The sequence below is a fragment of the Puccinia triticina genome, chromosome 12A, assembly GCF_026914185.1.
Source record: "Puccinia triticina chromosome 12A, complete sequence".
Lineage (NCBI taxonomy): Eukaryota > Fungi > Basidiomycota > Pucciniomycetes > Pucciniales > Pucciniaceae > Puccinia > Puccinia triticina.
This window is the reverse complement of record NC_070569.1, coordinates 610,963-752,502: the sequence shown is the minus strand read 5'-3', so window position 1 is coordinate 752,502 and position 141,540 is coordinate 610,963. Positions and strand designations below refer to the sequence as shown.

The window sequence follows — 141,540 nt, the reverse complement described above, 5'->3', positions numbered from 1 at the left end:
AATATTAAAATATACTATGATTTGATGTAGTTGATGGTTGATTGGTCTTACCACAACATATGCTGGGGACTTATGGTTTTCAACAAGGGCAGTAGGCAGGCTCGTTAGAATTGTCTTACAGAGGCTCTGCAGTTGATGGCAAATCTAGCAAGCCGGACAGAGTTACCTAACAACTAGTTTGTTCAAGAGCCCTAAAGAGGGCAAGGGGGTGGAAAATTGCTTACATACTCTGTAAATCTGCCTTAAAGAGCTGACATACAGCTCCCAATACCTACTAGCCCTGAGGAGACTAGTAGCACCGTTGGGCAATTAGTATTCCCTAATGGAGATTGATATTCTCTTCTGGGAATAGCTGTCCAAGCGTGAATGCATGTGAGGAAAGCACTTAAAGCTAGGGGACCTTGTTACTAGGAGGATTCCCAGATTATAGAGAACCAAGATTTTAGGTTTACTTATCTCTTCACCTACCAAGCACAAGTGATTGCTACACTTAGGGTTCTCAAAGTTGGGTGACATAAAATCATAGCATGATATACTCTTGGACTAAAGGTCAAAAAGTTGATATGGAATCTTGTGTAATGTGATCTACTATCATCTCTCTACCCCCAGAAAATTGGTCCATATCAGTTTTTCAACATTGAACTTGAACCCATAACACCAGGAAAACAAAATAGCCAGTTGATGACAAGTGAAATCACACCAGCTCCAGCCAGCTACCCACCATCTATCCAATATCTATCCACTATCTATCCCAATATCCCAACCATCTCCTCAACTTCCAAAATCTACCAAGGAGGTCCTGTTCAGTTTTTGATGAGCCCAACTGATCCTCAGTTCTGTCCAGCTGATACTCAGCTTTGGTACCCAGCTCATACTCAGATTTTTTGCCCAGCTCATACTCAGCTTTTTCACGCAGCTCACTCTCAGAATTGGAATGAAGCCTTTTGACCAGTCCTTTCCCAGGTGGTGCTCAGCTTTGTACTACTCCTGGCGCAGCTGATGCTCAGCTTTGTACCAGTCCTTGCTCAGCTTTTTCCTAGTCCTGTCCCAGCTGATGCTCAGCTTTGACCCAGTCCTGGGCCAGCTGGACAGCTGATGCTCAGCTTGCTGAGTATCAGCTGATCCAGGCCAGAGAAAAAGATTGGGATCAGCTTGGACAGAACCAGAGCTAAAAATCAGCTAGGCTAGAGCCAAAGCTGAGCATCAGCTGATCCACGGCCAACCAAAGCTGAGCATCAGCTGTGCCAGGGCCAAAGCTGAGCATCAGCTGTGCCAGGGCCAAAGCTGAGCATCAGCTGTGCCAGGGCCAAAGCTGAGCATCAGCTGTGCCAGGGCCAAAGCTGAGCATCAGCTGTGCCAGGGCCAAAGCTGAGCATCAGCTGTGCCAGGGCCAACACTGAGCATCAGCTGTGCCAGGGCCAAAGCTGAGCATCAGCTGTGCCAGGTACAAAGCTGAGCATCATCTGGTTTTATCACATTGAGTGCTTTGATCCTGACACCTGTCATGTGAGCCCTAGATGTGCTGGTGTAGAGGAGCAGCACTGGAGCAGTGTTGGAGCTGAAAACAAAGCTTCATCATGTCACTTGCCATCAAGTGACTACTTTTTTTTCCTGGTGTAAGGCTTGAAATTTGTATGTTTTGAACTTTGAGAACCCTAACTGTGTCTTGATTGGGGCTTTATATTCTCTCTCTCTCTTTCCTTCCTCCCTTCCCCATTCTAGAGAACTGCAAGATGGACCCAGGCACCGGTTGCACTGCTGGTACCCACACATTTTTTTGCAAAAAACTGGAACCCAGCACCGCCTGGCGGGTACTAGCGGTACTTAAGGCGGGTACCACAGGTACTTTCAGGGCCTTTTTTTAAATTGTACTCTGCACACATACATTCTTTATACTATGCTAAATATTTATTTATCATTTTCATATAATTGGAACTATTCAACTCGGGAAAACTAGTATCATATTGCAGCAGGCATACATATAAAAAAAAATCAAATCAAGCAAATACCAGTTTTTTTGTGGCGGGCATAGATCAATTTTTGTCCACAAAAATACCTTTTCTTTCTTCCCACTCTTATTTGCATCAACAATTCCAGTTTTGCATGAGGCCAACACACCTTCTTTTATCAGATTATTTTTTGAGTAGAATGCCATGTTCATCCCCAACTTATCAAGAGGGGTGCAAGTCAGTGACACTTTGACAAAAAATAATCTCAAATGAAGCTAAATTCTTACTCAACATCAATGGATGTTGCTACAAAATAAAGTACAAGAGGTATTAGATTTAGGAAAAAGCAGAATTTTCACCGTTTGACTTACCTGGACAACTTAGAACATCCAGTGCCATAGCTACAAGGCCACCATGCATTTTACAGGCACAATTCTGTTTCCTCCGCCACTTGAGGGGGTTGACTGGCTTGCTACCATCCAGGATGAGACCTCTGGAAAGCCAGATATCAAATGTGTTGGTCAATTCATTTCCACCTTGTGCAGCCTTTTCCAGTACTGCAAGCATACTAGTCTTGGGACTTTGAGAGATAAATAGAAATATTACAATCAGATTTATAAATGGTTTTAATTATGTAGAAACAGGTGACTTGCCTTGGAGGAGAGAGTCGGGGAAGTCAGGGGAATTGATGGTGGTTGGGGCTTATAAAAGGATATCCACATTTCCCCGGCTAGGCGGATGGCTTCAGCAATCCAGTTGGGCTCCAATTTAGCCAACTTGAAATACTTTTCCTTAAACAATGGGTGAAACACTGTAAAAAAAAGTTGGTAAGTATGCAAAAAGAAAATGGCTGAAAACAAGAGAATCATATGTAAAAATAGAGATCCTGTAGAGAGGAGAAGAGTCAGTTAAGCTATAGTATTGGCTAGTCAGCTTTAATATGTATCTGCGGGCTTTCCTCAGTGCTGGAGGTTCTTTTAAATCAATGATAACTGTTGATAAGTGCTTGGTGATTTGGTCAATGTATACTACAATTTTCAATAGGCAAGACAATCTGGCTGTGGAATCTTGAAGCATTAACTCCTCAAAAGTGCCAAGGATGTGGGCTAAGTCACACAATAAATCAAGATCAGAATTATCCAAGTGATACTGGCACTTGATACCATGTCGCTTATGCCTCTGCAACTCAAGGCTGTGAGCATCCCAGAACACACAGTCGGTAATATTAATTTGATACCAAAGTCAACAGACTACAAAGGACTCACATCACATCATCACACCAGATTCTGCTTTTGAGTTGAGAAAATGTTGAGTTAAACCAAGTACGTACATCCATTTCCATGCTATGAGGAGTCCTGACACTTGTTCTTTTGAAAAAATTAAATTGTGACAAACTCTGCCTTTGAATTTGGAGAGGACCGTAACTTCTTATCAACAGCACAAAACTGTAGAAATAAATTGGTAAGTTTAATTGAAGCAGCTTTCAGACTGCAAAGAAATTTAACTTTGCCAGTGTGATTTTGCATCTATTAGTTGTATAGGTATCTCCTTTGTCTTCTTCACTTGACTGTTCAATGTCAGCTTTGCTGAGAGATTCACTGCTGTTTTCTTCTTGTCCATGAAATGATTTTTCATTACTCTCTTCATCTGTGACAGTGATAGAAATATCACTGTTGCCCCAGGAGCTAGAGCAGCGTCCAAAACATGAATTAATAAAGAAAGGGTCTTAATCAATTGACTAACTCAAATTTGATTTCCAATTACCAATCACGGTTCGCGTTGGGAGGAATGCTCCCCAATGTTGCTCCCGGGTTGCGCGGACCAAAAATTGACCTGGGTGCATTTTGGTAGTTGGAAGTGAAAAATGAAAATACAGAAAGGCAGTTGGATATGTAATTGGGTCAGCCTAAATGCACTCCAAAAAAATCCCAAAAGCACTCCAAAAGTGAGTGTATGGAGTGTGCACTCCAGTGATTGTTGGAGTACAGACCAGAGTACTCCAAGTCAATTGGAGTGCAGAACCGGGGACTCAAGACTCTTTGGAGTGCACCACAAAGAACTCCAGTGGCCAGGAAATGTAATGAGTGCCCATGAGTCTCACTCCATCAGATTGGAGTGCATTCCCCCAGCACTCCATTCCTGATATTTCTCCTCCTCAAAAGGGGAGTGCAGTACTCTGCACTCCAGCCAGAGCTGGAGTGCCTACAAATTCAACTGGGCTATGTACAAACACACCCCACTTGATCCTCCTGATATCCATGACCGGTACAGACTGGCATTGAGCGGATTAACATCTCCTCTCAATGACCAGTGTGTACCAGACCGCCGGTCATTGAGGGAAATCACAGAAATTACACCTCTTGATGACCGGTCTGTGCCGGTCATCAAGGGGAGTAACATCTCCTCTCAATGACCGGTCTGTGCCGGTCACCGAGGGGACTCACACCTCTCGATGACCGGCGCGGACCGGTCACACCTCCCGATGATTGGCACAGACCGGTCATCGAGGGGACTCACACCTCGATAATCGGTCACACCGGTCATCGAGGCTAATAACACCTCCTCTTGATGACCGGTCATCACCGGTGTGGTGGTCAAACTGGTACAGGGCCTCAAGATCAAGATTTCAAGATTTTAGATCACTCATCAGAAAATCCTCAAGAGAAGAATTATCCAGCCTCTCAAGACCCTTCAGCCTCAAGATCCTCAAGATTCATCCTCAAGATGATCCCCTCCCTCACTTTCTCACTTCCTCAAGATTCTAAATCCCTCCCAGATTCTTTCTTTTCCTTTCTTGGTCCTAACACATGAGTCATGTGGGTTTTAGTTTGTTTCTTTTGTCTTGTTTTGTTTTGTTTTCTTTTTTTTAGATTCTTTATTATTTGATTGTGTGTTTCTTTTCTTCCTTATTCTCATTGGTGTTGCTTTATCTTTGATTGTTGTGGTGTTTTCTTCTCTTTCTTCTTTTTTCTCTTTTCCTGTTTGATGTTTGTAGTTAGGGATGTGATGACATGTCCTGTGACATGTCACTCCCCAGAGTCCAAGTTCGAGTTCAAACTTGGAGGATGGGACGGCATGGGACTTGCTCTGATCCAAGAGAAATTCCATCACCCTTTTCTGATCCGCTGGCAGTATCCCCAGCACTATTCTTGATCCTTTATCTCTGATCCTGATCCCTTATCATCATCTGATCCTTAACAAACCAACCACCGCCGACGGTATTCCATCCCCGTCGTCTCTCAAAAATCCCCCCCCAACGCTATCACTTTCTGATCCTCATTGCTCTTCATCCGGACCACCACGAGGGCAGCCTCAACAGCACCTTTCCCCTCGACGCTCTGCCTACCGCCTGGCACGGTAGGAGTTCCACATTTGGTCCCCCGAGCCGGGATCGAACCAGCGACCTCAAGATTTACAGTCTCGCCCTTACGGATTTCGAGACGATTGGCGGTTGAGGCGCTCTCCCTTTCAAATCCTTTCTACTTGATCTCGAGTTCTTCCCCGGATTCCTGCTTCTTTTTTTTTCCCCCTGAGTTTCTCTATCTAGGACGACTCCTCTCGGCGTCGTAGGCGTGGATCTGCTTCGCTTGGAGTCTCCCTTTTTGTTTGTGATTTGTCGGCGGAGGCAAAGCCCCAAGTCAGCTCAACTTTAATCAATCGAATCCCGGATACGGCCCGACGTTAGAGGACGCCGTTGAGATCAAGGTTGTAGAGGACGATTCCAGCTTTCTTTGGAGCCCTTCATTGGTGTTATTGGGCGACTCGATCAAAATTTATCCCACGTCAAAGCCGACCTATCCGAATCCCTTGATCTTGAACTTCTAGCTGCTTTATCGCCAAAGCCGTTAGCTTTTGTGCAAATTATCCGACGACGAGGTTCTAGAGGACGACACAAGCTTCAATCGTACATATTCTAGGTCCCGATTGCACGATTAGATCAGAAGTTATTCGACCTCAAAGTCGCATCCCCCTTCCTACTTTCTCTGATCTCCAGGCCCGATCGATCGACGAGCGCTTGGCTCTCTCCTTCTCTCAATCTGAACCCAAAGTCCCGACGACGACTACAGACACTCGATCACCCCATTCCTGGCTCTCTGGAACTCGACCGATCGATTAGAGGAATTGTCGACCCCTTCTTTCTTTCTTTTTAGCTCGACTGGACGTCCATATCGCCAGGCCCTATCTCTTCCTTCTTCCTCGTCGCAGGAGCAATCAAAGATCAACTAGACAGCTCATTCTTGTACCCTCAAGCCGTTTCAGGAGCAAGAGCCGCTGAAAGCAATCGCAACCGAGTGGAGTTTCTTGTTTTTTTTTTTCTGGTGTTATAAGCGGGGCATAGGAGAGACAAAAGTAAGTCCCCTCCATAGTGCACCTCCAGGGTCTATCTACTTTTGTCAAAGCATTACCTTTGCCACATACGTGAGCCTTGCGGTACTGTCTTTCATCCTTGTCTAGGTTCCGGCTCTCCTTTCCTTGTCGTTTCAGGATCGGTCCGAGATTGTTTCAGGACCTGAACAGCCTCAGAAGATCAAGCCCAGGCCGATTGTTCAGATTGCATCTCTTGTTTCGATCTCAATCTCTAGCTGTTCTTCTGCGCGGCCGACCGATTAGAAAGCACAAATAGCCAGACCGGACCAATCTTCTCGCCCTCCTTCCTCCTCTGATCTGCAGAAGTCCAGACGATTGCTCCCAGACGGATTGCTTGCACCCTCGCCCCTCAACTTCCTTTTGGGTTACAGAAACCAAACAACCAGACAGCCTGAAGACCTGCCACCGGCCTCAAAAGGCGACTGAGCCCCTAGATCATCTATCAAGCCCCAATCGGTCCTGCCGATCATCTGAACGGCCTCCTGAGTCCCTCCCATTGTTTGAAGGGCCCTCCAGCCTGCATACCTCCCTGGTGGGGGAATCCCGCTGTCGAGACGTTTCAAAGTCGTCTACAAAGCCATCCAAGCATTCATCCGTTCGTTCTGAAGCCCAACAGAGTCCCAATCGTTTTCAGACAGCCCACTCTCGTCTCAGGGGCTTGTGTGAGGACCCAAACAACCAACAGGTTTGATCCTGCTCTGGTGACCCCACCCACTCGATCGTCTCCTGCTATGGATGAATTTTCAAGGATGCTGCGGTTGTTGGAAGATCGCTTAGAGAAGCTCGAGTCTTTGGAGCAACGGCTGAAGAGGTTTCTTTCTTCTCCCTCGTCTTCCGCCGCAGCAACTCGTCGTCCTTTGATCTGCTATTACTGTCATCACAAAGGACATGGGATGGCCTGTTGTTCTGTGCTTCAGAGGGACAAAGAAGACGATCTCATTGAACAGAAGGGTCAGAATTTTTTTCCTTCCAAGCGGCGCCCTGATCCCGTTCGATCCTAGTCGCCCGATTCGAAGTGTCGTGGTGTTATTTCAAGCTACAAGCTCCTCTCCCGATCCAGTCAATCATCTACCGTATAGAACTAGTTGCGGCAACCTCAAGAGGCGGTATCCGCCAGTGGCTCCACCACCGTCTCTTTCACATGCTCACGTGTCTGATCCCACTCGGAAGAAAGGTCCTGAGCCAACGTTCCTTGTCCAATTTCCAGCCTCATCCTCGCCGTCCGATCCGCAAGTCACCTGTCCCCGAGTCTAATCAATCTGAAGCTGCATGTCTACCGTGTTGTACTCCGTCCGCGCAGGCAGTAGACTCTGTCCTGAAGAAGATCTCCAAGATTATTAGCCCTGGTCTTTTGGTGTCTAAGCCTCCTAGGAGGAAGTCACCCACATCTGCGTCTGTTGCCATCGCTCTGCCCACTGCAGAGAAAATGAATAATTGGATTTCGCTCCGCTGCATCAAGATAGGTTCCCAGGAAGTGAAGGTTTCATCTGGTACCCTCGTTGAAGGCTCCAATCCCAGGGTTTTCTCAGCTCTCCACCCGCCTGTGGGATGTTTGGTTTCATCTTCACCGACTCTGATCGGCCTCCGAGATGAGGTTAAACTATCTTCACCGTCTCCGATCCGCCTCCGAGATGAGGTTAAACTATCTTCACCGTCTCCGATCCGCCTCCGAGATGAGGTTAAACTAGCTTCCCGATCCTCCTCTGATTCCACCAATCAACAACCTTTCTTTTGAACTCAGATCCGTCTCCGCAATGAGAATAAACTAGCCGATCCTGATCCTGCAGAATGTCTCTGCTCTCCTCAAGTCCACCTCCGCAATGAGGGTAAACTAGTTCCGCGTTGTTTGGGTTTTCTGCGGAGGCATAGGAGTATAAAAGTAAGTCCTCCCAAAGTATGCACCTCTCGGGTAGTTTCTACCGCTTTGTCAAAAACTCTACAATTTGCCACATTCGTGAGCGGCCCCCGGGTTCTTCCCCTTTTGTCTTCTCTTGATCTAGGAATGCGTGGCGCAGTCTAGGGACAGACTGCAAATGGTGGGTGGATGTGGTGGTCAAACTGGTACAGGGCCTCAAGATCAAGATTTCAAGATTTTAGATCACTCATCAGAAAATCCTCAAGAGAAGAATTATCCAGCCTCTCAAGACCCTTCAGCCTCAAGATCCTCAAGATTCATCCTCAAGATGATCCCCTCCCTCACTTTCTCACTTCCTCAAGATTCTAAATCCCTCCCAGATTCTTTCTTTTCCTTTCTTGGTCCTAACACATGAGTCATGTGGGTTTTAGTTTGTTTCTTTTGTCTTGTTTTGTTTTGTTTTCTTTTTTTTAGATTCTTTATTATTTGATTGTGTGTTTCTTTTCTTCCTTATTCTCATTGGTGTTGCTTTATCTTTGATTGTTGTGGTGTTTTCTTCTCTTTCTTCTTTTTTCTCTTTTCCTGTTTGATGTTTGTAGTTAGGGATGTGATGACATGTCCTGTGACATGTCACTCCCCAGAGTCCAAGTTCGAGTTCAAACTTGGAGGATGGGACGGCATGGGACTTGCTCTGATCCAAGAGAAATTCCATCACCCTTTTCTGATCCGCTGGCAGTATCCCCAGCACTATTCTTGATCCTTTATCTCTGATCCTGATCCCTTATCATCATCTGATCCTTAACAAACCAACCACCGCCGACGGTATTCCATCCCCGTCGTCTCTCAAAAATCCCCCCCCAACGCTATCACTTTCTGATCCTCATTGCTCTTCATCCGGACCACCACGAGGGCAGCCTCAACAGCACCTTTCCCCTCAACGCTCTGCCTACCGCCTGGCACGGTAGGAGTTCCACACCGGTCATCGAGGTGAGTCACATCTCTCGATGACCGGTCAGACCGGTCATCGAGGATAATAACACCTCTCGATGACCGGTGATGACCGGTCATCAAGGTGAGTCACATCCCTCAATGACCGGTCAGACCGGTCATCGAGGGGAATAACCCCTCCTCTGGATGACCGGTCAGACCGGTCATCCAGAGGAATAACACCTCCTCTGGATGACCGGTGTGTACCAGTCATCGAGGGGAGGTGCTGCTCTCAATGACCGGTCGGTCTGACCGGTCATTGAGAGGAGGTGCTGCTCCCCTCAGTGACCGGCACAGACCGGTCATCGAAGGGACTCACACCTCTCGATGCTCCCCATGACCGGTCGGTCATCGAGAGGGCTCACACCGCTCACACCACTCGATGACCGGTCAGATCGGTCATCGAGGGTAATAACACTCGATGACCGGTGATGACCGGTCATTGAGGTGAGTCACATCTCTCGATGACCGGTCTGTGCCGGTCATCGAGGGGAGTAACATCTCCTCTTGATGACCGGTCAGACCAACCGGTCATCAAGAGTAGCACCTCCCCTCGATGACTGGTACACACCGGTCATTGAGAGGTGTTATTGCCCTGGATGACTGGTCTGACCGGTCATCAAGAAATGTGACTCACCTCGATGACCGGTGATGACCGGTCATCGAGAGGTGTGAGTCCCCTCGATGACCGGTCTGACCGATCATCGAGAGGTGTGAGTCCTCTCGATGACCGGTGGTGACCGGTCATTGAGAGGTGTGAGTCCTCTCGATGACCGGTCTGTGCCGGTCATCGGGAGGTGTGACTGATGACCGGTCCGCGCCGGTCATCAAGAGGTGGGAGTCCCCTCGATGACCGGTAAAGACCGGTCATCGAGAGTAGCACCTCCCCTCGATGACTGGTACACACCGGTCATCCAGAGGTGTGACTGATGACCGGTCCGCGCCGGTCATCGAGAGGTATGAGTCCTCTGGATGACCGGTCGTGTGAGTCCCCTCAATGACCGGTCCAGACCGGTCATCGAGGGGTGTGATTGCTGTGGGCACTCCAAAAAAAGGAGACTTGGAGTGCACCCCAATGCACTCCATTTGGTATTTGCTAGCTGGAGTGCAAAGCCAAAATCCTTCACTGAAAAAGTGGAGTGCTTGGGCTTGCACTCCATTTTTTTTGGAGTGCATCTAGCTGCACTTCCCTATTTTGGTCAATTTTGGAGTACCCAATTGTGTACTCCAAGAAACATGGAGTGCCCATCTGGGGACTAAATGTTTTGGGAGTACAAAATCAAGGCACTCCAACTTTTTTGGAGCGCTGGCCCCCCAAAGCCAAAAATGTGGAGTGCATGAAGTAAAAGTTTGGAGTGCATTTAGGCTGACCCTATGTAATTTTAGCAAAAATGGCAAAAATTTCACAGAGGTAAAAAACACCTCTCAAGAGAACATGGGGAGCTGCGTGGCATTAGCACACCCCATTCCTGGGGAGTGCTACTGTGTACGCAGGTGTCCTACTAAGTAACACCACCAAAACCACAGCCATGGTGCACCAAAGTGTCCCAAAAGGTTAAAGTACACAGATTAAGCTCTGGAAAAAATATTGTGAGCTGCATGGAACTAGTACACCCCGGCAATGGGATGTGCTACTCTGCGCACATTTTGGCCACTTTCCTACTAAGGAACACCACCAAAACCATAGACACAGTGCTTCAAAGGGTCCCAAAATTTTACAGTGCACAGATTAAGCTCTGGAACCAATACAATGAGCTGCATGGCATTAGAAAACCCCAGTAGTGGGTTTGGCTTAGAGATGGCCCCGACAAACCCGTCGCGGGTACCTGCTATCTGCTGGCGGGTACCCGTTTAGCGTTGTAAGACTCAAAAGTGGTAATGAAACCCTTTTGCTGAATGGTGAAGGGTATGATGGAGTTGCAAGCTCTGCCCTTCTGTTATCAGTCAACAAGACCCACCAAGCTCAGCTTGGCAAGTTTTATTAAGTGATAGGTCTGGTCTGTTCCAGATGAAATCTGTTTGACTGGCAACGTGTAAGTGTTTCAATTACTTTGTTATAATGGTTTAATTGTTGTTATAAGGGTTGATTTATTGTTATAAGGGTTTTTAGGATTTGAGTGTGGATGAGTGTTGGGCGACTTGTGAGTTCTGGGTGAGGAACTGGGGAGCAGGCCACTGGGGGTGGAGAGAGCTCCTTTTATAGACAAAAGGGGAGCCCCAAAGGGGCTTGTGGGTTAGGGTTTCAGCTAATTTAGACAACAGGGTGAGGGATTTTAGCTGGTGGGAGTAGATACAAATGATGTCATAACCCCTCAGGGGCGCATGAATGGTGTCAGAATATACAACAGAACATTCTAATGCATGCATGAGGTGACAGTAGACTGCATGAGCTGTCATACAGGGGGAATTAGTGTATACACAAAGTCTGAGGCTGCAGAAACAGTGTAAATGATGTCATACTATGTATATAAAGGAGTGTATGTAGTTAATATGTAATGAGTGTAGCCTGACAGGGAGATGTATGTTTGTATCCTGTGATGTGTATATGGGTACTCCTGTGAAACTTGGGCTGAAGCAGGTGACAGCTGGGTTACTGGGGCTGGCCGTGTGATAGGTGTTTGGTGGGGTCCACAGAGGTGTAACTTCTTATCCAGCGGGGTTGTAATGACCGTTCCAGTGGGTACTAGGGGTGAAATTGGCCGTAGAATCCATTTCTGGGGTCCATTTGGTGGTATCTTGAGGCCTAGTATGAGTAATTATGTGGCATAGAAAAAACTTTTTATTTTTCCACTTTTCCGTCTACCACAGCGTTGTCACTCATGAGATCACAGATCCAAATATCAAAATATTTTGTCAGTATTGAAGAAAGAGAACAAAAAAAGCCCCAGCTATTGGATGATGAAGAAAAAGATGTCACCTTGTCCTGAATCCCAAATTTCTCCATGACTAAATGAACAGTATTGGCCAAATGCTCACTGGTGTGGATGAGAAATCCAAACAAAATCTAGTTTCATATCACTAAGATTTCTCATCTTCTACTAATAAATAGATTACCATGCCCAAGATATCAAAGCCGTTTGGCAACTTACAGGTGTCTAATCCAATAACAACACTCCTTGGTTCTCCTACACATATAAAATATTAGAATATGAACAGATGTGGGAAGAAATTTTAGAACTGGACTCACTTGCAAAACAGTGCAGTAGTTGTGTTTGATCACCAATTATGGCAAGTGGATATCCTTTGAAATATCTTGTGGTCTTGGTAAATGCTTTACCACTGTTGGATGGATAATTTCCTTGTGACTAGCATCCACAAGTGCTGAAAACGGCCAAGCAGCTTCAGAGCACCATATTTCACATATTTGGAGGACCTAGAAGAAGATGGAAAGTGAATTTCTTGATCTCAAGACATAGAAATTTGGGCTTACCTCCTTTGTTTGGATGTCACCCATGCCTGTAATTCCTAGAGAATCCAACAACTGAGTGGATTGAGCCTTCTGGTGTTTGCGCAAGCAGTATTGAACTATGTGAAAAGATAACTTTGAGAGATGTGAGAATTGAACCCACAACCTCATGTACTGAAGGAATTGAACACCCAACCTCAACTTTAATGAGTGATGCTCTAACCATTGAGCAAAATACACATTGTTGATGATGAATCAATTATGGGTATGGGTGACAACACATAACATGATGACCAGAGGTATTATAACATGGCATTGCAGTACGCTGCAACTGTGGCAGAAAATCTACTTCCAAAAAGCAGATCAAGGCATGTTTGTTCAGATTGCTGCAAGAGGAGTCCCCATTCGGACAATTGATCTTACTGCCACATCTCATGCTGAATGTTAGTCCAAACCAAATGGACCAATATAGATATAAAGAGATATTTAGCTTGCAGTTTGCATGGATAGGCAATCATGCTCCTGCTGTGCTTGTCCAGTTGATTGGAAAGCTGGGGTATGTTGTACAATTCATAGCTTGTGTTCCTGCCATTTCTGGTGATCTTCTGAGCTTTTCCCATATTCATGTAATATTTGGTGTGAGCAGGTTAACATACAATGGATGAGTTTCTTGCACTCACATAACTCTTCCTTATTGGTGGCTACTTGACTTGTAGCAGGTGGTGTCTGAGTAATGGTTGGAGAGGTGATGTTTTCTGATAGTGGTTGTCTAATAGTTTGGCCCTGAGATTCTTCTTTGTCAATTGTATCTGGGGTTGGAGATGTACCGGAGAAATGGGATTTTTGTCTTTTACAGTTGGGAGCCATTGTTATTGCCGGGTTGAGGAGCAAGAAGGTGATCAACGGTGGGTTGAGGAGCAAGAGGCAAAATCTGCAGCACACGCGACAGGTTTAGTGCCCTAAATTCCCCAACCAAGATGCGGCTGCAAGACCATGATATTCGCTGAGCAGTACTTGCGGCAGTACCCGGGTACCGCACCGTCTTTCCCCCAAAAAGCAGGCACCCGGCACCACCTGGCGGGTACCACGCAGGCGCGGGCGGTACCAGGTACCAATTTTTAATCTCTAGAGCAAACTGTGGAAACTGAGTTGGTGAGCACAGACCCTCTCTGTGCAAAATCCTTATTTTGAGTGTTTTTAAAGGTTTTTTTGAACTGGAAGGAATGTTGTCAAGTTACCCAAACTCTCTAGGTTGGACAGACACATGCTAGTCTTCAAACTCAGCAATTTTATTGCAAATAAAGTTAAGAAAGCAAGGAATTATAGAGGTTTGAAAATTCCTGCCACCTAAATTTAGAATCTAGCCCCCGCAAAAAGGGGTGATAGGGCACAAGTGGATGACTTCCTGTCAACGGTCAAGTCCGGGAGCCTCCCAGATCTCAATTTACACAACCAAACCCTTAGTTTTCAGGAGAAAGGAAAAGGTTTTCCTGTAGTTTGTTGATTTCATGTGTGCTGTTTGATGTTTTGGTAGGTGTCGACTTAGCTCTCTAAATGCCGATGGGCAGTCATCCAGTCCCTCCTGCCGTCGGCTGTCAGAGGCTCGCTTCGACGCCCGCAGCAGCAAGGGCCTTGGGTTCAGTTCGAAGAATGTGGTAAAGATATCCGTCCATATCCGCAGCTTTGGAGCCTCGGATCTCAGATATCTGGTGAGATCCGCAGCCTTCTACCAGACGTCCCGGATTATCTACCGGATATCCCACACGGGATACTGCTTAGGTTGAGGTGTCATTAACCTCTAGCTTTCCACCTCAACCATCATCACACCTTCCATTAACGCACCTGGTTGTTCATTTGGTTAAGTTTCATAAGCTTGAATGACAAGGATAGTTCATCATCCGTTTGATCTTAACAACATGGTAGGTCGTCTGATGTAGTCCTCAAGCACCCATTTTTTCAATCCCTCTCCTCTGCATGGTCATTCCCTGCTGGGCTCATTTTGCTGAGACTCCAGACCGACCCCCGGTGGACTGGAAAGTTCAACCATCACATCCTTTTTCCAGCCCAATCAAACTTCTTCTTCCTTCTTGCACCCTTTCAAGTTGATTTTTCTTGTCCTCCCCGCTCTTCCTCATATTTGGCACCACATCATTACATAGTGTTACTCAGCTGAACATCACTTTATCGGACCTTGATGATTCATTGTGCTCATTTTGGATGTTTTGTTTTATGACGCCGTGTGGCCTAATCTCGACACATTTACGTATACTCCACAGTCTATCGTCTCGCATCAAACTCCGTCGCGCTTCCCAAGCAGTTCTACCTCAGCTGCGACTACTACCACTTTCCCCGATTTCACTCGCCATAATCCAGTCCATCGTCCGCCCCTCTTGTCGATTCCTCAAATCCAATCTACCGCCATCTCAACCTCGACCCACAGTCCATCGCAATCACCTCCAACGTCTGCCTCCGAATATTCACCTAAGCTCAACAAACCTCTAACACCCACGCGGGAGAAGCGGCGCAAACTTCGCAGCACCCGTACAGGGTCACCTGTCCCCGACTCACCCTCCCTCAATGCGTCCAGTCTCCGCCCCAAAAACAAGCATCCGTGCCGTAAATCTCGAAACCAACATCAAACTGAACCACGCAGCGACGATGAAGACTATAAACCTTTGCTTCCTCTCCAACGTCTCCACCTGAAATCATCGGCACCTCCTCTCCCACCCACTATCCCTCAAGATTTCATGATTGCACCATCTCAATACTCTTACGCCCATACTCCAACAATAGAGCCTTCGTACGCAACCCCTCGGGACACTCCACACGATACATACACATGTATACGGACATTTTCAAATCCCTTTTCAGCCTCGATCTCCTCCCAACCTCCCATTGGGTTCATAAAGACACTACCCAAATTAACTCGGCCCAATCGATCCAGCATTTCGTCATCTCATGATTCGTCATCCCCGTCTCTAGAGTGCAAAAAATCCGAGGAACAGGATAGATGGTGGCACTGGTCAAAAGTTTGTAAAGTCACTGGTGATGGAAACAAATCTTCTTATTTAGCTCCTTTACGTTGCCGGGATCTCAAAAGAAATTTTGATAAGCACAACTACGATGACTATCAAGACCCAAGTCTCCGAATCCAAACTAGACCATTCAGTGAATCCGCAATCGAGCAGCAAAATTTCTACTTTTCCGGTTGATTTGCATTTTCTTAGGTACCGAGTCTTGTTTCTCAGATCTAGAGTTGTCCATTAATAAACTAGAGATAATACCTTTGAGCACACTTCGTATGTCGGTTCTCTATGTACTTCGACTGATTCGCCAGAACGCAAGAAAACTATGTCCTCTGAATCCCACGACGCTTCAAAACTTACCCATGACATTAGTCATTCCAGTGTCACCTCAGATGAGACATCACCTTGTCAATTTTTCATTCCTACTTACCCATGGCAATGAACTGGCCCAGCATCTTCTAGCTACCATAGTTCACAAGTTTTTCATAAACTCATCTTTGAGCTTTTAATTTCATTGGAAAAGATGATTTAAGTTTTTTTTCTTTCAATATTCCTCACAACACACATCTGACCGCAAGTCTTCAATCAAATGAAGTAACTTCAGATATTTTTGTTTCCAAAGTTGTGTAATACATAACTATATTCCACTAATCAACAATGGGAAGTTCTGTCACCAGTAACGGTCACTGCAAGCATATTTGGCTGAGATGAAGTCATCCCAATTTAACTGGGGTGCACTCAGTCTCAACCAATTTAAAATGGGTTGATCTTGACCAATGAAATATAACCCCAAGGGCCTTGGATTTATGTTCATCAGTTGAGATCAACCAAGTTTAAATTGGTTGAGTTCATCCCAGTTTAACTGGGACTAGCGTTTATGGGCGGCTACGCCGCCCCGTGACCGCTGGTGTAATATTTATTCACCATTAATTTAACACACAGCCCCAAGTTTGCCAACAACGCATCCTCCTCCAACCAGAATACAGCCAAGGCCCGCATTCGTGATCAAGTGTTGAAGACACATAGGGTATTGGAAATTTTATTTATGTTGGAGGGGGGAGGGAGAGTTTTTCCGGGGAGAGGATTTTCATGAAGCGTGAAATTGGTTGACGGTCCGCAAAAGGACAAAGCCGATATGGGGCGCTGGTAGTGAGAGGGGAAAGGAAAGAAGGGGAGAGGATTGTCATTGCAAAAGGACAAAGCCGGTATGGGGCGCTGGTAGTGAGAGGAGAAAAGGAAAGAGGCAAGGCAAAGTTTTATTATACCCGTGATGAGAGAGGCAAGAATTCTCAAAAGGGCTCGGAGGAGGTTCCAATGCCGGAAACACACTCAATTTACTATTATTCAGGGGCGACCTCAGTTTCCCATTTTTGGGGGGAAGGGGATTGATTCTTGCAAGGAAAGTATGGCAGTGAGATGCAATTATTTCCCGATTGAGGACATTTTCTGAGGAAGTAGTGGCATAATGTAGGCCAGGCAATGTGGGTGGCAGTCTTTGACAGCTTCCGCAGCACAAAAGTGGAAGGCAACATGGACATAACATGACTTGAAGGAATGCAAAAGGAAATGATGTAAAATTTGTCATCTGTTTTAGTCGCTTTGTGTTGCATGAATTTTATGTAGAACGCAGACGATGGGGGGAGGGCCGCAGTATAAAAGCACACGGCTTGTAGACAGTTTCAGGTCATGGCTTGGCTCTTGCTCGGCGCCAATCGCTTAAAGAGCCAAGCGATCCAGGTGCATCGGGGCCTGTAATTTTTTTTTTGGGTGGGGGAGGGGGGAAATGCTGCCATTTTTTTTGATGGTGGGCGCGGCGGTCCGCTTAATGTTAAACTGTTAATAACCTCAACCCCAATTGTGCTGGCAGTGGGTAACATAACAAAAACATAACAGATTTTGCTGTTATTGTTACAATAACAGCAACAATGGTTTTTTTGCATTTTGGTACTCAGTTTTTTCTATTTTCTTCAAATTGTTAAATTATCCACCATGATGATAACTTACAGATCATGAGGGGTTTTTCCCCACTATATAGTGTTTTTACTTCAGATAACACAGTTCACATGTTATCTGTGTTATTTTTCATGGTAGTGCGGGGGGAATCTCCCTCCCCAAATATACACAGCTAATTTTACCAGATAAACATAACATGTCATCTGGTCACAGTGGGAACTTACATTACCAAAATCCCTCTGGATAAAATATAATAAGTGCACTGACAAAACAAATCTGGTGTTTATTGGGAAGAGCTTTGAGCTAAGCAAACTGCTTACAGGATTTCTGGATCTCAGTGTGAATTTTAAATTAAGAATTGTGTTTGATTCACACTAAGATTTTTGCACTGTCCACAGTTAAGGCTAAAGTTGAAGATAAACATCATTTAATTAGGACTGGCCTGGTACATGGTGCACCCTGCCCTTGCCTCAAATTGGACAACCATCCAACAGTTGAAACCATCAAAATGGGGGAGCAATTTATTCTGATTGGTTTCCATGGAGTATCAAGTCAATAGAAAGTGTCATTACTTGGTAACAACTGAGAACAGATGGTATGGCAACTTTTATGTAGAGTACTACAAGAAAAACTGGGTCAACTGCAAGCAGTTGACACACAGGGTGCTCCAACCAAGCTGCCATTGTCAATCCACTTGTATTCACATATTGCCTTTTAGGGTGCAATGTACACAGTCACTGGGGTTACCCTTTGAAGTTTGAAGAAGGTGAGTAACACCCCAAGTTATGTGGCCAGTTCAGTGGAGAGGAAGATGGGATCTGGGATCTGGGGCTATAGAGGTTCTGGATCCTATATGGTAGATTGCAGGATGAGGAAGAGGACTGGATATCCAGCCACTCAAACAATGAGTGTGTGTTCCTTGAGATTTACATCTGAGCTATGTACATGGGAGCCTGTGCTGCGGAGACTGTGCTATAGCTCATAACAAAAATCCACCTTCAAGTTCCCACCTGTCAACTGCTTACAGTTTCCCCAGTTATTTTTGGAGCGGAGATTTTAATGTTTCATCAAACACCATCAATTCAAGGAAATACCCACAGGGCTAAAAATAGCATGATTTCTGAAAAAAAATCAACATTTAATTCTGCTTGGGAGATTATTTATCATCCATAAGGATGCCACTATCTTGAAAGACAATTAAATTTCACTTCATCAGCTGTCTTAGTTTCTTGATAAATCCTATTTGAGCCCAGATCTTCTGATAGCATTGAGCTTGTTGTTTTAATACCTCAACAAGCCAGAACGCTGCAAAAGACGCAATTTTCTCTATAGAAAAAGTTGGTAGTTGTAGTAAGTTTATTAGTAATGTGCCAATCTTGCAACAATTATTTGCTTGTTACCGTTACTGTTACATAAAAGTAACAGAAGTGTGTTACAATATTGCACCTCAGGTATTTTTATTTTTTTACATTAGAATTCTGATATTCTACGCCATGCTAAAGCAACACCAAACTAACACTACACCATGCTAACACTACGCCACGCCCACACTAATGCCAATGCTATGGTTAGCGTAGATTTTCCACCATTGTTTCTAGTATATATTTCCTGGTTTCTTCCCATGCTCCTGTGGGGCAGGCTATAGTAAGGTTAGACCCACTGGAAAATTTTATTAGGTGGTATAAAATCTATCAAATCCAAAATTACAAGCCAGTTGATTAGCCAAAAATCAAACTGTTCCTTAAAGAGTCCCAAAATTTGATAGGAGAGGAAACATTATGGTGGATTTGACTATGTTTGATAACCCTTATTGAGATAAAAATTGATCTTTTGGTCCACCAGATGGCTAGGTATGGCTGGGGGATGGGAAGTCCCCTCCTCTTCCTTCTCTCATCCTCTTTTGCCCCTTGTCTTTGTCCTTGTTGAGGTCTGATCTGTGGAGACTTGAGAGGAAGACTATGAGTTTGCAGTCCTTGACATGTCAGTGATAGCTATTTGAATGAGAGCCTGTGCTAGAGAGCCCGTGCTAAATCTGATAACAGTACTTAAGTGAGTAATAGTTTTGACTACCTCATTAGGCTATAGCTCTGCAGGGGTTTTCCCCATTGCCATATGTACCCCCCCCCCCCCCCCCCCCCCCCTTAGACTCTGAAGATGTAAGAGCACACCAGACTGGCAGGAGGGGCCAAAATTTAGGTTCCGCTGGATTGGAGTTGTAGGTTGAAGGTTGGGTTGGGCTGGTTTGGGGGGATGCTGGTTGGTTCCAGGTGGCTGTTGTGCAACCCCGCCTCCCACCAGGGATGCTTGGGGGGCACTCCCCAGTGAGTGCCTTACCTTGAATTTTTTTCATAACTCAGTGCAATGTCTACTACATCATATGTGTAATCAAACATGAAATGATATACAAGTATATATGAAGTATCCATAACTCAGCTGGAACTCTTCTGTAAATCAGTAGTAACTAAACTGGACCACAGAACACAAATTGTCTGTAACCAAACTTTAACTCAAGTGCAAAGCACCAATCACACATTGTTTTTACCCAAGGGTGAAGTCAATCTGAATAGTGTTGGAACCATTTCATCATCCTGTACCCATTGCTGTGGCCTAAACAGAATGTGATTGGTGTGTGATTTGTCACCCTATTGTACGCGCGTACAATAGGGTGACAAATCATATTCCATCAGGGCAGTTACACCAATTTCTTCTTAAATTTTACCCTCATTTACTCGGCAGAAGTCCCCCTCTGGTATGAAAAGTGCCTGATTTTTCACCCTATTGTACACGCATACAATAGGGTGACAAATCACACACTTTTCAGACCAAAGGTGAATTTTTGCCATTTCAATGAGGGTGACACAGTTTGGAAACAATTCAGCTGGAAATGTCCCTCCGGTCTGGAAAGTGTGTGACACTTCAAGGATAATTAAATTCCCCAAAAAAATTACTTAAAGTTTGAAGTTGGGAAAATCATTGAAAAAAATCACTTCCTACTGAAAAAACATGCTAACTGAGCATGCTCAGCCAAAAAAATAAAAATGTGTCAGAATGAGTAAAAAACAATGGGGCACATTTCTGGGGTGATTTGTTAGACGGGCCTGCATCAGGCCCGCATGGGCCCATACCAGGCCCGTTGGGCCCATTGAAAAAGTAGTATTTGTTTGGAATTCCCATGCTCTGCTAAAATATGAAATGGTCAAACCAAATAAATAATGAGGGGGCACATTTTTTGGGAGATTTTTTCACGGGCCTGAAAGAGGCCCACATGGCCCCCACAAAGCCAACTGCGCCCATTGAAAGAGTAGCCTTGGTTAAGAAAGCATATGCTCAGCTAAGAAATAAAAATGTGTCAGACTGAGTAAAAAACGGGGGGGAAATTTTTGGGGAGGCTTTTTGGACGGGCCTGTATCAGGCGCGTACGTGCCAACAGGTAGGGGAAGGGATGGGCTTGGACCTACATTCTGTGAGTTCACAAATGTCATACAGATGTCAGAAGCCCTTCAATATCTTCTGTTGATAATTAGTGGCCAATTGGTGCTGTTCCAAAACATCATATGGGCATTCTTAACCAAGAATACTTTTGGGTTGGCCCAACCAGCTTTGGGTGGGCCTGCATGGGCCTGATGCAGGTCTATCAATAAGCCCTCCCCAAAAGCGTGGCCCTATATTTTTTACTCAGGTTGACACATTTTTGTTTCTTAGCTGAGTATATAAGGCATTCTTGACTAAGGCTACTCTTTCAATGGGCCAGTGGGCTTTGTGGGGGCCATGTGGGCCTCTTTCAGGCCCGTGAAAAAATCTCCCAAAAAATGTGCCCCCTCATTATTTATTTGGTTTGACCATTTCATATTTTAGCAGAGCATGGGAATTCCAAACAAATAATACTTTTTCAATGGGCCCAACGGGCCTGGTATGGGCCCATGTGGGCCTGATGCAGGCCCGTCTAACAAATCACCCCAGAAATGTGCCCCATTGTTTTTTACTCATTCTGACACATTTTTATTTTTTTGGCTGAGCACGCTCAGTTAGCATTTTTTTTTAGTAGGAAGTGATTTTTTTTCAATGATTTTCCCAACTTCAAAATTTAATTAATTTTTTTGGGGAATTTAATTATCCTTGAAGTGTGACTCGTGTGTGATTTGTCAATCTATTGTACTAGGGTGACAAATCACACACTTTTCCGACCAGAGGGATGTCCAGTTGAATTGTTTCGAAAACATGTCACCCTGATTTACTGGGCGAAAATTCCCCTCTGGTCTGGAATGTTTGTGATTTGTCACCCTATTGTACGCGCGTACAATAGGGTGACAAATCAGGCACTTTTCATACCAGAGGGGGACTTCTGCCGAGTAAATGAGGATAAAATTTAAGAAAAAAATAGTGTAACTGCCCTGATGAAATATGATTTGTCACCCTATTGTACGCGCGTACAATAGGGTGACAAATCACACACCAATTACACATTTTTTAGAACAGAGGGGCATTTGCAGCTGATTGATTTATGAACTGTGTCACCCTTTTGTACCCAGCCAAAATACAGTTCTATTGCTCTTGTGCAAATATTAAAACATTTTGCACTTCTAAAATTTTCTTTATCCAAATCTAGGCAGTTGCGTTTCAGGTGTGATATATATTTGATGAAGGGAGTTCACCCCAATGTAAAAAAAATTGGATAAGCAAGAGCTCCTTGATTTTGAAATGTAGGACTGAAGTTAGGATTGACATGAACTTGACTTCAAGATGAATCCAACAGAGTTGAATGATAGTTCACGTCCAACAGTTACATATCACTCCAAATTAGATTGGTCTATAGTTCTTGCCCAGTTATTGAACAATTAACCATCACATTGTAAGGAATTCTGCCCCGGTTCAGACAAAAACTAACCCCAAATTCAGCTGTGGCACTCCCTCAGGAGTGCCCCCAAAGCTTCCCTGGTGTCCACTACTGAGAAAATAAATATTTCTACATGGCACTAATCTGGCCCGCTGTACTTGCATACTTCTTGTAGCCTTGGGGCATAATGAACAACAAAGTTGAGTTGGAGCAGAAGATCCTCAATGAGAACTTAGAACCGCCAGCGTTCATGACAAAAAAGGCAACATTTCCTCTAGCCAATGGTGGGACAGCTACGCTAAAACTAGCGTTAGCGTGACGTAACACAGTTGAATTCATCCAACTTTTAGTGTAGCGTTAGAGAAATTCCACCGGATCTGCGCTAATGCTACACGCATAGGGATCAAAAAAGTGCCTGCTACGGTGTGTTTTTAGGATTTTTTTGCATCTGAAAGCGCTGTAGCTTGGAGTGACACAGCATAGCGGCTTTAGAGGCGCTAACACTACAGAAAAAAGGGGGTGCTTTTGGCGCCGCTACGCTAACACTAAGTGGCCCTGTAGCGTAGCGGCCCACCGTTTCTCTTGCTAAATGCGGAAGAAGGCGAGTTTATAGCATCTTCCAAAGCGTTAGGAATGATCACAAATATCTATTCTTGAATTTTTTAACGGAGGAGCCACAAGAGCACAATGTAATATTTAATGGCCCTCTAGGGAAAATATCAACAGGGCCTGCTAGCACAGGTGTATTTGGGGTACCTGTAGCTTCTGAGGCCTCTAGAAAAGGTTTATTTGAAGGTTTCCCAGGGTTTCTGATGGTTATCCAACCATTGATACAGGAAAAAGGGAAGAGAGGACTCACTATAGAGAAGTCCCAGAACAAGGTGGAATCAAGAAGTAGTTGGCTGATGGCACACAATCAAGGATTTTTGAGGAGGTTTTGAAAATTCTGTGTCTCATTTTCCCTCAAAAGGATTGCTTTTATGTGCTTGGAGGCTAAAGTCTCTGAGCTCTAGTCTCTGGGCTTGCCCTTCAAAGTTCAATACTTCTTATTGGAGGTCACAGACTTTTCATAGCGTCTGATATGTGTAAGAACTGTTGTGGTGATTTATATATTTATATAGGAAGGTGTGGTAGAATTTTCACCTGGAGATAGTGCGGGCGGGAATGCACAGAGAGTCTGAGCGCAGAGTGCCTTCCAGTGACATTAGAGATGGCATATGGCACCCGGGTGCCCCCCTGTTTTTTCACAAATTCCTCACACCCGCACCCGCACCCGGCACCCGCCATGGGAGGTACCTGGGTGCCAGGCACAGGTACCTGGGGTACCCGGGCTTACTAGGCTGGAGAGGTTGTATCCTTCTTAGATAGCCGGCTGGTTGGTCATCGAGAGGTTGTAGCCTCTTTGATGGTCGGCTGACCGGTCATCCAGAGGTTTTATCCTCCTCGATGACCGGCTAACCAACCATGGAAGAGGCTACAACCTCTGTATGACCGGCTAACCGGCCATCAAGAGGTTTTATCCTCCTCGATGACCGGCTAACCGGCCATTGAAGAGGCTACAATCCTTGTATGACCGGCTAACCGGCAATCAAAGAGGCTACAACCTCTCAATGACCGTCGAGAGGTTGTAGCCTCTTAGATGGCCGGCTAACCGGTCATCAAAAGGTTTTATCCTCCTCAATGACCGGCTAACCGGTCATCAAAAGTTTTTGTCCTCTTCAATGACCAGCTGACCGGTCATCAAGAGGTTGTATCCATGACCGGCTGACCGGTCATCCAGAGGTTGTATCCATGACCGGCTGATCGGTCATCCAGAGGTTGTATCCTCTTTGATGGCCGGCTGACCGGTCATATTCGAGAGGTTGTAGCCTTTTAAATGGCCGGCTGACCGGTCACCCAGAGGTTACAGCCTCTTCGATGGCCGGCTGCCCGGACATCAAAAGGTTTTGTCATCTTCGATGGCCGGCTGACCAGACATCGAGAGGTTTTGTCCTCCTCGATGGCCGGCTGACCGGTCATTGAGTTGTCTCCTCTTTGATGGCCGGCGGGTACCCGCCGTCCTCCCCACCAGAATTCTTGACACCCGCACCCGCCGGCGGGTACCTGCAGCAGGTGAGCCAAAGCGGGTGGAACTGGGGAGGAGGTGGTGGCAAGAGACTGACTGACAGAGGGCGTGGGAGGTCAAGCGTTGGAGAGGAGCGGAGTCTGGGACAATGACGTGCCGCAAAGTGGGAGGAGCTGACAGACCAGTGCGGGAAAGTGTTGGATCTGCGGGATTGCGTGGGAACAGCAAATTGCGTGGAGGTCAACGGTTTCTCTTCTCTTTTCTTTTTCCATATATCTTACGGACTACTCATCATTGTACTTACACACTTACAGATGTGCTAGAGTATTAGAAGAGTTTTATGCAACCTTATCTTTTGCTTATGGAGATTACCTGCGGAGTGCAGAGCTTTATTCACTCGCGGATTATTACGCTATAGATCAGGCTTGTTGAGGAACAATGAAGGCTAGCTGAATTTAGCAGTGTGGAGCCAAGACAACAATAATCACTCAGCCTAGACACATATATCCTTGAAGAAGGAGGCTAGTGGACTTTTCTACCCACCAACCATTCTTTATTCTCACACCATGGGTGTTGGTTACAGTTCATCTGGCAAACATTTCAATGTAGATCTTATCATTTTTTTTATACCCTTCTTTTTCCAGATGGTTGCCCTAGTGCAATCCGTTGTGGTCATGTGGATTTTGGAGCTATTCTTTCTATATACATTTTTAGTTATATTTTTGAGGTGCTTTTTTTCCTTAGGAAGCTGGCTCAGACTGGTATTACATCATATTAGGGGGGTTCATGATTGAAAATTACAAAACTTTTGGACACATTTTAAGGCCCCATTTGGAGCCGATATAAGCCAGGCAATATATGATTTTTTTTGCATGACATCCTATGTGACATCTGATCAGGTCCGCCAAAACTTGATCAGATGTCACAAGTTTCCAGATCATATCGCGCAATTATATCGGCTCCAAACGGGGCCTAAAGTGTTTATGAACATTTTTTCAAAAATTGATAAATTGGACTGATTGATCAGTATCACTTGCTGCTGTGCATTCTACCAAAATTTTAAAATTTTGTTCATAAAGGGCTGAAATTTAGCTCCAAATTTTAGTAAAATTCAATTGTGACCCCCCCCATTCAACATATTTCACATATTTCTCCTTTATTCACAGATTCCCGGTTACTGTTATTGGGTATAGGACTAGAGGCCAAGGCGGCTGCGCCGCTGCAGGGCCCAAAAACCTATGTCAAATTCCTAAGGGCCCACCCACACCACTTCTCCTTTGGCATATTCATTCCCTCCCAGTCACCTCCAAATTAGGCTTCATATTATCTCATAGGAATTCATGAATTTTGATTGGAGGACTTCTGGTTGGCTAAAATTCTAAATCTAAAGGGAATAGCTAAATCTTACTTGCTTGTTAAAATTGCTCAAGATCACGTTTTCACCAGAAAACAAGTTTTTGGTGCCTTGATCTCAATCAATCAATATATTTAGGCAATGGTAACTCTGAAAAGTGCTGAGTTCAGTAAAGAAATAGTCAAATTTGAGAATAGCTTTCCAAAAAGAAAACCAGCAGGCGTACTTGAACGTCCATTAGTTGGCCAGCTCGCCCAGCAGGGTGCCGAGACAGACGATCGCAAAGCCCAGCCACAAACCCCACACGAGTCCGCACAGGATGATGACGATCTGATATTTGTCTAGTGGTCAGTTTGTTTGTAAGCAGTGTGGGTGGGTGTGGGCGGGGCGTACCTCGTGGCCGAAGAGAGGCGGGAAGGAGATGATGAAGAGCACGGCGACCGGGATCAGCCAGCCCACCTCGACGCCGTTGATTTTGAGGTTGCGCATCGAGAGGACAAACGGGTGCAGGGCGATGACAATCTGGTGGTGGTAAACTGTCGCACAAGGGGCTGTCAGCTTTGTTGTTTCCGGCGGGGGCTGGGAGAGGGACTCAACTGGCGACGACGGCGATGGCGATGAGCAGGAGGACGAGGAAGACATAGTACTTGATCCAGTCTTTGCGCAGGAAGTTACTGCAGCACTCCGGGCATGTCAGTCTTGCTTCGGCAGGATTGAGGGTGTGTGTGTGTGGGGTGTTTACTTTACAGAGAGGGGCCCGAATGCGGTGTGGAAATTCCTGTGGCGGAAGGACGAGCTGGTTTTGGAGAGCAAGGAGTCGGAGGCGGCGCTCTTGGAGTCGGGGAGGGTGGGCGGCGGGTAGTGCTGGGCTGGATGGCTCATCTGCGTTCGTTTTGGGGGTCATTGGGGGTGGAGTGTGCTAGCTCGGGGTGGGTCTTGTCATTGTTCTGGCTGCTTTCGGTTTTCGAGGTGGTTGGTGGTGCCAAAAAGGGCAGTGCTGGGCAGGAACGGGCTGCTCAGCGCGAAGGCCGGCTGGCGGGGGACAGCGGCGATGGTGGAGGGTTTAGGCTTGAGTTTCTGGCGTGGTTGAATTTCAAATGCTCGGGTGGCCCACCGCATCGTTCAGTTGTGGTGGTGGTGGGTGGGTCGGGACTGAAAGGCAGAAAAAAAACATAGAAAGGGCTCAGTGGTGGTGCTGACCGTTGTGAGGGTAATGATGAGTCACGAGACGTACTTACTGCTTCTGAGGCGCATGTTGCATGTAGGTGAGATTCGGTGAGCGTTGAAAATGGCAAGTTGGCACGCAGGTCGGACCAACAGAAGAGTATCGTGGCGGTGGCCATAGTTGCCAAGGCATGGCAGTGTCGACAATAACAAATGAGGGTGCTGGCGGATTTTGGACTGTGTATGACCACATATCTATAAAAGACGGCTGTGTTGGGCTTGATGAATCCCCAGGGCGTCCTCTGCCGCTGCACTTCCAGCGTGCGGTTCGTCCTCAACCCCCTCCGCTGTTGCACTTGCACAGTTTGAGGGGCTCTACTCAGTGGCCCCCCTTTGCATAATGCCTTCAATGCGGCGCGCTGGGGGCCATCCACCCACTATTTTAAACCCTGCTAGACAGGGATGGATAGTGGGTCCAGTTTGTGGGTTTTGGATTTTGTGTTGAGAAGCCTTGTTTATGTGATCTGTTTTTTGGAAAGGGGGAACCCTTGCATTTTTTTTTTGTAATTTGGTTAATTTGTAGGGGGAACCCTTGATCTTTGTTTCTGTGTTTCTCTGTCTTTAGTAAACTTGGATTTTCCCTTAAACAGCGCAGTAGCCACTCATTTGCATTTCTTGACTGCACTTCTGTAGCATCTGCTTGTCACGTCAGATTATCTCTACTCTAACATGGTAGCGGGCTGACAAGAACAGTCTGATGAGATGATAATCAGCTGGAGGCCCAACCAAGTGAGGATGATGGAATGAGTCATATGTGATTTAAAAAGCAACTGAGATGAATGAACAACAACAGGTTGACAAAGCAATTGCACTAAATACATCTAATTTAGGTTTTTCAAATCTCTTCAATTAGACTGAAAGCTAGTTTGCTCAGGTTAGCCACAATTTGCAAGCAGATGTCCAGCTTTGGGAGCCTCAATACAGCAGAGGGCCATTCAATAGGGCAATTCCCATTTGACAATGACTGGCATAAGCTGGTAAGTCAAAACCTCAAGTGCTCTGCTGGCTTGTAATTTTAGCGTTGCTAAAGAATTTCATGTTGACTGTCCTAACATGGCTCCGCAGACCTTGCCCACTTCCAACAGTGGGCCGCTACACTAAACTACGCTATTTTAGCCCTAAAGTTTAGTGTAGTGTCAAAAAGCGCCGGCCTTTTTTTAATAGCGTCAGCGCGCTGTTAGCACCGCTTTTGTGAGCCTGAGTCTCTTGTGTGACAACAGGACACAAGGAAAATGGGGGGACTCTGGTTGGATTTCTTGGGATAAAGAAATACAAACAGAGAGAGAAGAAAGAAAGAGAAGATCAGGCCTAGACTTTAAGTCTTAATTAATTGATCTGGGCTATTCTCAACCTGGAAAAGTTGGATGCCAGCTGTGCAAGGCCAAGAAAGAGTGCAACAGCCTCCACTCACAACAAGGAAACGTTGGTGGGATTCAGAAGTAGGGTCACTACTCTGCTCTGGTTTTGTAGGTCTTAACCAGAGATAACCTTTTGATCTTTTAAGATTGAAAGAGTTGAAGAAAAGAAGAAACAGTTAAGAGCAACAGAGTTTCCCTCTGGATAAGCAAGGTTCAGTGAAAAGAGTCTACTTACTGTCAATATCCTAGGCGCCTGTGACGGTAGGTATACTGGGAGCGTGGTAGTCTCTTTGGTGGTGATCCTGGGTTATCTGGGGTGTGGTTCTGGTGTGCTGAAGTCTGTGGATCCTCCAGCTGCATGGGGGATCCTGAATTCGAAAATTTTCAAAGTTGGATGACATAATCACACATGTACATGTGGTTGGGAGCGCTCAGGCACAACTACACGGCGCTGCTGCGCATGTGTGTCACAAACCACAAACTCTATGAAGGAGTAGAGATATTGTAAAGTGATCAGTGAACACTAGGGTCAAAATTGCATGAGAAATCAGAATCTGAAGTCAAAACAACCTTATGTCTTAAGGTTAAAAAGATATGAGCACATTTAGGTATAAAATGGAGATAAAAGGCAGTTTTAGGTCAACTGTGTTGACTCTAAGGCTGACAGCTTTGCTGCACTAATTTTCAGGGGCGCTAACAGCACACCAATTTTTGTTTAGTATTAGTGCTCTGCTACAGCTGCTACGCTACACTACGTTTTGCTGAGGTGCTTTTAGCGAAAAAAAAAACATTTTTGCCGCAAAAGGCGCTGTAGCGCAGCGTAGCGCGCGCTCATTTGCGCCCTGTGTGCTTAGCTTTAGTGCAATGGCGCACATCTGCACTAACGCTACACTAAAAAATAAAATAACTTTGGACCCTGCAGGCTGTGCACCTAGCGTTAGCGCAGATGCGCGCGATTGCGCTAACGTTACACTAAAAAATAGTGCATTTGCGCTGCGCTACGCTACGCTGATAGCTATGGTTAGCGTAGCTGACCCACTGTTACCACTTCTCCAGTGCTGCCGTAAGAAGTCATAGCTGCTCCACATTATGCAGAGATTCCAAGCCCACCAAAATATTACACTAAATGAAAAGCAACAAATTCTCATCTATACAAGAGGCCTTTGATAAAAAAATAACCCTGCGTGAATGCTGGGTGGAGCAGCATCAGAACAAGTTGTGATGGTTGCAAGTTTCATTTTGCGTTCCTGTCCATTGTACGAATAGAGAGCGCTGTGGTGCTCCATTCCAAACCATAAGTAGTATTTTATTGCTTCCTTTTACATATATTCATCATTACATTGCCCATCTCCCCTTCACCCTTCACAAATACCTCATTATTATTACATATTCAGGTTCTACATCAAATTTCACATATAGTCACTCATACATAGTACCCCCTTATCTTCAATGGTTCAGTAGTTATAGAGGATATAAGACTTACAGAAAACCTACAGTCTTCATTAGTTACAATACTCATTTCATTAGTAACTCACTTGAATCATTACATTACATTCCTTTTACATATATATTCTCACATACTAAACCCTTTACATACATTACTCATTATGTACTATACCTATTGTAGATATTATATCATTGGATCTGTGCTTACCCCTTTCAGTAGTGCTCATCATTACAAGTTGTTACTATATTCACATCACTTTCCCCATTTGTACAATCTTTTATTCCCATAGCCAGCACCTTTCCCCATTTGTACAACCCTCATTCCCATAGCCAGAATTCCTCATTGTCTGTGCTCATCCTTCCTTCTTATAAGAACTGTCCTTCCCCCCTCACTTGTACCCCAGCAAATGGGAGATTTATGCAGAGATTATATACAGAAATTATAGTAGAAATCACTCATCACCTATTGCTCATTGATACCATTGCAGTTGCTCCTGAACCCATTGCTATTGAACCATTGCCATTTCTTTCCTCTCTTCCATCACTGCTCCAACCCTCTCACCCTCAGTAGTCAGTAGTCAGCTCATAGTACCAGCTCCTAAGATCAAGTAGAAATCAGCCACACCTTTTCTTTCTTTTTCTTAGTGTTACTCTCATCCCCTCAGCATTATTCAGGAAGGCAGCCTCATCAGCACCCTTGCATAGCTTACATTAGTACTAGTGTTGCTATCCATTTCCCTTCCAAGCTCTATTCTCCCCTTTGAGTAGTTCCACAAGTGGTGTCCCAACAGTGGCCTTTCTATACTTCAATATCTTCAGCCTTAGTAACACTTTTACCATCAGCTACATAGTACTTCACCTACACTCCTCATACTCCTCCTTTTATAAACTAACTCCCTGCTTTTAGAATCAACTTCAACCAACAGTAACACTATCAGCACCTTCATTATCAACCTTCAGATTCAGATTCAACTTACCTGCTTCAATCATGTCTGCCCAAGGATCTCCCAACACCAATGCTGCCCCCAGTCTTTACCCTCCAGTGGATCCTTCCAGTACTGCTGCAGTTCAGGACTCCACCACTTCCAATGCTGGTCAGACTCAGGTTCCTCCCACTGGTCCAGGTCACCAACCTTCTTCTACTGGTCCAGGTCCTCAGGCTCCTTCCAATGCTCCAGATCCACAGGGTTCTTCTATTCCACAGGCCAACTCCAGTTCTTGCAGACCTCCTCCTAGACCTCAGACTTCCAGTGCTCCTAGATTCACAGGATACAGGGATACCAATCAGCCATCAGATGATTCAGAGGATTTAAATGTTCCACCACCCTGCTTTCCCAGATTCCAGCGCCAAAGGGATCATTCAACTCACTCTACCAGGTCCAACACCCACTTCTTGAACAGAGAACCAGCCATGCCAAGGTACCAGGATCCAGTCAGCAGAGGAGTCAAGATTAAACCCATGGACAAGGAGCTCTTCTTTGATGGAACCAACATGCCTGTGGAGAAGTTTATTAGAAGGTATGAAAGTGCTGAAAGAGATGATGGTGCTAACTCTAAGGAACTGGCTGGACAAATCATTGATTTTATCAAAGGATTGGACCTAAAGGATGAAGTGGAAGACATGTCAGGCCATGAAAACTTGGATTGGGAAACCTTGAAGAAACAGCTACTCACCAGGTTTGGAACTTCTCAGCCTTTGGTCAGATACACCAGGGAGGATCTCAGGAAACTAGTCTACAAATCTGCTCAGGATGGAGGAATCAGCACTTTGGAAACCTTCAACACATTCAGAAACAGGTTTGAAACCATCACTCACTATTTGGTAAGAATGGGGTATAGTACCAGCTTGGAGGAATTCAGAAATCTTCTCTTGGAAACTCTCCACAAGGATTTGGACCAAAGGGTTACTAGGAGCCTGATGAGGGACAATCAAATGCTAGCCTCAAAGGATGGAGGTGATATCTTGCCAGACACTGAAACTCTTCTTACCTACATTCACCAGGAGGTTTATTCAAGATCAGTGGTCAACAGAAGGACTGAATGGAGGGCAGAAGAGAAATCCACTTTGGACAACTTACCGGGTACCTCCAAACCTACACCTGCTACTCATGGAACTGCTCCTACTGCTTCTACTTCTCTGGACAAACAAGTGGAACTCCTTACTAAACAGTTTGCATCCCTCACTTCTGGAAAAGGACTTCCTCCCCACATGGACAAACCTGCTAGGACCTGGCCATTCAAATGCTATTATTGTCATCAGGAAACCCATGGAACCAACAGCTGCTCTCAACTTGCCCAGGACATGTCTAGTGGTGCTGTTATCAGGGATGGAAAGGATTACAAGCTTCCAGACAAATCAGTTATTCCATGGATTCCAAGCAGACCAATCAGAACCCCAGTGGAGGAGTACTCTAAAACTAAACTCACATCTTCTTTTGGCCAACTAGAGGAGGACCCAGCCTATTATCAATCCCACAGTTATGAAGCAGACCTTGGAAAGAGGACCAGAAACAACTCTAAAGATCAGGATGGAGAGGAACCAGCCAAGTCAGACAAAAGGATCAGAAAGGAAAAACAGGACCTAATGGACATGGATACAGAGGACTTACTTCACATGGCCCAGCCCCCCACTCCTAGTGCTTCCAAAACTCCTGCTTCTAAAGGCTCCCCTCAAGTCAGGTTCCAGGATAAGGACAAGGATTCAACCACTGCACCTAAGGAAAAACCAGTTAAGAAGACCTATTTGGAAAAGACTTTGGCCAAGGAATACCCAGGAATTGAAGAAGAAGTGGCTAGTAGGATGTTGACTGCAGGAAAGATGGAGTTGGCCTTTGGAGAAATCTTTGCTATATCACCAGGAGTTACTGACTGTATCAGGAAGAAGATAACCAACAGAAGGGTCCCATTGGATGGTGTCAAATCAGCAAACTTCACAGACATGGAGGATGAAGAAGAACCAGCACAGGAGCCACCCACTACTCACTACTCCTGCCCCCTTGGATACATCACCATCACTATTGGAGGAGAGAAAAATCAGCACTCTTGGATACTGGCTCTATGGTCAACATTATTCCTGAAACTCTTGCACACAAACTTGGATTAGTACTCACTGCTAAATCTATGAAGCTCAAAGGGATTTGAGGCCACTTTACTGATATTCCTGGGATTGCTGAAGATGTGGAGGTAACCATTGGGAAAGTAGTCAGGACTGTTCATTTCTGGGTAGCCAAAGGACCAGTTCAGATGATTATTGGAAAGCCTTTCTTGATGGATGTCTCAGCCAACATCAACTACAATGGAGCCAGAGGAGAAGCACTTTCAATCATGGATTCAGCTGGTCAGACTTTCTTGGTTCCAATCATTCTCCCTAGCAATCAGAAGTGGGAAACCAGCATACCTTCCAATTCTGGTCTGGTAAATTTTTTAGATTGAGACCAGGTTTTCAGTTCCCCTCTCTTACAACTGCAACCCTGGAAAACAACCAAAAGCAACAAACTGTAGTCACTCATTCAGCAAAATATAAATCAACTGTAAAAAAAATAAAACCAGTAAACCAACCAATGCCATTATCTCTCAACCCTCCATTATCAAGGCCACCACTCCCCAGAGATCCTTACCTCACTCCTTTAAACCCTTTTCCTCCACCATTCACTCCTACCTCCAAGATTACTCAAGAAAGGCTGGACCTCATCAACTTTGGACCTCCTGGATGGCTCTCTCCTCAGGAATATCTCCTGCTGGTATGGGTAATTGTGATTAGACAAGGTGCTTTGGCTTTTGTAGAAACAGAAAGAGGCCTTCTTAAACACACCTATGGACAACCTTATATCATTCCAGTCATTCCCCATGAACCTTGGCAACAGAAACCAATTCCAATCCCTGCACCCATCAAAGACCAGGTTATAGAATCGGTAAGGGAAAGACTCAGCACTGGCCTCTATGAACAATCCTTTTCCAGTTATTCCAGCCCTATATTTTGTGTAAAGAAGCAGGATGGTAAGCTTAGAATTGTACGTGACCTTCAGAAACTCAACAAAGTCACCATTAAAGACGCTGGACTACCACCAAAGACAGAGGAACTCATTGAATCATTCACTGGAAGGGCTTGCTATGGACTAGGTGATATTATGGGAGGATATGATGAAAGAGAATTAGCTCCAGAATCCAGACCTTTGATCACCTTTGAAACACCTCTTGGAAGATTTCAACTCACCAGATTGCCCCAAGGAGCCGCCAATTCAGTTGCAGTTTACCAGGCCCAAATGATGTGGATACTCCAGGATGAATTACCTCAACATATGGGAATCTTTGTGGATGATGGAGGTATAAAAGGACCAACCTCTGACTACAATGAAGAAACTCTAAAGGACAACCCCCAGATCAGAAGATTTATCTATGAATATGCCATTACTCTGGAGAGGATAATTTTCAGGATTGAAGAAGCTGGACTCACTATCTCTGGGAAGAAATTTGCTTGCTGTGTACCTGCTCTGGATCTGGTTGGTCATGTGGTTTGTAAAGAAGGAAGAAGGATATCCATCAAGAAGCTCAACAAAATTGAAACCTGGCCAACTCCCACCACTCCTTCAGATGTCAGAGGATTCCTAGGTATCTGTGTATATGTTAGAATGTTTATTAAAAATTACTCAGCCATCACTGCTCCACTCAGAAGACTCACCAGGAAGGACTCCTCTTGGGATTGGACCAAAGACTGCCAGGATGCCTTTGAAGACCTCAAGAGGATTGTTGGAACTGACATCACCCTGAAGAAGTTGGACTATGGACCTAATGCTGGCTTAATCAAACTCTCAGTGGAATCTAGTGTTATTGCTGCAGGGGCTGTACTCACTCAACAGGATTCTGATGGACTGGATAGGCCTGTGTTATATGAGTCAGTAGTCTTTTCACCCAGGGAATCAAAGTACTCACAATCCAAATTAGAACTCTGTGGTGTTGCCAAGATCCTCAAGAAACTTCAAACCAAACTTTGGGGCCAACATTTTCAGCTTAGAGTGGATGCCCAGTGCCTTATTGGAATGATCAACAACCCTTCTCTTCCCAATGCCCCTATGAACAGATGGATTGGATTTATTCAGTTATTCTCCTATGACCTTGTTCACACTCCTGGAAAAACTTTCACCTTACCTGATGGACTCTCCAGAAGACCTCCTGATTCTGATGAGGAAGATTGCCCTAGTTTTGATGAAGATGAAACCTGGATCAAGCCTCACCCTGGATTTGGAACTAAACACTCTTCTTTTGGCCTGCTTCTGGGGACATCAGCTCAGTTGGGGGAGGGGGTAAGTAACTTGCAGCAAGGAATTTGGAAGCACCTCCAGGAATACCTTTCAACCATGAACAAACCTCCAGGATGCAGCAGCCTGGAATTCAAGCAAATTTTGCACAAATCAGCCAACTTTTTCCTTTCCAATGGAGTCTTGCACAGGATCAACAAACCATTCTCCCAGATAGTAGTCACCTCTCCTTCAGCTCAGAATTCCATCCTTAATTCCCTTCATGAATCCTTAGGCCACAGAGGTATTGTTGAAACCTACAGAAGAATTAAACTCAGATTTTGGTGGCCAGGTCTCAAGAGAGGTGTTACCAAGTGGGTCCAGTCTTGTGAAGCTTGCCAGAAGAGGAGTTCAAAATTGCCAATGGAACCCAAGAAACCTACAGGAGCAGCAACCATCTTTGGAAGAGTCAGTTTGGATACAGTTCACATCAAAGCTGGCAAATGGAAATACCTGGTAATTGCAAGAGATGACCTTTCTGGATGGGTAGAGGCAGTTGGACTAGAAAAGATTCAGGCAAAGAAAATCTCTCAGTGGTTCTTGGACAACTGGATCTACAGATATGGAGCCCCTTGGTCAGTCACAGTGGATGGAGGCTCTGAATTTGGACAACAATTTCAAAAATCCCTTCTGGAATCTGGAATCAAAATCAAAGTCACCACTCCTTATTATCCTGAAGCAAATGGTATGGTAGAAAGAGGACATCAGGCAATTAAGGATACCTTGGTCAAGCTCTGTGGAAAGGAAGGCAAGAAATGGAGGAATTATTTACCTTTAGTTTTATTTGCAGACAGAATTTCCACCAAGAGATCAACTGGTTACTCACCTTATGAACTAGTTCTTGGAGAGCCCCCCATCTTACCCATTGACCTAGAATTGGAAACCTTCTTTGGAGTGGATTGGTCAAAGGTAGAATCAACTCAGGATCTTTTATTGGCTAGGACTCAGCAGCTTGAAAACAGGGATACCATCTTGCAGCAAGCACACCAGCAGCTTATGGATTCCAGGAAGAACTCTGTGGACTATTGGAACAAAAAGAAAACATCAAGGCAGCCACTAAAGAAAGGTCAATTAGTAGTAGTGTATAATAAATCTTTGGACTCTCAGTTTGGCAAGCTCTTTGAAAATAAATGGAATGGCCCTTAATACAGAATCAAGGCTCAAAACCCAGGAGGATCTTACATCTTGGAAGAATTGGATGGCACAGAATTAGCCAGAAGGTTTGCTGCAACTCATGTCAAGGAATACCACTCCAGGTAAAAACAATAAATAAGGAATAATCAATTCTTTTCTCTTCTCTTTTCTCTTTCTCATCTTCTTACACAATAACATAAAAACAAAATAAAATCAAATCTATAAACAACCCAGAAATAAATCAATATAAATCAGCCTCAAACACTCTCAAATAAAATAACTAAATATAAAATCAAAAGCTCACCTCTTCTTCTTTTATCACTACATCACCCTCTTCCATTTCACTTTCCTCCTTCTCCTTCTCCTTCTCTTTTCCCTTCTCCTTATCTAAAAATCAAAATCAAAAGACATAAAAAGAAAATTAAAGCATAACATTAGTAAAAGTCCTCAATAAAGAATAAAAATAGAATATATTAGAACTTAACCTCAGCTCTTATCCTCTCCATTTCTGCTTCTACCCTCCAACCATCTTCTTCCTCTTCCACTTGGTCCCTCACTCTTAACAACTCCAGGGCATTCCTCTCCTCAGTTTCCGCTACCATGGCATCTATTATAAAATGAGTATCCATCTAACAATCAAAACAGAAGCAGGGATTAAAGTATTAGTATTATAGTCAACTTTCTTCTTCTAGTTTTTTTTTGTCATATACATACAGAATCCACTCGACATACATGTGCAAAGGCGTTGTGAAACCGGCTGTATAACCTGAGACGGGTGTTTTGTGCCGCTATCGGGTCGTCAAGGTCCTCACAAGCGAAGGCGAGGAGTCCCTGCTGGATATAATGACGAAGAGCATCCACTTCTTCTGGTTTAAAGCTATCCCTTGTGAAAGCATTGTATGCGGGAACGTTGTTAACAAACAAGTGCGCTTGTTGGATAGAAAACGGGAATTCATGCGCAGGTCTAATAATGGCTTCTTCGTTGAGCTGCAAAGAGGATATGGACGTGTTGGACGAATAATCTATTGAGTTTTCAGTGTTATCTTTTGGCGACGATGGCGTGGATATAGCGCTGGATGAAATCATTATGGATAATGTAGAGCAATAACGGGATTGTTCCGTTGGCCGACAACCTGGGCCTTATAGATACCACTTCTTATTCATATTATGACGCCACTATGGACGCCTTCACCGCTCAGAATCGTGTGGCGCGGATTCTCTTTCATTTTCTTTAATGTTGACTCTGGTGTTCGACCCAGTTTAATTAATCTTTGGATCGCTTTTTGGACCATCTACTCGTCATTCATTACCTTAAAACCGCTTTCAGGCGAAAGGCCGGCTCTAGGAGTCCATTTGGACAGTCCCTTGGCTGTACCTTCAGCTTATTTCGTTGTGTATTCCCTTATTTTCAACTCTTTTGCGGCGGAAACCGCGGAAAATCATAATGAAGCTTTTAATCGCTCAAATAATCAATTGGCCGGCTTCAAAGTTAATATTGATCATTACAGTCTTCATAAATTCGATCTCGCCTTTCATCTGAACTCGGTTTCAGCCCATTCTATCTAGGGATTGAAAAGTTATACGCGCTCAAAGTCTCTCTAGTATTTCCATGGTCTCATTTACGGTTGTCATTCAGCGTTCACGGCTGCCCATCGGCCAAATTAATCTTTAATATTGTTCGATTGCCATCTCATCTTCTCCTTCTTTCCTTTCTAATGAACTCGGAATCAGAACTTTTCATCGACGGAAAGCCAAGTTATACCCAAAAACATATTGCCTTATATTTACACGGTGTTACTACTACGCGCGCCCGCGGATTTTGCTTGGATCTTTAACCGGCCCTACATAACCGATACTCAACCCTTAAAAATAACCATTTTAATCTGCAGAATTGGCTCTTCCGAATGAACTGGGTTTCGAGGATTTTCATCGAGCCGTTCCGAAGATACAGGTCAACCATTTCTTTCCTTTTTTTGGGTGTTCCGCACGCGCGCCTCCCGCATGGAGCCCCCGCTCAGACATCAGGACCCCTCCTTCGACAGCACACGCGCACAAACACAGGTTCCATTCCCCGTTTGGACAAAAATTAAGGCTTTTTTGTCGATATGGTGAATTCAAAAGTGCCCAGTACTAAACAGGAAGGAGGAATCATTCATTCCTTCCACATTATGGATCCATCCATCCATTAATTCAATCCTCATGATCCTGAATAATCCCTTCTTGGAAAAATTATCATCCACTCATTCCCTAAACACCATTATCAATCATTCTTTCCATCATCCACCAATCATTCTCCGGCATCATCATCATCATCATCATCATCAATCAATTATTCTTTCCAACCATCCTTCTCAATCATTATGGTCAGTTTACCAATGGACCCCACTCCTGAAAATCAAATCTCTTCAATCACTCCCAAACAGAAGAATTATCAGTGTTTATATTGCTTTCAGAAGGTTCACACCATCACTAGGTGCCATTTAGTTACTTATGATAAACAGAAAGGTTTAGTTAGACATATTGGTAAAGCAGGCATATGGCTTTCAGATAATTCCTACATCCCTTTAGATTTTTCTAGGTCTGTTAAAGGCTTAGTTGAACTTCTAGTATCTGCTGGGACACTTTCAGAAACCACCCAATTGGATCAGTAACATTCTCTGGACAGCTTATCAACCTCTTTGGACTTCAAATTCTCTTCACAAGAACTCTACATCATATACTCAGATACTCAGAAATTCAGTCATTCAAACCCCAAATCATTCACAACCTTCAGAAATTACAATTATCAACCCCATCATTCATCATCATTGCATTGCATTCTTCCTTGGTCTCATTGTCAGGCAGGAAAATTATTGTATTCTTCAGAGTGGAATTTAGTCTAATATGTGTCTGTCTCAAGGATATTGCCTTCAACAGAGTTAGATCTTCTTAAACATTCACCCCTCATTGATAATTGGACCTTCTTTTGGATACTGGACTCTTTGGATTGGATACTGGACTATGGATACTCTGGATACATAGGACTATTGGACTTTGGATTGGACTTGGATACCTCAGACTCAGATATACTGGACTTGGATTATACTTGGATTCTATTTTGGCTTTGGACACTGGAATCTTTCTCCTTGGCTTTGGACACTGGACTCTGGATTTGGACTACTACTCAGGACTTTGGATTTCACCTTCTGGAGGAACACTGGACTTTGGACCTTGGACTCTTGGACTCAACATTCTTCAACTCTTTCTGGATCACTTTTCTCTTTGGTGCATTGCCTGGGGACAGACAATAAGTTGGGGGAGGATGTGGTGCTCCATTCCAAACCATAAGTAGTATTTTATTGCTTCCTTTTACATATATTCATCATTACATTGCCCATCTCCCCTTCACCCTTCACAAATACCTCATTATTATTACATATTCAGGTTCTACATCAAATTTCACATATAGTCACTCATACATAGTACCCCCTTATCTTCAATGGTTCAGTAGTTATAGAGGATATAAGACTTACAGAAAACCTACAGTCTTCATTAGTTACAATACTCATTTCATTAGTAACTCACTTGAATCATTACATTACATTCCTTTTACATATATATTCTCACATACTAAACCCTTTACATACATTACTCATTATGTACTATACCTATTGTAGATATTATATCATTGGATCTGTGCTTACCCCTTTCAGTAGTGCTCATCATTACAAGTTGTTACTATATTCACATCACTTTCCCCATTTGTACAATCTTTTATTCCCATAGCCAGCACCTTTCCCCATTTGTACAACCCTCATTCCCATAGCCAGAATTCCTCATTGTCTGTGCTCATCCTTCCTTCTTATAAGAACTGTCCTTCCCCCCTCACTTGTACCCCAGCAAATGGGAGATTTATGCAGAGATTATATACAGAAATTATAGTAGAAATCACTCATCACCTATTGCTCATTGATACCATTGCAGTTGCTCCTGAACCCATTGCTATTGAACCATTGCCATTTCTTTCCTCTCTTCCATCACTGCTCCAACCCTCTCACCCTCAGTAGTCAGTAGTCAGCTCATAGTACCAGCTCCTAAGATCAAGTAGAAATCAGCCACACCTTTTCTTTCTTTTTCTTAGTGTTACTCTCATCCCCTCAGCATTATTCAGGAAGGCAGCCTCATCAGCACCCTTGCATAGCTTACATTAGTACTAGTGTTGCTATCCATTTCCCTTCCAAGCTCTATTCTCCCCTTTGAGTAGTTCCACAGCGCGCATTCCGAGAATACTCTATTGGGGTTATAAACTCTTTCAATTTCCACGTATTCCAAGAATACTCTATTGGTGTTATAACCTCTTGCAATTTACAAGGAGTATCAATCGCTTCAGGCTTCTGGTCTAGGTATTTCCGCCACTGTAAAAATGGTAGAAGATTACTTTATTGAAACAGTTACAATATAAAAACTCAATAAAAGTAAATAACACTTTAAAGAATAGAAAGTAAACAGATTAGCTTTTTTAAGAACAAATGTAATAATAAAATGTTGAACAAATACCTTCAAAGTAAATGAATTAAATCAAAGAAACCTCAACACAATGATAACGACGACGACACACAAACACCAGGAATGTCACAACAAAACAGCCTAAAACGATTCATTATAAAACAGAACGATGTCAATAACAAGTCGAGCGATGGTGGTTATTAACTAAGGAATAAGACTGTATACCTGCCCAGAGACTGGTTCTACCTCCTCCTGAGAGTTTGAAGTCGGCGAGAGTTAGGATTGGGTTTTTGGTTTGATGATTGATTCGATGCGAAGAAGAATGTCTTCGAGTAAGATTGAATCGATGAGGTTCGACGGGTTGACAGTGAAAGCGGCGATGATTGGATAAGAAGAAAAAGACGGAACGGAAAGGGGGAAATTGAGTTATCGGCGAAGTATGTTGTAGATGATCAAAGTTTTCGAGCGGGGTTCTGATTGATCGTCATCACTATGTAGATCGATGACTCATGCAGATCGGTATGCATCGGCGCATGCATAAACTAAACATAAACTCAATTTGCGAGTTTAACATCCGACAGCCACTGTCTCAATGAAGGATTGTCAATAAAGAGAAACTTCGGTAGAGTAAACTGGATACCTACAGATTGCCATACTACTGGGATCGCAGTCCAGGAGCCAGAGACTGTTGGTAGCCACGTTGCCACCCCGTGCCAATAGGGACTGACATAGAACAGAAGATGATTTGAGGACTGGTTTCATATTCAGCAGTCAGCATACAGAATTTGGACTTACTCGATCAACATATCATTCGACTTGAATAAAGCCAAAAGCCAGAAGAAAAGGGCGATAAGCATTCCGAGGAAAGTAGCAGAAGCTCTTATTGTCAATCGTACTGAAGAAGATATCGGATCAGGCGAGTTCGGTGCCCTATAGCTCTGGTCTTTCGAAATTCCGGAGGTACACTCACGAAATTGGGGATCTGATCGCAGGGTTTGAAACAGTGTCTGGCTAGTCCGGCTGATATGCGATCGTGCAGAGATGTCTTGAGAGCTGCTTTGTGCTTGCCCAGAATCGGACAATTCGGCTTTTGATGTGCCCTTCGATTTGTACTTTTGAGCCAATTTCCAAAATGACAACATGAAAACCTATATCAAATTACAAAACCTGGTGGGTCAGTGGTTCATCTGGCTGGAAAAAGACAGGACTGAATTGGAGAGGCCTGTAGACTCACTAAGCTGGTTGCGGGTATGAAGAATAGCATTACTGATCGGATTGAGTTGAATCGATCAAGTACTTGTGATGCCAGAGTGCCTGTTTGCTCCAGCAGTGAATCTAATTTCTCCTGCACTTGTGTCAGCTGAGATGCAAGGTGTGCTTTCTCCTCTGCAGAGTGACCAGGAAGCTCTAATTGCTTCCAAACTAGAGAGCCTTGAGATAAAGTAGCTCTCAAACTTGTTGTGTGGACTTGGAGATCATGATAGGCCATGCTCATACGGGTTATGACTGTGGTGATCGCAACGGTAACAGAAAGTGGGAAGATGAGAAAGAAAATATTAATTGACCGCGGAGATCGGAGCCAGCTCAGCCGTTTTGGCTTGTCCGCGAAGTTCTTGTTGCTGTAGTATCTATACGCTCGACAAATTATACAATCAGTTTAACTTCAACGGTTGTTGCCAAAAGAGAGCGGACTGACAGTGCCAAAAAAACAATGCGCCATACTCCAATATGAGTAAGTATCAAAGATGAACACGAGACCTAAGCTAGATGATATCGGTTGAAACATCAGTGCCTGGTAAAAAACAACTGACCCCCCCATACACAAATCAGGTACAATGTGAAGACTTACACAGGGATAAATTGACTGCGCAGTGAGTAATTTCCGGATAAATTCATCCTAATGTGCATCCATATGTACGCTTGAGTAGTTACGGAGCCCAGAAGTTGCGAGACCGACATCAAGACCCCAGTATTGACCAAGTACAAGGGAGCACTATAAACTTTGCACGGCGCACAACCGAAGAAGCGTGAGCTGACCCAATCAGTATCACGCGTTGAATCAAAACCATTACCAACGTTTTTCGCCAGAACGATCGTAGATGTATAGCTTCTTGAAAGTCCACGATCGTCGATTGGCTTTACCAACGTAGGGCAGGATTAAGATGACCAAACTGAACGCGGTGATCAGGATATGGAAAACGAGGAAAACGGCCAGGAGGATTATCGCCGATTGAGGCAACCGAGCCGTGAATCTGCGCTCCGCCAGATGAGAGATATAAGCAAAAGGATCAGGACCAGCTGGCAGCCGGCCTAGCATGATGTCATGACTGAGACCGCGGGCGCTGTTCATGAAGAACCAGTACTCGTTTTTCCAATGAGCTGGCGAAGGTTTGCCTGTTGGAGGAACAGGAAAGAACAATCTCTACACATGCAGGCGATTTTGTGCTGAATTGTGAGATCGCGAAGCGAGCCTCCGTCTGAGGTTCGGGAGTTCAAAATTCCCAGCAGGGACTTTCCGCAGTTCGGAACTCATCACACAAAAGCGTGGGATGCGTCTACAGTGCCCCCCACGACTTCTCAACTACCCCTACAGGGGGGTTCCAAATTTTGGAGATTTTTTTTCCAAAAATTCTTTTGAAAGTGGGCTGATGCTGGGCTCTTTCGGCCCATTTTTTCATGCAAATGTCACATTTCACCAACCAGACCTGGTAACATGTATGATAATAGTCCAAAGTCATTGAAATTTCACTGGACTTGCTGCCAAGAGAGCAATCAAGAAATATTCTTCACATTGCCACATTCCAAAGAGTGTACTGATGGATATGGCAATCATCAATAACTAAGGAGGTACATATTTACATAAATACCTACACCTGTAGTATGTATGTACATAGATAATTTAGTCTCTAAATACATAATAAATATTCTATAATTCCATAGTACATGTCTGTAACCACATACTATGGTCTTAAAACCAGCTGTTCCAATTTTTGCATCTGAAAAAAATGAAACTTTTTTTTGAGGCATTTATGGTGTTCAAAGTTGGTTTGCATATTTTTATGCATGCATAATAAAGATCGCCATGTGGACCCGGGTACCCGGGGCGTGTCCGGGTACCTGCACTGTTTTTCTCAGATTTTAGACACCCGTACCCGTACACGGCACCCGTGGGCGGGTACCGGCGGTACTTTTCGCGGGTACCGCGGGTACTTTTTTGCTTTTTTTGATCCAAAACATTTAATTTTCATGTATAACTATCGGAGACCATTGCAGACTATTTATGTTGTAGATACTACCATTTACCTTTGTTTTGTACTGTATATATATTCTTGAAAACATGATAAGAAAAAAAAGGAGGTGAAATAAGACTTCCACCTCATTGCCACCGCTCACAGTTTAATTTCTTTTTCTTTTTTTCTCTTCCTTAACCCCCTCCTTCCATTTCTTGATGAGACCAGGCTCGATCAAGTTGTTTTTTGAATAGAATGCCACGGACATACCCCTACTGAGGGAGATTGAGTTGAGACGGTGTTGTTTTTGCGATACATAATTGCGGCCAAAAGAACAAGCACGCTCCACATCCACTGAAGTGGCTAGATCAACAAGGCATGTCAGATTCCAATGATCGTTCCTTAGTAAAGTGAGAGAAAGAAATCACCTGGGCAGCTTAAGACATCGAGGGCCATTTGAAGAAGGCCACCGTGTGTATTACCGGCACGTTTCTGCTGTATCCACCACTCCAGCCCGTCAATTGGAGATCCGTCGTCCAAAATAAGACCCGAAGCTAGCCAGGAATCAAGCAGATCGTTTGTAGATTGGCCTCGGGCCGCCAGCGCAGCCCCCAACTGAGCGATGTTTCCAGTCTTTGGCTGGAAGGAAATTTGGTTAGTGAGGCCACACAAAGGTTTAAAAATAAACAAATTAAATCACACCTTTGTTCCTTTGGGTGGGTGAGCCGATGGTACATTTGGCGGAGGCTTGTAATAACTGTTGAACATATCTCGGGTGAGTCTAAGAGCTTCGGTGATCCATTCGTCCTCCCATGCCGCGATCTTGAAGTACTCATCTTTGAAAGATGGGTGAAGGACTAACCCATGAAATACAGTTAGTTGTCATGAATTAAGAAAAGTTAGAAAAGGATTCCTTGTAAGCTTACCCATGGCGATTCTAAACAAGGGAGAACAGTCAGTTAGTGTATAGTATTTGTTGGTCAGCTGCAGGCCAACTCGGCAAGCATTTCTGAGTGCAGGCGGGTAATTGTTGTCGCAGCCTTTGATGGCACTGGAAAGGAGGTCAGTAACCTCATCGATGAAAACGATGATATGGGTTAATCGGGCCGATCCAGGTGTGGATACTTGAAGTGTTTGTTCATAGAACACCTGGAGTATTGACACCAAGTGCTTTGCTAGCTGAATATTGACGGAGTTGATGTGGTATTTTCGATCCAAGCCGTATTTCTTGTCTTTTTGCCAAGCAAGACTGCCGCAAACCGCACGTTCAGTGTTGAGAATTTGGATGATCGGAGGAGAAGAAACCTACATAGCTTTCTCACATCTGACGATGCTCACCAACTGCATATATGTTGAGTTCCACCTTGTGCGAACGTCTTGCACAATGCTATGGGGCTTTGCACATTCCATCTCTCTGCAGAGCTCGACAAACTCCATCTTCGAGTTCGGGGATTTGTGGAGTTTGCGAGCGACCGCGCGAAACTTGAGACACCAAAAGAAAGATCAGATCAAGAGACAAACCAGTTTGATGGTCGTCAAGGTCAAATTACTCACCTTTGCCAGGGTTTTTTTGCATGATGACGAAGTGTACAGATCGGCATCTTCGTCCTTGTCACTCAAGTCGTGAATGTCTTGAAGGCTGAGCTCTGGCTGGAGGTCATCTGAACCTTCAGCATCATATCTGTCCGTAAAGTCTTGGTCATCTCCATCAGGGGAAACATCGCACACATCGTTCTCATATCTAGGCCAACATTTTGTGGATTAATTGATGATCCAACGAGGGTAGATCATATCTATGACTCACCTGCGGATCTGATCCTCAGCATCTTCCAAGTCGGAATCATCTGATGAGGCTGAAGATTCGTCATCATCTTCAGTTTCAGTTGCAGTTGATCGTTTTTTATTAACAGTGCCGAATGGTCGCAAGATCGACTGGGCAATCAGGTTGAGGATGTGTGCATAGCACCTAATCCAATGCTGATCGCCCTTAAAACGAGCCCACTTGAAGTTTTTCATCTCGGAAACCATCGCCGCGTTGTTGGAGGCATTTTCAGTGACAATGCCACAAATCTGGAATAAATAATGAACAATCTTCAGTGTTTAACATATCAGAAAGTAAACGAAAGACCCACCTTGTCCTGAATGCCAAACTTCTCAACAACTGCTCGGACGGTGTTGGCTAGATATTCTCCGGTATGACTTTTAGCGAGTTGAATGAAATCCAGAGGCACGGCCTCAAGATTGAGAACTCCGGTGTTGAGCTCAACCAATCGATAAAGGACGACGCCAAGGATATCGAATCCATTCGGTGACTGCCATGCGTCATCCCCGAGATACATCGATCCAGTGTGTTTCTTTAACTCGTCCCGGTAGCTATCTTGAACGGCGGTGTAGAGGATGTGTATCATTCGGGAGATTACCTTATCGGAAGGAAGGTGTTTGATAACCGTGGGATGGAGAATCCTCTTGAGGGACTCGTTGGCCAATGCCGAAAATGGGCGGGCGGCTTCGGCGCACCAGATGGCACACAGCTGTGTTACCTACACAAGTGGGGATTGAGAGAGAGATTAATAATTATCAAAAAAAAGTCAAAGAGATCGTTACTTACCTCTTGGGGATCAATATCTCCTGTTCCACTCACTCCTAAACATGCCAGCTTGCGGTTGGAAGTCGAATCGCGTTCTTTGACCAGACATGCCGCTGCATGTTTTAAGAGGTTGCTGCAGGAAGAGTCACTTGTTGGCCGGTTGATTCTGGTCCCACATCTGATTGAAAAAAGAATCAGCAAGTCAAAGGCAGAGAAAAATCATAACCAAACGGGAAGCTTACATCTTGCACGGGTAGGCGATCATCTGACGCCCCTTTCTATCGAGCTGTTTTGATAGCTCTGGTTTAAGGTAGCTGCTGTAGGCTGTACTGACAGCATTTGCGGCTGTTTTCTGTGCTCGAGCTGGAAGATTAAAACTTTGAGCAATAAGAATATCGGCAAGATTTTACCAGGAAAACCAATGGATTCAAACATGATGGGACTTACCTAGTTCCTCCATGTCAGTGAGTTCGCGAGGGCCTGATGTATTAGGCTGGCTGGTGCTAGGGGTTTCGGGCTGGGTGAGACTGGTGTTTTTGTTGATCACAACGATCCGATCAGAGTCTTGATCATCCAAAGGTGGTGGTCCGTTGTTGCTTCGGTGGTCAACCGCAATTGAACGTGACGGAGACTTTTGTCGAGTTCGCTTTGGATTTCGAGGTGTTTGATTCATGGCTGATGGGGGTTGGTGGAGCCTGCAGGAGTCGGAGTGCGAGATTGATATCAAGATATGGCGGATATGATTTGATGATATGGTGTACCCGCACCCCCTACTCTATCTAGTTTGATGCGGCACAGTTGTACAGAGGTGTTGTGTCCCTGCGGCATACACTGTGAGTACCCGGGTACCTGGAGGATCCGCTGGCCGCGGGTATTGTTGGCGGGTATCCGGGTGCCATGAAGACCCGCCTGGCGCGGGTATTTTTGGCGGGTATCCGGGTACCTTGTGCTTTTTTGCCAGAAATCCCGCACCCGGACCCGTACACGGCACCCGCGGGCGGGTACCCGACACTAGGCCGCGGGTACCCGCGCACGGGTGCCAGGTATCCGCCCGCGGGTCCTGACGGCAATCTTTAATGCATAAATCATAAAATCATAAAAATATTTTGGTGAGGAAATTTTGTATTACATAATCAGACAGTCGTATCCCCTGCAAAAAAGATTTTATGATTTTATGATTTATGCATGCATAAAATTATGCAAACCAACTTTGAACACCATAATTGCACAGACTTCAAAGTTATATTTTTGAGTTCTCCTACGTCTGTAGGGCTCAAAAATGTATAGTTTACATGTGATACATGTCTGGTGACTTTGAACACATTGTTCAAAGTTCAAATTTTTTTTGCAGGTGCGGGGTAGTTGAGAAGTTGTGGGGGGCACTGTATGTATACATTACTGTTGAATCAAAGGTTTCTTCGCCCCGGGTATTTTTGGACCGGATCAACACTGCGCGAAAACTTGTGTTTTGCACGTCATCCCCGACGCGGGGCAAATATGTGGGGTTGGCGCGGGTGTGAGGTTAAGGCAAGCGGCTCACTTTGCCGACCAAGGTTTGCCTTCAGGGGCAGGCCGAGCTGGTGTGCAGCACCTTGCCGACCCGAGTTCGATTTGCTTAATCTCAGAAAGGTGTTGTCGCCGGGTGTGGTATCCTCCGCAGTCACACCCAGTAGCACCCAGTGGTTTCGCAGCGGAACTCGCGCGGCTGCCGGCTGCTCGACCTATGTAACCTCCGAACAGCCAGTGTTAGACTGGGCTCGCGCGTGCACGCGAGCCCAGTCGTGGGCTGAGTATCCCCCCAAAATGTCTCAAATCCTGCTCTTTTGAAACCCGCTTCAATCCCGCGCGACTTTTACAAGTCCATCGTCCACCTGTCACCCCACACCGCGCCTACACTCCAAACCTGGCGTCTGAGCTCCGAACCTCTGTCCGCAAAAAAAAGAAGTCATCACTCAAGATCACGTCGTAACTTCTGGTTCAACTCGTAAGGCTCATCATTCAGGATCGTCAACTAGGCTCAAAAATGGAATCAAATCATCCCTTCCTTGCGCGTATAACCTCGAGGCCCTCTCAAATCCCACCCAACCCTACCATGAACGCTACTCAAAAAACACTCTTGACTGCGCTGCCGGATATTTCTGACAATTTTGTTGACCCATCTCTTTGCCCTTTGCTTCAGTCCCCCCCAATCAGTCCAGCTACTATTGGCTCCGCGTTGACTAACCCAGCTGTTACAAAAACTCAGGACACCTTGACACCCGACGAAGAAATGGAAAAATACAAAAAAAAAACCTTGCAAGAGCTCCGCGAACTCCAACACACTCACATAAAGTACAAAAAACTCAACCAAGCAATCAAAACAGAGGCCGAAAATCTCTACTTTGAATATCAGAAAAAACAGCATTTGCTTTTGCTCAAGTACAGCCGGCCGTTTGCATTATTAACCAAGTACCTTGGTCAGCGCCGCACCCGTCAACAGGAAAGCTGTTGGGATAGTTTCCGGAAAAATGACCCAGATGCGCAGGAGGCTCTACACAAAAGTAAGCACTATCCAATACTTCTATGCTTTTCTGTTTTGCAGTTCACATAGACTTGGCCCCGGGTTTGCATCTTTTCCAGCCAAGAATAATATTGGCGAGCGGAACAAAGAAGTCTCCAAGTTGTACAAGCAGGCTACAAGCACAAACAACCCAAACAAGAGTCGAGAACCCAACAGCCAAGCAGATGCGACCAACACTTCAGATGCCGCAGAGCAAGGAATTTTCAACAAGATATTCAAATCAAGTGAGAAACTTCGAGCAGAGACTAGGTCTTGGGCTGAAGGGGTCCAGCTACAAGTGAGTCTCAATTTTCCATATATCCTTGAGAAAAACTCAAAATTAATGTTTTTTTTTTCCTTTGATTAGCTAAAGGAGTTCAGCGACTTGTTTGGTATGGAGGGATTCCTTGTGCTTGCTGGGCAAGACCATCGCAATCCATTTTTCTTCCAAGGCGGAAGCATATATGGCGATGATTTTCTCAAAGGTCTTATTGAAGAAGGGGATCCAATGCGTCAGTTTGCTATCTGGACAGCCGGACAGAAAAAGAAGTCAAAAGCGAAGCAGAAAAAAGATGGTAGTTCTCTTGCTTCTGGATTGGCTGATCGGGTTGCTAGTCAGCCCCCAAGCCGGAAAATGAAACTCGACCGGTTGGCTTTTGAGAATTGAGATATTTGTCAAGGTTGTTTTCAAGTTCTGCTTTTCTTGTTGCTCTGTTTAAATTATGTCTCCTCATCAGTATCCATTTTGATTAAATATTTGTGCTTTTTTTAGGTAGCTTAGCGCTCAACCACAAGTACATAGGTTCCGAGCTTGGTAAATTATACAGTAAGTGTACTCTTGTGTGCTAAATGTTAAAAACACCAAAATCTGCTTGATTAAGTCTTTATTTTTTTTCTCCGAGGAGGTTCAGACAAACAGCAAGAAGAAAGATACACGTGGTTGGCCAGGAACCGATACCACTTTTCATCTTGCAAAATTTGATCACAAGCTTGTGGTCAAAGAAAACACTGTTGGCCTCACATCGGAACATATTCTCAACGTTCCAATCAAGAAGATGACAATCAGCGCGACTTGGTTGGTCCTGCGTGGCCTGAAAAACGAATGGATTACGTTAGTTGAACATCGATTCAACAAACCTCCAAAAAGAACTGGTGGAAAGAAGCGCAAGGCCTCTGAGATCGAGGAGGAAGAGGAGGATGGGGATGATAGCGAGGATAAAGTGCGCGACAACGAAGATATACACGTGGTTGGCCAGGAACCGATACCACTTTTCATCTTGCAAAATTTGATCACAAGCTTGTGGTCAAAGAAAACACTGTTGGCCTCACATCGGAACATATTCTCAACGTTCCAATCAAGAAGATGACAATCAGCGCGACTTGGTTGGTCCTGCGTGGCCTGAAAAACGAATGGATTACGTTAGTTGAACATCGATTCAACAAACCTCCAAAAAGAACTGGTGGAAAGAAGCGCAAGGCCTCTGAGATCGAGGAGGAAGAGGAGGATGGGGATGATAGCGAGGATAAAGTGCGCGACAACGAAGATGAAGATGAAGAGGAGCATGGCGAAGATGACAATGAGTAATAGAGAGTTCGTTTCCATTTCTCTCCGTAGTTCCTATCAGCTTGTCAATCAAAGGCTGAACTATCTACGACTGCAGATACATTATAGGCTTGACTTGGAGAGGCAAAGCCAATTTCTGGTGCAAAAGCAACAATATAAGGCTTCCTGTTAAAAATATTTAAATGCTTGAAACAATTTTTTCTCTTCATTCCAAGTTTCACAATCAACACTATTCAAAACAAGCCTTTTCCAATAAAATGCTATTTCTTTAACCTACTACTAATAATAAACATAAAAAGCTAAATAAATGTCTGAGTTTATCTTTCCTTAACATTTTATTTATATTAAAATTTTCTGTGTATCAACTGGCATGAATTTTATGCACAAATCAATGTTATTCTCTTTTTCCCCTGAATAAAATCAACCCAAAATAAATGAATGGAATGGTCTGGCAATGTTTTTTTTTGTTGAAAATTATTAGCCAGAAAGTCAAAGGAACAATTGACTGGATTGATTTTGGCTTATGAATGATGTAATATTAAATTTGAATGTAAGTGGAAGCAACCACATTTTCCAGAGTGATGATATTAAGAGTTAGGAGTTAATATTGGACCCACACTCTTACAAATAGAAATGGCACTTGGGTACCTGTTGCTGGTGGCAGGTACCTGTTTACCCTCACAGGTACCTGTTGGCGGGTGCAGGTGCCAAATATTAGTGAGATTTGAGGCAGGTACCTGGTTGCAAAGTGCTGTCCCTACAGGGTAGGGATGGCGCTTGGTACTAGTTGGCAGATACCTGTCTGGTGTGGCACGCACCCGCCAGCGGGTACCGGGTGCGGGTGTGGGTGTCTGGATTTCTGGAAATTTTGAGCAGGTACCCGCACCCGCCGGCGGGTGCCGGGTGCGGGTGTGCCATGTGGGTGTCTGAATTTCTGGAAATTTTGGGCAGGTACCCGCACCCGCCGTGGGTACCCGGGTGCAAAGTGCCATCTCTACTTAAAAACCACAATTGCTTCATTGGATATGTGCATATTTCCAAACCACTTGTACAAATTTACACTTTCAGAAATCCAATTTATGATCTTCAATTTGCAAATCATTTGCCATATTGAACAGGGGGGCTCTGCTAAAATGGAACATAATTATAATAATGGCTAACCTGTTCTCCACTTACGTAGCAGCCGCTAAACTAATTTCAGTCAGTAGTTTAGCGGAGCTACACTACCATTGACAGGGTTTTCTGTTATTGGTCTCTGATTGACCACTACTACTATTGGGCTTCACAGGAAAAAGAAGCAAATCTCAGCACTATAACTGCTATTTTCCCTCTAAAATAGTAGCACTGTTAGCGTCTGTTAGTGTAGCCTAGCAGGATTTAGCGGGGGCTACTACTGCAGCATATTTAGATTCTTGTGATACCTGAAGAATTTTTGGTGAACTTCATCAGATGTGAAACAAGATCTCAAGAAAAAATGACTGTGTTCCCTTGCAATATACTTCCAACAAACAGGTTGTAAGAATTATGTTAAAATAAATATACAATTATATTGAAAAAGGGCCATAGCTGATGCTAATGCTACAGCATTGTGCCACAAAACTAACACTAAACTAGTGGATAGCGCATGCTACCATTATTTTGGTGGAGTGGCCCAGTGTTGATCAAGGTTTTTCAATAGAATTGTATATATATTTTGACATAATTCTTACAACCTGTTTGTTGGGTATATTGCAACTAGTGGAATAAAGTCATCTTTGCTTGACATCTTGTCTGACACCTGATGATGTTCACCACAACTTCATCAGCTTTCACAAGAATCTAAATTATTATGATTGTCATATGCAACTTGCAAATTCATCCTTATGATTTTAATCCTATGGAATCCAGAGTTATAACTATTAGGCAATTTTCACACATCTTGGTATGGGTCTGGTATACCCCAGATAGTTTTATGATCTGTCATTTATTATCTCAAAATAAAAGGCATCAGAGGAGATGCTATGCTTTTGAATTAAGAAGAAACATAGAGTATAACTGAAATAATAAATGACTCTGAAATAATAATTGACTCCTGGAAATTATGTTTGTATTTCAAAAATAACAATATTCCAGTGGGCTTATGTTGGTGTTGCCATTGGCCTACCTTACCCTGGGTGTATTGATGGTTCCAATGCTTATATTGTTTCCCATAAAATTTTTGCCCAAAAATAATTTGTCTTGGAGTCAAGAGAAATTGTTGAGTATAAGTCATTGGCTACTGGAAATGGTGAATATTTGAAAAACACAGATATTTCCGTTGGCAGGTATGGGTCTAACCAAGCTAGAATAATGGTTCCAAAGCAGTTATAATTTTTCCACAACCTTTATGGAATGAATTCTAAAATTATAAAACAAGAACTTGTTTTCGGCAGTGTGTACGCAAAAAAGCAGCAGTTTAGGAATTAAAGGTCCTGTCCAATTAACTTTGCAGCGGCGGGGGATGAAAAATTTACTCTCCACACATCCTCGCTTGTTGGTGCTTCTAATTCTCCCGGAACATACATAAATCTCCTTTTATTGAAACCTCATCTTTGTTGCCCATTCAGCTGTTGAGTTGACTCCTGATTTGATCAATCTCCAATGCCGCCCAGAAAGACCCGAAACGATTTTTACAAGTTTCATTATTGCTCTCAACTCCCAGTAACCAAAACACAATTGCAAAGGAAAGCTCGACTCAATTCTCTGAAAAGAATCAAGGCAGAGGTCTGCAACCGACCAAGTCGGAACAATCATGGCGCAAACAATCAAGATCAAAAAATCGAGGAATCAGAAGCTACTTACTACCCGGGTCCAGAAACCGGAGAGCACAACCCATTGGGATTCAGTGAGAACGCACCTTGGGAAGATACTGGCGAGATCATGAATGAAGAAGATGCCGCCTCCCTTGCTCGAATACGATCCCTCCACCAACAGCTCATTCAACAGCAAAAACATCGTAATTGGAACAATGTAATTGGAGCTCTGTTCCCTTTGTATCTACACTTGAAGAAACAGACATCAAATTGGACGCTTCCGTGCACGTTTGACGACTTTTCATCCCTTGTTTGTAACTGCACGCCAGACCAGCACAAGCCTCGTGATGTGGACCTAGTTGATTCAATGGGCAGGAATTTATTATCTAATAGAATGTTCCAGTAACTCTTAACTGATTGTGTGATTCTGTTTTGTAGGCCAAAAGAGGGCTAAATTTGTATTCTGCTCTTGCACTCCAGATCCAGTCCGCTTACTTGCAAGCGGATATTTATCATTGATCCCCGTTTTTCCTCAGACAGCTTCCTCCGTTCGGCTACTCAATTTTTACGACTTGCTGTGGAATTTCTGTAACGTGCATACATCGTCATTCTGTAAGGCTTTACAACGGTGGAACGAATCTATGTCAATGAGGTTATCTGTTAAGACATCAAACAGGGTGAGCTGCTTGATATTTTGATGTTTGTCTCCTTTGAGTTTTTTCCTGTCTGACATATCTTCTAGCCGTGAGTGCTCCGACGAAACTTAGTGGCATCAATTGATGTTTACCGTAATCTGAAGAGCATGCAGCAAAATCTAGTCCAAACTGTTACCTCAATAAATAAGCAAGACATATTGGCCCAGCGATCCTGTCCCACCTGTTTTGGTGTTACGCTTCCCGTCGATAATTCCGAACCCCCAGAGACCAATCCAGACCAGTCATACAATAACCACAACAACGGTTCGAGTCAGTCATCCGATAACAACAAAGTGTTTGTATGCCTTGATGGCAGTTTCCAGCACCGCCACCACGAGCGTGCCTCCAAGAACTATGTGCAAATCAAAAATCACCCACTTTTTGTGCCTCCTGAAGATATTGAAATTTCTAACATTTAGATACGTGAAGCCGAGATAGCTAAGCGAGTATCCCAAAAAGCGGTATGATTTTCCACTCAGCTCATGTGGATCACTATTTGTAACCAACTGACACAGTTAACATTGTTGGAAACTACTCAGAAAGACCGCTGTACGGAGCAGCATAAAGCTGCCGATGACCGTCGAAACGCGAGCTCTTGGAAAGGCTGTGATGATACTGGACTTTTTGGATGCTGCTGCCGCCACGACTCGATTATTTCATTCTGCAATATTCATAAGACAGGGGAAGGTCGGGGTCTGCCGATGTCAATAATCAAACAGTTGTTCAATTACATCAATCCGAACATACAGCTTGGTGTACTATACGATATTGGCTGCACTCTCAAGAAATTTTTCAAAGCCCGTGGTCTCCTAAGCGATTACCTTCCACGAATGACTTTTGCAACTGCTGTTTTTCACTCATATGTTCATGATTGGCCGTGTCAGCTAGAGTTCAACCCACGGTACAATGAAGGATGGGGATTAACTGATGTAGAGGGCCTAGAGCGTCTTTGGTCTGATTATTCGCCCCTTGTAGGTCCGCTTCGTCATGCAACTAGGAATCATTGTTTTGGTTCTCTTGGCCACCGAAGTTTCTTCCGCAATACACGCGGAATAGAAAATCTGTGTGGGCCCTTTCAAATCTCTTCACTCTATGTTTTATGTGTTGTCTACTTATTCAACATCATTTTCCCACTAGTGCTGGTATTGAAAAGGAAATGGACCCACGCACTTGCTACCAAAATAGAATCTGAATGCCTTATTCAAAAACTGTTGCGTGAACAAAATCCCCATGAATTGGGTCAAGATTTTACTGAAGATTTTTTTCGGGCTCAATGGCAAAAGCAAAGAACCTTTGAGATCGAGCGAAGCCAGACCGACCGTGCCAAAATGGAGCAGCAAGCCCAGTTTTTCAAAAGAGGAGAAGCCCTTAAAAGCTTAGCGTATGTTCTCTTTGATCCTCTTGCCTATTTTGATGGATCAAGAGATTCACACACAGCAAAAATTCTTCAAGTGAATCATTTGTTGCTCAATTGGCAAGTCCTACATCCCACTCGGGTTCAGAGCACGCCCTGAAAATGGTACAGGAAATACGAGACTTACGGAAACAGCAAGACCAAGAATCTGAAAGTCTGGGGTCATTCTTCTCAGCCGAACCAGGGATCACTCGCGATTGTTAGTAAAAAAAGTTTCTTAAAAAAATGATACTGATTAAACGTTTTATCCTCTTTCTCCTTGTAGTTGAACAAGAAAGGAGGCTGGCCTTACTTTGGAGCGCCAAAACCGCTCTCTACAAATGCGCCGTACAAATTCAAGGGGAGACGCAACCACTGCGCCATTCAAAGTCTCGTGGGCAGCGACTAGGTACGGTCTTGAAGGAAAAAATCGTTGATGCGCTTGCACGTCGGAAGAAGAGCGCAACGACGGTTCTCAAGACATTTTGCGCTCGGCGAATCGATTATCTGCAAAATCACGCTCCTGATCAACTGAGCCGGCCCGAAAACAAATCTATTGGATATGATGAGTTCATCAAGCTGCCTCTGGACGACCCCTTTTGGAACGATGGATTCATGTGCCAGTCTAAAGACCCTTGGGCCGTGAATCCTACTGTGCGATCTGGAATCCATGCTGTGCTGCGATTGGACCGTGCTAAGGAGGAACTGATACAACTGACTAATGAGCTGAGACGATGCTTATCTTGGGGGATTCATCATCGAAATCAGTTGAAACTTTGCATCGATCAGTGTGTATTTGGTAAGCTTTTACTCTGTTGCTTTTGGCCCTTAATACACGCCAGGTTTTTTGCTCGTTTTGGCTCTGACATGATGGTTTCTTGCACTCAGATACTGTTGACGACAAGCTCAAATCTGACTTGGAAGACCACTTTGGAGAGGTGACCTATCAATCCAGGAAGATTGTGGGCGACGAGTTGGAATCTGTCCAGAAGGAGCACGAAAATTTGCTCCTGAACTGGCACCAAACGGTTGAGGAAGTCCTATTGCTAGGCTTTGTGCATTGCAGCATCTTACCGGTTGAGTGGTTTGCCCTAATCCAATTCCTGAAACAAAGTACTGTACACGAGTCCACCCAAGATGGCGTGGATCTACTGTTAGAAGAAACTGTCCTCAATGACCAAGACTCCGACGGGGAATCTCAGAATGATGAAGCAGACCACGCCGATCCTACTGAACACATTTCACCTGAAGATGGCGAGCCGGCCGAAGCTTAATAATCAATGAAGCTAATCACTACTTTTTTATATCATTGTTATTTATCCACTTGTTATCATTATGTTATCATTATTATCAATTAATCTACATACATGCTTTCAACATGAAAAACACAAGCAATTGATAGTACGGTTGATTAAGATAAAAAGTTAAGACCCACAGTCTGGCAAGACAAAAAAATCACATTGAATATTTGATACCAACTCGTCTTAGGACCCAAGCAGAAGTTCGTGCAGCTTTATGTGTGATGTGAAAGGATGTGATGATAGCACAATGACCCTGACTAATGAGCCGCGGAAGTTGCGGCATGATCTTGAGTGATGACTTCTTTTTTTTGCGGACAGAGGTTCGGAGCTCAGACGCCAGGTTTGGAGTGTAGGCGCGGTGTGGGGTGACAGGTGGACGATGGACTTGTAAAAGTCGCGCCGGATTGAAGCGGGTTTCAAAAGAGCAGGATTTGAGACATTTTGCGGGGATACTCATCCCACGACTGGGCTCGCGTGCACGCGCGAGCCCAGTCTAACACTGGCTGTTCGGAGGTTACATAGGTCGGCTGCTCACGGCTGCAAGAAACCTCAAAGCAAGTCCCCCGCGCGTGACATTTTACATGCAAACACCACCATGGGTGCAGTTGGGCGGCGGGCGGACGTCCGGGCTGACGTTGGCCGCCCCCGATATGCCCCGGCAGAAAAAGTCCGCAAGACACCAATGAAACTTATCACTTTCTTCTTCCATTTCTATCTCAACCAAGCATTTTGTCCTCTGCAGGAGGGTGCACTCAATCATTATGGGTTAGATGCTGGATAGCAGGCAGGACTTGAATTGATTTCGGTTTTTGTTGGATTGTCACTTCTGTTCCTTCTTACTAATACTTCAATCCCTTTTCTGACTCATGCTCTAGCATGATTGGTAAGGAATATAGAACTACATATTGATTCACACCAAGAATTATTGAATCATGTGTGATGCATGTTGCGGTAATAGACTGGAACAGCAGAAGTGATAATGATGGTTGTGGAAGAATAATCATTGCATCAGAGAGAAGAACAAAAAGGAAAGGAAAGAGAGAAAAAAAGAACAAAAGAAACACTCACCTGGAACAGCAGAAGTGATGATGATGGTTGTGGAAGGATGAGGAAAAAAGGCCTTCCACGTCTGCTGCTCCAGGTGACTACAACAATGAAATGTCACAGGCCGTGATATGTACATGACTGGTTTGAAGCAGAAACACAAAATGAAAAGAAACAAAACCTCAACAATGCAATATCTGATCTCATTCTTCTCTTTCTATCTAGTCTGGTTGATAGTAGTTGTGATTTTTTTGCGTGCAGATTTGCTTTGACATTGCGCACTAAGATAGTTGTGCTTTTTGTCAATCTGTGGTATTCAAAATTGCATATATCACTATTTACATAAAATCATAAAACCAATTTTGGCTGGGAGATGTCAGCGTGCATAAAACTTAAAGTGACATCTCCCAGCCAAAATTGCAGTTTATGATTTTATGTAAAAAAATCTTATGCAATTTTGAATACCATAATCATATTGAGTTGTATTTTATATTCAGTATTGATTTCTCCCCTTGTAAAAACACCCTTTAACTGTGCCAGATAGAAATGAATCAAAACTCATGCCTTCACCTTTTTTCTGCGTGCCACCTTGAGCTGCATCCAGTGAGAACCTCATCCTCGCCGTTCCTCTTTCTCCTGTCTCTTGACTGAAGACTCATATTTCCTCCTCCATGTGCTCTACCTTGGAAAGTCAGAATCTCGACACTTCATCTAGGCCCGCTTTATTTTTCCTGGTGTAGATTACAGCACAAGCAAAAAGGGCCTCGGTGAGCTCCATGGAAAGCAAAAATTCAACTAGATATTACAAGTCATGGTGGGGTATTCGAATAAGATTTCAAGAAATAATGCGTGGAATGATATCAAAACAAGTTTTGCTAGTGGAAATTGTGACTTGGTTCACCCCTATTACGGCGATCAAGAGCGCGCGGTCCGAGGGTGCTCTTTTGTCGACGCAGTCTCTTCTAACTTGTAGGAAAGATCAACAGTTCCGGGGTTTTGGTCTAGGTATAGCCGCCACTGTCTCAATGAGGTACTGTCAATTTCAAGAAGCTTGGGCAATGTAAATTAGATACTCACCGATTGCCATGCTAGTGGAATCGCAGTCCAGGTGCCAGAAACTGCTGGTAGCCACGTCGCAAGCCCGTGCCAAAAAGGACTAACGCAGGATAGAAAAACATTTGAGGACTGGTTCAATCACAAGCGGGAAACATGGAATAATTTGACCAACTCGATCATCATGTCATTCGACTTGAATATAGCCAAAACCCAGAAAACCAGAGCGACGAGCATCCCGAGGAGGGTAGCAAAAGCCCTTATTGTCAATCGAACTGGGGAGGATGTCGGATCAGGCCAACTCAGTACCTTATAGCCTAGAGCTTTTAACATCCTGGTTGTACACTCACGAAATTGGGGATCTGATTGCAAGGTTTGAAACAGAGTCAGGCTAGTCGGGCTGACGTGTGATCGTACAGAGATGTGTTGGGAGTTGCTTTGTGCGTGCCAAGAATCAGATAAATCGGCTTTTGAAATTAGTTCAGTTGGCGGATCGCCCCTCGATTTGTACTTTTGAGCCAATTTCCAAAATGACAAAACAAAAACCTAAAACAAATTACAAAACCCTAGAGGGTCAGTGGTCCATCTAGCTGATAAAGCAAGGTTTGCATAGGAGAGGCCCGGAGACTCACTAGGCTGGTTGCGGGTATGAAGAATAGCATTACTGATCGGATTGAGTTGAATCGATCAAGTAATTTTAATGCCAAAGTACCGGTTGGCACCAGCAGTGAGCCTAATCGAGACTGCACTGTTGTTAGCTGAGATGAAAGGCTTGCTATTTCCTCGGCAGAGTGACCAGGAAGCTCCAATTGCTTCCAAATTAGGGTTCCTTGGGCCAGAGTGGCTCTCAAACTTGTTGTCTGGACTTGAAGATCGTGATAGACCATGCTCATACGGGTTATGACGATGATGGTCGCAACGGTCACGAAAATTGGGAAGATGAGAAAGAAAATATTGATTGACCGCGGAGATCGGAGCCAGCTTAGCCGTTTTGGTTTGACCGCAAAGTTCTTGTTGCTGTAATATCTGCGCTCGACAAATCGACAAATCAGTTCAACTTCAACAGTTGGTGCCAAAAGAGAGCGGACTGACAGTGCCAAAAAGCAGTGCGCCATACTCCAGTATGAGTAAGTATCAAAGATGAACACGAGACCTAAGCTAGATGTTATCGTTTGGAACATCAGTACCTGGCACAACCAATTATTTGACACGTACAAAGAAAGCAGGGCCAGCACGGCTTACACAGGAATAAATTGACAGCGTAGAGCGTAATGTTCGGATAAATTCATCCTTATGTGCATCAATATGTACACCTGAGTAGTGACGGAGCTCAGAAGTTGCGAGACCGACATCAAGACCCCAGCATTGACCAAGTACAAGGGAGTACTGTAAACTTTGTACGGCGCACAACCGGAAACAATCAACAGCGTTAGCCCACCCAATCAGCATCACGCGTTGAATCAAAGACCGAACAAACGTTTTTCGCCAGAACGATCGTAAATGTATAGCTTCTTGTAAGTCCACAATTGTCGCTTGGCTCTACCGACGTAGGGAAAGATTAGGATGGCCAAGTTGAACGCGGCGATCAGGATATGAAAAACGAGGAAAACGGCCAGGAGGATTATGGCTGATTGCGGCAACCGAGCGGTGAATCTGTGTGCCGCCAGATGCGAGATATCAGCAAAAGGATCGGCACCAGCTGGTGGCATGATGTCATGACTGAGACCGCGGGTCCTTTTCATGAAGACCCGTTACTCGTTTTTCCAATGAGCCGGGGAAGTTTTGCCTGTTAGTGATAGATGCGGAAAAGAATGGGAAAGCACAATTCGACATAGACGATTTTGGGCTGAATTGTGCGGACGCGTCGGGGTGTTGGATGCATTCACAGATCAATCTGCAGTGCTTCGGTGATTCAACAGCTGACAAACCTACCTATGAGGTTGTCAGTGCCTCCGGGCTTTCTGCGCTCGGCTGACGACCCTCCGTCAGGTTCGTAAGTTCAAAATTCCCAGCAGCGGCTTTCTCAAGCTCGGAACTCATCACACAAAACGCGGGACGTAGAGGACTTCCCGTCGCCTAAATGGCTTAGGGGGGTGCGCTAAACCGGTGAAAACATGATCTCAATCAACTTTCACCAGCCCAGTAGACAAGCTGAATATGCAATTCACACTCCGACTGAGGCCCAATTGGGCCCGATGCCTACATACGTAACCACCGTGAGGCTGCGATGGATAAAACTTGAACAAGTCCTTCCCACTTCAGGACCCGTCAAGCACAAAATCAATAAGTCCTTGCCTGAGGCTTTGCAAGAGGGACTTATCCCCCATCAGTAATTCTTGTGTGAGCATTGTTAAGTTTCGGTTATACTCAAGTGCCCAGAACCCAACCTAGATGATTAGCTACCTATTCAAATTTCAAAATTTTATGCATTATTGGCCTACATCCTGTCAAGATGCTTATACTTCAAAGTATGCTTCTATCAAACACACTTTGTATTTAGTCTACAACGGTACCAATCCAGTCAGACTTGAGGACTTCCCATTGCAATCTGGGAGAGTCCCAAAGCCTAGATTTCCCTGCAAAATTTGGCTCAGATCTAGGTCTGGAAGGGGTTCCCAGATTGATAGGAAGTCCTCCACTGAACCTAAACCACACTTCATCTTTGTGTCCAGTCCCTGTCAAAAAACTTAGCATCTGTGACTTTCACTTCAGTCACCCAGCCTGGTTCACCTCAAGACATCTTGCATTTCTCCTGATACAATTTGGGACCATCTCCTCTTTATCTTCATGCTAATTTTATTTTTTCTAAAAATTCATCAGAAGTGATTTCCCCAGATTTGGAGGAGCACATCAACGCACAATGGTCAACTCTGATACAGCATGATATATGTAACTTAAGTGTACCTTCCTTTTTAGCCTTCAGTACTCTGCAATGAGCCTGATCTATGGCATATATTCTGACTAAATCTATTATTCTTTTCCTTCCACAAAGCGCAGCAACAATGAGTACGATGATAGAAAATAACCCTTCCCAGTAAATATAACAGTAACTGTGCGGCAGAAACAGCTAAATAGTGCAGCACATTGGCCATCTGCTTCCTTTCCAACAAAAATTGCTGCTTTTCAGCGCTCAGCGCAGCAGGTTCCCGATGTTTCAGCAACACAGCACAAGACCGCTGCAAGCCGCTGAGAAAAACTCATTAAAATCTAAGATTTTTTTCTCTTGGAAAAGTCAGAAAAAAGCACCACGGACCACACGCCAATAAAAGCGGTGGCAAAGCGGGCTTAAACCTGCTGCACACAGCTTATCTGTTGCAGTTTTGGTCCTCTGCAGAGGGCTGTACTCAATCATAATGGGCTAGATGCTGGGTAGCAGGCTGAACTTGACCTGATGTCGCTTGTCATCTAGGGGCACTTTATTTTTCCTGGTGTAGATTATAGCACAAACAAAGAGGGCCTCGGTGAGCTATATGGAAAGCAAAAATTCATCTAGATATTACAAGTCATGGTGAGGTGTTCAAATAAAATTTCAAGAAATAATGGGTAGACTGATAATATTTGTTGTGGAAGTCGTGACTTCGTTCATGCTTATGGCTCCAATTAGGAGCTCGCGGTCTGAGGGTGCTCTATTGTTGATGGAGTCTCTTCTAATTTGTAGGTAAGATCAACCGTTCCAGGGTTCTGGTCTAGGTATAGCCGCCACTGTCTCAATGAAGTACTGTCAAATTCAAGAAGCTTGAGTAATGTAAATTAGATGCTCACCGATTGCCATGCAACAGGAATTGCAGTCCAGGTGCCAGAAACTGTTGGTAGCCACGTCGCCACCCCGTGCCAAAAAGGACTAACACAGAATAGAAAATAATTTGAGGACTGGTTTAATCAGAAGCAGGAAGCATGGAGTACTTGGACCCACTCCATCATCATGTCAATCGACTTGAATATAGCCAAAACCCAGAAAACCAGAGCGACAAGCATTCCGAGGGAGGTAGCAAAAGCCCTTATTGTCAATCGAACTGAAGAAGATGTCGGATCAGGCCAACTGAGTACCTTATGGCATAGAACTTTCAAAATTCTGGTTGTGCACTCACGAAATTGGGGATCTGATTGCAGGGTTTGAAACAGAGTCAGGCTAGTCGGGCTGACGTGTGATCGTACAGAGATGTGTTGGGAGTTGCTTTGTGCGTGCCAAGAATCAGATAAATCGCCTTTTGAGATTAGTTCAGTTGGCGGATTGTCCCTCGATTTGTACTTTTGAGCCAATTTCCAAAATGACAAAACAAAAACCTAAAACAAATTACAAAACCCTGGTGGGTTAGTGTTCCTTCTAGCTTTTAAGGCAAGTTTTGCATTGGAGAGGCCTGGAGACTTACTAGGCTGGTTGCGAGTATGAAGAATAGCATTATTGATCGGATTGAGTTGAATCGTTCAAGTAAATTTGATACAAGAGTGCCTGTTTGCTCCAGCAGTGAGCCTAATCCGGACTGTACTGTTGTTAGCTGAGATGAAAGGCTTGCTATTTCCTCGGTAGAGTGACCCGGAAGCTCCAATTGCTTCCAAAGTAGGGAGCCTTGGGCCAGAGTGGCTCTCAAACTTGTTGTCTGGACTTGAAGATCGTGATAGACCATGCTCATACGGGTTATGACGATGATGGTCGTAACGGTCACGGAAATTGGGAAGATGAGAAAGAAAATATTGATTGACCGCGGAGATCGGAGCCAGCTTAGCCGTTTTGGTTTGACCGCAAAGTTCTTGTTGCTGTAATATCTGCGCTCGACAAATCGACAAATCAGTTCAACTTCAACAGTTGGTGCCAAAAGAGAGCGGACTGACAGTGCCAAAAAGCAGTGCGCCATACTCCAGTATGAGTAAGTATCAAAGATGAACACGAGACCTAAGCTAGATGTTATCGTTTGGAACATCAGTACCTGGCACAACCAATTATTTGACACGTACAAAGAAAGCAGGGCCAGCACGGCTTACACAGGAATAAATTGACAGCGCAGAGAGTAATGTTCGGATAAATTCATCCTAATGTGCATCAATATGTACACCTGAGTAGTGGCGGAGCTCAGAAGTTGCGAGACCGACATCAAGACCCCAGCATTGACCAAGTACAAGGGAGTACTATAAACTTTGCACGGCGCACAACCGAAAACAGTCAACAGCGTTAGCCCACCCAATCAGCATCACGCGTTGAATCAAAGCCCGAACAAACGTTTTTCGCCAGAACGATCGTAAATGTATAGCTTCTTGAAAGTCCACAATTGCCGCTTGGCTTTACCGACGTAGGGAAAGATTAGGATGACCAAGTTGAACGCGGCGATCAGGATGTGAAAAACGAGAAAAACGGCCAGGAGGATTATGGCCGATTGAGGCAACCGAGGCGTGAATCGACGTGCCGTAAGATGTGAGATGTGAGCAAAAGGATCAGCACCAGCTGGCAGCCCGCCTAGCATGATGTCATGACCAAGACCGCGGGTCCTTTTCATGAAGCCCTTCTTCGTTTCAGCTCCGAGCTGGCCAGATTTCCTTAGTAAATAGCTGGTAAAGATAGATTCCGGTAGCAACCGGGAGTGAACAACGTTTCCAAAGGCGCGTTTTGTGAACTTCCGCAATGTGTTTTTGCAATGGCAGCATAGAACCCGGCCGGCTCATATGCTGAATTCATTCACAGATCAATCATCAATCTGCAGGGTCGAAGATTTGACAGCTGACGTATTAAATAAGAACACATCCGAAGGACCGAAGTTATCAAATTAGTCCTTCGAGACTTGGGGGATTCCGAACTCAGGGCCGAACTGTCGAAGCCAGCTTCTGCTTCCGTCTCTTCGCGATCAGGTTGGATTCCCGAACTTAACACAGTCCCTCCGACTCCGAGGGGGTCGCGCGAAGGGCTAAGATAAGTTCGCTGGATTCCCCAGCAGGGGTAGATGGGGCCGGGACACAGCATACAAAATTTGGAATCGTTTGCGATGTTGTTGAAATGATCACCCCCCCCCCCCCGCGGGTTATGTCCCGAGACAAGCTCGCAGATATCCTCGGGTATTAAGAAAGCTTGCAATATTGAGCAAACGCTCATTAAAATTGTCTTCTGAAAATTATATCTGCACCCCGACTCGCAGCTCTGAACAAAGTTAATCATATGCTTCCACAAGTTGATATTTGTATAAGAAATCAGGGGTAAAAATGCAAATCTGATGAATAGAAATGTTTCGCAGGTAAGCTCAGGCGCGCTTGGTATTGCTCCACTCTTGGTCTTGATTACACATACCTGACAAAAAAGAAACGCGTCGCAGGTAGCTCAAGCGCGCTCGGTATTGGTCCACTCCTGGTGATTCATTCCACGGCTGGACATTCATCCCTATGCCATGAGGGAGCAGTGAGCACAGGGTCGCTGGGACTGAATCTCACGGGCAGAGACTGGTGACAGAGGAGCTGACTAGAGACAAGATGGTTTGTATTCGGTGAGGAGAGGGTTACAGACTAGAGCATCTCCACCGCGGTTGCTAAACTGGCAACGTTTAACCTGCGTTTAGCGCAGCGGTTTGTCCCGCTGTGCTAAAAGCTTTTTGTTGTCCCTGGAAAAAAATGATGATTTGTAGCGCGCTAAAAAAGCAGGCAAGTAGCGCTGAACCGCTGCGTCTCAGCGGTAGCGCAGCGGTTGGAAAAAGGAAAAAAAAGTGGTTTAAATCATGTTAAAAGAGGTTTAACACACACTAAACTTCCACTATCCACTAAATTAGCAGATAGTGTAAAGAATTTGCGCCTCCGCTGCGCTATCACCAATTGCCCTGGGTGGGTAGCGGTCAATTGCTGCGCGTAGCGATTAGCGCTGCAGTTTTTCAACAGCTTCCGCTGCATGCCTATGGGAGGTGTGATCGCTGCGCTGCGCTAAATGCCCGCTTTTTTTAGCGAGCGCAGCGGTTACAACATTGAAACTGGGTTTCTAAATCAAATTGAGCACCCCAAACCCACTTTAGCAACACCACCACGGGTGTTAATGTAAAGTTGAGAAATGACTCGAGTTGATGATGCCCGTAGACAGAAAAATCTGAGATAAGATGATAAAATAGGGCTTTGACTGAGTGACAAGCTACGACGACACGGATTTTTCCCAACAACACACACCTACAAAGATATGAAAAGAAGAAAAGAAAAGGAAAAACATTTAGATGATTAAGATAACATGATTTGATGAAATATAATTTATGATCACACCTGTGATTACGCAGTGAATTTTGATTTGATTTTGGTTTGTGAAGGCGCGCAAGAATGAATCTGGGTAAGAGAATAAGATGGGGAGAATGAAGATCCAAAAAGATTAATGGAAACAATGTTTGTTAGTTTTTGTTATTGATATGGTTTGATGGGATTGTCAATTGGTAGAACTCACTAGTCTCAGGACCCCGGAAAGCCCTGACCAAGCCAACACATGTGAATTCCTGGAATTCAGGGTTTTGTATATGTGGGGAAATTGGTTTTTTTCTGATTAGACCCGGTTTAGATATGTTGTACATAAGGAGGATTTTGAACAATAAAGGCCTAAAGAGAACAATTGGACAGAAAAAACCCTTTTTTGGGTGGGAATTGAACCCAAGACCAAAATATTTGGTTTTGGTTTCCAGGAAATCCCAAAAAGATACCAACCACATCAAGATCATCTTGGGACAAAAAATCAATTTGGATATGTATCCGCTGAATTACATTGGGAGCATTTTGAAAAAAAATGTCCCCCAGATCCGTGCAACATATGTTGGCTTAGTAGGGGCTCTCAAGGGTCCTCTAGTCTCTCTTCTTCACAAATGTTTTGATGTAATTGCGCGCGAAGAAGAAAGACTAGTCAGCCATGACAATATTTCTGGTTCTTGAATGCGGGGGAAGTATTGATTAGCTTTGCGGGTGTTGATTAGGTTTGGGAATGTCAAACTTGAATTTGCTTTGGATGCTAGTGAGAATTGGGTTTGCTGCGCTGCGAAGTTGACCATAACTTAACAGTTAAAGCCTGGTCAAATAACACCAAAGCATACCTATAGTAGAAGCATAATGTAGTAGATATAAGGATATCAACAATTTGCACAGTGACTCTATGGTGAAGCTTGCTTTGAGTCAGCATTTGAGAAAGGTTGTAGTAAAACCACAAGATTTCTCACATTCTCAAGTTCTCAACCTGTCCAAGGCTCATAGATTACCCAGTTTTTTGCAGTGATATGTACATTTTATTTTTTACATTATGCATTGCACTCCACATATGTAATATCTTGTGTATTTGCTTGGTCAATACTTTTTTTTTGGATTTGTATTGTATCTTTTTGTATTAATAACTTGCCAGAAGGTAGGCAGTTGGTGGAGGGGAAAGTGTGGATGAGGATGCCTTGAGGTCCAAAGATTCAGGGATAAGGATTGAAGAATAAGCAGATAAAAACAACTGGAGTCTTGAGAATTCTTGGTGGTGGTTTGTGTTTTTTGGGGGGGAGAGGATTGACAAGGTTTTAGAGGAGGGATCATGGAATAGATTTGAAGAATCAGAAATCATTCAAGATAGATTGGAGAAGATAGCTAAGATCAGGATTGGAGAATTGGAGAATAGTGATGGTTGCTTTATGGTTCAGAGCAAGTTTCATTCCACCCCATTCTCAGAGTTTGAGCTGAGAAAAAACACAAAACAGGACAAAACAGGACAAAGCTGAACGTTGATACAAGACTGAAAAGCTGCGCTACGCTGCAGAAAGCGGCGATTTTAGCGCAGCGCAGCGGGCGTCGCTAACTACCCAGCCCAAAAAGCTGAAGCGGTAGCGTCAACGCGCTGTGCTACCGCTTTCTGCAGCGAAAAACCGCTATTTCCCTAGATGACATAGCGTAAGCGCAGCTGAAAAAGCGGCGCTTTCGCTGCGGGAAAGCGCAGCGATAGCGGTGTGCGCTTTCAAGCGCTACTGGGGCGCTTTTGCGCGCTGCATCGCTTTTTAGCTGATACTTATTCCGCACTTTTGGCGCTGCGCAGTTAATTCAGCTCATAAAGCGAAGTCTCGGCCCCCGCTTTCCTTGCTCCGCCTCCGGATCAGTCCCACAAGCGCAGCAAAAGCTGCGCTTGTGGGACTGAATGTGCCAATTTTTTTGCTCCGGCAGTCACCGACTGCTTTGTCTCATCCCAATTGCAGATTTCCCAGGACCCACATCACCCACCCAACTCAGTTTGAATTTCCAAATTCTATTTCCATAACCTTTTTTACCATCTATCCGGATAACCTTATTAATATACAAGCTTCATTTTACAACCAAGACTCAGGGGGTACACGGCGGACGCAAAACTCCAAAGTATCTCCGAAAGTATTTCGGAGAGCCTCCAAAGTACCCGCCAGCAGCAGCGGACGGTTGGCACTTGGTCAAAATATCTGACGAAGTTCCTCCAAAGTAAGATTTCAATGGAACTTCGAATGTCCTTTGGAGATCCTTTGGAGGAAAACCTTCCTCCAAAGACTCTCCAAAGGACATTCAAAGATCCTTTGGCAGGCCTTTGGAAAAACTTCGAAGCCCCTTTGAATGGCGACTTCGAAGAGGCTTCGAATGCATTTGAACTGGCCTTCAAAGGCACTCGGAAGATTCTTCAAAGGCCATTCGAAGTGTGCGTCCTGTCGGGCTCCCCAGATTGGCCCCCCCAATCGCCCCCCCCAATCGGGCCCCCCCGATCACCCCCCCCAATCGGGCCCCCCCGATCAGGCACCTCTGATTGGGCTCCTCTGATTGGGCACCTCTGATTGGGCTCCCCCAATCGGGCTTGATTGGACAGAATGCTCCGGGATTGGGCGGGCCCTTGGGCCCGCCCCTCACAAGTGCTTGGGATATTGCTGCGTGTATTTCTCATTTGGCTAATATTTCATTGTACGTACAGAGGAGAGACAGAAGGGGGAAAGAGAAAGGGGGAAAAAGAGAGAAGGGGGAAAGAGAGAGAAGGGGGAAAGAGAGAGAAGGGGGAAAGAGAGAGAAGGGGGAAATAGAGAGAAGGGGGAAAGGGATAGGGTTTTAGTTGGGAGGTAATACAACTTCCGGGGGGGGTGGATTTTCAGCAATGGAGGCCACGCGCTCCATGATTTGTTCTTCGGAAGGGGGCTCTTGGTTCTTGGCCGGGTTGTTGTCGACATTGCGGACGGTCTTCTTACCGTCCCAGAGTTGTTGGTCGAGGTCAAGGATGAGCTTAGAGTACGCCACGCCGTATGCGGGCGACTTTTTCCTGATTCTGACTAGGTCCTCGTCAATATTGTCCTAGAAGGAGATTTGCTTCCGGGTCAATTGTCGACGTTGGGTGATTTGGTTACGGTTGGCCATGAAGCGCAGGTAGCATAAGCGGATCTTGGCGCCGGCGGCAACTTCCTTATGAATGAATTCGTTGTTTGCCTTTTTGAAATCGGGTTGGAAAGTCGAGTAAACGTGCGCAATGAGGGAATAGAGGTTGGGTACCTTGGAGGGTGTCCCCCCCCGTGAGACCGACCTTGATGAGCAGAGCCAGGGCGGTTTTTTCTTGCTTCACGTACTCGGTAACAAGAGCTTTCAATTCGGGGCCATCGTGACCCGAAGGCGGTAAGTGCGCGGCGCGGAATTCTGCCGACGCACTCTTGATTGCACCCTGTTGAGAGATAGGTGAGCAAATGTACTGTGATACACAGAGGGACACTAGATAGACTTACAATGGCTTTAGAGACCGGGGTCTCATTGACACGCAACCAAGTGGCGGCGCGGCTGCCGTAAGATCAAAGGTCCTCACGGAGTAACACTCGTTGGACGGTCTCGCGGAGATGGGTCTTGAAGAGGTTGCTGAACCCAAAGGGGGAAGCGGTTTTGTCCGGAATAGTGATTGAGCCAATGGATGTCGAGCGCAGATTGAGGCCATTATGGAGGGCCAATAGGAGTATGGCCATGTTGCGGGCTTCTGGCGTCATCTGCAAATCTGGGAGGCTTCAACACACTACCTGACCCGAGTAAGAAGGTTGATCACTCACCTGAAATAGGGGCTGGGCCCGTTCCATCAGCTCTGGACTGAGGGAAAAGGTGCCCTCGATGGCTTGTAGGGCCACCTGCATCTCCTCAAGGTCTTCGGGCGAAAGGGCCAAAGACCGTCTGGCACTTGATTGCGAGGATCGACTCAGTTGCCCCGAGTTGGCGCTGCTTGGCGACCACGCTTGATGGGGTTTGGGTGGTAACGGATTCATGGCGTAAGGGGACGCCGGCGCGCCAGTTCGGGCCACTGTGGGCGTGCGTTGGGGTCCTGCCTTGCTTGGTTGGTTGTGCACGTCTGGGGGGTTGGAACCTGACAGGCTTTCAGCTGAAGGGGAGGGGGTTGGAGATGAGATGGGGGAAGGAGTTGTTGGAATATATGCTTCAAGCTCCATTTGAGGGGCCAAGCTATATGATCTAATATCCAAAAATCACCAGTAAGACCAAGTGTGTGTTTCGCTCAGTGGTATAAGAGCAGCTCTCATGAATGTAGAAGGTCGTGGGTTCAAATCCCACAACACACAATTCTTTTCACCTGAGTAATTTCAACAGGAGTGAGTGAGTGGAAGAATACTCACCAGGAGGATGATTGGGCCCTCTGAGGGCAAGGGAGTTGTTTCCAAAGGAGGAGGCGGGTTTGCTTTCAAATGGGGGGCCTGGGTGTCCGGAGAGGTTGTTACCGGGGATGAGGCGTGGGTCATGTCCGGGGGTTAAGCTGTAGTCTTGATGGGTGCCCAAAGGGTCGTGATTACCTTGAAACTTGTCCCAGGATCGCTGCCCACCAAGGGGCCGCGACACTGGTGTTGCCTGCGACATCAAAAGCGGTTCCACCATTGAGTTGGGCTGCGCCAAACCGCTCGGGTGGGGCATCGGATTGGGTTGCACCATTGGGTTTGGTTGTGGCGCCATCGGATTTGGTTGCGCCATCTGTTGCGCCATTGGATTCGGTTGCGCCATTGGTTGCGCCATCGGGAAGACTAGTCTGGGCGAGGCCCGAGGGTCTGGGATGGTGTCGGTGCCGTGGAGTCCGAGGGGCGTTGTGGAGTCCGATCGAGTTCGAGTAGCGGTGATGGGTCCCCTGGTGACGTGGCAGTGTTTGGACTCCTTGAGTCCGATGGAGTCGGGGTTTCATGGAGGCGCTGCGCTGCGGACTGCGCGGCTAAGAGGGGCGGATTGTGCATCAACTGAAGTCCAGGGGCTTCCCTTTCTTATAAAAGCAAGCTCTGTCTGAATTATGATAATGATAAAATAAAATTTTCAAAGCACACTTTCATAAAATAAAGGCACACAAAACACATTCAAAAACACAGTCAAAATAAAGGCATTCATTCCTCCCATTTCCCCAAAGAAATACCGTATAACATTTGCCCCATTTCCGCTATCAAATTTGTATATAAGTAAAGCTTGCTTGGGAATATCCTATTTCTGTTTTTGCCATGCTACCACAAAGTCCCTGGGGTTGGCCCACAGCCCCACCAAACATTCACACTGGTAAGCAGGGTTGGGTCTGATTGCACCAATTGGGTGAACTTGCTGATATTTTCTGGTTTATGATCAGGTTTTGAGCATCACATGTATCCTGATGGTACATACAGATACAGATGCATTATGTGTAAATCAAAATGGGCCAAGGAGGAAAATATTCCATTACATCTTAAAGCCTCCACACATATAAGAAAGTTCAATGAAGTACAGGCTTTCCGTAATCAGATGGCACATTCTTCACAAATTTCACAACAACCTGCCTCATCAATACCGCACACTTGGACCCAGGACCCCCCCGAGCTGCATGTTGACATTGGTCCAGAGTTTCTGCCTCCACCTCTGCCTGAGGGCTCTCCACCTGGCCATTCCCAAAGGGTGGAGGTGGATATGGATAATTAAGATGCTTTTGGTTTTGGATTGGATGCAAGACATGAAGTTGTTTGTGGACCCCAAGAAATGGAACGCTGGGTCAACAATGAATTGGCGGCTGGATTGATGGATGAAGAGGTTTTATTCCCTAGTCAAGATGCACCTCTCCCTGATCATCAATTTGCAGAAGCATGCAAAAATTCCTCTTGGTTCCCTTTCAGATCCAAGGAGGTAAGCTGTCTATTTCACAGCTATGTCTCATCATCATCAATAGATTCAATAGATAATGGCTGATTTTTTGCTTGGCATGGCCATATATATCAATACATTTCACCAGTATGCAGTCTCTGCTCTCATGCTTGGGCACCTTCATAATCGATTGTCACGGACAATGTACAATCAGATACGTATCATATTGACTGTGTGTGGCATAGAACTCCCACACTGGGATAGCATCAAGAGAAGCCGGGAATTGATTAGGAAAGCGTTAGATGTTCAATTAAAACAGCATGTGTCAGTGTTCAATAAAACCTGCTATTATCTGAGTCTGAGGGATATTATTGGACACGTGGGCCTCTTTTGATTTATGACTGTTGACTGTTGATGAGTTCTGAAATAGTGACCTAGTGCTGACCTGCCTTGTCTCATCTTCCAGGAATTGGCTAATCCAATAGTACACCCACATTTACAATTCTACCCACATGACACCAATGGTAAGAACATCAGAGCATTGTACCAAAGTGCAAAATGGCGTGAACACCTCCCCCGACAACACCGTGTGCAGATGGCTGCAGTAGGAAACCAACACTACTATATTTTTGAGCCCATCACATTGATTGGATCACCAGATAGTTACATTTTGGTGCCAATATTTTCTACCAGAAGTTCACTGAGGAGGTAGAAAATGATTTATACGCAAAGTGTATTAGGCCCAAATTCACTCATCCAGATGAAGAAGGAAAATTCCATTGCTACATACGGCCAGACATCGGGTATCATGACCAAGATTTACAGGAGATACCTGTCAGATTATTCAACAAGACTTACCAGGAGATCTTTCATATTGATGGAGAATTGTTGATGTCCAAGTGTGGCAATGTGATATGGGGTAAGCTGCCTTTCACATATCATGCTTCACATGGTTGTTCATGTTCACTCATCACCTCATTTGAATCTGTATCTAATGACAGAACATGGAATGCCAACTTATTCCAAACCAATCCCAGTTCCCAATGAATGGAGAAATAGGGCTGACAACAGGGTCATCCACCATGTTCCCATCACCCTATATTCGGATGACACCTCAGGTAACCAGTCCAAACAATGGAACAAGCATGTTTCATACTACTTCACATTAGGTGGCCTGCCTCCAGAAATGACCAATATGGAGTATAATTGTCATTTTGTTGCCACCTCTAATGTTGCATCAGCCTTGGAAATTGGGGAGCCAATTGTAGCAGAAATAAAGTAAGTCCAATATATGTTGAAATGTTGAAGGCTTTTCAGGAAGGACATCTGAATCTGAAATTATACCAAATGCACATAGCACATTGGCAAATGCAGGTGGCATTGCATATGACGCCGGTATGAGACAGGAGGTGATGTATATGATTGTCCCTCTGGCATTCCTGGCGGACTCACCAATGGCAGCTGAAATTACCAGCACACCCAATCCTGGCCAAGCAAATAATCCTTGCAGAATGTGCCATCTGAGCGTGCAATCCAAAATCCAGAGGTGCACATTGGAATTTCTACGATCTTTCTTTGGCCTCCCAGAATTACCAGTTTCCAGACGGTGGAATGAAACTAAATCTTGATCTCATGATCTTTGGGAAACATATTATACAAAGACCAAGAATGAATTCCTAACCAAAACTGCACAGTATGGGTTGAAAGACCAAATCAACCATAGATTGATTGAATTGCACACACAGAAGGTACATGAAAGGATAAGAATCAATGAACTTGCAACAAATGCACGACCACGAATATTCAATTCATACCTAGAACTTGCCTCCTTTGATGGTTGTAATGACACACCAGTGGAAATACTACATGTAGTCCTACTTGGTTGTGTGAAATACCTTTTGGCGGACTTCATGAAAAATCGGCTAAGCAAGAGGCACCTCAAAGAAGTGGAAGCCAGATTACGATCATTCAATACTGATGCACTCAATTTCCCACCTCTTCAGGCCACTTACATGATGGCTCACCATGCATCCTTCATTGGGAAAGATTTTTGAATAATATTGCAGGTGGCCTCATTTGTCTTTTTCCCATATATGACAGAAGACATGAAGGCTCTATGGTTCTCAATGTGCTACATAGCAAGTATGGTGTTTCAGACCACCATCCAAGATATGGAAGATTATTTACAAGAACTGACAGCTGTTATTCGGCAGTTTATGTATCACATATCTAAAATGTCAGGCAGATGGTCAAATAAACCAAAGATTCACATGCTACTACACCTCCCTCAATCAATCAGGTGATTTGGACCACCAATACTGTTTGCCACAGAGAAATTTGAGAGTTACAATGGCATAGTCCGCACTGCGTCTATTCATTCCAACAGACAAGCTCCCAGTCATGATCTGGCTCTCACATTCAGCAATTATCATGTAGAGAGGCTCTTATTCTCTGGTGCCTATATTTATGATCGTCAAACAGGAGAATACTTCCAAGCATCATCAGAAATTACAAACATATTTGCACAGAATGAACATATTCAACGCTCTTTTGGTTACAACTCAAAATCAGTGAACCACATGATTTCATACCCCTACTTACACAATCCCAAAGTGAATCCATATGATGAAGAGCAAATCCCATCTGCACTGAGGTTAAACTTCCCAAACAGTAGAATAAGGCAAGTTTCTTAAATCAAACTTAATTCAAAGGAAACCATTTACAAGGGAATGTTTTATTTGGTGAGCAAAGATGCAAAACACTCATAAAATACTACCACTGATAACCAGTAATAACAACACTATCCATTTTATGTGGCTAATAGGAGCAAGGATCCCAAAATAGCCATGTGATAGCGTGTGTTCAATCAGTTTGGGAGGTCACTCCAGGGAATCGATTCTATTTGCGTCGAGTGGAATGCACACGTGGGCAGATAAATCATCATACACGAATGTGGACGCTGGCCAAAAGTTCCACATCAACCATTGTACCTGTCCCTGTAAGTCCCTCTGATATAAAAAACACATGAGGATCCACTGAAAATAATCAAGAAGTTCAAGAGAAAGCTGATTCCTGACAATTACGAACAGATGGTCAAGTGTTGTCTCAATGTACAGCATAACTGCTTTGATGGAGGCTGCAATATGTTTGAAGGCGCAGTGCCAGTCAACAAGCGACAGGAGGGAACATCTGTGTGTCATCACATCCAACACACAAACTATAACATTTATCTGCTGAATTCCTTTGCACATCATGAGGGTCAGATCCACCTCCATGAATCTTCTTTGCAACCACAATACATTCCTGAATCACTCATGATGAACGCATTACATGAGGGACTCCAGAAGTGGCGCGGAGAAAATGAGCCTGATGCTTCTCAGTGATTAAAATGTCTTTGTTTATTTGAATGGATGTTCCTCTACTATGTAGAATTTTTCACCCCATCCATTTCATACAAGGGACCCCAACCATTTCATCCAAAGGATGTAGCTGTGCACCACATACATTTCATTAATGGGTGTAGCATGTTTTATGTCAATCATTATTTATGAAGCTAGCTTGGGAATTTCTCTCCATCATTGTTGTGCAAGCAAGTCTGCATGCTTGTTGAGTTATGTGCAGTATAGCCCAATTGAACTTAGTTTTTTTGGTTGACTTCTTTATTTTTCATCAGAGGTAATTTGGATAAGTATTCTTCAGAGGGAAATTGTATAAGCATGATATTCCCATCAGATCAGTAAATCACAAGAAAAAAATAAATAAGACAAAGACATTGCATCAGCTTGCAGGAGATTGCAGGTCAAACCAAGAGAGAGCAGGATTGGTAGGGGCATGAGCTTATGGGACCAAAAAGGAATTGCAGGGGGTGGGTCACAGGGGTAGGGGTAACAGGCCAATTTAAACAAGCAAGTGAGGAGTGGGGGAGGTGGCAGGTGCGGGAGGGAACACGTCAGGTCTGGTTGAGTCGTTTCATGGCCTCGGGGACGCCGTCTGTAAGCAAAACCGCAGGCCCGTAGCGCATCCCAAGGTCGCAGAGGGTCTTGACAGAGGTGGTCTTGAAGATAGACCAGTGGTAGAGCGAATGATTCTCGATCACAGCTCAAGTCACCTTGTCCTTGGCCTCGATGTGGCACAATTCGAGATACTGGTCCATTGACAGGTTGCGTGGTGAGGTTGGAGGGGTTGGGGTCGCAGGTTTGGGTTGACTGTCGGTCTTCACTCGCTTTGGTGTTGGGGGAGATTGAGTCAAATGAGCCAACGAACCAGACGAAGCTAGTTGATCGACCCGTGACAACCGCTCCTCCTTTGGCAAGTGGGCGTTGTTGTCTTGATTGTTGTCGTCACCAAAGTTGCTGGAGAAGAACTTGTCCGTCTGTTCGATGAACGTCTCCAAGAATGACTTGCGTTTTGGTGGCCGGGGGGGGGGTTGGGGTTGTCTTCTTGCAACGCCACATTGTCTTGTTGGGGGCCGATAGGCGGCTACCCGTCGCAGGACTCCTCGCGAGCCTATTGGGTCAAATCATGTGGTCAATGTGTGTTCTTTCTTGTCAGCAAGGAGGGAAGAAAAAACTACCCGCTTACCGTTGGGTGGGTGCCCTCCTGCTGAGACGACATCGGTGGCTTCGTTGGCGGAGGGGAGCTGGTGGGGGATGTCGAGGAGACTGGTCCAGGTGAGCGATACCCTTCGCCATGGATATTGGCACCACTCGCCTCCATCGAACGGGTTGACATTCGAAGAGCCTCCAGAGGTCCTCCGAAGAATATTGGGAGGGGAGGGCTCCGCCTCCGAAGATCCTTTGAAGTCACAGGCATTCGAAGGGCCTCCAGAGGTCCTCCAAAGAATATTGGGAGGGGAGGGCTCCGCCTCCGCAGATCCTTTGAAGTCACAGGCATTCAAAGGTCCTCCGGAGGTCCTCCAAAGAATATTGGGAGGGGAGGGTCCTTCCTCCCAATGGACTTCGGAGTAGAGTGAGATGTCAAAAAATAAGGTTTTATCCGGTCCAACCCGGTGGTCGGACGGATATTTCTGTCACCTTCAAATGTCATTCGAAGTTTTTGCCCCACCTTTGGAAAATCTTCGGATTTTCTTCAAAGATCATCCGAAGGATGGCGACTTCGGAGGTCCTCCAAGTGAGAACCCTCACTTCAAAGGTTTTTCGGCGAAAAACCTTAAAAGTGCATCCGCCGTGTATAGTTCACTTTTTTAGTTTCTTTTTGAGTTGATTTTCTCTCTATTGCCGCTAACATGCAGTAATATTAGCTATGCTGCACTCATAAAGTGCTAAAAGCGGAAAAGCGCAAAAAGTGGGAACCCAGATTATAAAAGTGGGATCTGCCGCTGCAAATCCCGCTTTTTTAGCGAAGTGCCGCTGCGCTGCGCTACCACGCAGCGGCTTTGCGCTTTTGAGGCGCTTTTGTGGTCCGCTAAAAAAAAGGAATTTTCCCTTCATTTTCAAAAAGCTGAAGCGGTAGCGGAAAATCGCTATAAAAAAGTGCAGTGCAGCGAGCCCATTTCCGCTGCGCTTTCCGCTGCGCTGCACTACTTTTAGTGCAGCGGTTTCAGCCTTGCTTGATATCTTGAAGAGCTGCCGGCAAATTAATCTTGAAACCCCGTGTGCAAATTGCTGCACCACAGTGCTGAGCCTGAATCTGTGAGATTATAGCCCCAGACCCGCAACAACCCCCGCGGAAGTTAGCGCGGTTAGAACAAAACCCAGACCACCCGCAGCAATCTAACAGAGAGCTCGCGCGGACAGAACCAACCCAGAACCCAGCTGCACAAAGAGGTAAGCCCCTCTAGCAGTCCAGCCAAAACCCTAACCCAAACCATAGCTGACGAGTACCGCTCGGTCACGCATAGACACGGCAACCGCAACGGCAACCGTAAGGGAAAAAGGAAGACCAAAGAAAGCCTCCGGGTACGTAAGCGAGCAGAGCTAGAAAGTTGGAATTGCAATAAGCTAACCAACTTTTACACTCAACAGACCCCTCGCGCATTGTATCGGGAATCAGGCACGAGACTCACTCCTAGCCAGGATTACGGCCAGCACCGAGAAAGGTGAGCAGACATCTCTCTGAGACTCTATAGATAAAGACCCCAGACTAAAAGAAAGGCAAACATTGCATGACAACACAGAAACAGCCGCAGCTCATCCGTACCGACAGGATAAGACTAAGTTATTTGAATAACTAGTCCCTGCCTCGGTGAGTCTAAGATTCAGAAGAAACAGAACAAGGAAAGTGATCTGACTAAGGCGTAACAAACCACTTAGACTTGTCCTATCACTTTCCCATCGCTCCAGCTCAAACACCAAGAAAAGAAAAAAAACCTTTTACTCAGAACCCAGCAACGCTTTCTGCTGCTTTCAGGTAAAAGTTTTTCCTCTCTTATCTTACTCAGTCAAATGTAAACTTGTAAATACCGAAGTTTATATTAAAGCAATATATCTTTCAGTTGCTCCAATTCTTTCAGAATCAATGCTTGGCTGGCTACGCTAACCGTGTGATTATTGTGGTGTAGCATAGTCAAATTATCCTAAATTTAACATAGTGTAGCAAAATGTCACTGGCTCTGAGCTAATGCTATGTGCAAAGGCAACAAAGAAGCACCCAATAAGCTGCGCTACTTGCTCATCACTAAACACTTTACATTGCCTAAACAATTTGTAAACACACTATTTCTGGTTATGCCCCCTGGAAATCTGGTTGAGCAGGACCAAATTTGGGTCTACAGGGGCAGCAGAACCAACAGTAAGTTAAGAATTTCCCTGTTCTCGACCCAAAAACTGATTTTTCGGCTGGGGCCCGTAGGAAGCCCATCAATCAAATGGGTTTGGGTCAGTATTACTTCTCCTAAAAATTGGCCCGGCCCGACGCGCCTGCGAGCGTAGAAGGGATCTTGGGGCTGGCCCGCGGGCAATCGCCATCCGTACAGACACAGTCACAACCCTTCGGAAAAGGACGGGGCCTTGTTACACTCCATGGAAACCAAATGTTCATCTAACTCTTAAGTAGTACAAATCTGGAGAGGTCTCCAGGGAAAGCCTTGAGGAATAGTGGGAAAAATGATAGCGAAAGAAGTTTTGCTAGTAGAAAGTTTTTGATTTCACCCCTGGGGTAGTAATTGAGAGCGCGTCGTCCGAGGGTGCTCTCTGGTCGATGGAGTCTTCCAATTTACAGGCATTATCAGCTGTTCTAAGGTTTTGGTCTAGGTATAGCCGCCACTATCTCAGATAAAGTCTTGTCAATTTCAAGAAGCTTGAGAAAACTGAATTGGATACCCACAGATTGCCATGCTACTGGAATCGCAGTCCAAGAGCCAGAAACCGTTGGTAGCCATGTCGCCACCCCGTGCCAATAAGGACTAAAATCGAACAGAAATTACTTGAGACCCGGTTCAATTACAAGCATGAAGCATCAAAGAATTGGACCTACTCGATCATCATATCACTCAGCTTGAATATAGCCAAGAACCAGAAAACCATGCCAGTAAGCATTCCCAGGAGAGTAGCAAAAGCTCTCAATGTCAATCGAACTAAGGAAGATGTTGCATCAGCTCTATTTGATACCCTATACGGGCTTGAGCTTTCGAAATTCCCGTTTTACACTCACGAAATTGGGGATCTGAACGTAGGGTCTGAAAAAATGTTTGGCTAGTTCGGCTGATATTTGATCGCACAGAGAGGTGTTTACAGCTTTTATTTGCGTTCCAAGAATCCGAGAAATCGGTACTTGATGTTGGATCAATTGGCACATTGCACTTCAATTTGTACCTTTGAGCCAATTTCCAAAATGACAAGACGAAAACCTAGATAAAATTACAAATCCAGGTGCTTCAGCGGTCCATGTAGCTACAATAAGTTGGGTTCCCTATAGCCTTAGGGTAGGTTAGCTATAGGCTTACTAGGCTGGTTGCGGGTATGAAGAATAACATGATTGATCGGACTGAATTGAATCGGTCAAGTAATTTGGGTACAAGAGTGCCTGTTTGCTCGAGCAACGCGTCTAATTGGTCCTGCACTTTTGTCAGCTGAGATGAAAGGTTTGCTTTCTCGTCCGAGTGATCAGGAAGTTTCAATTTCTTCCAAATCAGGCTACCTTGAGACAAGGTGGCTCTCAAACTTTTTGTCTGGACTTGAAGATCACGGTAGACCATACTCATACGGGTCACGACTACGATAGTGGAAACGGTAACGGAAATTGGAAAAATAGCAAAAAAGATATTGATAGATAGAGGTGATCGGAGCCAGCTCATCCGCTTTGATTTGTCCGTGAAGTTCTTGTTGCTGTAATATCTAGGATTTATAAATCGTCCAATCAGTTCAACTTCGACGGTAAATGCCAAAAAAAGACCGACTCACAGGGCTAAAAAGCAATGCGTCATGCTCCAATAAGAGCAGGTATTAAAGATAAACATGAGTCCTAAGCTAGATAATATCGTTCAAAACATCGGTACCAGAAGAAACAAGCACAACTGATTTTGTAACACGCTCAAGAAAACAGATTCAATGTGAAGACTTACGCTGGGAAGAATTGAGAGTGCAGGGAGTAATGTTCTGATGAATTCATCTTAATCTGCATCCATATGTACGCTTGGGTAGTGACGGAGCTGAGAAGCTGCGAGACCGACATCAAGACCCCAGTATTGACCAAGTACAAGGGAGTACTGTAAACTTTGTATGGCGCAGAAGCCAAAACATCAAATACCATTAGCCTACCTAATCAGCATTGCGCGTTGAAACAGAACCCGAACAAACGTTTTTCTCCAGAACGCGCGTAGATGTAAAGCTTCTTGAAAATCCATTGAGGTCGCTTTGCTTTACCGATATAGGGAAGGAGTAAGATGACCAAGTTGAATGCGGCGAGCAAGATATGAAAAATAAGAAAAACGGCAACGAGGATTACGGCCGATTGAGGCAACCGAGGTGTAAATCTACGCGTCGTAAGCTGAGAGATGTAGGCAAAAGGATCGGCACCGGCTGACAGGCCGCCTAGCATGGTCTCATGACTGAGACCGCGGGTGCTCTTCATGAAGCCCGTATTCGATTTTCCAGCGAGCTGTTTTTTGCCTAGCAAGGATGAATCAGAGAGTCTAATAAATTTTACAAGGCAGAGTTTTGGAAGCGGTTGCGAGAACACGGCCGACAAATCCTTGTCCAGGTTTGACAGCATGCACTGGTGAGCTCACAACACAAATCGTGAGATGCGTCCTACAATCTCTGCTGAAGTTTTATGAGCTCCCACCCGCCTGTGATTGATCGACCTCTTGCTCATTGCAGCTCATGGCCCATGGGTGTGAATGTTACCCGCTGATCATTAAAACTTAATTTGCTTTGTCGGCCAACGTGAACTGCACTCAACAGCCCTCAACTGGTGCAAACTTTAGAGGCGAACTTTCATCGATCTTAATTATGAATTATATAGAGTGATATTCAAGCAGGTGTTTTTAAATCAAATCGACTAATGTATATTTACATAAATAATCATTTAAATAATTATTTAAATCAGAGTTGCAGCAGGTTGTAGCCTGTTGCAGTTGCAGCCCCTTGCAAGCATGTGTTTTTCGTCCAGTTTGTCGAATACTCCGACTCCCGAGCGTTAACCGCCGGGATGGACGCCGGGCAGCACTTGAGGTAGGTCGAGGTTTACGACAAGCCTTTCTCCGTGCGCAGTGGGAAATTGAACCTGTGACAGTGTGTTCTTATAAAGGACCGGTCTCTTTTCCCAGCACTACCCCACAGTAAGCTTCAGAATTACCTCGATCACCACTAGATCAATGACAGAATGCATTCGCGACAGAATCAAGCACACGTTAATCATCAGGCTGATCGCGCGATCCTCTTTTTGTAATCATTCGATTCATATTCCTTAATCTCACTTCTGAAAGCCTATCACATCAAACGTTCACCTTTCCAGAGGAATCAAATTTAGACGGCACAATGTCAATGTAAGTTTGAGAAGGTTATCTTGAGTTGAAAAAGTCTCGCCTCATGGAGTCATGACGATTAAAATGCTTTGGCCAAAGTCTAATCAAACAAAAACTGGGTCCTTGTAACACCCTGGAATTTAATACCATATTCACATAGATAAGTAAGTACCAAGGGTGGAAGGGACCGTGCAAGCCCTTCCAAGATCTTTATTTTTCTGACCGTTTTCTTGCCGCTTTGACAAAGGAAGAATATAAACATTTAAATATGTAGGAAGAGCAAAGTTTTTGAAGGACCACAAGGTCACCATAAATGTATAAAGAAGCATGCCTCTGACCTCAGATCATACCAAGAACCGGGCCGCATTCAAGAATTCGGAATGTTGCTGGACCCCAACAGATCCAAACAGGTAAGGCTTGACTAGAGTTTTGAACCCAGTCCCTCTGAATTGAACCTCCGCTGATGGGGCCCGATCGCGATGTGGATTAATTTGGGTTGCGTGACCAGGGGTGAAGACGTGTCTTCTCTTGGGACCAATATTTTTTGCAGTTGGAGAGGTTATAAAATCGTTGCAGCGCCCGACGAGGCCTTGTACATTAACCAGGGCTCGTCGTCTCTCGTCGGGCGACGGGTCTATACGACCTAACTTACGGGTCCGTGAATTTTACAAAATTTATTTCACAAGGCATAATCCTTGTAAAATAGATGCGTTGGGATTTTATGGGATGTTTGGGGTAATATGTATTTTTCCGGGGCTTTCGGACTTGTCTCGGCCCTTGTAAATTATACATTGTAAAACATACTATGCAAATATACCATGTGGATAGCATTTAGGGCCTGTACCATACAAAATCTGTTTTTTTGGTGCAGGTAAAATAGTTTTTTTTTTGCGCTTTTCCGTTATTTTGAAAAACACATATCTGAAAAAACAGGATGTGATAAACGTGTACCACAAACATCCCCAAGACTCCAGAATTTCCACAATCAACCATGTCCAGCCTCCAAATCGCCCGTCCCAAAAACATTTGAGCATACACTGAGCCGCTGCCTCCATATTCGGAGCCCCGCCGACTTGGACAGCTTTGATGCAATCTGCAATTGCTGAGAGCAATTTCTCCGTGGTTAAAGGTTGAGAAGCATCAATATTGTTGCTGATGGACGGAGCAAAAGATGGAGGGAGCTTCAGAATTTCGGATATCCTCAGGATGGATTTAGAAGGCAAAGAATATCGCAGGAGAAGAAGGTGGAAGAGGTATGATGCTAGGTCATAAGTCTGGTTGTCGGCGCCACCCCCCATGGCGCGCCTAGGTGCGCCCGCCCCGCACCCGCGCACCCAGGCGCGCACTTTTTCTGAAAATGTGGGTTGGCGCGCACCCAGAGAGACTAATTTTGTCAGGAGCTGGGAAAGAGTTTAAAACAAGTCCCAGAACCATCAATAATGGAATTTGAATCCCTGATAGCCCTGTGAGTCAAATTTCAGAGTATTTAACTCAAGTGAAAAGTAAAGAGTGAGGGCTAACTGAGACTTGCCGAGGCTTGATGAGGCTGTCATCCTTACTCGTCTCTTTGTAGGTGGTCTTCAACCTTCTGCTTGTTTATTCTTTCAATAAGCCAAATCTGCTTTAATCCGCCAACTAGAACCTTGCCTGCTGCACCCAAGCCGTCTGTTTCCCATGGGCCAAAATGGGCTGGCTTCCTGATGTCCAACTCCAAAATGTGTGATACAGAGATTTACTCCAGGTTGGAGCCATTCAAACAACGCTTTTGCAAAAAGAGAAGAGCAAGCAAAAAAACTGGAAAAGAAAACTCCAAGTATGAAAACATGAACCTATACAACTACTTCCTTAAGCTCCAGCCAAGCTGGAAGCATTTGAAGAAGGCATTTTTGACCAAGATCAAGCTCAGAATGAGGTGCTCCTCTCATGGGAAGATGCCTTCATGGATACACTGTTTGACTTTGATTTGTTGGAACACTTTCCTCCGCTAAAATGGGATAAAGAGTTTGTTGTTGTTGATGTGATTAATACCAACCCCAATGAGGATTCAAACTGGAACCCCAAAGATGTCATGTGCTGATCTACTTGAAAATTTGTCTCCTTGTCTTACATAAATATGTATTTACATATTTACTTCAAAATTTTATATATTTTATGATTTTACAAAAAACGCTCGGCGCCCCGGCGCCCCCAGCCAAAGGCGCCAGCTGCTGGCATTTTTGAGGCGCCGTCTGGCGCGCACTTTTTAAAAAGTGGCGCCAACAACCATAGTCATAAGGGTCGAAAAGATCTCTGGTTCATCGTTGAGCTCAAAGAAGTTTATTCAGAGCGATACATAATTGCAAAGCGAGACAACCATATCAATAAGATCAGATGATAAGAGCAATGGAGTGTGATCAAGAAAGACGCCCAGAGTGCGACCGAGAAATATGACTATATGATTTTAAGACCGAGGGATAAAAGCAATGGATAACGGCCGATAAAGACAAGATCAGAGCAATAAATCACAATTGGGAAATACAACTGTATTGATTGATCAATCAATCAAGAAAGAAAGAAAACTGTATTTCAATCGATCAAGAGAGAGGATCGTATTTTTATCAATTGGAAAAGAGAACCGTATCAATAAGAGCAATAAGAGCAATAGAATGCAACCAAGTGACTGTTAAACATGATTGATGTTGAAAAGGTGAAGCACATAAATAGATCAGCAAGTGGAGGAAGGACAGATTCACAATACAAGTCATGCTTACAATTTATTCTTTCTTTTTGTTTTCCTTTGACTCTTTAACTTTCTTCTCAAGCCACACCTGGCAAACATGATTGTTTGCAGTCCGAAGGAGGGTAAGGAAGGTGCGGGCCGAGCCGTTTTGAGTTTTGTTGGTTTGGCTGTTGGCTTCTTGGGCTTGGTTTTCTTGGACTGAGCCATTGGAGTAGGTGTTGTTGTTGGGTTGGGTGTTGATGAGAGTGGTGGGATGGTTTCCATTAGGACAATTGGATCAATGAGATTGATGGACTTGGGCATTTGATGCTACTGGGATGGCGGCGGCGGCGGAGAGAAAAATAGCATCCAAAAAACAGGTCCAGACCTGTTTTTGAAAATGGGTGATTTTCAAGGGAATCTGTTTTCTGGATTTCACAAAAAACAGGTGCTGTGGTACATGTTTTCTGGGGAAAACTGTTTTTTGTAGAAAAAAACAATTTTCCTGGGAAAAACTGTTTTTTTGCCTGCTATGGTACAGGCCCTTACATAATATTACACTGCATGTTTCACAAACCTTGTGACACCTCCTTTGGAATTTCTTCATCAGAACTCCAAAATGTATTTTTACGGGATACAGGTTACAAGCCTTGTTTTACAATGCTGTATTCACCCGGAAAAGTATTCCAACTCAGGATGACACGCGAATTTTACACGCCTCAACGCCTTGATCACGTTGGATTTCCACCCACTTAAAAGTATGTCCTTCCGCCTTCTATTGCCGCCTGCCTTCCGCCGACCTCATAGGCCAGCTTCAAACTAACTTAACTAAGTCCCTCCCTTTGTGGAGGGGGACTCCGCCTCCTTTGGAGGTCGCTTCGCTCCCCCAATGGCGAAAAGGTTGACCTCGAAGACGTTTTGGGGCTGTTGTAGTGAGTAAACCAGCTGCAGTTACAAGCTGGCAATCACTGACGCTGCCTTCTGCACTCCTAGAACAAGCAAAAATGGCCTGGATGCCGCCTTCCAGGCATCCAATACCAACATGTGTGAACTTAACATGGGACCGGGTTTGTATTATGTAGCCCATTTTTGTGAGTCTTGATTGTGCTCTCCAACGAAATCGCTCCCCAGACTGGCAGGATTTCAACGTTATTACGGCTTTGCACCTCATTGTAAGTAATTATGAGCTAGCATTGGAGAGATGAAAGTCTCATCTGAGCTTCACTTCTTGTCCGCAGAGCTCCAGGATTGGATACTACAAAGAAAGGTCCGCTGACCATGCTGTCAAAGCCCTCATGGACTCCCTTGCCCCAAAAGCAAAGGCACGGCACAACGGAAGCTGGTGAAAGATTAAGTCATTTAATTTAGTCCCAAGTGATATTGTTGCTTTCAAGGTGGGTTCCTTCATTTGGGTGTACTAATCATGTACTCTTCACTAGGTTTTCTGATTGTCCTCTTTTTCCAGATCGGTGATGTGGTGCCCGGAGATTGTCGTATGTACGACGCAATTAATGTTAGACCAAGCGGCCTTGACCTGTTAATCGCTTCCAATTTACAAATCAGTCGGCCATCAATGTTTTGGATCCATCTGCAAGCAGGAAAACACTGAATCCAGCAATTCAGGCACTGATTCCAGCAATTGAAGACCCTCCAACAGTGGAAGATCAGCAAATCAAGGCGGCGGCAGATAAGAAGGTACTCAAGGGGGCATCTTTGGAGGCCACCAAGGTTTCCATGGCTCAAACAAAGCCCAAGAGTACTGCCAGTCGGCCCCAAGAGAGTGTCAGTGCAAAATCTGGAGCGGAACAAGCAAGCAGTTGCAAACAAAAAGCCTCCGGGGAGTCAAGGCTTTGTAAAGCTAAATTTGGTTAGGGATGGCGGGGTTTGGCTATTGGGTATCCGTGGTCTCTTTTTTATTTTTTGTTTCTCCATGTTTGGCGCTTTGAAATTCATCACTTGCAAATTTTTATATGGCTTGTAAATTTCACATTTTCTTTTGCCTGGCGAGAATTTTGCGACCGTTGTGAAGGCAAAAATACATCCCTTGTGAGTGAAGCCTTGTGAATTTGAAGTTTTTTGGCCCCACGCGCTATTTTGTGGGGCTTATTTTTTAGAAGGGAGATCATTGTAAGAGAATCACTTGTGAAATTACATTTCAGTCTGTTGGACAAAAAAATTACAAGGTATCTTTTAAAATGCTTGTTTTACAATAGTGGAAAATATGGCAGGAGGTGTGGAAAATTATGAATGCCTCCCAGCTTGTGATAGTTTCACAATGGATGCAATTTCCAAGGCTTATGACTTGTAAAAGAAGGTTTGTAAAATTCTACCCCCCCCCCCTAACTTAGCTAATTCTCTCCTCGGGGGGGCGAAGCGACCTCTTTGGAGGGTCCCTGCGGGACGGCGTCCTCCACCAATAGAGGGACTTGGTTAAGTTAGCTGTACGACAAACTTGAAAGCAAATCAGGTTCCACTGCCAGCACCCAGGAAATCCACTACTACATATAAACAACAGCATCCAAAAAATCCTTGAGTTTGCATTTAAAAATTCATACATGAGCTCCAAAAATGCAGCACTGGGCACAACTGCTAAAGTTACCTAAATTCATCTTTAATTGGATCCATGGAAGAAAATTATGCACTACAAGTTCAACCCCACCGCCTGAGAGAATTGAGATTGGCATTTTTCAATCCTTTCCAGTAGCACAAACAAGCAGAGGATAACTTCAAACATTTTGAATTATTTGTTTTTGGCCCAAAAATCTATACATTTTGGTCATTGTCATTTATAAGGTTGTTCTTGGTCCTGACTCCTGGCCAAACAGAGACAGCATGCTGCTGTATGTGCAAGTCAAATTATTGGTTCTGTTATTTCACCTTTTCAACCATTAATCTTTATGCTGCACTGGCTGCAACAGGACCCTGGCAACCCCCTATGAATGGGTGGCACCAAAAATCTGGAAATTTGCAAAAATTTATACATTTGCAGAGCCCATTAATACACGTTTTGTGCGTACCCTCAGAGGATTTCCAAAATTTTCATACATTTTTCATGCCTACCATTATTGTTGCGGACAAGGGCGCAAAGCCTGTTTTTTTTGCAGCTAGCCATTTCTCATAGCTTCAGGGATCCTGGGTAAACTACGTAAACTGGTACAAAAATATTAACCTGGGTGTTCATTGCTGCTGAGGGGTGTGTGTGTGTGTGTGTGTGTGTGGAGAGAGAGCAGTTGTGTTCCTCTCATAAATTCATACATTTCTGGTTACTACCCTCCCTTCTCTGAGGAAAATTTTATACATTTGAGGTGCCTACCCTCAAGGCTATTCATACATTTTCCGTGCGTACCATTTTGCAATTTGGCCGGGAAATTCATAAATTTTGGTGCCACCCATTTATGGGGGTGGCCAGGGTCCTGCTGCAACACTTAAACCTGTCCAATCTTGATGATTCCATATCAAACTTGCCTTTCTTATGGAGCAATAATTGCTCCGTATGTACGGTTTCAAAGGGATAATATATCTTTTGAACCAAGGGGGAAGCCACAGGATACCTTATTTTTGAGGTGTTAATTCTGCAGAGTAAAATTGCACTGACTCTTCGGGAAGCCACGTGTTACAGACATGCCGGAAAAGCTTGCCCTCTTGGCCAGGATTTTCCACCGGAAAATCCTGCTGGATTTGCCAAAACTGCGGGAACTGTGCAGATACTATCTGCACAGTTCTGATAAGTACATATGTAGGCTAGCACGCAATCACCAGCAAGCCTAGGCAAGGCCCCACAAACCGTCCGATGTCCAAGCCGTGGGTCCGTTCAATGCCGCCCGCCAGTCCTTGCTCCCGCCTGCCACCAGGATCAACCCAGTTGGCTCGTTCCATCCCCCTCCCATCATCCGCCGGTCAATTCAGCAATCAGGGAACATTTGATTCAGCCAGGTTAGTCCATTATTTCTCTTTCCCTCTCTTGGCTCTCCTCAAACAAACAATTCAATCACCTGATTCTCTCTCTCTTGGTCTTTAGTCTTGTCAGCCAGATTCTATCCCCAGCAGACCCTCCAGAATCAATCCAAGCCAGTATCCACAGTCCTCCCGCTCAGCCAGGTTAGTAAAAAGTCTTCTTTCTTCCTTGTGCCCCTCTTCAAGTCTTCTAATGTCCTGATTAATTTTTTTTGGATGATTTTTCTCACTTCAGCTCCAATGGTTTTCGTTAAGTATGCACCGGAACTGAAGGCAGTAGCAGTCAAGCTGATTTTGCGGGGAAAAGGTCGGGACAAAGTCAACGACCTTCTTGACACCCAGATCTTGCACAAATCATTCCAACGCTGGAAGCACCTCTTCCTGACCACTACCAATGTGGTCCAAGACCCGGCATTATACCTTCAACGGGGAAGGCCTCTTGAAGTCGATCCAGATCAAAGGGAGTTCATATTGGACATCCTTTTGGCTGACCCAACCCTCTTTCTAGACAAAATCCAGAAGGCCGTTGAAGACGCAACTGGTATTCGCATTGCCCTGTCAACCATTTACAACAATTCTCGCCTACAACTTGGAATGACCAAGAAGAATATAAGGACAGTTCACCCCTCCCAGTGCGAGATCAAACGGGTTGACTTCATTGGGAAGGTGGCCGATCTACCTCCTGAATACTTGGTTTTTACAGGTGAGCTGCTCACTTATCTCCTTTTGTGTTCTTTTTTTGGTTCACCAGCAGTAAACTGACACTTGTGCATGCATGCAGATGAATCTGCTATCTGTGTAGATGAATTACAACAACAACGTGGGGGGGCCGTCAAAGGGCAGCAGACCAAGCGAATCAAACGCACCCACAATTCGCCTCGACTCAGTCTTTTTCCAGCAGTCTCCTTGGATGGAGTTCTGGGGGTCATAGCTCAACCGGGATAAATCCAGAGAATTGATTTTGAGTACTTTCTTGAGGAAGTCCTCGTGAGTTAATTTGGTTCTTGCTTGATCATTTATCATGTACCAGGGCAAGAAAATGACTTTAATCATCTCTTAGTTGCCTACAATGAACCCATTCCCAGGAAGAAACAGTGTGCTGATCATGGATAATGCACGCATCCATCACAACGGGCAAATCATGGATATATGCAATAATCACCAAATCCTGCTCATCTACCTACCGCCTTACTTGCCTGATTTCAACCCCATCTAAAAGGTGTTTTCGGTCATCAAAAGCCATCTCCGCCGGGACTTAATACTGACTGGGGACGAGGAGGAAGATGTCAATATGCTCAAGGTATACATCAACAAACTGGTCACCCCCAGCTTGATGGCTGCGGAGTTCCGTTCTTGTGGCTACATTTCAGTGATTGATGATTAAGTGATTGACTACATTTTTTTATTACTTGTTCTTTTGATTTATTTCTCCTTTTTTCTTTCTTGTGTGCAAGACCAATAAAATGCGAGATGACTACCTATTTTTATTACTTGTTCTTTTCTTTCTTGTGTGCGAGACCAATAAAATGTGGGAGTTGAAAAATTGACTCCCAGGAATTAATAAATTGACTTCCAAACGTCGTTTACGTCGCGCGGACCGTCTCGGGACGTCTCCCCCGGGTCCGCGTGACCTCGCGCGGCCCCAAAAGCATTTTTGGAGTCGATTTATTAATTCCCCTCTCAAGGATGGGAGTCAATACATCCAAGTATATTAAAGTCAGTGAAACATAGAATGAAAGACCAAGGGTTCCCCCTAGAAATATACAAAATCACAAAAACAAGACCAAGGGTTTCCCCTTTACAAAAGCTAAAATCCACAAAAAACATTCTGGTATAATTACAAGTCAATCAGACACAAGAAAGAAAAAAAACTACACTCAGCCCGCTAGCATCAGCAAGCTAATGCACCCGGGCCCACCTTCCATTCCTGTCTAGCAGGGCTAAAAAAGGTGGGTGGATGACCCCCAGCGCGCAGTAAAGGCATTATGCAAAGGGGGGCCAACAAATATTGCCCCTCAGACTGTGCAAGTGCAACAGCGGAGGGGGTTGAGACCAACAGTGCAAGAGCTACGCTACAAAAAGCGGCAGCGTAGCGAAAGCGTAGCGGTTTTAGCCTCGCTTTGCTAAGCTTTTTGTAGCGGACTTGGCGCTTCGCTATTCGCTACATTTTTTAAGGGGAAAAAATTAAAGAAAATAGCGCGCTTTTTTTAGCGCAGAGTAGCGGCAATTTGCTACGCTTCTCGCTATAGTAGCGATTTTGCTGCGCTACCATAGCACCAGTCAAACATCAATACTGCACATCATAAAATGATGGAGAATTGATGTTTGTGTACTATTTCTGGCATTTTCCACCAAAAGGCAGAGATGCCCGCTACGCTTTTGACACAGAAGCGACCCGGTTTGCTACGCTTTTGGTGCTAAAAAGCGCTATTAGCGCCAAAAAGCGTCAATTTTTCCGCTGCGCTATACTGTAGCGAAGCGGCAAAAAAAGCGCTTCGCTACGCGCAGGCCAAAACTGCAGTAGCGGTTCTGGCGCTTTGCTACCGCTCAAAGTAGCGATTTTCCGCTAGCGCTAACGCTATTCTGGATCCAGAGTAGCGTGTTTCCGCTTCGCTACGCAAAAGCGCCGCTTTTCGTAGCGAAGCGTAGCTCTTGCAGTGTTGTTGAGACTGACGCCCGGCTGGAATTACAGCGCGGGGGGCAGCCTGGGGATCAACAGCTCAATAGTGCCTCCATTTTGTAGAGAATCTATACACACCAACTCTGTTGTGACATGTATGTAGTACTCGACTGCACCAACTGTCACGAGTATTTGTAGATAGTTTATATACATGATTTTCTCACTGTGTAATAAAATCATCGATTCTACGAGCTACCACTCCAACAGGTTATGAGCCTATCTCACTAGAGTAGCTCGATTTTCCTTTTACAATCTACGAATCGGTAGCCGGCACCAAGACGAGCAACGTTATCAGTAGCTTCCATAGGGAGCGAGCCTAGTAGTCTTTTACGACGAGTCAAAGTAGTCCGCCGGCGTTTTTTTCTTTTTTCTTTTTTCTTCTCTCTTCTCCCCTCGTTCCCCAGACTCTCCATCAAGACCTCTGTGACCGCACCCAGCATCAACAACTTCACAATAGTAATCTAAAAATAAATAAAATATAAAAATATATATATATATATATATATATATTAAAATACAACAAATAAAATCCCTTTCTCTTTCTCTTACCGATTATCCGACCGAACTCGGCCTCGGGAGTTTTAGTTTCCTCGTAATTCCCAGTCTTGTGTGGTAACGCTCACGGGTAGATTCTCAGTTTGCTGCCTTTTAAGCGAGCCCGTGGTGAATATCCTGCAGATATTTAGATTGGATTGATCACCCATAACCACGGTGCCGTTGAGGGGGTCGTATTCTGAGTTTAAACTTTGTGTGTAGCCCAGCAAGTCGGGTTGTGGTTCTACTCGACCTCGGAACACCTACGCCGACCGTGGACAACTTCTTTTTTTTCTTTTTCCTACAACCACCAAACCTCCCAACCCCATGTCCGATAACAAGTCTCCCTCTGGACGTTTCGTCCCTCGCCCATTAAACAAACCAATACCGGGACTACGGACCATCGATCGGACAACGCCAACTATGAAGTCAGTCCTAGGCCCTCAACTTTCGGGCAACGACTATTTTAGAAGACGACTTGCCCGCGGTACACCAGCCCAGAATGCGAACGAAGGGGTAACCCCGTTTTTCAGACTTGACAAGGGCAAGGATCGCGAAGTTTCTGAAGACTTTCCAGAAGAAACAAGCTTCCAGCCGAGAATCACCGGCCGCATCATCGGATCCTCTGCATCGAACTGGAGGCGCACTGATAATCCTCCACATCTAGCCAACCCCACCGCAAGCCAATCCTCGGAGACCGCAGGGCCATCTGGACAAGACCGCAACACGGGACAATCAGACATTGCCGAACTTGTGATCGAGATGCGACTTCAACGAGAGGCCAAGGAAGCCAGAAGACACGATGAACGCCTCCGCAGGGCGACCGAGGAGGCCAGGACACAGGCCAGGTGGGAGCTCGATGAGGATTCGAAAATCTCCACCATCGTATCCGCCGCTATCAAGGATTTTGCCCTGGAAGATTTCCTCAAGCCTGACGGATCCAATATTTGTCGCTGGGAACAGGCCCTCAGCGCGACCGCTGCGAAGAGATTCCGCAACGCCTACTTCTACACCCCTCAAGAAGGCGAAGTAATCATCCCCTACCATGAACGAATCGCAATGGGGATCATTCAATCCTCAGTACAAGCCGGCCTCTCATTCGATTTGCTTGATTTCGACAGTTCAGCCGAAGTCTATTCCCACCTCGTATCGAAGTTTCGAATTGTCAACCGGGCTCGTCAACTTCAAGCCTGGGAGAAGGTGAAAAGCATCACACTTTCCGACTACGGCAGCGCCGCTGAAGTTCTGGCGGAGTTTGATCAATGCGCCCGAACCTTTGTAGAACAAGGCATTGAGCTTACATGGGAGACTATAATCAGTTTCGTGCTCCAAGGCAATCTCAAAGATCACCTCCGACCGGTCCTGGACCAGAAAGTTGACTTGTACATGGAGACCCACGAATCCATGGCGCCGGGCCCAATTGACATCCTTCGGTACTGGGACGCTGCGCGAACGGAGCATCGACTAGCGGAAGAGACAGGCCGACACCCGACTTCAGCGTTGAACATGAGTCTAGCTAGCCGAAGCAACACTAGCGTTTCAGGAGAAGTTTCAGGAACCGTTTCAGGATCCGATCCCAAGAGCCCGGAAACAACCGACGTCACAGCGATGGCACTCAACAGGCCAGGCCATTGCTACATCTGCAAAAAGGTCGGCCATATGGCCCCTGAATGCCCAACTAGCAGAAAAAACAACCCTAGTACCCGCCCACCCAGCCAACGTCCCAACCCTGCGGTAAACTTCCCACCATGTTCGGTAACATACAACTTCGATAAGGTTCCCTACATCAGACCAGTGCAACCAGCGGCCGACACGAACGCAAAAGCATCTGGTCCGTCACAAGGAATGTATCGGCCTCCCCACTCCTCTCAACACAAGACACAGCCTCCGGCAACCAATCCCAAGAGCGTTGAGACTAGGCAGATCAACACTGACCTGTTCGCGGAGGAAGATGATGAGGTCGAATATGTTTTCGACAATGAGAACCTCTCGGCGGAACCCACGGGCCATCGTTTCAACCTACGGGAAATGACGCTCAACCGTGAAGGACAAGAAGTCATCTGGGACTCCGGTGCATCAGATAACGTGACGGGCGACAGGTGCGCACTGTTTGATTTTACACCGCTAGCCCAACCTATTGCCGTCAAGGTGGCGACTGACACCGCATGTGATTTTATCACAGGTACGGGTACTTTGAAATTTGCAGGGATGAACGGAACAACCATCGCAGTTAGGAACGTCTATTACTGTGAGCGGGCTAGATCAACGTTACTATCCATTGCCGCATTCAAACAGGCCAATGCCTGTTTCAGAGTCAATGGTAATTTTGACTCTATTGATTTGCTCTCTAGCGACGGTCAGCTTCTTCTCCGCAGCAAGTTCGACCCAATCAAAAACACGTGGCCTCTTCATCAGCCCAAAAGATCACCCCATGCCAGTCTTACTCTCCCCAGTCAACTTTGTTTTCCGTTTTCTAATCATGCAATTGAAGCCAAGTCCGTTTTTAAATCTCCGGATATAATTGAACATAGCCAGTTCACATGGACTGGTGAGGACTTGACTGATGATGAGAAGACACTTCTATTCTGGCATCGCCTGTTTGGCCATGCGAGTCTGAGAAAAATTAGAAGGTTAGTTAAACTACAACTTGGTTATGGATTACCACCGACGATGCCCACTGGATCAATCAAATGCCCGGTATGCTCCATCTGCAAGGCGACAAGGACATCAGCACTTGGTCCAACAAACAGAATACTGAGCAAACTAGCAGTTGTGTGTGTAGATCTCATGGGACCATTCGACACCCCCACAATGACCGGTGGGAGGTTTGCGCTTACCATCCGTGACATCTTCACCTCATATAGCGAAGTGAAAGTTCTCAAGACAAAAGCAGAGGCAGCTTCCGTGCTGATGGAGACCATCCTGCGATGGGAGACCCAGACTGCCACCAAACTCAAAGTACTTCGATCAGATAATGGCGGTGAGTTTGACTCCAAGATACTAGGTAAGTTCCTCAGCAACAAAGGCATCGCAGCGGAGCGCTCCCTTCCTTATCATCACTTCCAAAACGGCACAGCTGAAAGGTACAACAGGACGGTGTCAGATATGGGAAGGAGCGTCTTATATGACAGCGAACTTGGCAGAGAATTTTGGGGGTACGCCTTCATGTGGTCTGCCTGGACTCTGAACCGAATTCCTAACCGGGTAACCAAGGAAAAAACCCCCTACGAGTGTTTTTTCGGAGACAAACCCCAACTGGACAGAACTAGGGTTTTCGGCTCGAAGGCGTACGTTCTGCTTGCGCCCGAAAAGAGAAAGAAGCTGGACGATCGTGCCGTTGAAGGGCTGGTTGTGGGCCACCTAGCGGACTCAAAGGGCTGGACATTCTGGATTCCAAGCTCAAAGAAATTCGTTTCCTCTGCCTGGGCTGATTTTGGAAGAAACACGCTGCCTGCTGCAAAACCATCAACAGAAAAACCCGACAAAATGGACAAGAAGACACCTACGACGGCCAAAATTCAACAAACAACAGCATCAAATCTTCTTCAGCTGAATGACTTCAGTGAAGAAATCAAAGTTACGGCACAAGAGAAGGCTGTCGATCAATGTTTGAAGAACTGCCAGGACGACTCGGGTGATTTACCGTCAACCTTCAAAGACGCTATGCGTTCAAAGGAGGCCGCTCACTGGAAAGAAGCGGTGAACACCGAGCTGGAAAACTTACGTCGAAAGTCGGTCTGGATAGTTAAAAAACTCCCATCCAACCGTCGAAAGCTTGGTGCGAGATGGGTTTTCGCCAAGAAGATCAATAATGACGGTTCAATCAAATACAAAGCTCGGTACGTGGCGAAAGGGTTCAACCAAAAAGAAGGGACCGATTTCGCGCACACTTTTGCGCCCACAGCGACCTTTACTTCGATGCGGGTACTGCTCACTATAGCTGCAAAGAATAATTGGCCAATTTATAATTTCGACTTCGTAGCCGCTTATCTCAATGCACCGATTGATGAGGAGGTCTGGGTCCAAGCACCTGAAGGGCTTGACGTCAATCTCGGAGAGGCTTGTCTCTTGCGACGCGCGCTCTACGGTACGAAGCAAGCAGCGCGTTGCTGGTGGAAACATCTGAACAAAACTCTGGCTGACCTAGGTTATAGCTCAAGCTATTACGACTCTAGTGTATACACCCTTAGTAACAAAGTTGACCGGTCCATCATATGGGTACACGTTGACGATGGGATTGTTACCGGCTCATCAAATGCTGCTCTCAAACAACTAGAATCACAACTAAAGGGAAGCCTAGAAATCAAGTGGGAAGAGGGACTTACCAGCATGGTTGGAGTGAAGATACGCCGGACTCCAGAGGGTTTTGAACTGACCCAACCGAACCTGATTGCGAAGATTCTTAAAGAGCGATGGGATGGGTCTACGCTGCACTCCAGTCCACTACCAGAAGGTTACTCTGCAAACACCGAAGAGGACGCCAACGGTATCAACAGCACAGATTTTCTATCAATAGTGGGCGGCCTCAGCTATGTTGCGGTGGGCACGCGTCCGGACATAGCCTACAGCGTCAACTATCTTGCACGTTTCTCCAGCAAACCATCTACTACACACTGGAAAGGCCTTCGACATCTGTTAGGCTACCTCGCCAACTCAAAAGATACAGCCCTACAAATTAAGCCTGGGAACAATGAATGCTCACCGGTCGAATGTTTTGTTGATGCAAACTGGGGAGGCCAAAGCTCCAGATCTTCTTATGGTGTCATCATCCGCCTGTACGGCGCCCCCATCATGTGGGTCTCCCGGAGGTTAGTCACGGTTGCCAGCTCAACATGCCAAGCAGAATATATGGCGCTGGGCCACGCAACTCGCCATGCGCTTTGGATCCGCAACTTACTGTACGACATAATCGGTGCTAACTTCAAGGTGAAGATTTTCTGCGACAACCAATCAGCCGTCAAGATTGGATGTGAAGACGCGTCGAACAAAAGAACACACCACATAGAACGCGATTTCTATGTGACAAATCAGGCATTATTCGAACAGAAGACTAGTCTAGAATGGATTCCCGGTAAGGAACAGATCGCGGACGTCTTAACCAAGTCTCTTGGCAAAACCGCGCACGAAAGATGTAGTAACTCAGTACAGGGTTTCTTTTCTTAAATTTTATTATTATTATCATTTTCTTTAATTTCTTGATATCATCCATTTCCATACTTCTGCCTAGTATTTGCCAGTTTCTTGTCGAGGGGGGGGATGTTGTGACATGTATGTAGTACTCGACTGCACCAACTGTCACGAGTATTTGTAGATAGTTTATATACATGATTTTCTCACTGTGTAATAAAATCATCGATTCTACGAGCTACCACTCCAACAAACTCCTCCTCGCGCTCGCCAACCTCACTCGGCCAGTTCGACCATTGTCCAGACACCCGCTCAGCCCTGACCACACTAACTACATACAGGCAACCCTTTCTCTGGTTGCCGCTTCCGCCAAGCCAAGCAAAACCCTGACCCTGCCTCTCCCAAAAATTACAACCTTGACACCACTGCCTCCTTGGCTACACACCCGGGCGAATCGGGAAAACCCCCTGCGCCCACCTGACTCAGGAGTCATACATGCGCCAGGTGGGCGTTACAGGACGCCAGCGTGACCAGGAGTCACGCTCGCGCCACCGTGATACACCGCGGTCCGCCCACGTAGGAGGCGTCAGGACGAGCGGGATCCTGGCTGGTGCCGATGCGGGTGTGAGCTGGGCGCCTCAGCGGATTGCCAGCCATGCGTCACGGTTGAGCTGGCGTCAGGCGTGGCGCGAGCCGGGGTCGCCTCCCTTTGGCACAGGTCATCCGGGCGCCGGGGGGGATCTATGGCCAGCAGGCGTTGGCATGTTGCCCGCCCGCCTGGTTCGCCGATTGGGCGCCTCGAGGTGGCGTGAGGCCAGGGTGCTCGTGGGTGCGCCCTCGGGCCGGCCAAGGGGCGACATGATAGGGGATCGGCATGATCTCCTCATATGCCCTTATGCACCTGCCACCGACCACCCGTCATCGTTTCAGATGAAGGCAACCTCAAACGTGCAACATGCACATACAACACTGGGTCGGTTCACCTTACCCGCCCCCAAGACAGCACTTGGGTCGGTCACCTCGCTTCCCCGCCCCCAAGTCTTACCAGCACGTCCTATGTAGTATGAGCAGGGCATGATCGCCTGACCCCATCGCCGCCGTGCCGCCCCCGCGGGCGCAGGAAGATCACTCTGCACACTCGGATGGTCTTGGTGCACTGGAGTTATTTGGTCTCAACGAGACCGCCCCCGTCTCAGCCCCTGGATGGGTGTCTTGACGGTGTTTAATGTCTGAATCGGCGCTGATTGTCATAGTGCATCCTACGTAGGGTGACTTAGCGACTTGGCAAAGAACAGGACGCCGGAGGGCGGGCCGGGCTCTGCCCAGGCCTTCTGGGCCTTTGAGCTCCCCCAGGGGATGTCGAAGCTGCGCGAGGAGACAAGGAGTGAGTGTTGGAGTGTAGGGGTGGACAAGCTTCATATATGGAGTATGGGGAGTCAAGAGGAGGTCGTGGCAAATAGGTTTTCTGAGCCATAACAGTTAGCCCTAATCCCGCCGCAGCATTAGGGCTAACTACGCGGCTTCATCCATGCAATACTTGTAGGGCCATGTTCCCCAGGACGCAACCATCCTCCATCATTGTTCCCACTCTCCCCCATCTGGTGACAGCAGTACCCAAGCTCCCGCCCAGCTATGTCCTTCAAGGTGTCCATCGGAGGCACAAGGGCCAACCGACGCCCTTGACAGCCGCGTCCACCCCGCCGATCTCGCGCACATTCAGCTGTATGTCACTCAACGCGCGAGCCGACCAGTCCGCCGCCGACCCGCGCTTGCATGACTCTCTTGTCTCGACCTTTGACAAGCTGCCGCCCACCCACAACACATCCTTTGGGTGGAAATATGTGCCGCACCCAACAACAATATCAGAAAAATTCTGCTTGCCTGTCCCCATCACCCTTTCCCACTTACCCCTTCCACTTGAAGATGTTGCTTGAGAAAAGTGCTGCTCTTGAAGTAGTGCTCAAGTGAGCCAAGCCAATTGATCAAGATTTTTTGGATTGTTTCTTTCTATATTATCATTTTGTTTTGCAGCCTCAAATTTATGAGAGGTCAGCAAGTAGGAATATGCTATACAAAAAAAATAAAGAACATACGCCAAAACACTGCCAGTATATTTGGCTGGGTTGAATTCATCCCAGCTTAACTGGAATGCACTCAACCAATTTAAACTTGGTTGATCTCAACCAATTTAATATAAACCCAAGGGGGGTACCTTGGATTTATATTCCATCAGTTGAGATCATCCAAGTTTAAATTGGTTGAGTGCATCCCAGTTTAACTGGGATAACCTCAACCCAGCCAATTATGCTGGCAGTGAAATCAACTGCCTGTGAGCCAGCAAAAGAATGTCTCTTGTTTTTCAGTTATGTATCCAGGATAATACAAGTTCCTGGAGAGGTTGGCTGTGCACAGGAGCAAGCATGAATTCTAAAGGTACCAGCCAAACTTTATCTCAAGTCATAATACACATATACAATCACCTTAGGGAAACTAAGGTCACCTACATACAATTGAGCCCTCCTGCTATACCACTGTGGCTGGGACACAAGTGCTCAAAGCTAAGAGATTCTGGGCTATAAACAGGTCCTAGAAAATTTGGAATGATTTTCTTTTTTTTCATGCTTGGGAAGGAGTTATTTTTGATGAAACTTTTCTATAAATGGATGGGCGTAATAGTGGGGGGGGGGGGGTCAGCCTTGCAGGGAAAACCTGATGTGTCTCAGGGAAGGATTGGATATATTTGTATGGAGTTAAACTTGGAGGCTAAATGGGGGGGGCCTGAGATTTGAATGCTGGGTAGACAGGGAGAGTAACTAGAGAAGGTGAGTCAACTGAAGCTAAAGTTTGCAGCGGCGAAGCCGCCTTGGCCTCTAGTTAATTTAACAAAAAATGACAGAATATGCAAAAAAAATTATATCTTGTCACTGTTGTACCCAAAAGCCCTAAAAGCTTTACAGCAATATAAATACACTCTTTAGAGAATATTGTGAGCTTCACGGCATTAGTACTCCTCAGGGAGACCCTGTGTAGCCGGGGGGCGGATTTGGCAGATTTCCTACTAAGGCAAACCCCCGAAACCTTATCTACGGTGCTCCAAACGGCCCCAAATTTTTTTAGCTATAAAAATACACTCTTGAAAGAATATTTTGAGCTTCACGTAATTAGTACTCCTCAGGGAGACCCTGTGTAGCCGGGGGGCGGATTTGGCAGATTTCCTACTAAGGCAAACCCCCAAAAACTTATCTACAGTGCTCCAAACGGCCCCAAATTTTTTCTGCTATAAGAATACACTCTCTAGAAAACATCATAGGCTCCAAGGAGGTATTACACATCAGGCACACCTTCTATTGACCGTGATGTAGCGTAGCGCAGCGCAAATGCGCTATTTTTTAGTGTAGCGTTGGCGCAATCGCGCGCATCTGCGCTAAAGCTACACGCACAGGGTGCAAAGGTATTTAAGACTACAGTGTAGTTTCAGCGCAGATACCTGTGATTGCCCTAATGCTACACAAAAAAATAGTGCATTTGCGCTGCGCTACGCTACACCACGGTCAATAGAAGGTGTGCCTGATGTGTAATACCTCCTTGGAGCCAATAATGTTTTCTAGAGAGTGTATTCTTATAGCAGAAAAACTTTGGGGCCGTTTGGAGCACCGTAGATAAGGTTTCGGGGGTTTGCCTTAGTAGGAAATCTGCCAAATCCGCCCCCCGGCTACACAGGGTCTCCCTTGAAGCTCACAATATTCTCTAAAGAGTGTATTTATATTGCTTTAAAGCTTTTAGGGCTTTTGGGTACAACAGTGACAAGATATAATTTTTTTTGTATATTCCGTCATTTTTTGTTAAGGCCCTGTTTGGACGCCCCAATTTTGGTTATAAATTGCGCGACTTATAACCGGGGGGGCTCGGGGTATAACACCTCATTGATATGTGTTTGGGCCGGCCAGTCATATCACAAAATTCATTACTTGGTATGACGGGAAATTTATTCCCCCAGCCATTTCGGAAATAGAGGTCCTGACCTCTATTTCCGGGTGATAAATGGCTATATGTACTGTCATCTAGAGGAGTACTACACAACCTCTCAATGACCGGTCAAACGGTCATCGAAGAGGGCACAACAACCTCTGGATGGCCAATTGGAGAGGCCATCCAGAGGACACAACGTTCCTCTTGATCACTGCTTGACCGGTCATCGAGAGGGACTCACCCTCTCAATGACTGCTTGACCAGTCATTGAGAGGGATTCTACACCCTCTCGATGACCGGACCAGTCATTGGGAGGGACTCTACACCCTCTCGATGACCCGACCAGTCATCGAGAGGGACTCTCCACCCTCTTGATAATGACCGGTTGACGGGTCATCGAAGAGGACTTCACCTCTCAATGACCCGACCAGTCATCGAGAGGGACTCTACACCCTCTCGATGACCGGTCAACCACTCATCGAGAGGGTGTAGAATCCTTCTCGATGACTGCTTGACCGGTCATTGAGAGGGTGTAGAGTCCCTCTCAATGACTGCTTGACCGGTCATCAAGAGGGACTCTACACCCTCTCGATATCCGGTCAACCAGTCATCGAGAGGGTGAGTTCTCAATATCCGGTCAACCAGTCTTATCAAGAGGGATTTTACACTCATCAAGAGGGTGTAGAATCCCACTCGATGACTGCTTGACCGGTCATCGAGAGGGACTTTACACCCTCTCGATATCCGGTCAACCAGTCATCAAGAGGGTGTAGAATCCCTCTCAATGACTGCTTGACCGGTCATCAAGAACGACCGGATATCGGGAGGGTGTAGAGTCCCTCTCGATGACCGGTCAAGCAGTCATCGAGAGGGTGAGTCCCTCTCGATGACCGGTCAAATCAAGATGGTTGACCGGATATCGAGTTGACCGGTCATTGAGAGGGTGTAGAGTCCCTCTCGATGACTGGTTGGGTCATCGAGAGGGTGTAGAGTCCCTCCCGACGACTGGTCCGGTCATCAAGAGGGTGTACATAGTGTCCCTCTCGATGACTGGTCGGGTCATCGAGAGGTGAAGTCCTCTTCGATGACCCGTCAACCGGTCATTGAGAGGGACTCATCCCTCTCTATTCATCACGAGGTGGTGGTGTGCTCTTCAATGACCGTTTGACTGGTCATTGAGAGGTGAAGTCCTCTTCAATGACCGGTTGAACGGTCATCAAGAGGGTGTCCTCTGGATGGCCTGTCAAACCAGCCATCCAGAAGCTGTTGATGTGGGCTCTTCGATGACTGGTTGACCGGTCATCAAGAGGCTGTGTCCTTCCTCTTTGAGACCGGTTGACCGGTCATCAAGAGGCTGTGTCCTTCCTGTTTGAGACCGGTTGACCGGTCATCAAGAGGGTGTGTAGTAAGTACTCCTCCAGCCTACATACATATATAGCTCTGCCTGCCTTGGTTTGCCAAACAGTCCTGTCATAAATGGACTCAAATGTATTCTGGAGTGGATGTCCAAACAGACATGTTATAAATCTGATGATTTTTTGATTGGGTTTATTACAGTTGGATTTCACATTGGGTGTTATGTATTTTATTATGCAATTTATCATATCACACCGGGCGTCCAAACGGGGCCTAAATTAATGTATCGACTCCCATCCTTGAGAGGGGAATTAATAAATCAACTCCCAAAATGCTTTTGGGGCCGCGCGAGGTCGCGCGGACCCGGGGGAGACGTCCCGAGACGGTCCGCGCGACGTAAACGACGTTTGGGAGTCGATTTATTAATTCCTGGAAGTCAATTTTTCAACTCCCTAAAATGTGAGACCTGGGCAAATGTACAAGAAAGCCCTGCCACCAAGCAGGCAAACTGTGAGACCTGCAGATCCGCCCAAAAAGGGCACAAGTCCTCGCTTTTTGACTCAGACCATATCAAAAGGCAAGGACTTGGTCAAAAAAATGACTGCTGCCAAGCAGCCGAGCCATGAGGTCTACAGATCCACCCAAAAAGGGCACAAGTCCTTGCTTTTGGGCTTGGACAAGGGCACCAGTCAATGCTTTTCGACTCAGGCCATATTGAAAAGGGAGGACTTGTTCAAAAATATGACTGCCGCCGAGCAGGCAAGCTGTGAGACCTACAGATCCGCTCAAAAAGGGCACATGTCCTCGCCTATAACCAAATGCAAGGACTTGGTCAAAAGAGCACTGCCGCTGGAAAACCAAGCTGTGAGACGTATGTATGTATGTATTGCGCACTTTGAGATATCATGGGAAACAGTTTTTGAATGGGCAGATTTGGTTGGTTTTTTAGTAGATCAGGCGACAATCAATAAATCAGTCAGCAGAAGGTTGAGATAACAGTTTTTGTTGGTTTTTTAGTGGACAGATAGATAGATCAGGCGACAATCAATAAATCAGTCAGCAGAAGGAAGGTTGAGATAACAGTAGATAGATTGACAAAATAGGAGGAAGGTGCTGAGGACCTAATTAGATTGCAAGTGGTCTTCCTGGGACTTGGGGGAAGGAGAGATCTCTCTGTAGCGCTGAAACAAGCGTGGCACGCCTTTGCAAAGGGAGCGGGTGACGCCCGAAGTAAATCCCAACTGGATAAGTTGAAGCTTGCTTGATGCCCTGAAATACGTCCAGTTGTGAATCCTGTGGAGCTCCAAGCAGAGGCGGGTCATGTGGTTGTCATCTGGGATGTTTGCCTCGGAGAGGAATGTCTCCAGGCTGATGTTCTCCATTGCGGGACTTTCAGGGACAAGCGGGGCTGGAATGGATGGGAAAGCGGAGTAGTAGGACCAGATGGGCGAAGGCTGGATAGCACTTAAACCAGATGGAAAGTATTCAGAGCCACCAATGGTCAAAGGTAGAGGGGTATCCGGATGGGCGTTTGGGTAGCTTGTACAAGGACGGGGGCTTGCCACGTTTGGGAGGACCTCAATCTCATCATCTGCATCACCATTCAACTGAGCAGACGGGGATTGACTGATGCCAACCAAGATGGAGTTGCTGGAGATTGAAGACCCAAAGGATGCGACTCGCTTTGGCGGTTTCACAGCAAGGGATTCATTCGGACCTCGCTTGTCAAGCCGGCCTGAGGGGCCCACCGGGACAGATTTCTTGATCAATTGCCACACAAAGAGTTCCGATTTTGGGGGGTGGTCGTAATCAACGCCGGGTTTGTTATTGACAATGGCTTGGGCCCATGCCCACAGCTGTTTGAATGGAAGGAGCATTGTGCGGGTCGGGTCCTCTGGGCAGGTAAATACCAGGGCTTGGGCCTCTTTTCCCCCAGCCGTATGTGCGACGCACTTCAATCGGATCTTGGCCACCACGGGGTTGATTGGATCTATATCTGCTTTTGGCTGGTAGGGTGGTAAAGTGATAAACCAAATCAGCTCATGCCAAAAGCAAATGTAAGTGCATGTACTTACATTTGCAGCTAGGCAGCACTGTTCCCGCTCCAGAATAGCATGTTGCTCAGGAGGTCCGTACTTCATCATCAGTGCCGTGTCAATTTGGGCTTCCTGTAGACCACACAATATTTCAGTATGTTAGGCAAAGGAATAAATCAGCTCGAATAAATCAGCTCACTAACCTTTGCACTATACTTCTGATCTTCACAAGGGTTGACCATTGTTATTTTGAAACCAACCTTCTTGTTGGGGGCAGCAGCGGATGCCTTAGTGATCTCACTGAAGTCGCTGGCATTCTTGACCTGAAAAAGGTGGGAGACGCCATACGTTGCGTGTCCATAAACCAAACTGTACCAAGTAATCTTGCCGAGGGCATTCACTTCGTCTAGGAACTTTGCCATGTGTTCCTTGTTTCCACAGATGTGGACAATAACCTGGTTTTGGAAGAAGCGCCACGTACACGCCTCCAAATTGATAGCCAAGGGGCCTATATTGGGCTTTTGGACCATTTTGTTCCATTGCTTGGCCGGTTGGGAGGTGGATCAACCGTGGCTGTTCAATGGTGGTTGATAGGCGGGATTCTTGACGTAAAGCACATAGTCGATGAGCACAGGTGTAATTCGGCTAGGTGGCAGCGCCTCTTGTGTCTTGGGGACCAACTTGCAGCCAGGGTCTGTCAACAGGGCTTCAGCGTTGGGGAGGTCTTCTGGGGGATGATGAAGCAGATCAGATCAGCGACTGATGGAGGCGAAGGGGAAAAATGGAGAACTAACCCATGGTGCTTTGCTTGCTGAATTGACCGGGATGATGGCGGGAGAGGGATGGAACAAACCGGATGGAAAAGAACACCGATTCGACCGGCGGATGGTGGGAGGGGGATGGAACAAACCTGAAGGGGAGGAGAAAAAACCAGCCGCAATATCGTCAATATTGAATATGACCATGGGGCATTTCCGGTTTGGAATTGGCTGGCTGGGGTGATCCTGGTGGCGGCATTGAACGGACCCACGGCTTGGACATCGGACGGTTTGTGGGGCCTTGCCTAGGCTTGCTGGTGATTGCGTGCTAGCCTACATATGTATGTATCAGAACTGTGCAGATAGTATCTGCACAGTTCCCGCAGTTTTGGCAAATCCAGCAGGATTTTCCGGTGGAAAATCCTGGCCAAGAGGGCAAGCTTTTCCGGCATAGCTGTACATATTGTCTTTTCTAGAATGCTTGGATTTTTTCCTCAAATTCTGGTTTCGTTATGCACTTAACCTAAAATCACAGTTTGCACCAAACTTAGGGCAAACCTTGCATTCAAGGTTATTTAAGCACATGCACAAAAAACTCACCACCCAAATTTAAATGAAACTTTGATGTTTACTTCTGCCTGGGATGACAACCCAGCCCTCTGTCGGCCCCTCCCTGGCCCCCATACTGGCAGAGGGCAGCGGCCGGTGGTCATGGGCACTGCTTGGTGGGGTAAGAAAGGCACTCCGGTTCAGAATATGAACTCGGTTTTTCTCTTACCCGACGTGTAGACCACCTACACCACGGGTGCACTAAAAGTTTTTGGATGCGGTCTGAAAATAATCTGCTGGTTTGTGGAAATATTATGAGAAAAATTGGGAAAGATATTTTTGAAGCCCCTTTGTAAATATTTCTGCCCATTTTTATTTGTAATCAAACTTTTCCTCTGATTTCTGTGGGAAACCAAATGTTTCCTGGAACTTTTCCAAAGAGGTTCCAAAAAATATTTACTTTCCTTAAAAAGTTCAAGGAAATATTTCCTTTCACCTACAAAAGTCAGCAGAAATATCTTCTGTCCGGTCAAAGTTGGAGGAAATATTTCCTTTCACCCAAAAAGTTCTCAGAAACATTTCTCTTAGTCAAAGGAAATTTTCTGAGAGATATTTTGGTGTACTGTCCCAGTGATATCCCACCGAGTTGAAACACCGCGGTTCACACAGCCCTTGCCAAACTCCGACCAACTGGAGAATCATGGTCCATTGCACAAGCTCGCACAGGTCTCCGTCTTGATCTGCCTGATTTCCCTTTCTCCCAACTCGTACTCGCAAGTTTTGCATCCTCAACTGGCTCCTCTCCTAAACACTCCCTCGCCACTATACCTTGAGACTGAAACATCATGTCATCACAACCGTGAAGGTGTCATCGAGGCTAGGTTGTACTGATTGGGCGGGTGGATGGTGAAGTGTTCAGCCAAAAAATCTGTAAGTTTTCTTCTTTCTAAATCATGTAACCGCATCAGCTTCAGATGCTTGACCGCTGACGTCTTGATCTATCTTCTTTCCTTCCCAGCTTTCTCCTTGCAATTGCACAATGAAAGCTTGGAGGATAGATTTGCCGTTTTGGAAGGAAATGAGGAGCGTCTGTCGGAGGACTTGCTGTTTCCGGGCTCAGATACTTACAACCACGCGATTGAAGTCGCTCCATAAGTTCCAGCGGAAGCAGACCAAGCAGCAGGAGGCCCAGATGGTTGCCTGCATTGCCAAGTGGTACTACCCCAACACCGTCTTCGAGAACCCATTCACCAGAGCTAGTGTTCAAATGCTCATTTCTTCTCTTTTATTTTTGTCTCATGCTTGTTTGTCTGTTGTTTTTAATCAAAATAACCGGGCATCCATTTGGACGATGCCCAGAAATGTTTTTGGAAATATTATGTGGTTATCAGAATATTGTGCACAATAAAAATGGTTTATCAGAATATTTTGTGTGATAAAATTTGATTAACAAAATATTTTGCTGGACATATGGTGGGATTGGAGATATTTCCCCAAATATTTTGGATTTATCATCAAGAATATCTTTGAAAAAAATTGTAAAAACCACTCTGAGTGGTTTCTGAGATATTTTCAAAATATTTGGGGGGAAATATCCTGGAAAATATTTCCTAAATTTATGCAAAATATTTCAGAAACCACTAAGAGTGGTTCCTGAGATATTCTGAAAATATCACAAACGCGGATGCTGTGACTCGTTCCTAGCGACGTCCGTTCTGAATGAACTGGAAAATATTTCCAAGCCGGATTCAATCCGGCTTTGGAATATCTTTTTGCACCCGTGGTGTACTGGAGGATGTTGGCTCCGGGGGTGGATTTGGCCTTGGGCCTTATCTGACATCTGTCAAGATGCCGCATGCGGAGGGATATGAAAAATATGGCATTTCCCTCGGTCAACGAAACAAGAAATTTTGATGTTTGTTACCGGGAGCGCTAGCGGGAGGTGGGTGGAGTCCATGGTGGCCGCCCAGCCCCGCCAAAGATGCGCCGCGTAGGCGAAGCGCGTGGAAGATGGCTGAATACAGCATCACGAGCTACGGCCGAAAGAACCGAGGCGCATACTGGGCGGAAGGGGAAGTTGAGGTCGAGCCTCATCCCTACCTAGAGGCCTCACTCCAGTTCCCCCCCCCCCCAGAAAGACTCACGAGGCTTCCTGTCCTTTCCCCTTTCCCTCCAGCTCTCCACCTGGAAATTCCTAGCTCCTCAACTCGTCCATAAGAGCCCAGAATTTCGGATAAACCGTTAAATTAACCTTGATAGACCAACTCTACACATCAGAAACTCCTCGAACTTTCAACCTTAACAAACTCCCTAAACTCTCTCACATCCAAACGCCCACAACCCTGACTATCATCTACACTTCCACTCGGAAATCCTCTCAATCCCCTCACCTTCCGTCTCAATCCCCTCGTTTGCCACCCACCAATCTTCCCGCATCCGCCAGAACCTTTCACATCATCCAACCACCGCACGTCCCCACTCCTTCCAAGCCACAACCCCCCCACACCCCCGATGTCAGATTTAAACATCCAAGACACCTCGAACAGCGTGAAAGCCGCAGCTCAAAACCCGCACCCGCAGGGCGAGACTAGTCAGCCGGCCCACCAAATTCCCCCCCCAGAACCAGGCGCAAATACGAGCACTCCAAACTCGTCGTCCCAAGTTCCCGGTGCTCCGCCGAAACAGCCCAAAGCTCCCAAAGCCCCCAAAACCACCACCAAACCGGTCACCCGAGCCGCCACCAAAAACAACCCACCCGGGCAACAAGCGGAGCAAGAGGCCGAGGAACCCTCGCGAGAGACCCTCAAAGAGCCGGACATTACGGAGATAATCGCAAGCCCTAGCGGTAAGCAAAAGATTACTCTAATTCCAGAATGAGTGCGGATAACTAATCAAAAAAAAAAAAAAAAAAAAAAAAAACATCCAAGTCCCGATGCAGTCCGAGAAAACCATGATCACGAACGAGTCTGGTGCGGAAGAGGAAAAGGACCGAGAAACCCGCGCGTTCCTCATGGCTAGGCTCATCAAGGCCAAGAAAGCCGGAGACGAAGCCGCGATTGACCGCTATTCCAAGATGTACGAGGCGGTCTTAGCTGACAAGTCGAAGACCAAGAAAACCGCAGTGGACAGCGACATCCAGGTCGTTTTCCAACCCTCCGTCGTCCCCCAAAAGCGACCCTCAGCGGCAGATGAGACGACTCAGGTGCGAAGTGTGAAATTTATCGTCGGTCGTTCCAACTCGCACGACGATGGCGGGTTCACCTCGTATTTCCACAAACTCTTGCTAGAGTGCAAAGGACCACTCCCCCTAACAATTTTCAACCGCGAGTGGCAGGAGAAAGCCCTCATCCACCACTCGCAAAATCGACCCAAGACCGACGAGACGGCTGCGGAGAAAGGGTTACGCTATCACGGTCTCCCAGTCCCGGACGAATTCTCCCAGTCCTTCACAGACTGGACTCTGAATCACAGATGCTTCCATCTAACCATGAGGGACCGATACCACTATCCAGTACTCGCAGATTGGATCCTCAAACACAAAAACCATTGTGACCGCCTCCATCGGAAACACGGTTTCATGGTTGCATTGAGATACAACATCAGAATCAGAAATAATGCCTTCGCGTTTCGGGTAGAGGTAGACGGTGAAGAGTCGTTTTCCGACATCTCGAAGTTCAAGCAGGAGACGGCAGACGAAGCAATCTCCCTCTGTTGAGACTTCAATGAGATCAGCCTCCAAGAGAACCCGTACGCGATCGGTGAAGGCCGGGTAGGCGGAGATCCACTGAAAGGAATCCGCCCACACAAACAACCCCAACCCAACCACCAAAATCAACCAAACCCCCCAAAGAGCAAATCGAGCCAGAAGCAAGCCACCGACAAAACGCCGTCAGCTCCACATGGCCCAGCATCCTTACCCGCCAAGCCGGATCAAGGCCGAGGCCCCCCCGGCAGCGGATACAAGGGAAATAACTTCAACCCCAACCACACCGGCGGGAGCGTGCGCCACCGGAACCGAGACCAGTAGGTATCCTTTTCTCTTCTCACCATTCCACAATCCCACACGCATCGCCCGATCCCCCCTAATCTCCCATTCTTCCCCCACCATTTTCCTCCCCAATCATTCCCCAAACAGAACCGCTCCTTTCTGAATAGGAACCGTCGGGCCAGGACTCGCATTCCCTCCCAAATCCCCTCTCAACCTGTTTCTCAGACTCATCTTCCTCATGTTTTGAATCCTTTCACTTCTTAACCCTTTCATAAGAACCAAAAATGTCATACCCCCCACCCAATTGTCTCCGAGAAATAAATGATTCCCATGTATATAATTTCTGATGAGTGACCTCTCACATACACCCTCAGGGATTACAGCGCAGAGGAGCGCCCCAGTGAGAACTCAGAGCACGCGGAGGAGGAAAACACGATCCAGAATCAGCCTAAATGGCCTGGTAAGGTGTCGTGCGAGATGGACATCGGAGAGTGGGAACGATCCCTGAAAAGCGCGGGCCTGCTAGCCGAGTACGCTGATGTGATACACGGTTTCCGCAATGGTTTCCACCAGGGGATCCCAGAGCATGATCTGGGCCCAGGAGTACCGTACTACACCCCCCCAAATCACCAAGGCGCCCTGCTAGCCAGGGAAAAGATCGAGGCCACGATAGCCAAAGAGATCAAGGCGGGCCGCATGTTCGGTCCCTTTTCTCACGAGCAGTTGATGGAAAGGTACGATTTCTTTAGGACGAACCCCCTAGGGGCCGCAGTGAACGGGGACGGAACCGTCAGGCCCATCAATGATCTGTCATTCCCCAGGAACGTGCCGGGGATACCATCCGTAAACTCTTTCGTGGATAAGCTAGATTACCTCACGACTTGGGACGACTTCGAAACAACGTCAAAATTCTTCAGACGCCAAACTCAACCCCTACTCCTAGCCATCTTCGATTGGGAAAAGGCCTACCGCCAAATCCCGACGGCAGAGAGCCAATGGAGATACCTGATGGTGAGGGATTTCGAAGGAGGAATCCTCATAGACACCAGGATCGCCTTTGGCGGAGTAGCGGGGTGCGGTTCCTTCGGCAGACCAGCCGATGCTTGGAAAGAATTGATGAAGACAGAGTTCGACCTAGTCGAAGTCTTCCGCTGGGTGGACAACAACCTTTTCGTCAAGACCAAGCAGTCAGCGGTCGAAATGGACCAAATCGTAAGCCGATCTGAACGACTAGGGGTAAAAACAAATGCAACCAAGTTTTCCCCCTTCAAAGAAGAACAAAAATATATCGGATTCATCTGGAATGCCACCCAGAAGACCGTCCGACTACCGGACGACAAGAAATACCAAAGAGTGCAGCAAATAAAAGCCTTTCTGCAGCCAGACGCAGAGTTCTCCTTTGGCCAGGTAGAACAGCTCGCCGGCTGTCTTAACCATGTTTCCTACATCCTCCCGCAGCTGCGCTGCTACCTGAACGGCCTGTACAGATGGATGAACAACTGGAAGTACCGGCACACGGACCGGACCCTTCCGGAAGACGCCCGGATAGACCTCGAATACTGGCTCACGACTCTCCTTCAGTACAAGGAGACGCGCATGATCCAAAACCCAGATCCGGTTGAAATCGGGTGGGTGGGCGACGCATCTACCAGCTTTGGGATAGGGATCCTCATCGGCAAAAGATGGGCCCAATTTCAACTAGCAGAGAACTGGGACAAAGGCCCAGAACCCAAACGAGATATCGCGTGGCTCGAGACGGTGGCGATAAGACTCAGATTAATTGCCCTGAAAAAAATGAACATCCGACGGGGGAAGACCCTCATTGTCTGGACGGACAACACGACCACGGAAACGGTCATACACCAAAGGAAGTCTTGACACCCCGCAGTCAACGAAGAGTGGAAACTCATACAGCAGACTCTGGTGGAAATGGAGATAGATATCGTATCGAGACAAGTCACATCGGCGGAGAACGCCGCCGACGCCCTATCTAGAGGAGACAGGTCAGGGCACGACCTCATGTATCAAATAGCAGTAGTAGTCCCGTGGGACTTGGAGTTCAGACTGTATCAGGTCTAACACGTTTCCAGACTTACTCCCATGTTTGTTTCATGATCATGTACCCCTATGCCATCCTCCCCCCAATGCAATTTAAAAAGACCTGAGGTTTAAGCCCCTGATAGGAGGTAGACCAATTTCCCTCGGAATAAGTCCCTTCATCCGAGAATCATGAACTCGGTCGAAGACCTCTCCAACCTGACCGCTTTGATCAGGAAAGGTTCCGACCCTAGAGACATAACCACAGAAGACAAACACTTCTTTCTCGGCTACCGTTGGAACACCTTAGCTTGCTATAATTCTGCTGTGAAGAAGTACCTCAAGTTCGCGCAGGCAACAGGACGTACCCCCTTCACTCTCCCTCTCTCAGAGAGAGATATTTACGATTTCTGCTGCTGGGCCGGGAGGACCTTCGAGTCGCCTAAACCCCACGAAGTTTCCTCCGTTACCTTAGCCAAATATATCGCCGGGCTCCAGATGTGGCACACCCTTCACGATGCGAAATACCCGCAAGACTCGAAGAACAAGGTCGCAGTCTTTCTCAGGTCGTCAGCTTACGTGGACGCAGAATCCGCCCTTAAGCCCAAGAAGAAGGCCGTTATGCTGCGAAACCTGGTCATGCTAACCACTGCCTGGTTCAAGGGGACAGAGTTCCAAAAGGCATTGCTGGACCTCTGCATAGTTGCGTTCTGGGGACTAGCCCGCCTAGGCGAACTCACCTACAATGACAGAACCGGCCCCTTACGCCGATCTGCGTCAGTCTTGGTTAGCGACGTGTCTATCTGGAACACGGCTCCCAGGAAGAAGGCAACCATCGAAATCAGAGGCGCGAAGACCGCCGCCCCGGGAGTCACTCAAGAACTGAGCTTAAACTCGATGGAGATAATGCTCTGCCCAATACTGGCGTTAGAAAGGAGAATCCAGAACGCGGACGGCCAAAATACTTCTCTCTTCGGGTATTGGGAGTCCGGGAAACGAATACACATCACCAAGTCCAACGCCTGTAGAGCACTGACTCAGTTTTGGATGATGAAGGGTTGCTCCGGGATCTCAGGACACTCATTCAGGTTCGGAGGCACCTCCTTCAGAAACTCCACCGGATCCTCTAAAGAGGAGCTTTGCGCCCTAGGAAGGTGGACCTCGGACTGTTATAAACTATACATCAGAGCTTACTCGAAAGAGGAAGATGAAGATAGCAGCAGCATACTACGTGAACTCCGAAGATGTTGGAAGAAGTAGGACCAACCCCTGTGCAATGACTCCCCGCAATCCAGCTACTTTTCACTTTCCAGGAAGGGTCCAGGGACCTGAGCAGAATCGATCGGCGCCTGGCTCTGGGTCTATGACCCAGAGAAATGGGTCTAGCGCCTCCGCCCCCGCACCCTCGGGTGCCTTTCTGCTCCGGGAGGCTCCGGTCTGCTGACGTCTCCTCCCTTGGGAGCTTCTCCCTGTTCATCCTCCCTCCCGGAGGACCACAGGAGAGAAATGACCGAGCCAGCAGATCGGGGGAAAGAATTCCTCCCCCCGACCCACACACGGGCGTCTTGGGAGGCCACTCCCTGGTCTCCGGGACGCCCTCTATGTGAGCAGTCTGGCAGGGTTTGACCTGACCAGAGATCTGTTCCTACCGGCCGTTGGCGCCGCGACAACGCGTGCCCAAAAAGCGGGCCGGCTATACTTGAACCGCACCGGGAATCCCCGCGCAGGCACTGCGGACTCTTCCCATGCCTGGAGGTACTCCCTGGGCGCAACTTCCCCGCGGCGTCCAGGCTGTGAATGGAGAAATCATCCAAGCTTTACGGAAAAGACAATATTTCTATCAGTGCGAGTCAGTTGTCCGGCATTCATGACGAGCTTGGGGCCCTAGCAAAGGTAGGGGTTGTCGAATAATTCTTAATTCTGGTGAGACTTGTATAAAAAGATGCAGATTGGTACAATGTCTTGCGTCCAGACTCCGACTCCGAGGCAACGAGCTGAAGGTGTTTGCATCGATTGTTTTCCAATCATCCGACTTCCTCACCGCCCACAGCTTCTAACTTTATAACCGTCCAAAATATTGCGCCCGGTCATCATGGTCATCGATTCAAGCTCTCATCGTAAGGTCGGCCAAGAAAAAGTCGAGCTCGTCTCAGTCTGTCCGATTGGTTATGGTTTGATGGTCAGCTTTGTAATTACATCGTCGTCCTGCATTGCTTCTGCTTTACTCGAGTCATCCGGTCACTAACGAGTTCGGACGCTGTTATTCCTACGGTTAACCGTGTACAAACATGTGTACACATCTTCAGCGCCTGACTTGGGGGCCCAAAGAGACACCAGATGAGAAAGCCTTTAAAACGATACTCACTTTTCTTAATGGCGGAGGAAAGTTCATCGACTCTGGGGAGTTTTACGGAAATGGACCCGATCGCTTACATTCCAACCTCCAATTACTCGCAAGATTCTTCGATGTTTACCCTGAATGGATCGAGGAGGGAAAGTGTTTCTTGAGTGTCAAAGGTGGTATTAACTTGGATGGAGGCGAATTGAACGATCCAGATGGCTCAATGGAGGCTCTCAGGAGAAGCGTCGACAACATCAATGAACAACTTGGAGGAAAGAAAAAGATGGACTTGTTTCAGGTATGCGCCATCTTCATGGCTCTACGGTACTACTTACCTCCGTTTTTCATACTTCATACCTTGCTCATCAGATTTCTCAACGCGCGTCAATTAGATGGCCAGAGTGGATAAGAACGTACCGATCGAGGATGTCATGAAGAGCTACAAGACTCTAATCAACGAAGGGAAATTCAAGCATGTCGGATTATCTGAAGTGTCTGCCGAAACGATCCGTCGAGCGCAAGCCGTTCACCCAATCTCTGCTGTCGAGGTTGAATATTCTCCGGTGAGTCTCAAGGATTAAGCACACTCCGAATCAAAAACCTTGATCATCGCGTGGACTGCCAAACCATCAAGCTCAACGCGTACACATTTGGCTACTTGTAGTGGCTGTTGGATATTGAGCACAATGGAATCCTGGCGACCTGTGAAAAGCTTCGAATCCCCATTGTGGCCTACAGGTATGCACCAAGCCTTAGTATAAGAACGCGAATATAAATTACTCTTGACTGGAACTTAAGCTTATGAATCGGCCAACTTGATTTGACACAGCCCCTTAGGCCTTGGTATGCTGACAGGGAAGATAAAATCACTCGACGATCTCGACCCGAACGACATGCGACGTCACTTCGATCGATTTTTGCCAGAAAACTTCCATCACAACTTACAGGTAGGGGAGCCACTAAAGTTGAATCGCTCGTGCAAGAATGAGTAGCTCTTAATGAAAGTGAAAAAATGTTTTTCATTTTCGGGCAGTTGACCGACAAATTTACGTCGTTGGCTCAGAAGAAGAAGTGCACTCCTGTTCAACTTGTACTGGCTTGGTTACTGATGCAATCCGAATTGATCATCCCGATTCCTGGTTCAACTCGCGCCGAAGGGGTTGAAGAATGTCTAGAAAGTTTACAAGTCAAACTTTCTGAAGATGAGGTCAAGGAAATACGAGACGTGGTCGACAAGGCGGATATCAAAGGTTTACGTTACGGTAGTCAGTATTCATATTTTTTCTTCATCTTTCTACCAACGAGATGGGAAACACTAGATTTTGGAAAACTTATTACTGACCTGTTTATTCTCGCCTTGTTTCTCAATGACCATAAAAAGAAATGCAACGACCCGCATTGAATGGCTGATCATTTTCGATTGCCCACGAAGCTCCAAGTTCATATATGTAAATTAGCCCGGTTCACATTGGAGTTTTAAGTCCATTTTTATCCATTTTATCATTAAAATTTATCATTTTTTTCAAGTTGGCCAGATTCTTCTGAAACCACTTTTTCGGATGATTGAAAAATTTGTCAAAATTTTATGATAAAATCAGATAAAAATAGGTTCAAAGTCGCCAACGTGAACCAGGCTATTACATTGATACATCAATATTTATTTAGTAGCACTTATCAGATCAAAAATAGAAAAGAAATCCCACATGAATGGCAAAGATATGATGTACTGTATGTTCGTTCTGTATTTTAAATCTTACATAACCCCAGTTTGGTTGTGCTTTGGTCTAGTCAAACATAAAACAGTCATTTGTCATTATTATGATCAGTTTTATCTGTGTAAAATGTTTTAGTGGCTGAAAGCTTCTGAGGTGTGATTAATGATGACTTTAACCTGTTTCCCATCAACCAAACTCACACGTCAAGTGTTTAAGATTTCAAGGCTTTACAACAATTATCTCCTCAAAAATTCTCCGGAAAGTTTGTAATTGCTCACTGGCCATGAGGGATCGATGATTATTTATTTTCTTCAATGCTGATGTGTGTACTTGGCTTGATTTCTGTATCAAGTGGGTATTTTTAAGGTTTTCATGCAATTTTAGCCAATAATGATACAGGCACTAGCAGTAATGACAGAGATGGATAAAGAAAAATAAGTTAGCACAGCAGTATGGTAGTGTCATTTTGCCATGGGTTGTGCCAGTGGCAGCAACCTGTCATGAGTTATAACCCATATACCTGGCCAGACCCATAAAATATATGAGTTGGGACGGGCATTTTATTGATGTTTTGAAAAGCCCGTTGAGAACCATGAGTGAAGATAGAGATAGGTGCAAGAGCTGTAAACCTAACGCCAACTGCTTGATGAGGGGAACTTTGCACTTGTGTACAACCAAGCAGCTCCAGTCCAGCAGACTGTCTATCTTTAGCTTGAATGGGCTATTTGAGTATGAAATTTAAAACTTGGAAGATGAGTGAATTTTTTTCTTTATAAGTGATCAGATTGGAGAGCACTGGGTGTTTACAACTATGCTCCAGAAAATCGAACTTTATACAAAGTCAATACACCAGGAGGAAAACAAAAGGAAACTAAACTGAAGTACAAGGAAGGAGATGCTGCTTAGCGAGCAGATAAAGCCATCTTTGACGAGCGGTGACTCTTGTAGCAAATACTATGGATGGGTGAATAGTGGTAGCCAGCCTTACAGGAGTCTGAGGAGGGGGACGAGGCAGAGAGAGTTAATGATGAGGTGGAATATGATGTAGAAGCATAGTCTAGCTGGATACTTACAAATCTTGCAAGTGCCGTCTGAGCAACCGGATGATGAGACACCCTTGATTGCTGTACAATCAACACCCTGTCCTGTTGAGGCGCAGCCTCCACAAGAGCTAGCTTCTTGCTGGACGTCGAGGCACTCGAAGCCAGATGAAGGGTTGAGTGGTACGCCAGATAAGATGGGACATGCTGACAGACCGGCGGGACACTTTTCGTCGATCAATGAGTTCTTAGCTAAGCTCCTTCGGGGCAGGGCGCTCGGTTTCGGCCCGGAACAACTACGGTCGGCGGCTATCAAACGATGGAACAAATTTTGAGATTCTGGAAGTTCGAAGAGAGAAGCATAAGAAGTGGCCGTGACTAACGGCAGATCGAACAATATCCAGAGCCTCCATTCGAGTACAGTCCCTGGAATGCTTGTGCAAGAGGCGCGCCGGCATGATTTTGGGTAAGGTAGTTGACGGCCTTGATCCGGCAGCTCCCATTCACAAAGCTGCAAGAATCACATCCTAGATCCGGTGCAAAAGATAACTTTAGCGCATGCTTTTGTACTATGAGCAGGTAGGGATCAACGGAGCGTACGCTGGTCGCCAGCACAGGCTGCTGTACAGCTGGCACTGGTCTTTGCCCCGGCAGAGAGTTTAAGGAGGTCTCCCTGTTTTCCAGAAAAGCCAGTAAAACATGTCAATAACTGGGTGATAGATGAAATCAAAAAGCAGGATTCTAACTCACTTCAATGGCGCCTTGTAAGACGGATAGTTGGCTGGCGGAGACACCATGGGCACTGATACTAGCTGCAAGAGCACTAAAGAAGTTGAACTGGACGATGTCGACGCCGAAGACGTTCACCCGACATTGCAGACAGAGGTTTGCAAAGCCGGAGGTGGTCGTCGCCGAGACTTGCCCCCAGACGTTGGTTTCCAAGCCGCAGCCGGCAGAGGCCTGTGAGGTACCGGCAGAGAACTGCCCGGCCGAATGTTCGCCGGCGGAGAGCTGTCCGGGGAAGAATTGCCCTAGATTGAACTGCCGAGAATGTAGCTGGGTACCCGTCGCTGAGGGGGCCATCGTCACCGGGAGGTTGAAGGCTGAGACAGCAGAAACAAAAGCGACCAGGTTGAGGGTCTGGATGGCTAACATATTTTCCGTTATTTAAGATTTATAATGAGACGCGCTGCAAAGTGAAACAGTAAAAGGTCTTTTGATACTGGGGAAATACTACTGGAGGAAAAACTGATAGGGGAATATGGGATATATGGTGACTTTACTTCTGAGAGATGAATGGGTGTAGATTTGGGTGAGGATGGAGAGATGAAAGAGAGCTGAAAGCTGGTGACTTTATACCCACAATTTTCACCCCCCATTTGTCTTTCGAGCGTCCGGCCAGCGTTGGTGAGAGGGCCCTCCTGTCTCTGACCGAACCCAGTCCAAAGAAAGCATTGAATTCTAGGACGGGCCGGCCAGGGAATCCAGCCTAGCCAAGCTAGGCCCTGTGTGCCAACCAAGCCTCGAGAGAGCGGGCATCAGGATGGCAGGTTCAAGAAGCCCTTCCAGCCTCCTCATCGTCGAAAGTAAGGCCAGCCCAACATTTAAATTGGGGACCCAGAGTCTGAGAGCGCGAAACAAGTGTGTGGGGTGGAGCGACTCGGATCATCCAACAAAGCCTTATCCACGAGACCTCTCTTATGGATTCGACGCCCCTTCATAAATGGGGAATCCTGCAATGTTGTGGTGACGATGCAACATCACGCCAAATTACTCCCCATTCGTAGGAATTATTTCTCTAGATCAGCTCTGGTTTAAGGTCGCCCCAGGCCCACCTTCCGGGCAGTCTGGGTAAAGATTCGCACCGAACTTGCTGAAGTCGCGCCTGGAGGTCACTGTTGTGACTTGAGTGCGAGGGTTCACAGTTGAAGCTATGTTTTCCATCCGCAAGCAAAACTTGATTTCTTAATAGGGAGTTGATAGGACATCCTGCCAACTTCGAGTTCAACCTGACTGCTCTAGCACGCGCAAGTGCTATTTGTATCAGATTTTTTCGCATCAATTCAGACCTTGAGTCTGACTCAACTCACTATTAATACCTCCCGAAGAATATTTCTTTCGGATAATGATTTGGACATCAAAGAAGCGGCAATCTTGGCGACTCCCTTTGTCTACCAATTTATAACGATTGGTCTATGTAGCGCGCCATCTTCATTTCGTCATCGAAGAGTCTCAATAGCTCAGTTGGGAGAGCGTCAGACTGAAGCATGTTGGGAGTCGAGGCATCGTGCAGCCATTAGTTCCCAATTGTCATCTGAAGGTCCAGTGTTCAAGCCACTGTTGGGACACTTTCTTTTACCGCGGGTCATGGTTCAACGGAATCTCACGAAATGACATTGAGCCCTCATTCATATCAGGAGTAGTTTCATAGTGTTATTTTGCACTTGGATTCAACAATCTACCAGCAGTTGTATAACTGGTAAATTTTTTGCTCTCAGCGTAGCGCTAGTCTGATCGCTTATTCTTATCACATTTGCTCAACCATAGACAGCCATTTCTTTTATAAACTTCCAAGATTTCTTGATTCAAGACGGAAGGAGGAAGACAAAAGAAAGCAGAATGCTACGAGACAAAAGCCTAATCACCACCAGTGACTCGCCGTCATGTACGTCTGCAACAATCATCCATGATTGGCCAGTAGATTTCCAACGTTTGGGGACATGAAGGATCATATCTTCGACCATTTTACCACAGACCAAATCCATAGCGCAGTCAGTTTCGATATTTTTCACATTCATCGCAACCATGAAGGTATCATCCCTAGAGAAAAGGATCATTGAGCTCTAACGGCTGTTGGAGGTCACACCAATGGGTCTCAAACGGTTTGAGGATCTCTAGCCTGGATGATTGCGAATCGATACTGATTTTGAGTTTCCGCAAAAGCTGCGGTATGTAGGATAGGAAATGGAGGTGGCCGTGTGGAGTTGGAAGGTTGAGGTGGAACAGAAGGAGGTGTCGAGAAGATGGTTGACTCGAGCCGAACATTGATGGAGAAGGGGTGTGTGATCTTGATCGAGGGCTAGCTACAGGTGGTGTGGGAACCGGAGGTGCAGATTGGGATGAAGGAGTCGATGCAGGCCCGCTGGTTCTCCTCATGTCAGCTTTCCGCCGACAACAATGTCCTCCAAGTTGAGGAATTCCGATGGTCGTCTCGGCCGCGGGAGAGCACAGAGAATCGTACTTTTAGCGCTGAGAAGGCTTGAGCGCGCCTGCAGTGGATTTCAGGAAAGCGATGGTTTTCGAATGCAGCTTGGTCGATGGAGATGTCCGGCAGTCACCGGCTTACCTGGGTCCCCGGGGCAGGCCTTCAGCGGATGGGATGAGGACAGGCGCGAAGTAGGGTAGGTGGGGGAGCCAGGCTGGCTCTGCCGGTTGTGGATCACCCGCCTGGGGGCTCCTTCAGGCTTCGAGGGGGGCTCCATGTGTGTCATCTCGGCCGGTCGGGCGTGCTGCGCAGTTGATGAGACTGTGCACCGCGCGGGTCCTCCCACTCACACTGGATACCAGCAGCCAGCCGGTAGGACGGATCTACGGCCCGGCACCCCACGAAGACGACGACATCTCAGCTCCTTGAACCACTTCACCATGGGTGCGTATCCCGTCCAGCCTATCAGGATGCCCATGAAATCAATCAATTGACGCATTTCTGTGCCCACCCCTTCGTCATCGAAAGTCAATATTCCCAAAACCCGACGTACCTACTGCAAGGGGAAGCAATGCAAGAAGCACACCCCCCACAAGGGTCAGCTACAATCCTCAAGTTTTCACCTCCAAACCATTTTGTTCACTACTTGCATGCTGAAGCAACGATGCGATTCTTGACCCTCTGGCCTGTCCTACCTCCCTGGAATACTCACTGACTCGTTTTGAAAATTTCTTTTATCAGTCACTCAATACAAGGCAAGCTAGTGATCCTAGAACCGAAGATCCCTTTTCAAGTCAAACTAACAAGAACCCATCTCTATCCACCGGATCGATTAATATTACAGACCGGTTAGTGAACCTTCACATATTCAGTTGAAGCATAATCAGGCTGAGCAGTTGTTATCACTCTTTATCGTATCCAAAGGAAAGGCTTCGCTTTTTGCACAGGTGCCTATTATTCACTCATTACCTTCACCGACGCCGTACCACTGCCTTATCTTCCTCATAGACCCACTGACAATCGTATCTCCATCACTCATAGGGTAAACGTCGTTACGACCGAAAACAATCCGGTTACGGTGGACAGACCAAGCCTGTGTTCCACAAGAAGGCAAAGGTTCGTCTGCAATTAGCATATAGACTACTTACCTCGTCTGATTGAATTCTTGTTCCCAACAGACCACCAAGAAGGTCGTTCTTCGAATGGAATGCACAGTATGTAAATATAAAAAGCAGGTTGCCTTGAAACGATGCAAACAGTACGTCGATCCTCTACCGTTGAGACTGTAGAGCTTCCTGCACGATTCTGGCTGATGTATGGCTGACCATGATTTTTCTCCACAGCTTTGAACTTGGTGGTGACAAGAAGACAAAGGGTGCTGCTCTTGTGTTTTAAAGCAATTTAATCATCATCATGTGCCCCGTGCTCCAGTCGTAACAAAACAACAACCTACTCTCGAGACTGCGGCTAGAAAGATGCCTTGTGTGCATTGTAGGTGGTCGGAAGGAATCAGCCTCGTGCCCTCCCCGAGTTTAATAAGGCCTGTCTCCCCCAGCAACGGCTCCCGCGTTGCCAGAGGACTGGGGGAATTTGAAGAGTTTTGAGTCGCGCAATGGTAAACCACCTGTTGCATTGGGACTTGGGGGCTATGTGCACCCCTTCCGAACTTAACACAAGTCCCTCCTCGGCAGAGCGTAGTGACCTCCGAAAGAGGTACAGCAATGCTAGAAAAGCTTGCGGTTGGGTAGGCCCTAGCTTAACTAAGCCTCTCGAACGGAGGGTCCGGGGGACCCCGCCCGGAGGGCTCTCCGTAGGAGAGGCTTATGAATAATGTCTGCAGGCTGGCAGACAAAGGAAGGATTTTCAATCCTAAAAACACAAAAACAAAATTTAAAATTCACCAAAATATGCACAAGAAAAACTGAATAGACAGTTTTCTTGGCAGTGCTGATGGGCACCCTCCCCCAAGTTTTTGAGGCATAAACTCCAAAACTGATTGAAGGAATCCATTTTGGAGGTCAAAGGAATCCTGGAGGATATTCCATTGCACTGAAGATCCAATTTTGGATTTTCTGATAATATGCACAATTGAATATCCTATCTGCAACAACTGGGTGGCTACAGGTGTAGGATCTGCAGATATCTGCAGGCTTGTGAATCCAATATCCACAAGGCATGATGGTTGTAATTCCTTGGTTTACATTTCTTTGTGTTTTTTTATTTTTAAAACATTAGTACAGAAAAAATGATAAGGATTGAGGAGATGAGACCAGCGCCATTTGAAAGCTGAGATTGAGAAGTGTAATTTGGCTCTGGGGCAGGTCCACAGGAGCTGAGGGGGAGGCTGGGTGATGCTAAGTATTTTTCCTCCAGCCATTCATGATTTCTTTCTCAGCCAAAATTTTGACTTTGTGCACAAGTCCCTCCCTGCGGGAGGGGCCGCTTCGCGGCCAGCCACAGCGAGCCTCCCACCAGGGGGGACTTGTGTCAAGTTAGGGTAGGCCCAACTTTTGGGCTGCTGATTTCAGCCTCAAAGCCTGTATGGCTCCTGTATGTCAGGAGTGCCATCAGAAGAAAAACTTCAGTTTCTTTGTGTTTAACTTTGTGGCCTCAAGGGTTGCACCATAGGAATCCTGGAGTGATTTTATGTCAATCTGGGGCTTTGCTGCACAACCCCCCTGCCCCCATGGCCAGCCCAGCACCCTCCTCAAGCAGACCCAGCCGTCCAAAGGGGTTTTGAATGCCTTACAGTGAAGCTGTACAGGCCTGTGGCTGAAATTCAAAAATCATTTTCAGCCACACAAATCAGCAAGCTTTTCTGCCATTGCTGTAAGCAAGTGGGACATCTTCTGTGCCATTTGCTCAATCTTGTAGGGACAGACATCCCACTTTAGAGGCAAGTACAGCCATGTCTAACTTGACACAAGTCCCACTGGTGGGAGGCTTGCTGTGGCTGGCTGCAATGCAGCCCCTCCTACAGGGAGGGACTTGCATATTATCCCCAATTTCATAGCGGAGCAGAAAGTACCAAATGGCTGTAAAGAATTTTAACTTTTTTAATAGCTCCACCCCCAGCACCTCCAAAGGTCTGAGCCACAGCTTTCTGACCCTTTGTAATCTCCTCAGAATGTTTGTATCACCATCAATGTATGTTCAATAAAGTTTTGAAAAGTGACTTCTCAAGAAATGGATCTGCACAAGGATTCACAAGGCTGTATTGCTTGTAGATCCTGTGGACCAAAAAAATCTGCATGCTTTCCAGGTTGTATGTCAATTGACTCATTGGATGACTTCCTGTCACTTTTGAACAGATCTGGAATTTCAGATTTTGCAGGGGAATCTGGAATCTGGAACTCTGGATCACTTCGGGGATCTTTGGGGACCCAGATTTCCCGGCAAAATTTGATATCTGGTTGCTCAGATCTGACTTTCCAGATCAACAGGAAGTCCTCCATTGTATGTACATAAGCTAAGATCACCACTGCGCTTCCCTCTGGTCAAATGCGGATCCACATCCCTCTGGCCAAATGTGGATCCACACATGGATCTTCCAAACTTAAGACATGGTTTGGAATTTTTTTTTGCTGCCTTGACCTAGATTCCTGGACACTTTTGCCATAGGGATTTCAGTCTTTGGATTGAGAGGCTGGAACAGGTGTCAAAATTTGCACATTTATCAAGGCTGCAAGACTGTCTATGCAGTTTTATTTTATTATGTTTATTACAATTTATAGGGCTGTATTTTTATTTTTTGCACTGAATATCCCTTCTACTTGTGCCAAAATTGAGGGAGAGCAAGTAAGCCTCTCCTACAGAGAGCTCTCTGGGCAGGTCCCCAGCACCTCTGTTTGAGTGGCTTTGTTAAGCTAGCAGCCATGTTAGAAAATCTTGTGGGCTTGTGTGGCTGAAAATGATTTCTGAATTTCAGCCACAGGCCTGTAAAGCTTCACTAGGGGGTTTCAAAGTTGAAATCAGGTTGCACAGGACCTCAATCAGGTCTGATTTCCAGGAAAAAAAAATCACTGCCAAAAACACCAACCTGGGGGCTCTACTTTGAACACCCCCAAATGCAAGAATCTCCTGATCTTGCATCAGGAGTTTCCAACCTGGAGGCAGAAGCCTTTTGTCTGTAGTGGCAGTCTGAGGAATTGTCAGAGCTGCCAGTCCAAGAAGATAACCCTGCAGTGCCACCAAAAGTTGGAAGGAGTATACACACAGCTCCCTTGATGTCCTGTAGCTGTGAAAGCCACCCAAGCTGCTCTCAATGGCCAAATGACTGGCAATCAAGGGACTGTGTATGTTGCTGGCTGGTTTCAATGGCCCTGGTCCGGGGATACCGGTTTCCCCCACCAGTTCAGGTGGTACTTGGGGGCAGTACCCTGGTACAGCACTGCTTTTTGCCAAAAAAGGGCACCTGGAACCACCTGGTGGGTGCAGGGAGTACCTGCCAAGCGGTGCTGGGTACTAGTCAACATTCTCTAACTTGTGCACAAGGTCAAAAATTTGGGTAAGAAAGAAATGGCAAATGGTGATTCAAAATAGATTCTTGCAAAAAGAAGTTGAAACTCAGGCAAGAATCAGTTTTACAACAGGTATGGTATGCACCCTATGTATCAGCTAGCCACCCCCTCAGACCTCCAAGAGATAATTCTGGACCCCAGCTTTCACATGGTGCTGGTCTCAGCTTTTCAATCCCAACATTTCTCCTTGACTAATTTTTCTAGGTATAATAAAAAAGTGAAGAAAAGTAAACCAAGGATCTAAGAACATCATGCATGTGGATCTTGGACTTACAAACCCACAGATATTTGCAGATCCTACACATTTAGCCACTAAATTTTTAAATTTTGTTGCAGATAGGATAATCAACCTTGCATATTATCAGAAAATCCAAAAATGGATCTTCAGAGCAATTGAATATCCTTCAGGATTCCTTTGAACTTCAAAACAGATTCCTTCAATCACTGCAAGAAAAACTCTAGAAACTGCTTGCAGTTGAGATGCAAGAGCTCAAGGCAAGCTGTGCCTCATGCAAGAGTCAAGCACTGGTTGATTACATGCAAATTGCATAATTTATGCAAGAGTTAGTCTAAGCTCCAAAAACTGAGTACAGGCTCCAAAATACTGAGTTTATACCTGTGCAAATTCCCCTTTCATGTGCACATACCCCTTTCATGTGCACATATCCCTTTTTATGCATTCACCCCTTTCATCATGTGTCCATACCCCTTTATGTGCACATACCCCTTTCATGTGCAGGTATCCCTTTCATGTGCTACATCCCTTTCAATACCCCTTTCATCATTCAGGTTTGCATACCCCTTTGATGTTTAAATATCCCTTTCATGTGCAAATACCCATACTCCTTTCATACATACAAACCCTTTTCATGCATGCAAACCCCTTTCATGCATACATGCCCCTTTCATCATGTAAATATTCCTTTTATGTGTTAATACACCTTCTCACATTCCCCTTTCATGCTTACATATTCATTTCTTATGTACACATCCCTTTCATGTGTACACACCCTGTTTATGTTATTTTGGCTGGATTCAATGGCACATGGAGTGTTTAATAAAATAAAATAAAAGGGTGCTCAGGGGAATGCTCATTTTCAAGTTTGAAAATTTGCCTCAGCCTATTGCATGATCACTAAAGAATGTTCAGAATTGGGATTCTGGACAAGGTATACACTCAAGTTGCACCAGCATGGAATTTGGATGCTTGACTCCAGCTTGAGCTGAGGCTTGATTCAAGCTTGCTGCATCTCAACTGCAAGCAGTTTTTCTTGCAGTGAATCAGTGTGAAATATTTGGCCTCAAAATTTTAGGTGAGGGTGCCCATTGGCACTGCCAAGAAAACAGTTGATTCAGATTTCTTTGTACATACGTTTACATATGTTGTTTATTTTCAACTTTTGTTTTTGTGTTTTTGGGATTGAAAATCCTTCCTTTATCTGCAAGCCTGCAGAAATAATTCATAATTAGGTTTTTTGGTGCCTCCTTTTAGCAAGGTACACACCAAGGGGCCCCTGCCAAGCAGCCAAAACATGGCACCTTTGGCTGGTCCCTGGCAAGCTTGGCACTGCCTATTTTGAGTTCTCTTGTGTCACAGAGGAGGAGTTACCATCAAATCTGCAGCCCCTGCAGAACTTGATTTGGATCCCCAAAACTTTAATTTTTTGTTGGGGGAAATGCAGTCCCATAGGCTGCAGTTCTGTTCCTACAGTGGGTGACTTCCCATCACATCTGGGACACTTGCAGTTAAGGATTGAGCCCCAAAAAGTCTAGATTTTTGCAGGTAAATATAGCTTTTGGGGCCCCAGATCAGTTCTGTGAGGTCCTCAGATCTCAACGGGCAGTCAACCAGTGGTTTTAGATCTTGAAAAGAATTCATCCAGTAAATATTTGACAATCTTATATGGGGAAATTCATTATCTTATGTGGGAAACAAATCAAGTAATTACAAGAAAAAAAAGAGGGGAATGGATTAGGATCAGACCCAAAGTTCCGTTGGTTACCACTACCAGTTGGAGTCAGAAGGTTTTCTCAGATGCTGGGGGAACTCCTGTCACAATCTGGGAGCCTCCCAGAAGTGATCTAGAGTCCCAAAGCCTTGATTTCCCTGTCAAATCCAAAATTTGTTGGCTCAGGTCTGAATTGCCAGATTGACAGGAATTCCTCCACTTTCAAGTTTGGTAAATTTGTCAGATGTTTGATGCGGGTTTTCCTCAAAGGTATGTAGCATCTACAAAAGCATCCCCAATTGAAGCAACTACCTGCATCAGTTACTATTTGGTGAAAACCCCAGTGTGAGATTCTTTGATTTCCTCCAGAGTGAGAAATTCTCCATGTTTTCAGATAAAGAATTGGGTAAATTGTTTTTTTGTTCTAAGTGCTAGTAATTGTAACAGATTGCCATAATTAAGGATTTGAAGCATAAATTGGGCCATCATCTTCAATCAAGGTTCAGTTTCCTTTCACACAGTATTGGGTAATTCAGGTGCGCGCTGACCACCATTTGCAAGATTTTTGGGTCCCTGGTTGTGCGCACTTTGGCGCCTCTCCCTATGACGCCAACACCGCTATTCATAAGCCTCTCCTGCGGAGAGGCCTCTGGGCGGGGACCCACAGTGCCTCTATTTGAGAGGCTTAGTTTATAAGCTAGGGGCTGGGCTTAGACCAAGCTAAACTAGCTGGAAGCTCTGAATCCAGCTAACTGCTTGTAAATTTAGCAACAGTTAGCTCACAAGCTAACTGCCTTTGAGATGCACACAGATATAAATTTGTAAAATTTATTTCACTCTTGTTACTTTAGCTAGCATTACTCAGTTAGCTTTTATTCACAACTTGTGTGATCTTAGCTCAACCGGTAAAGTTGCTCTTAGACAGATAATTCTACTATGGACAGTGGGTGTGCTATAATTTTTGTAATCCCATTTTGATGGTTTGGAGGCCCAAAGATGACTCTTGGAGCTCCATTTTTTTCCCCAGATGGGCTAAGGGGGCTGATATGGAAGATCAAACAACAACCAGTCAAAAAATTGATAAACAATTCAGCATTTTTTTTGTTTGTTGGATAATTTTTTAAACAAATACAGGAGTTATCAGGGGGGATGGACAGGGATTTTGGAAGGATGAATATTGGTAATGGAAAACTGAAAAATGATGCATGATTTTTTTTTTCTCTTTACAGCTCCTGAGAAAGAAATTATTGCCTTGATAATTGTTGGTATGATTGGGAGCTTTGATCCAAAGGGGGTTGGGGCTTCCCAAGCTTCACTTTTTTCCCCCAATCCCCTACTTTTGCCCGCCCCTTGAACTGTCAAAAGGCCTTCATCTCCTCTTCAAATTAGTGGTAAGCATGTCCCCATTGGGCCCCATCCCATGAGCTGCAGCTGGGGTCAAATAAGCTCACCTTCTGAGAATCCTTAAAGCTGATGCAAGCAAAAAGCAGTGTTTCAGCACCATTCAAACATATTTCTTACAGTATTGTACTGCAAATCTCACTCCCTATATATATGGCTACTTTTCCTCAGTGCTTGGAAACTTCCATCAGACAGATCATGCCTTTTATCCAGCAGCTAGAAGTAGGGGTGAGTGTGGGTTGGGTCAGCCGGATGCACATTTTTGACCCGGATGGGTTGGCCCACTGGGTGGCCCTTTGTGGGTTGGGTCACGGGTTTTTGGGGACGTGTTGGCCCATGGCAAGGGTGAAAGCGCAGCGCAGTGGTTTTGGTGGCCGCTGCGCTGCGCTGAAAGTAGAGGCCCTGCCCGCTGCGCTACCGCTTTTTGGGTCTGGCAAGAAGCAGGGACCGGCTACTTTCAGCGGTAGCGCAGCGGAACCATTGCTGCGCTACCGCTTTTTGAGCTGGCCGCGTAGCGCTCCCCTGCTGCCAGCCAAAAAACCGCAGCTGTTTTGGTGGCCACTGCGCTGCGCTGAAAGGAGTGGCCCCGCCCGCTGCGCTACCGCTTTTTGGGTCGGGAAAAAAGCGGGGCCCCGCTATTTTCAGCGGTAGCGCAGCAGGACTGGCGCTGCGCTACCGCTTTTTTGGCTGACCGCGCAGAGGTTCCCCGCTGCGCTGCGCTAAAAGACCGCTTTTTTGTAGCGCAGCGCAGCATTTCAGCCTTGCCCATGGGTACCCATTGAGACCTGGTTCACCGTGGGGATGTGAGTGATCCAGGAATCTGAAACTCAGGAGTTGCTCCAGAAGCATAATGAAGATGTAGAGATGGCCCCAAAGAACCCGTTGCGGGCACCTGCTATCCGCTGGCGGTTACCCGCCAGCGTGTACAGATGCTGGATTTCTGGGAGAAATCAAGCGGGTACCTGGGTATTCTAGCAGGTACCTGCTCTTTTTTGGGCAGGTGGCGGCTGCCACAACAATTGGAAGGCCTTCCTTCAAGGGGTTACAGAACCTCTTTGACTGGAAGGTCTGTAACCTCTTTGACTGGAATAGAGATGGCCATTGGCACCCGCTGGCGGGTACCTGCCACTCTTCAGCAGGTCCTTTATGCCCTGGTAAGTGCCAGCCAGCAGGCTTGGGGTGTTCAATTTTGGTAAAAAGTTAAACATGTAGCTTTGCACCCGCCATGGTTGCCTGTAGGGGCAGATAGCTACCTGCTAAAGAGTGGTGGGTGCCAATGGCCATCTCTAGACTGGAAGGTAATCCTTCCGGTGTGGTGTTCTGTGCCTGTTGCAATGCCAAAAGGACATAGGAAAAGGTATTATGATAGTAAATTTACATACAGGTGGAACCCATTACAAGAGGAGGATATAATCTTACACAACAGCTACAACATTTACATACATACACCCTTTGGTAGCCACAGAGGATTGGACAGGCAAATACGCAACGTGGATAAAAGGACAAGGGAGGAGGAAGGAAGGAGGATCAGAGAGAGGCTTTGACCCCCAAATCCTGGAAAGGAGGAGTATTCTAGTTGGGTGCAGAGTGCATGGAAGGTGGCTTGGTTACATAGCAACACATTCTGAAGGATATGGAAGGTGGCTTGGGTACATAGCAACGCATGACATCAGGCAGTGCAATATATGCAGGCAGATAAGGTGTACAAATAGTGTCACTGCAGCACAATTCCCTCATTGTTTGTGTGGCTGTGCGGTACAGGTGTACATATGCTGTGCAACTGAGATCCCCTGCAGCTAAATTCCCTCAAACACATTCCCCTGGAGCTAAAATCCCTCACTCTTCAATATAAAAGGAGCTCTTCTCCCCCCCATAATTTCTCTTTTGGGGGGGATCATCAACCTATAGAGGTCTGGTCACATATGGTAGTTTAGCAGTAGTAGTCTTGAGTAGCGTAGAGTCAGTCAGTCAGTAGAGTGTTAGTACAGTAGTAGAATCAACAACCAACCAACAAACCAACAACAAACCAACCAACAACCTATTCTCCTTATTAGCATATTAGTAGTAGTAGTAGAAGTAGAAGTAGTAGTACAAATTATAACATCAACAACAGTAGAGGAACTTCACCATAACAAACCACATTATCCTTAGTTATAACCGGTCTGAAAACACATTGAATTAGATATTTAGGTCTGATAGAGATTACTATATAAAAGTAAGAGCTATCTTGGAATCTGCCACATTTTCTTAAATATTGATTACAAGACTCTTGGTTATTTGCATAGTACTATTAGAGGGGCAGGTCTTTCAAACCACCGTAGATTGTAATAGCCTTTCAACCTATCATACAATTTATTTCCCCCTCAAAGGAACTTTGATTACCCATCCATCCCTGGAGTCCTACACCGGTCAAAGGGGTTACAGAACCTCTTTGACTGGAAGGCCTTTCCAGTCAAAGAGGTTTTGTAACCTCTTCAAAGGCCTTCCAGTTGAAGAGGTTACAAAAATTCTTTGAGTGGAAGTATTCCTTCCAGTCAAAGAGGCTACAGAACCCCTTTGACCAGAAAGTACAAAACCTCTTTGACTGGAAGGGAATCCTTCCGGTCAAAGAGGTTTTGTAACCTCTTCAATGGCCTTCCAGTCGAAGAGGTTACAAAACCTCTTCAAGCGGAAGGATTCCTTCCAGTCAAAGAGGTTGCAGAACCCCTTTGACCAGAAGGAATCCCTCCGGTCAAAGAGGTTTTGTAACCTCTTTGACTGGAAGGAATCCTTCCAGTTGATTTTGAGGGGCAGGTACCCGCCGGTACCTGCAGGCAACCACCCTGACTGCCCCAGGCGGTGCGGGTGTCAAACTTTTGGCAAAAAAGCTGGCGGGTACCCGCATCTGGACAGGTACCCGGGTTCACAGGGGCCATCTCTATGAAGATGAAGACAACTTGGCCTTCCAACAGCATCTTGCTAAGACCAAAGGTGTTGCCTTGACTGGGGCCCCAACCAGAGAGCTTGATCTTTACCTTCAAGAGGCAAACATCTCAATCTCAAAGGGAACCCAATTTGACATACTCAAATGGTGGGACTTAAATTCAATGTGGTTTCCAACCCTTGCTCAACTTGCTTGAACGATTTTGAGTATCCCAGCAACCTCTGTTGCATCCAAAGCAGCGTTCTCCTCTGACTGCTTTTTGGGAATGGCTGTAAAGGTCAGGGCACTTCATCCATCGCCCTGACAAACATGGCCTTAGTTCTTTGAAATCTTTCAAGCTATAAGTCACCATTTCCCTAGCACCACCATTGGATGGGAAGTCATCCATTCTTCTCACCCACCAGCTCAATCAACACCAGCCACTTTGTTTGTACTTTTTTTTATTTTTCTTGATTCCACAGAAGAGGAAGGCAGAAAAGAACAGAGAGAAGGGGAGGGAGGGGGTATGTATGCGTAGGGCAATCAAGAGAAGGAGAGGGACGACGAACGTGCAGGTGTGGCGATGAGAGGGATCATCATGACAGAACGAGCAAAAAAAAGTTTTCTCTCTTTTCAAAAAAAGGCCGGGAAGGTGAAGATGGTTACTTTCCTTTGAGTTGACGAATAAGATTGAGCGCGCTACCGGCTTTAATGAACTGAGCGGTTTGGGAGCTAAGGCCATGAACGGTTTCGATTTCGAGCTGGGAGCCGTTGGGTTTGGTGATGATAAGAGAGACCTGCTCTTCGAGGCTCCCGTTCAAGACTCGGTCGAGGCCTTTAGTAGAGATCCGGTCGCCAGCCGAGATCTTCGGATAGTCTTGCTCTGGATGCTTGAAGGTAAGGCCGAGGATGCCTTGCTTGATCAGGTTCACTAAATGGATCCTTGCAAACGATTTGGCTAGGATTAGCTTGCCGCCTAGGAAGCGCGGCTGCATACTCGCATGTTCTCTTGCCGATCCTTCTCCATAGTTATACTAGATGACAATACGGAACCGTCGATTTTCGAGTCGGGATACGGAAGCCATCAATGTGTGGTAAAAAAACAAACTAATCATCAGCAGTGACTCACGTCTGCAACAATCATCCATGGTTGGCCAATAGATTTCCATCGCTTGGCCACATTAGGGATCGATCCTTCGACCATTTGACCATCCACCGAATCCAAAGCGCAATTGATTTTGCCATTTTCATCATTCTTAGCACCGATTAAGGTATTCTCACTAAAGAAAAGCACAAGACGGTAAGTGACAGTCTTCTTGAAACAAACGATGGATAAGGCACCTGATGTTAGAGAGATGTCCTTTGAATTTGAGCCATTTCCCAGCGGCAGAGATTTCATCCGTCGTACATTTGCCTTGAATCCTGATCAGACATTTCAAATTGTTGAACTCTAGCGGCTGTTGGAGGTCAGTCCAATGGGGCTCAAACGGTTTGAGGATCTCGAGCCTGGAGGATTGTGGATCGATACTGATCTGAGCTTCCGGCCGAGGGCTGGGAACAGGCTCGGGTATGTAGGATAGATTTCCTTGGTCGAATCCTTGGGCTGGCAGACGATCCCCGTGAGGTGGATCAAACTTGAACGGTTTTCCATTTGAATCGGTCAATGTATCCGTGATTGGGTTGAATGATAGTTTTCCGGAAAATGCCTATCACGAGAAGACGGTAGTAAATAATTTGAGTCCCGGTCAAAAAACCCACTTGATTGCGGTTCGAGGAAAAAAGTGACAGTGCTAACCAACCATAGCAGTGACAAGTTCAGGCGAAGCCAAGAAGTTCATGGTTTTCCTATTCCCATCATTCCTCGCTTTGAAGTTACGATTAAAAGACGTCAGAATAGCTGAGGAGATGGAAAAGAAAATATAAGTATGATGTTTAGTGAAGGGAAGGAAGGAAAGCTGGAGCAGACCATTCTCCTGATCTTTTTCTTCTTTACGCTCCCATTGACCGATACAAGGTCCACAAGCATTGGCCAGGACGATTCCACCGACAGACTCTAGAGTTTGCTTGATTCCGTCCCGAGCAATGGTCGAGTTGATCTGTTCGGAGCCAGGTGTGATCATGAATTTGGTCTGAGTCTTCAGGCCCTTATCGAGGGCTTGCTTAGCAATGCTCGAGACCCTGGCCATGTCTTCATAACTGCCTGAAACAAAGTTGGTTCTTGATTCTGCTTCAGTGTTTTCCTGTAATACAATCAGCTTGAGGTGTATAAGAAACAAAGGGCTGACTGTTGGTGCAACTTCCAATCAGGCAAGCGCTTGCTCTATCGTCCCAGTTATTATTTTCGATGAAAGCCTTGAATTTGCTCAAGGGAGTGGCCAGGTCAGGTGTGTGTGGGCCATTGATGTGAGGCTCCAGCTCGGCGAGATCGATGGACAGGTGTTGGTCGTATTCACAATTGGGGTCTGCGGACAAGAAACCTTGTGCATTGGCTTCATCTGCGGCGTCTGCAACCGGGGACCGATTGGTAGCTTGAAGGTAAGATTTCATTTGTTTCGTGTATGGGAACAGGGAGGTCGTTGCGCCCATCTCAGCGCCCATATTACATATCGTTGCCCTGAGAAGAGAAGCCAGGTTTAATTTCTAAGGGGTAAAAGAGACAAGGATGGACAAAGACAGAACAAAGTGCTTACAAGCCTGTTGCTGATTGATGATGGACCCCGTCCCCATGGTATTCAATAACAAAGCCAGTACCTCCACGGACGGTGAGTTTACCGAGAATGTGTAATATCAAGTCTTTAGGACTAGTCCAGGGATTCATCTTTCCCTTCAATTCGACTCCGATCACTTTTGGAAACCTGGTCTCCCAAGGTGTATCCGTCATGGCATCGACTGCATCCGCCCCACCAACGCCGATGGCAATAGCTCCCAATCCACCCGCATTGGGAGTGTGAGAGTCAGTCCCGAGCATAAAGAGTCCTGGGGCGGCATAGTCTATCCTAACAGAATAGTCAAATCAGTCTTGATGTCTTCAAACAAAAAGGAGATGTCTGATTAAGCGCAAGCGCCGCTGACTTTCAAGGACGATTTGATGGATGATTCCACTTCCAGGCTTCCAGAACTCGATCCCGTACTTCTCACTAGCACTCCTCAAGAAATCGAAGACTTCCTTGGAGCTGTCGATTCCACGTTGGAGGTCATTTGATGCCCCCTCCGAGGCCGCGATGAGATGGTCGCAATGGATCGACGTCGGCACCGCTGTCGAGCGCATCTCACAGGTTGCAAATTGTAATAAGGCCATCTGAGCAGAAGCATCTTCCGATTGAAAAGCACTCGTCAGTCCCGAGACTTCAGTGTCATTTTTTCACATTCAACATGTAACACGGTACCTTGCATCGCTACCCGGTCTGGCTTGAGTTTGACAAATGAGGTTCCTCTTGTTAAGTGACTACTCTGTCCATCAAAATGGCTGTCGTCCAAGTGACTGATAAATATCTTCTCGGCAAGCGTCAGTCTGTCCCGCTGTCCTGGGGGTATCAGTTGTTCCCGGCCATCCCGGAGTCTGTTGATCAATCGGTGGTAGGGCGGTGTGATGGATGGGTAGTGCTTGGATGAGATGTTTGCGTAGGATCTGACGAGCTGTTTGCTTCCGAATCGGCTGAGGATGGCCATGCTGGCGGCGTGGCTTCGTTCTGGGTGGGCTGTGATTGGTGGGCCTGTCGATGTGCCTGCGACTGGCCGCAGTGGACTGGACGATGCATATATGCAAAATGCACAGCCCCAGCAACGGAAGGTTCATCTTGAAGCAAAAAGATGGATACATTTTTATTATTTAGCAAGTGGTAAAGGCAGTTGAAGTAGCATGAATCTGGAAGGTTGGAATAGAAAAAAAGGATTTGACTCTGATGCAATCTATAGTACCAACAATGGGAGGTTACGTTATAGATAACGCAAAGTAACGTTAACGTAACTAAAAAAAGCACGTTATCGTTGAAGTTTCTTCTAACTTGTAATGACTAGAGTTATACAGAAATAAATTGGACAGGCCAAAGAGAGGGGTTCTCACAAATGTTGACAGACGAGCTAATGACAACAACAGGCACTTATATCAAATTCAGATTTTTAAAGAGAGTTCTGATGATTTCTGATGATTGTAAGACGGACTATGATTTGGGTTTGCACTCTTAGGATAATGCTTAGAAAAGAACAAAAATATTACAATGAGGAAAGGAGAAATACAACTGGAGAAACTATTTATGTTACAAAATGCTCTTGCGCTTCTCTTCGGCTTTTCCGCTAATCAATGTATAAATCGCGGAGATACAAGCTTTGTATTTCCTCTTCTTGATCCTTAAGTCCTGTCAAAACTCCGAGTTGTTGCACGTCAGCTATCTGTAAATTAAAATGCGTTGATGAGTAAGGTTACGTGTTCCTTTAAGCTTATTTACGCGTATCTAAGTTGGACAAGCTTAGTAAAACCTATTGCGTAATGAAACATAATTATGATTTTCACAAATATACTTTACCTTATACCCGTCAATAATAATGGAATAGGCGATTGAGTAGACTGATGGAAATTCAAAAGATGTGAATGAAGGAAACGAGGAATTTGAGACAGCGAAAGCCATTGATCTAACGCGGGGGTTGCATCCTTCCAACGGATTAAATATTCTTCCATCCCCTTTCGCAGTGTCCGATGATCTAATACTTCCAAGAACATGAAAAGATTGGAGCAACTGAAAGTGTTTTTCCTTATCTTAATAAATGATTGTATATACATAATTTTATTAAGATAAGAGAAAAGATCTGAATGATGAATTTACCTGAAAGCAGCACGAGTGGGTGCTTAGCTTTTAAGGATAATTCTTCTGTGTTGCTTTGTCTGAGTTTGAGCTGAGATGAGAGGTATGGCTGTTTGAAGGCGGGTCTATATATTGCACCTTTGTCAGCTACTTCTCTCACTGTCCGTTTCTGTTCTTACTTCTCTCACTGTCTGTTTCTGTTCTGGGTGTGGTTTCCAAGCTTACCGACGCAGGAGCCAGTTATTCAAATAACTTGGTCTTATCCTTTCCGTACGGGTGCGCGGCTTTTTGATCTACTTGTCGAACATAGTTTGATTCAAGTCAGCTATCTGATCTCTCCCTGATCTCAAGTATCGGGCTACTCACTGGTTGCGGAGCTGGCCGTGATCCTATTGAGTAGGGTGGCTGATGTCTGTTTGCCGAGACGGTCTACGAGGGATCTACAAGAAAGAGGTCGGTCAGCTTTGTCTGAACTCTAACTCTATCTCTCCTCTATCACGTACTCGGTGGCTGAGTTTGATCTTCCTTTCCCCGGTGCGGTTGCCGTTATGGTTTCTGTATCTGCAAGAGATCAAGCGGGGCTTGTCAGCTTGAGATTGGGTTAGGTCTGGGTCTGGACTGTTTGCGCAGCTGGGTTTGGGGCTTTGGTTAACCGCGCGAGCTTCCTTTGCGGTTGCTGCGCGTAGTCTGGGTTTAACCGCGCTGTCTTCCCTGACGGGAGCTGCGGGTGGTCTGGTCTGGTATTCCTACAGAACAAGTCCCATCGGATATCCTTGATTGGTACTGAGTATACCGCTGGATTCAACGCTTCCGTTCGAAGTGGATTGTTAGTGGGTTCTTTATAAGGAGTAATGAGAGAAAGATTAAAGACCGGGTGGAGTTTAGGATAATGCTCCTTGATATCTAAACGAACTGCTCCTTCCCCTACCCTCTCAATTACTCGGAAGGGTCCGAGATGACGGTAATCAAGCTTGGAATTTGAGCGTCTAGTTTGGATGAAGCGTCTAGACAACAAAACCAAATCACCCTTTTCATACGGGGTGACCTCCCGTCGTTTCTTATTATAATATAACGCTTGCTTCTGCTTTGCTTTGTGTAAGGATGATAAGGCTTGGTCTTGAATTTGCTGTAAATCCTGCACCACCGAATTAGCTGCAGACCTTCCAGAAAAACCAGTGAGCGTATTGAAGCAAGGATGAAACCCATGCACAAAAAAAATGGAGAGACACCTGAAGACGAAGAGTGAAGATTGTTAATAGAAAATTCAGCCATATCCAACTTATCAGACCAATCCGCTTGGTTGTAACCGACAAAATGTCTCAAATAATCTTCTAATATTTGATTCATCCTTTCTGTTTGACCGTCATTCTGGGGATGATAAGCGGTCGAAGTTGCTGCTTTAATATTTAACAACTTCATGAATGACTGCCAAAATTCACTAGTGAAAGTGGTACCTCTATCCGATATTATCCTATCTGGAAGACCGTGCAAACGAAAAATTTCTAGTCGAAATAACTTTGCCAATTCCTTTGAAGTCATCGATTTGCGACAAGGGATAAAATGGGTTGATTTGCTTAGTAAATCTATAACTACCAGTATAGAGTCAAAAGAACGGGAAACCGGTAATTTGGTTATAAAGTCCATGCCGATAACATTCCATGGTCTGGAAGGTATAGGTAAAGATTGCAACAGTCCAGCTGGTTGTTTTCTGCTTGCTTTAACACGCTGGCAGGAATCACAGGAGGAAACATATGATATCACGTCCTTCCTGATGCTGGGCCAGTCAAAAGTTCGCAAAATTAAAGACAACGTTTGAGCAATACCTGGGTGACCAACGGTCTGATCCTCGTGGTAGTTCTTGAGAACTTGCGCACGGAGTGGTTCAGGTACAAAAACACAATGACGGAACCAATAGCAACCCTGGTGGAAATGATAAATGGAAAGTTCTTCCTCAGAAAGTAGTGAATAAGCCTCTTGCAGGTTTGTTAAGAAAGAACTTGACACGGGCTGAAAATATAGATCATGGTCCTTCTTTGCGTGTGAAGATGTTTCAACGGAATTTATCGAAAAACGGGCTTGTAGTGAATTGGGAATTTCAGGTCCTTTTGAAGCTTCAAAGTCTGGTCGACGACTAGGGGCGTCAGCAGGATTGGAGGTGCCTGAAAGATGAAATAACTTGTAATTAAACAAATCAAGAAAAGCAGCCCAACGAGCTTGCTTGGGGGAAAGTTTCTTTAACGTCATAAAAAACTTCAGGTTAGCATGGTCAGAGAATACCAGAACCGGATTTGCAGTGCCAGCTAGCCAAGCTCTCCACTCCTCAAAAGCCGAGTATACAGCATAGAGTTCCAAATCAAAGATCGCCCAAGCTCGTTCTTGGTCTGTCAATTTTTGAGAGAAAAAACTAACAGGGCGCAATCAACCAGTGGAATCTGGCTGGCTTAATACTCCCGCGATCGCGAAACCCGAGCTATCAACATGTACTATTTGGTCTGCTTGAAAAGAAAAATGGGAAAGAAGTGGGGCGGATAAAAATGCCGCCTTAAGCTTTTCAAAAGCCTCTACCTCTACTGTCTCCTTCATTTTCGAAGGGTGAAATGCCGCTTCCTTAGTGAGACCCGTCAGGCCATTAGTTATGAAAGAGAAACGAGGTATGAACCTGCGGTAGAAGTTGCAGAATCCCAAAAAACGACGGAGACCTCGCAAAGTCTCTGGCATAGGCCATTGAATGATAGTGTCCAACTTTTGTGGATCCATTCGGAGGCCTTGGGAGGAAATGATGAAGCCTAGAAATTGAACCTCTGTTTGAAAAAATTCACACTTCTTCAATGAAGCTTTCAACGAATACTCTCGAAGCTTTGTTAGAATTGACTTTAAATGTTGCACATGTTCCTCCTTGGTTTTAGAGAAAATCAATATGTCATCGATATAAACAAAACAGCAAACATCAATGAATTCGCGTAGAACATGCTGTATAAAACGTTGGAAAGCGGCCGGCGCGTTTGCAAGGCCAAAAGGCATCACCATATATTCAAAAAGCCCCCAAGGAGTACGGAAAGCGGTTAATATTCTTGGCCCGGTGTGACCCTTGATAAATTGAAAGCTGATTTCAAATCAACCTTTGATAAAAACTTGCAACCTGCCAAATTGTTAAGAAGAAGAGAAAGGACTGGGATAGGATAACTATTGCAAACCGTTATAGCATTCAATCCTCGATAGTCGACACATGGTCGATCATCCTTTCCTTCAGTTTTAACAAAAAATATAGGAGCCGCTGCAGGAGAAGAAGACAGACGTATGAAACCCTTACTAAGATTCTCATCAATATATGAGCGCAATTGTTGCCACTCCCCTTCACTTAAGTTGTATAATCCTCCAAATGGGGGAGTGCATCCCTCCTTAAGTTGGATCTTGAGGTCAAATTGAGGTCGAACAGGAGGTAGTGATTGCAAGCTAGCTATTGTAAAAACATCAGCAAAGGAGCAAAGAGTAGAAGGCAACAACAAAAGTTCTTCCTGACTAAGGTGTAAGTTATTAGTGATAGAAGCAATGTTAAGGGTTTGAGTCGAGAGAGAAAAGCGAGAATTACAATGAGAAGGTGAGAAATACAATTGTCCATTAGGGCCTCCAACCCAAGCTTGATTTGCCTTGAGCCAAGGTAGACCAAGAATTACATCGACGGAAGAGAGAGAAACAACATTCAGAGAAACACTGGATAATCGAGAATGATTCAAAAAATCCGAGGCAGCTATGCTGCCGATCCAGCATTGGTTGACGTCGCCGGAGGAAGCTGGAGATCCATCAAAGCTTCTGCAAGAGAAAGGAATGGTCAAAGGTGTTAGCTTTAATTTCTTCGTTCTTACAAATTCTGTGCTAATGAACGAATCGCCAGCGCCTGAGTCCACCAAAGCCATAGCGACAACAGGAGAAAGACCAGGGCAATAAAGTTGAATAGGAATAACTAATCTAGCTGGGGAAGAAGTTGGAAGGGAGAGGGAATTCAATGAAACAAACGGAGAAAAAAAGGTAGACTCACCATCATCAAGTGGAGCACTCGTCTCATCACAACCAAACATCAACATATCCGCGAAAGAACCAGGCCCGATATGATCTCAAGACAAAGGAATAGCACCGGATGAAGGCGTCCCCAAATCGATCTGAGTAAGATGAGTGGTTGAAGGGGCTGATTTGGAAAGCTTGGTGAACAAGGCAATCTTGTCTTTCATTTGAACCTCCGTGTTGGGACAGGAGCGATTACTGATGTGAGTCTCATCATATGCTTTATGACAACGCTGACATAACTTGTGCTTGACACAGAGGGCGCGATAAGCTGAGAATGTGAAACCAATACTTGCCGTGATTGCGTCGATATCCATTGGAGTGGCATTAGAATTTGGAAGAGGGGGAGGAGGAGGTTGTTGGAGTTGGAAATCCACTCGCTTTGTCGAGAGATTGGCCCGGAGCATGGTGAGTTCGTCCAGGATGTTTGAAGCCAGAATGCAAAGCGCCATCTTCTGCTTCAGATCGGTAGCCTCCTTCCACGAGTCCTTCTGAATGGCTATTTCTAGGATCTTTGGGTTGATGGCGGCCTTATAAACATCGATGCGACAATCCTCCGTTAAATCAAAAGCAAATACAAGTGAACAGAAAAGAGAATTAAAAACATCTAAAGGCTTGTTGCCTTGTTTACAGGAGTACAACGCTCTCTTAGCATCCTCGATACTACTACTGTTGGCAAACACCTCCTCCAAATGAGACAAAAAGGTACAAATAGAAATTAAACACGGTAAAACATATGGATCTTCTGCGGAAGCCGATTTAGAGGGCAAATTCTGGGTTTGAGCATTTTCTCTTAAAACGGAAATCCACCAAAGATAAGAAGGAGCCGTATCAGAAATGTTACCATCCGAATGACAAAAATGGCGGACGACCCAATTGATCTTGCTTTTCTCGCTAGTGAACCGAGCCTTTACTTTGACTAATTGATCCTTAATGAAGTATAAAAACTTATTGATCTCTTTTGGATTTCCAGAAAACAAAGCATGAGTCATTACTGAGACGTCCGAGAAAGATTGAGTTACTGGAGGTGGATGTTGGAAGGTTGACATTTGATGGTGGAAGGCAAGAAGTCGTTGAGTGACATCTTGTAGAGTGAGTTTGATGGTGTTGAGGTTGACCTTGATGCTACCGATTTCGTTGGAAAGGTGGTCGATCTTCTGCTGTTCGGATTGATGATTAAGTTGAAGGTTGGAGAGGAAGTTGGCCAATTCTTGGACGCGTTCTTCTTGATTAACATCCATTTCTAAATAATTATCTTTAACAGAACCAACAACAGAATTTCCCAGAAAAAGATGATCGTAATATTTTTGTAATGACTAGAGTTATACAGAAATAAATCGGACAGGCCAAAGAGAGGGGTTCTCACGAATGTCGACAGACGAGCTAATGACAACAACAGGCACTTATATCAAATTCAGATTTTTAAAGAGAGTTCTGATGATTTCTGATGATTGTAAGACGGACTATGATTTGGGTTTGCACTCTTAGGATAATGCTTAGAAAAGAACAAAAATATTACAATGAGGAAAGGAGAAATACAACTGGAGAAACTATTTATGTTACAAAATGCTCTTGCGCTTCTCTTCGGCTTTTCCGCTAATCAATGTATAAATCGCGGAGATACAAGCTTCGTATTTCCTCTTCTTGATCCTTAAGTCCTGTCAAAACTCCGAGTTGTTGCACGTCAGCTATCTGTAAATTAAAATGCGTTGATGAGTAAGGTTACGTGTTCCTTTAAGCTTATTTACGCGTATCTAAGTTGGACAAGCTTAGTAAAACCTATTGCGTAATGAAAAGTAATTATGATTTTCACATAACTTTTTCAAGTTGCGTTAGGTGTATTTTTCCTTCTTTTTTTCTCACTTGAGTTACGTTATCTGGTTTTTTTTATTCTTTATTTTTTAGAAAAGTTACGTTATTCACGGCAGCCAGCTTGCTTTAGAGCGAGCTGGGTTTGTACGCGCCGCAGTCGTACTGTCGGTTTACGTGTAATCCGACAGTACAGCCGCGGCGCACTGAACTGACGGCAGCAAGCTCGCTCCAGAGCAAGCTGG

At 45.7% G+C, this 141,540-nt stretch overlaps 12 protein-coding genes across 12 annotated transcripts; 5 read left to right on the top strand and 7 right to left on the bottom strand.

The window, feature by feature from the left end:
- Positions 1-14,481: 14,481 nt before the first annotated feature.
- PtA15_12A65 (uncharacterized protein) lies at positions 14,482-15,527 on the top strand (the record flags this gene model as incomplete). The annotated part of the gene is made up of 3 exons (XM_053162225.1): positions 14,482-14,484; positions 14,842-15,365; positions 15,437-15,527. The coding sequence occupies 3 exons, from the start codon at positions 14,482-14,484 to the stop codon at positions 15,525-15,527; spliced, it is 618 nt and encodes a 205-aa protein (XP_053025635.1).
- A 10,507-nt stretch (positions 15,528-26,034) lies between these two features.
- On the bottom strand, positions 26,035-42,233 carry PtA15_12A64 (uncharacterized protein; the record flags this gene model as incomplete). The annotated part of the gene is made up of 8 exons (XM_053162224.1): positions 26,035-26,127; positions 26,191-26,333; positions 26,395-26,471; positions 26,540-26,679; positions 41,383-41,461; positions 41,534-41,633; positions 41,709-41,886; positions 41,973-42,233. 8 exons carry the CDS (start codon positions 42,231-42,233, stop codon positions 26,035-26,037), a joined length of 1,071 nt encoding a protein of 356 aa, XP_053025634.1.
- Positions 42,234-42,294: 61 nt separating this feature from the next.
- Positions 42,295-47,228, bottom strand: PtA15_12A63 (uncharacterized protein; the record flags this gene model as incomplete). Its single annotated transcript, XM_053162223.1, has 6 exons — positions 42,295-42,366; positions 42,435-42,501; positions 42,588-42,738; positions 42,815-43,132; positions 44,042-44,053; positions 47,003-47,228. 6 exons carry the CDS (start codon positions 47,226-47,228, stop codon positions 42,295-42,297), a joined length of 846 nt encoding a protein of 281 aa, XP_053025633.1.
- An 11,549-nt stretch (positions 47,229-58,777) lies between these two features.
- Positions 58,778-60,657, bottom strand: PtA15_12A62 (uncharacterized protein; the record flags this gene model as incomplete). Its single annotated transcript, XM_053162222.1, has 8 exons — positions 58,778-58,879; positions 58,940-59,018; positions 59,091-59,190; positions 59,266-59,425; positions 59,548-59,941; positions 60,008-60,073; positions 60,158-60,308; positions 60,393-60,657. 8 exons carry the CDS (start codon positions 60,655-60,657, stop codon positions 58,778-58,780), a joined length of 1,317 nt encoding a protein of 438 aa, XP_053025632.1.
- A 1,858-nt stretch (positions 60,658-62,515) lies between these two features.
- Positions 62,516-64,404, bottom strand: PtA15_12A61 (uncharacterized protein; the record flags this gene model as incomplete). The annotated part of the gene is made up of 8 exons (XM_053162221.1): positions 62,516-62,617; positions 62,678-62,756; positions 62,829-62,928; positions 63,004-63,199; positions 63,286-63,679; positions 63,746-63,811; positions 63,896-64,046; positions 64,131-64,404. The coding sequence occupies 8 exons, from the start codon at positions 64,402-64,404 to the stop codon at positions 62,516-62,518; spliced, it is 1,362 nt and encodes a 453-aa protein (XP_053025631.1).
- Positions 64,405-79,029: 14,625 nt separating this feature from the next.
- Positions 79,030-81,217, bottom strand: PtA15_12A60 (uncharacterized protein; the record flags this gene model as incomplete). The annotated part of the gene is made up of 9 exons (XM_053162220.1): positions 79,030-79,167; positions 79,229-79,307; positions 79,379-79,478; positions 79,556-79,751; positions 79,848-80,238; positions 80,305-80,370; positions 80,466-80,609; positions 80,691-81,035; positions 81,132-81,217. 9 exons carry the CDS (start codon positions 81,215-81,217, stop codon positions 79,030-79,032), a joined length of 1,545 nt encoding a protein of 514 aa, XP_053025630.1.
- Positions 81,218-82,196: 979 nt separating this feature from the next.
- Positions 82,197-82,516, top strand: PtA15_12A59 (uncharacterized protein; the record flags this gene model as incomplete). The annotated part of the gene is made up of 2 exons (XM_053162218.1): positions 82,197-82,279; positions 82,420-82,516. The coding sequence occupies 2 exons, from the start codon at positions 82,197-82,199 to the stop codon at positions 82,514-82,516; spliced, it is 180 nt and encodes a 59-aa protein (XP_053025629.1).
- Positions 82,517-92,062: 9,546 nt separating this feature from the next.
- Positions 92,063-96,898, top strand: PtA15_12A58 (uncharacterized protein; the record flags this gene model as incomplete). The annotated part of the gene is made up of 1 exon (XM_053162214.1): positions 92,063-96,898. The coding sequence occupies one exon, from the start codon at positions 92,063-92,065 to the stop codon at positions 96,896-96,898; it is 4,836 nt and encodes a 1,611-aa protein (XP_053025628.1).
- A 16,749-nt stretch (positions 96,899-113,647) lies between these two features.
- PtA15_12A57 (uncharacterized protein) lies at positions 113,648-115,306 on the top strand (the record flags this gene model as incomplete). Its single annotated transcript, XM_053162203.1, has 7 exons — positions 113,648-113,734; positions 113,862-114,194; positions 114,289-114,459; positions 114,561-114,634; positions 114,726-114,843; positions 114,930-115,161; positions 115,278-115,306. 7 exons carry the CDS (start codon positions 113,648-113,650, stop codon positions 115,304-115,306), a joined length of 1,044 nt encoding a protein of 347 aa, XP_053025627.1.
- A 1,207-nt stretch (positions 115,307-116,513) lies between these two features.
- PtA15_12A56 (uncharacterized protein) lies at positions 116,514-117,806 on the bottom strand (the record flags this gene model as incomplete). The annotated part of the gene is made up of 5 exons (XM_053162192.1): positions 116,514-116,605; positions 116,685-116,960; positions 117,035-117,178; positions 117,252-117,324; positions 117,402-117,806. The coding sequence occupies 5 exons, from the start codon at positions 117,804-117,806 to the stop codon at positions 116,514-116,516; spliced, it is 990 nt and encodes a 329-aa protein (XP_053025626.1).
- Positions 117,807-120,427: 2,621 nt separating this feature from the next.
- On the top strand, positions 120,428-121,251 carry PtA15_12A55 (uncharacterized protein; the record flags this gene model as incomplete). Its single annotated transcript, XM_053162181.1, has 6 exons — positions 120,428-120,453; positions 120,598-120,704; positions 120,781-120,803; positions 120,898-120,972; positions 121,035-121,114; positions 121,200-121,251. The coding sequence occupies 6 exons, from the start codon at positions 120,428-120,430 to the stop codon at positions 121,249-121,251; spliced, it is 363 nt and encodes a 120-aa protein (XP_053025625.1).
- A 10,039-nt stretch (positions 121,252-131,290) lies between these two features.
- Positions 131,291-134,297, bottom strand: PtA15_12A54 (uncharacterized protein; the record flags this gene model as incomplete). The annotated part of the gene is made up of 9 exons (XM_053162170.1): positions 131,291-131,662; positions 131,758-131,908; positions 131,970-132,334; positions 132,428-132,525; positions 132,595-132,828; positions 132,914-133,242; positions 133,319-133,619; positions 133,701-133,940; positions 134,015-134,297. The coding sequence occupies 9 exons, from the start codon at positions 134,295-134,297 to the stop codon at positions 131,291-131,293; spliced, it is 2,373 nt and encodes a 790-aa protein (XP_053025624.1).
- Positions 134,298-141,540: the final 7,243 nt, after the last annotated feature.